The sequence below is a fragment of the Maniola hyperantus genome, chromosome 16 (genome assembly GCF_902806685.2).
Source record: "Maniola hyperantus chromosome 16, iAphHyp1.2, whole genome shotgun sequence".
Taxonomy (NCBI): domain Eukaryota; kingdom Metazoa; phylum Arthropoda; class Insecta; order Lepidoptera; family Nymphalidae; genus Maniola; species Maniola hyperantus.
The window spans coordinates 11,053,455-11,159,542 of NC_048551.1; the positions used below are offsets into that span (position 1 = coordinate 11,053,455).

At 35.9% G+C, this 106,088-nt stretch overlaps 7 protein-coding genes across 8 annotated transcripts; 6 read left to right on the forward strand and 1 right to left on the reverse strand.

Moving 5' to 3' along the window:
• The first annotated feature begins 3,931 nt into the window (after nucleotides 1-3,931).
• LOC117989582 (uncharacterized) lies at nucleotides 3,932-16,746 on the forward strand. Its single transcript, XM_034976947.2, has 9 exons — nucleotides 3,932-4,439; nucleotides 4,862-5,072; nucleotides 5,944-6,154; nucleotides 6,773-7,129; nucleotides 7,837-8,022; nucleotides 10,828-10,946; nucleotides 11,549-11,713; nucleotides 12,801-12,971; nucleotides 13,666-16,746. Exons 2-9 carry the CDS (start codon nucleotides 4,878-4,880, stop codon nucleotides 13,954-13,956), a joined length of 1,695 nt encoding a protein of 564 aa, XP_034832838.1. The 5' UTR covers nucleotides 3,932-4,439; nucleotides 4,862-4,877; the 3' UTR covers nucleotides 13,957-16,746.
• A 2,113-nt stretch (nucleotides 16,747-18,859) lies between these two features.
• LOC117989581 (uncharacterized) lies at nucleotides 18,860-39,127 on the forward strand. The gene is made up of 8 exons (XM_034976946.2): nucleotides 18,860-19,157; nucleotides 28,959-29,169; nucleotides 30,499-30,861; nucleotides 31,483-31,668; nucleotides 32,659-32,780; nucleotides 35,925-36,095; nucleotides 36,790-36,960; nucleotides 37,378-39,127. The coding sequence occupies exons 1-8, from the start codon at nucleotides 18,966-18,968 to the stop codon at nucleotides 37,666-37,668; spliced, it is 1,707 nt and encodes a 568-aa protein (XP_034832837.1). The 5' UTR covers nucleotides 18,860-18,965; the 3' UTR covers nucleotides 37,669-39,127.
• Nucleotides 39,128-40,850: 1,723 nt separating this feature from the next.
• Nucleotides 40,851-48,648, forward strand: LOC117989580 (uncharacterized). 2 transcript variants are annotated; one of them, XM_034976945.2, is made up of 9 exons: nucleotides 40,851-41,022; nucleotides 41,870-42,084; nucleotides 42,479-42,689; nucleotides 43,589-43,951; nucleotides 44,790-44,975; nucleotides 45,180-45,301; nucleotides 45,947-46,108; nucleotides 46,708-46,878; nucleotides 48,035-48,648. In XM_034976945.2, the coding sequence occupies exons 2-9, from the start codon at nucleotides 41,878-41,880 to the stop codon at nucleotides 48,323-48,325; spliced, it is 1,713 nt and encodes a 570-aa protein (XP_034832836.1). In that variant the 5' UTR covers nucleotides 40,851-41,022; nucleotides 41,870-41,877; the 3' UTR covers nucleotides 48,326-48,648. The 2 variants fall into 2 exon arrangements, with proteins under 2 accessions (XP_034832836.1, XP_069359970.1); XM_069503869.1 differs by lacking the exon at nucleotides 40,851-41,022 and adding an exon at nucleotides 41,705-41,723.
• A 2,383-nt stretch (nucleotides 48,649-51,031) lies between these two features.
• Nucleotides 51,032-57,079, forward strand: LOC117989584 (uncharacterized). The gene is made up of 8 exons (XM_034976949.2): nucleotides 51,032-51,823; nucleotides 52,552-52,762; nucleotides 53,044-53,403; nucleotides 53,831-54,016; nucleotides 54,364-54,485; nucleotides 54,931-55,092; nucleotides 55,587-55,754; nucleotides 56,007-57,079. The coding sequence occupies exons 1-8, from the start codon at nucleotides 51,644-51,646 to the stop codon at nucleotides 56,289-56,291; spliced, it is 1,674 nt and encodes a 557-aa protein (XP_034832840.2). The 5' UTR covers nucleotides 51,032-51,643; the 3' UTR covers nucleotides 56,292-57,079.
• Nucleotides 57,080-57,448: 369 nt separating this feature from the next.
• LOC117989583 (uncharacterized) lies at nucleotides 57,449-66,892 on the forward strand. Its single transcript, XM_034976948.2, has 8 exons — nucleotides 57,449-57,935; nucleotides 59,510-59,720; nucleotides 60,393-60,752; nucleotides 60,954-61,139; nucleotides 62,218-62,339; nucleotides 63,003-63,164; nucleotides 64,923-65,090; nucleotides 66,487-66,892. Exons 1-8 carry the CDS (start codon nucleotides 57,753-57,755, stop codon nucleotides 66,769-66,771), a joined length of 1,677 nt encoding a protein of 558 aa, XP_034832839.1. The 5' UTR covers nucleotides 57,449-57,752; the 3' UTR covers nucleotides 66,772-66,892.
• A 17,918-nt stretch (nucleotides 66,893-84,810) lies between these two features.
• LOC117989588 (uncharacterized) lies at nucleotides 84,811-94,244 on the forward strand. Its single transcript, XM_034976952.2, has 3 exons — nucleotides 84,811-84,971; nucleotides 91,871-91,991; nucleotides 92,659-94,244. The coding sequence occupies exons 1-3, from the start codon at nucleotides 84,875-84,877 to the stop codon at nucleotides 92,777-92,779; spliced, it is 339 nt and encodes a 112-aa protein (XP_034832843.1). The 5' UTR covers nucleotides 84,811-84,874; the 3' UTR covers nucleotides 92,780-94,244.
• Nucleotides 94,245-96,093: 1,849 nt separating this feature from the next.
• Nucleotides 96,094-97,629, reverse strand: LOC117989587 (uncharacterized). Its single transcript, XM_034976951.2, has 3 exons — nucleotides 97,472-97,629; nucleotides 96,708-96,834; nucleotides 96,094-96,343 (listed from the first exon to the last, which is right to left on the reverse strand). Exons 1-3 carry the CDS (start codon nucleotides 97,572-97,574, stop codon nucleotides 96,220-96,222), a joined length of 354 nt encoding a protein of 117 aa, XP_034832842.1. The 5' UTR covers nucleotides 97,575-97,629; the 3' UTR covers nucleotides 96,094-96,219.
• Nucleotides 97,630-106,088: the final 8,459 nt, after the last annotated feature.

Below are 106,088 nucleotides of genomic sequence, written 5' to 3' on the forward strand. Positions count from 1 at the left end.
AATTCGAAACACCATGGGAACCACTAAAGATATTATTAATTTTTTTTCGGGAATCTGTTTTGAGAAGAAAATTGGTACCTAATATTGCCAGGCTCTGCGAAACAAGATGGAGTGAGAAACATAAAACTATCAGAGTATTTAAGGAGAATTTTCCTGTTATATTGGAAGCCTTAGAAAACTTATCGCGTGAAGGAAACAGTGCTACTCGAAAAAATGCCTTTCAACTCCATGCGGCTGCTTTCAAAATTTCGTTTATACTTTGTATTACTTTGATAGCTAAATACTCTGCTTTGTTAGAACCTGTTGTCAACGCACTCCAATCCATAGCTTTGGATGTGGTTAAGGCCTCGCAACACGTCAAACGCATTTTGCAATTGCTTAAGAGCCACCGTGATAATCCCGAAAGAGTCACAGATGAAATTATAAAGGATGCTACTGTTGTTGCGGAGAAAGTCGGCCTGGACGAGGATATCACTTCAATGCCGCGCATTGTTGGGAAACAATGTCATCGAAGCAATCACCCAGCAGAAAGCCCTTCAGAATTCTGGAAAAGATCATTAATAATACCATACTTGGACTCCGTTATTACATCGCTTGAAACACGCTTTGCTGAAGAAAATACTCCATCATTTGCTTTATCTAAATTACACCCCACACAAATGCAAACGATGTCAGTCGAAAATCTCACAGAAACTTGTGAAACTATCGCTCAGTTTTATAATTTACCAAACATAAAAATTGAAGTCGAGCTTTGGCAGCAATTCTGGCATAATAAACCAAACTCAACAGATCAAACCGTTGTTGATATCCTAAAAGAAGCAAAAACCTTCTTTCCCGACACGGAAAAAGCGTTGAAAATTTTGATCGCTCTTCCATGCACGACGTGTACGGTAGAGCGATCGTTTAGCAGCCTCAGGAGACTAAAAACCTGGCTAAGAAGCACTATGAGTGAAAATCGCCTCAATGGTTTGGCCATGATGAGTGTGCACCGAAAACTTATACATGGAAACTTACAAGATTTTAATAATAAAGTGGTCGAGAAGTTTACAATGAATCCCCGAAAATTATATTTTAATTAACCTAATATAAACAAACAACGACCATTATAATATTAAAATCTGATAATTAAAACAAATACGCTGTACGCTGTACACTTATTCAAATTCAAACTCCTTTTTATTCTATTTTTCTAATAAATGTTATTATAACTTATTTACAAGTTTTTTATTGCATAGTCAAGAGCTCGTGCTCGTGTAGCTTTACACATTGGACTCTGTACTGTCACAGAATACCTACAATTCATACCTACTTTTCTCATTCATAGAGAATGAGAAAAGTATGAATTGTAGTATGTAAAGTCAACTTGCCCCCCCCTGCGCCATCGGCTGGCGACGCCCTTGGGTATAGGAATTAGGAACTTCCACTGGCCACAGTCCTGCGCCGCCTGAATCCAAGGATTTTCTTGCAAGTAAGTATTCGCACTTGCATGCAAGCGAGAGTTGCCAGTTTTGCTTACAAGTTCAAAACATTACACGCAACCTGCAGACCTGGGTCCAGTAGTGGTCATAGACATTATCGGATGGTGATGAAACATGTATCTCAAATGTCAGGTTTATTATCTTGAAAACTTACAATACTCTCTCTCTCTTTTTTAAATGACTCTTTTTCAATTATTATTGTTAGTGAGTAATGATATTGTGTATGGAAAAGAGTTAAATGTTATTAGAGAGCTATGGATCATTTGTGTGTTATTGTGTTGTGTTTTGTCCCTAAACAGGGAATAGCTATGATGCCTGTGTCAAAAATAAATTATTTCGCGGTGATTATTAAATAGAGGGTTTTCCAAAATAATATGTTAAACCACCATCCTCTGTTACTTTTGTTAGATGGTAGTCGGCAAGCGTAGGAGTGTAGAACAATTCTACATTATTTTTTACTATCTTAGTTAGGCACTTAAGCTGAGATCTATAGAGCCTTCTTTGACTTGGCTCACACTTAAGATTAACTAAGTTAAAACGAGACAGATTTATGTGAGAGATATAGCTGTGTCTCGTTTTAACGCTGTCTTAAGTCCAAGCAAAGTCAGAGCGCTCTATAGATTTCACCTTAAGTGCTTTTTTTATAGTCATGCGTTTGCCGACTTAGACCATAAGGTTAAACGCACTACGAGTCCGGCAACTCGAAATAAGTTACGAACGCATTTGCGCTGCGCGACACGACGCGGCAGCGCCTTGCTCCATACAAATTCATATTAAAATCTATATTTGCCGCGTCCGCCGCGTTGCTCAAGTGCGCTTTGATCCATATAAACTACTTGTGCCGGGCCGCGTCGCGCAGCGCCAGTGCGTTCGGACCACCAACATAGGAAACAATATATTATGTACTCATAGGTTGAGATCTACATAGTTCAAAAACTACGCGCCGCGGTAAAAGCACAGAGGAGAAAAACGGTAAAAGCCCGTATTTTTATGGTATTTTTGCTAGGTAGCGCTGTTCTATTGTTTTAGGCCAGAACAAAAATGTTGCCATGGTAATTTTTGAAAGTCCAATAAATTATTATCAATAATTTACTAGTGATCGCACAACCAAAATTAATTATAATTAAATAGGGAAATTATTTCTTCCTCGTAATTTCAATCTCTCGTGGTAGCCATTTTTACCGTATTATTGAACTTTCTTATAATTATCATAAGCTATCTATACCTACATATTATGATATATTCCATAATAATCTATACCTACATAATTATAATAGTTTATTATTATTTTCCTCGTCGTACTGTCTTATGCTAGAGTAATTTTATGACTAAGTATTTGTTTAAAATTGTTTTTTATTTATACATACTACCTTGTTCCGATGTACGTAATTATTTGTTTAAAATTACTATTATGTTTTTTAATTTATCCATACTAACTAGCTTGATCCTACGCATGTATTTATGTATAGACAAATAATTCTCTAAATAATTAGTATAAACTTACATAACATTATGTAGGTGAATTGTTTAAATAATATGATAACCTTTGTACAATAAACTATTAGAACGCGACAGTCTGAATTGTTGTAACTTTTGCAACTTAACTTGGCAAGAACTAAAAATTTGGTAAATTATAACTTTCCTGTTTATTTATGCCAAAAAAAATTATAAGTGACTAGTCAAGTGTTTATTCATTAGTACAAAATAATATTAGTCCGCTAATAATCTAAATCTCAAGTTTGTTATAGATGTCCTATTATTATTGTATTTAGGTAACTATATTCTTTGAATTGTATTGTAAGTCTATAAAGACAGGACTTTAATTGTCGTTGTATCGCCAAAACTATTAATTCCTTGGCGATTATGCTAGGAGCTAATGATTCGAATCATTCTCACGCTGCCTTACTTATGGTCTGATTTACGTTTGTATCACAACTGATGTCATTTATTAAAGTACCTATTTCGAACAAGTTTGTTTTATTTATTTTTAACCATATTCTAGTTTAAGTTCTAATAAAATTAAATAGACTAATATTATTATCGTCATCATCATCATCAACAACTCATCGCCGGCGCCCGGCCCGCTATTGAGTACGGTCTCCCAAGTCAATGCTATGGCTCGATTGCTATAGAATGACAGCTACAATGTCACGATCGCAAACCTCGGGCTTGATTGACGCTCGCTCACAAGTGGCTATAATGCATTGTTAAAATAAGAATACCATCAGTTTTTTAAAAAACTCCCAAAACAGGAGGTTAGTAAGATTTAATTTGAAATACGTCGTCGGTATAATACACATTGGGGCCGATTCTCTAGTACACAATCTCTAAACTAAACTAAATTAACAGGTCTAAGTCTAGTGCTTTCCTTTTCCGCAAGCAACATTATGAAAGGGATAGCAATAGATTTAGACGTATTTTAGTTTAGTTTAGAGATTGTGTACAAAGGAATTAAACAATATGTATTATAGGGGAATTCAGTACCTATGCTGATCCCCCAAGTAAAATGGAAATTTCTCTTTTCTGGCAACCTCACATCATGGCGCTGACAGCTGTCGAATCCAATGTCATTTTTAAATTCCATCAATGACTTCTGTCAAAAAACATTTGCATATGTACTACACCACACTTGTTTACATTCTATTTTCTTGTAGTTTTTTGTTTTAAATAAAATCTAACTTTGTTTTTATCACCGTAAAATCGCTTGTTTACAAAAGATAATAATCACGTTTATCTGTACTTACATTATAATTTACTTTGCAACAAATAAATTTCAAGGAACAAGACGTGTTATTAAAGTTACTCTGCTCTTTTATTTTCCTGTTCTGGTTTTCACTTACTTAATTATTCCGTTTTGTTTCTAGTCCAAAGTCTAATATTGGTACTGACTGTGCGAGCTACTGTGTTGTTAGGTCCGCGTATTGATCTTTGTACTTCGTAAAGTTAGCTCATATTAGGAAGGTAAGTGATGCTTATCAATTGTATAATTTGCAATAAAAAAACTTTACTTACAAAACTGCTTTTAATTGCTTGTAAAATTAAATTAATTGTACCTACTGCAGTTTTAATAATAACTGCAAAATGATTTCCTTTTTTTGATAAATATTTTGCAGTTTTAAATTACTACCTAGTATGTACCCATGTTATGTGAAAGTGTGTTTGTTTGTCCTTCAATTACGTCACAATGGAGGAACGGATCAACATGATTTTTTACATGGATATAGTTAAATACCTGGAGAGTGACATAGCCTAATTTTTATCCTGGAAAATCAGAGTTCCCACGGGATTTTTGAAACCTACATCCAGATAATGAAGTCGCAGGCATAAGCTACTTGTTAGTAACTTTTAATTTTATATATAAGTATTAAGTAATTTTTTTTCAGCAATACAAAAATAACAATGTCGAACGTCTTCCGTCGTACTGTGTACCTTGTAGTAAATAAAACAAAACAATTGTTACCATTGTCTCGTCATAAAAGTACAGAAGTGAATATTCTAAAGTCTGTTTATCAAGAAGTGGAAGGGGTTAACCATATCACAGTCAATGACTTTGCATGGCAAAACTTGGACAGATGGCCTGACAAAACTCTAACTGTGAGTACCTATAGTGAAATATTTTTAATAACTAGTATTAGCACATTTAGCCTTTGCATCACAACAGGTAGAGTAAGATTTACGATTTAACCATAACGAGCCTCAATAGCTCAACCGGTATAGGAGTGGACGGATCAAACCCTGCGTGTTGCACTATTGTCGTACCTACTCCTAGCACAAGCCTGACGCTTGATTGGAGAGGAAAGGGGAATATTAGTCATTTGTGGTTAAAGAATTTTATTCTCAAAAGAAATCAGATATACAAATTTCACTTAATGAGAAATTATAGTAACAAAACTTAAACTAATTTTATCTTTCGGCACAGCGCGGTGGCAAGCAACAACACGATCGTAAAAATAGCGGGTAGTATAATGTATGGCAATGCTCATACACTTTGCCATTTAACATGGCTAATATTCTTTTTTCTTAAAAAAAAAAAAGCTATGCTCTTACATCAAAACCTTGTAGGTACCTCAGAAGTCCTTAAAAATAACTGTACAGATATTATTGTTATTTTAGTACATCCATTCTAATGTTTTATTAATGGCAGTCTATGTGTTAAGTACCTTTAATGGTTCAACTACTGAGTTGTACTTGATGTGCACAGTTTGATCTAGATCGATCGTGACAATCCATACTAATATTATAAATGCGAAAGTATGTCTGTCTGTTTGTCTGCTAGCTTTTCACGGCTCAACCGTTCAACCGATTTTAACGAAATTTGGTACAGAGATAGTATGCATCCCGGGGAAGGACATAGGCTACTTTTTATCCTGGAATATTGAAGAGTTCTTCATCACCTCATCTTGTATTTTCTATATCTGGGAAAAAGCCTAATAAAGCCAAAACTTTAAACAATTTTTTTCCATAGGTATGTGCTGCAACAGGCCATGGTTACACATACGCACAAACCCACAGGATGTCGATATCATTTGCCGCATCCCTTCTCTTAAAGCTGAAGCTGCGTAACGACGATAAAGTAGCTGTTATATTACCAAATGTGCCAGAATACCCTTGTGTAGCGTTAGGCATACTAGAGGCTGGCTGTATTGCTAGCATGATGAACCCTGCTTATACAGCTCGTAAGTATTCTCTATTGTTTTATTTATTTTTTATTGTAATTGAAATAAAAAATATTGCGCTGGAACCATGTCTCATTAACATCGAAATGACGTAATTTTGACGTCAGCCGAAATAAAAATATACCATCAGCTCGAAACTTCAGTCTAGTGCTGACGTCTTTACAATGGCGGCCACGCGCATCAGCAATTTGCGGGACTTTTAAAATAGCACTATCCGGCTCGAAGGACCAACTGTAAAGCACAGCACCTTATACCTTTGGATCGATAAATAGTTTGTTTCGATATTACAATATTTTAAAATAGTAACACGTTTTGTTATTACAATTTTTTTGTATGTGTAAAAAAATATATTTTTGCTTCTTTCACATAGTTGAGTAGGTATTTCCGTTAATCATCTTTTTTAATTTCAAAGAACAGAACATTTAATAAAAGTGTGACAGACACATTGAATTTTAAATTGATAGCCGTTGTCTGGTCATATTGATTTAGGCATACCAAATCTTAATAAAGTTTGGGTCAATTGCTTCATTATTTTTTACCAACATATTGTCATAAAATCTTATGTCCCCTTGAAAACCCCCAAATACGCTATGTTGACAGATCAAACTTTGTTTACAGATGAACTAAAAGTACAACTAGAACTAATTGAATGCAAAGCAATAGTATCATCAAAACTATCATACCCAAATATCATAGAAGCTCTTAAAGAGTTAAAGCTAAATATACCAGTAATACTCATAGACAATGATAGTCTACCAGAAGGGACGATAAAGTTCGCAGAGTTCGCTGAAGATTTAGGCATAGACACAGATTGTCTAAAGAAAGTCAAAAGGAGTACCAATGATGTGGCGATACTGCCGTTCTCTAGTGGTACAACCGGGTTTCCTAAGGGTGTAGTGTTGACACATAAAAGTGTTAATGCCATGAATAAGATGATATTTGATCCAAAGATTATTGCTGTTGATGAAGCATCTGGTAAGTACTTTGTTAAAACACAAAAAATCTCTAAAAAAACTGAAATTCACGCGAATGTTCCATTATTTTATTATTCAAAAGCATTTTGTAAAAGTTCATTTTCATTTATTCATCTCAATCTATCGCTGGTCCACTACTGAGTAGTCCACCACGCTGACCAAGTGCGGATTGGCAGACTTCATACACGTTTAAAAACATTATGGAGAATTGTCAGGCAGGCAGGTTTCCTCACGATGTTCTTCTTCACTGTTGAGATGCGTGCTCGGGATCGAACGCGAACCTCTCGAATAGGAAATCGATGGAATCGTGGTGAGCGGTGTGGTTTTTTTATGGAGAGGTCCCGGGTTCGATTCCCGGCAGAGGAATTTTATAATTTCTAAATTTTCTCTGGTCTGGTCGAAGAGATGCCAAGTGATTTAGCGTTCCAGTATGATGCCATGTAGTAAACCAAGGAGTTTAATAAAAAACTGCCATACCCCTTCCAGGTTAGCTCGCTTCACTCGTAGACTGCATCATCACTCACCACCAGGTGAGATTCCAGTAAAGCGTTAATTTGTATCTGAATAAAAAAAACATTGGCTAGGCAGCGTGTATTATTGCCCAATACAATAAGTGAGCGGGACAGAGTACAGTTTTACTTCTGCCGGCCATTTATCACGCCTTTTACATTTTACGCATACTCACTTAGCATATGTGTTTATACCCAGCTACCCACCAATCAGTGCTGCCAGCAGTGTTGCCATTCTTCCATATATTCGGCTTCAACTTGCTCATGATGAACCTGATGGGGAGAGGCGCTAAACTGGTAACATTGCCCGTATTCAAGCCGGATCTATTCCTAGAAGCCATTGTGAAATTCAAAGCACAGCATTTGTACATAGTTCCACCAATGGGTGAGTTTTGTAGATATATACCTGCAGTGCGACAAGGCTATCTTGGCGCGTGGCTAAAATTGGAACTAACGTTGCCGTCAAGTGTCCCCTTTGTTCTTGTTTGAATATTCTAAATTGTTCTAAAACATCGCCCTCTGTTAATGTCATTGAAGTGACAAGATAGCCTTGTCGCAATCCGTACCCTTATATAATGCGAAAGTGTGTTGGTTTGTTGGTTTGTCCTTCAATCACGTCGCAATGGTGCAATGGATTGACGTGATTTTTTGCATGGGTATAGATAAAGATCTGGAGAGTGACATATGCTACTTTTATCTCTCGGAAAATCAAAGAGTTCCCACGGGATTTTTAAAAAACCTAATTCGTCGCGGGCATCAGCTAGTGTACTTATATTTTATCAATCAGTAATTTCTGATGTGGTTGCCTCTACACACATTTTGAGAACGCACGCGCCATATTTTCTCTTATGTCAACAGTACTGTCGAATAGTGTACAATAGTACCCGCACGGTACGGAATAGCGCGGCTGACCCGCGCTGTCGCACGCCGGGTTAACGCGGGGGCTGAGCGGGTGTGCAGTGCTTCCCCGTCCACATTGCCATCTCGACCTGTCGCGTACTATACCTATTTACATAATACCTATTCAACGCGCTTTTGGACAATAATGCACAATGGGACCCATTAATGATGGGTCTATAATACTGGTTCGGGAGTTACTGAAGTACGCTGAGAGCATTGCATGAATATGTCATTCAATGTTCTCAGCGTACATATTCAAAATTCTTTGATCTTTTATCGTTTTGTATTTTATGTCTTTTTTCTTGTACCTTTATTTGTATTTAAATTTATTATTAATCATCTAGTTAGTGTAAGTGGCACTGCCGTTCTAATTAGATATAAAATAAATAAAATAATAGTAATAAATAATAATGATTATTCCTAAGTGCGGTTGTGAACTGATCCGTGAAATCACGGATTACTTAAAAATACGAATTGAATGAGAACGTATTTGTATGACGGCCACTCAAGGCCACACATGAAGAATCACGGATACGAACCGAATACGGATGAGTGCACAAACGCCCTTAGTCGCCCTAAAAATAATATTCAAAACTTTTTCGCAATCAGCTGTTCCTAAGTGCAGTTAGAACGACGATAAATAAACCTTGATGATAGATTACCTTAATCACGTAATGCGGTAATTTATATCAGGATTGTTATTTTTTATTGTCGTTTTTGTTATCTTGCATCCCACGTAGGTACAAGCAACCGACCGGTTTTTAGGATTCCGTACGTCCGCATGATAAAACTGAACCTTTATAGTATCACTCGTCTGACTCTGTCTGTTTGTCTATCCGCTCGTTAAATATAAACCTATAAGAAGTCTATGGTCTTAAAATAACATAACATTAATCTCAATGGCATGCGTATTGCGTACACATCGTACGGAACTCTGCCCGCGCGAGTGTAACTCACACTTGTCAGGTTTTTGTTCACTGAAATGCCAACAAGTTTCTTGAGTAGTTATGCTATATTTTTTTTTATTTTTTTATTTTATTATGCATTATGCTGAGCTGTACACCCATTTGAGGTGGTGTCACAGATGAAAATGTTACATTTGTACTTTGTTTTTATCTGTGACACTAACAACAAATAAATTCATTTTCTTTCTTTCTTTCTTTCTTTATATACTCTATCCAGGAAAAGCAGTCAGTATACCGGGTCTCTCTGTTACGTAATCCCATACAACTAACTGACAGAGCCAATAATCTCAGTGGACGTTTACCATTTTGAGACACCAACCAATGGAAACAATGTTTTCGTTTCGAATTTCGAATATTTTTGAAAACATTTTCGAATTTAATTTCGAAAGTTTTTGAAAACATGTTTGTGATTGGTTAGTGACTCAAAATGGCCACTGAGATTTTTGTCTCTGTCCATTTGTATGGGATTACGAAACCGAGAAAATTCTTACGATGGATAGACTTAATAGTGAAGAACAACAGCTCAAAATCTCCACGACTCAATTAAAAATAGATACATAGTTGTTTGTTCCAAACTTAATTGCTTTTTAACAATGGGGCTGATTCTCTTGTACACAATCTCTAAACTAAACTAAATTAACAGGTCTAAATCTAGTGCTATCCTTTTCCGCAAGCAACATTATGAAAGGGATAGCAATAGATTTAGACGTCATTTTAGTTTAGTTTAGAGATTGTGTACAACGGAATTAGCCACAGTAGGTATCTTAATCATATTGCTTTTTAATCATACCTATTGGCTATTATTTTTATTATGTGTTAATCGACTGGTATATTATTTGTTTGTAGTAGGGTTAGTATGAGATTTTACTTCTTGCTAACGTTTATAGAATTCGAACGTCGAAACACACTAAAGGTGTTGGTGCACTGATTCATATTCGATTCGTATTCGGTTTCGTAAAGATACGATTCTAACTGGCGTCAAACAAAACGTGCTTGTGTGATCAGATGATTCGTATTTTGTCGGATTGGTATAAATACGAACGGAATTAGTGCACAAGCGTACATACATTCTGTATGAAGGCCACTACGAATCGTATTTTTACGAAACGAATACGAATAAGTGCACAAACTCCCTAACATCAGAGATTTAAAGAGTAGGTATAATAATATACATATACTGTGCTAGCTTGTGCCCGCCCGCTACGTCATAATAGCTATCTGCATGCCAAATTTCAGCCCGATCCGTCCAGTAATTTGAACTTTGCGTTGATAGATCAGTCAGTCAGTCAGCTTTTCGTTTTATATATTTAGTTTTATTATTGCAGCGGTGTTCTTGGGCAAGCACCCAGCAGTAACACCGCGTCATTTGGAAACTTTAAAGGACATAGTTTGCGGTGCTGCTCCCGTTTCAAAGAGTGATGCTGAAGCTATCCTTGCGAAAAAAGTGAGTATAGAATCAGACCGGCGGGGTGATTACGTAAAACGTTGCAGTAGCGACAGCAACGCGACAGCAGTAGCAATGCGGGAATAATTCTGCGCGGACGAAGTCGCGGGTAGCAGCTAGTCATTTATATTATAATTTGTTAAAAAAAATGTAATAGGTATTTATTTATCATTATTATTTTGCGGTTGGTAATAATGAGATAGTGAGATTATAAATTGAGTTGTCTAATACGAATATTTTGATAAGGAGTGCAAAAATAAAATAATTTCATAGACGTCCATTGCTGTGCTGGACATAGGTCTCTTGTAGGGACTTAGTTATGTTTGAAAAGTGACACTCTCACTCAAGCACAAACGACCAATTCATCGATACTAATATTATAAATGCGAAAGTGTGTCTGTCTGCCTGCCTGCTAGCTTTTCACGGCCCAACTTTTTAACCGATTTTGATGAAACTTGGTACAGAGTTAGCTTATATCCCGGGGAAGGACATAGGTTACTTTTTATCCCGGAAAATTGAAGAGTTCCCACGGGATTTCAAAAAACTAAAATCCACGCGGACGAAGTCGCGGGCATAATCTAGTCATTTAATATGTCTTTCAGAAAGGCCTAATCTTCCGTCAAGGCTACGGTCTGACGGAGACCAACGGCGGCATATCCGTGGGACACAACAAGGACACCAACCACGCGGCGGTCGGACACAACTTCGCCGGCTCGGAGGTGAAGATTGCCGATTTGAACACACAGGAAGCTTTGGGATCTGGAAAGGTAAAAAAAGTTTCATGTGTTTATAGGTCCCGCAAATTGCTATTGCGCTGGAACCATTGTCTCATTTACATCGAAATGTCGTCATTTGACGTATATTTAAGAAAAATATACCATTAGCTTGAAACTTCAGTCTAGTTCTGACGTCACTAAAATGGCGGCCACGCGCATTAGCAATTTGCTGGACTTATGTAGCTTATGCCCGTGCATTCGTCCGCGTGGACTACACGAATTTCAAAACCTATTTCACCCCATTGGGCTTGGATTTTCACATATCCTTGTTCTACATCATAACAGCTATCTGCATGCTAAATTTCTTGCTAAAATGCCTGATCTGTCCAGTAGTTTGAGCTATGCGTTGATCAATCAGTCAGTCAGTCAGTTTCCTTTTATATAGATTCTCATGTAAATAGCGGACCTTAAGCCATGAAAAATTTGCGTATCCATTACTTTTCAGGAACTGAAAAGCTACTAATCAACTATCAACTTTGTTGTTGTAAAGGTGGAAACATATTATCGAATGTGTCCGTAAGCCGCAGCTGACAGCCGCGACGGATAGGTGAGTTGTTTGGGACGCGGTGTGGACGTCCGATAGAATCCTGGCCCATTGGATGTTTTTGTCAGCCGAAAACGCTCGGATGTCCCAAACGACTGCCCACCTTTCAGTTCCAACCGTCAGCCACGGCTACGGATACGTCCAGTAGTTTGTCTGACAGTCAAACTACTGTCTGTCAAACAGTCTGTTGAGTCTGACTTAACAATCATACGTCAAAAAGAAGTAATTGTTCTTGAAAAGTAGTTTATAGAATTCGCATTTTTGTTTGTAGCAGCCATCGAAGGTTTGGAGCCTTAAGGCTAAGCTGTTAAGGTTTTATTAGATGTGTAAAATTTCTGCGCTATATACGTCCCGCAATTTGCTAATGCGCGTGGCCGCCATTTTAGTGACTTCGGCACTAGACTGAAGTTTCGAGCTGACGGTATATTTTTATGTCAGCTGACGTCAAAATGACGTCATTTCGATGTTAATGAGACATATGTTCCAAATTGTCTGAATCCATAAAACCCTAAGGAAATCCATTCCATTTTCCAGGAAGGTGAAATCTGGTATCGAGGTCCAAATCTCATGTCAGGGTATTATAAGAACGAAGCAGCGACTAGAGAAGTGCTTACGGACGACGGCTGGTACAAGACTGGTGACATCGGCAAATACGATGACAACGGCTATTTGTATGTCACTGATAGACTGAAGGAGCTTATTAAGGTAATAGAAATATAAAGAAATCTCATGCCAGGGTATGATAAGAACGAAGCAGCGACTAGAGAAGTGCTCACGGACGACGGCTGGTACAAGACTGGTGACATCGGCAAATACGATGACAACGGCTATTTGTATGTCACTGATAGACTGAAGGAGCTTATAAAAGTAATAGAAATATATAGAAATCTGGTATCGAGGTCCAAATCTCATGTCAGGGTATTATAAGAACGAAGTAGCGGCTAGTGAAATGCTCACGGCCGACGGCTGGTACAAGACTGGTGACATCGGCAAATACGATGACAACGGCTATTTGTATGTCACTGATAGACTGAAAGAGCTTATTAAGGTACGAAACTAGAGTCCGCCTGCGGCCCGGCTTTTTTTTTTTTGAAATTTCAAAAATCCGGCCTTATTCCTTGTCTAAATTATAAAGGGAACATCTGTGCTAAATTTCAGCTTTCTTGGTTCAACGGTTTGGGTGGAGCGTTGAGGAGTCAGTCAGTAAATCAGGACTTTTCTTTTTACTGTATGAGATAAACACTGGGGTCTGAATAAAACTGAGAAAATGTAGCACCGTGCCAGCCGCATCCGAAGGATATTTGCACAGAGAACTCTTTTCTCTGTCTCTAACTCTCACGTTATTCGCAATACTATAAGTTAGAGAGTATTCTTCAAAAAATATTTACGTATTTTCCAGGTAAAAGGGTTCCAAGTCCCCCCTGCTGAACTAGAAATGATTCTCCGAACGCATCCGAAGATCCTCGATTGCGCCGTTTTGGGAATCCCCGATCCAATCAGCGGGGAAGTCCCCAAAGCTTTTGTAGTCACCCAATCAGGACAGACTGCGAAAAGCGAGGAAATCCTGGAGTATGTTAATAGTAAAGTAGTCGCTTTCAAGAGGATAAAGGACGTTCAATTTGTTGATACTATTCCTAAGAATGCCGCTGGTAAGATATTGAGGAAGGATTTGAAGGCAAAGTATTGTTAGCCCAAAATGTGACAAATCATTTTAAAACTATAGAAACAAAGACAGACGACGTAAATATAATGTGTACGAAATGAGATCTCACTCGCCATTTTAACTTTGTGTCAACTATCATGTCAAAAGACGATGTTAGCCTTTATTTTAAAGCCGTACTTTTGACATGACAGATGACACACAGAGTTAAAATGGCGAGTGAGTTCTCTTTTTTACGGACTATTATACTGTGTCAATTTCATGTTTATAAAAGCTAGCGCGCACCACGGAAAATTTCCGTACTTTTTTCAGCAAAACTACATAGAACTACATAGAAGTGCGCGCACTGCGGAATTAATTCCGCACCGGATTTTCATAGATTGAAATTCAAATTTGCGAATTTTAAAACGCACCGCAACTCACCGCACCGTGGTGCGCGCTAGCTCTTATCAACTGTCAATTTTTTTGAGTATCAATATAACTAACCCATGCCCATTGATTGTATAATGTCTGGAAGATCGAAGAAGACATCCAATATCGTTTACGAAAAATGTAATTAATACCTACTCATAGGATATACTCAGTAGGGTTACAACTTGTACTAGTTCCGGCACAGCCCTCGTGCTAACCCGGTGCGGGTATGCGGGACGTTCCCCCGCCTTATACCCCGATTGCCATCTCAACCTGTCGCGGACTATAGGAATGAATTTTTGCATTATTCGAAAATTATATTCTGTGTATTTTCGGCGATATTACAGCCATAGGTTAGGGTCATAGGTTACCAAAACTCGCATAAACCGCCGATTCGCACCCTTAATTAAGAGTCATTTAAATTTAAATTAAGTAATATGTAAGTAATTTTCTAATCAAATCGACTGTATACGTAAGGAATAACTTTATTTTACTTAATATTATTATGATATAATTATTACTACAATATTGACGAGATGTATGCATTTATTATATTATCATATTTGTATTAAAATATTTTCGTATTCGTCCTGTTTACAAATACACTAAAACTAATAGTATATTAAGGCTGTGAAAACAGTTTTTATGTATATAATCGTTTACGTAATTTATGAAGTTTATATACAAAGAATTTTTGAATGAAGCTTTTTATCAAAGTTTTTTATCGAAACTTTATATTGTAAAGATGATTTTACAAATTTAAATCAATCTGTGTAAATTATTTTACGATATTTTTATTTGTATAAAAGGTTTTCTAAGTTTGTTATGCCTACCTAAATAAGATGTTTAAATATATTTTTTTAAAGTATAGATTAAGTCGTAATATTAAGTCGTAATGATAATTGATAAGTCTCCCGTGTAAGTTTAAGGACTTTAACGCTGTTACTTAAGACTAAAATAACTGGTCGAGTGCGTGTCATAACTTAGAACTCGCGTGAGGTAGGGTTTTGTAGCCATGCTAGTTGCTAAAAATTTTGGCGGCCATTATTTCCAAAAACTAAAAAAACTTAGTAAGATCTAACTCGAGGGGGTAAACCGAATTTTTTTTCGACACACGCTTTCATGTTCAGTACGCTTAGTACGAGATTTTGTCTCACCAACGTTGATAGTATTCGAGTAACGAAAACATTCCGTATTATAGTAAACTGGATCTTAAACTACCTTGTTTTAAAGCTCAAGTTTGTCTACACATCTACAGCCAGCGCTCCAAGCGGAAACGTTGCGAAATTAAAATCAGTGGCATTGAATTTTCGACTTCAATTCAAGGCTCTTTAGGTCCATTTTACTTTGATGGTATTGTGTTTCGATTCTCGACTTCTAGCAACGTTTGGTGGGACGTAAAATCTTATACTAAGCGTACAGGAGGTCCCCTGTTTTTTTTTTTCAAAATTTGCGGTACTTAGGTTTTTATAACCTAAATAAATATTTGCACACTGTCGGTGACAGTCGATTGTGTAAGGGACTGTTGTGTTATTGTTAACTTGTTATGCCCACAATTTTGCAAATAAAACATTTATTTATTTATTTATTTATAATTCTAACTAAGTATACAGAAAGTTTCCTTGTTTTCCTACAAAACTCATCCGTTATTAGGTTTCTTTAGACCGCATCATCATTAATTGACACCAGCAGCTGCTCGATTGTGGTCTAATTGGTTGATGCTCGCTCACAATTGGCTACAATTCATTGTTGCAACAAGAATACCATTAATTCAGCCAATCACAACAATTGTGATATGATAATCATAAAATTTTGTGCGTTTTGCATCTATATTCTATTTACTTATACGAATCGTTATTCATTAATTATTATTATTAATGTAAGTAGGTATGGAATATGGTGTATATTTTTTTATAGTTGGTTAGTTTTACAGCTTACTGTGGACTGAAACAAATTTGAAACATACATAATTGTTATCTAGTTAAAAAATTATAAACGTTTTACCATAGATATTGGTTTCGCTACGCGTTTTACTATGAACCGATTTTTCCATTTTTTTCGCCATTAGGTATTTGCATTTCTAAACTTTACCTTTTTGAAAATGGAATTTATTTGGTCGCTATTTAACTATGTCCCGTTTTATCACATAATTTTTACAAAAAATAAGTTAAAAAACGTGCATGGCATTGATTTATCATGGTAAAGGGCCAAAATAATGCATTTTGTACATCACCTAAAATTGTTGTGGTAAGACGGTTTTTTTTAAATTTTGCAATATTTTATAATAAGTTAACTGCCTAATATATTTTGTAATATTATTTTGTTAATATTGTATTGTTACCTTGTTATACAAAAATGATGTGTGTTAGTTGATTTTTATAAGAAAATAAATTTTATTATGACTTTTTATTTAGGGTTTCATTTATATTATTCAACATCTTCTTTTCGATGTTCCACAGACTCCATACATATTTAGTCCGGCTGAGTTTGTTGTGGGCTTCTTCTCAGACCAGGGCGCGTTTGGAACTGAAGTGTAGAGGTTTATGATGTCCTTTAACTGTTTATGTATTGGCGTTATAGCGACCCATTTTTTTTTGCATGTAAAGTCAATGGGAGAACCTCAAATGATTTTTTTTTTGTATGGTTTGAGGCGGGTTGAGCCACCGCCATAACATATTGGAACTCTAGTACTTACAGTGTGCACCAAACAAGTAGTCCAATCTGAACACGAGCCGTATGAAAAGTGCGACAAGGCTATCTTGGAGCGTGGCGAAAATCGGAACTAACGTTTCCGTCGAGGTGTCCCCTTTGTTCTTGTTTGAATATTCTAAGCCTTTGTTCTCCAACAGCGCCCCCCTGTCGAATGTCAATTCAACTGCCAAGAGAGCTTTGGGTATATTCTACAAAAACATTTCAACCGGGCTTGAGTAATCAATCGTTACTTGTATTGTACCAAATGGTACCTTGTACCAAACATTACTTCCATGAATATAGCAACACTATCATAAGTTAGATGTTTCTCAGTCCGTTAGGTAGGTATCGCAAGCATTCATTTCATAAATAACCGCCATGTCCCAACTTTAGATTGGTCAACTTCTTTTGCGCGCACTGTAAGGTCTATCCATCATCATCATCGTCAACAGATAGACGTTTATTGCTGGACATAGATCTCTTGTAGGTAGGAACACACGCCATGGTCTTGCGCCGCCTGAATCCAGTGGCTCCCTGCGACTCGTCTGATGTCGTCCGTCTCAGTGGGGGGTCTTCAAACGCTGCGGCTTCCGGTGCGAGGTCGCCATTCCAGCACCTTGGGACTCTAAGATCTATCAGTTTTCCAAACTGCCATGACCACTAGCTTCGCAATGTCGGTTACTCCAGTTCTACGGATCTCCTCATTCCTGATTTGATCTACATGATCAAATCAGGAATGAGGGCTTGTGTTAACAACAACAATTATTGACGTAGGTAAATAGAGAGTAAATAAGTTGAACTGTTCGGTAATCATCATCATGAATCCATCGCCGGTCTATTACTGAGCACAGATCTCCTCTCAGAATGAGAATGGTTTAGGCCATAGTCCGCCACGCTGGCCAAGTGCGGATTGGCAGCCTTCACACACCTTTGAGAACATTATGGAGAACTCTCTGGCAGTTCTACCTAAACAAGCAAAATGTGTAGGTAGATTCTAGGCACGTTATTTTTTTGGTTTAAAAATAGCTTTGACCTACTGCTACTCAGCATGCCATCAAGGTCAAATTAAAGGTTTTTTACTTCATTTATTTTGTAAATATACTAAGGCTGAGATCTATAGAGCGCACTTTGACTTTGCTTAGACTTAAGATTGAGTTAAAACGAGACAGATTTATGTACATCTGAGAAATATAGGTACATCTGTCTCGTTTTAACTCTGACTTAAGTCTAAGCAAAGTCAGAGTGCGCTCTATAGATTTCACCCTTAGTCTTCATTTTGGCTTTTCAGATTAGAGTTAAGACGACAAGATGCAATCTAAAGAAAGACGTCAGCCTAAGTAATGTACATAAGTAGGTACTTATCTACCAATCGGTCCATCATACAGAATCAATAAAATAAATGGGTTCGTACCTAAATAATCCGCAAAAAAACCATGAATCAAACGCGCATTCTGATTCTTTCATTAATTTTAACTGAGCTTGCTACTTTGACTTTGCTCAGACTTAAGTTTCAAGTCTGAGCACAGCCAAAGTAGACCAACTGGGATCTTAATGAAGCTAGTAGGTATAGATCCTAGCCCGAGTATCTAGCAGCTGCTGGTAAAGACTATACCTACTATAAGTTACTACTTAGACTAATTTTTATTTATTTTTATCATAATCATAATCATTTATTATAATAATACAGTAAAACTATACTTAGAAATATCATTAAATTATTAAACATAGACTTATATAATATTGTGTTTATCTTTCGTGTTGTGAACCCTACTTAGAATTCGCACTAAAAATCCGCGATATTGACTTTTAATTTGCAAGCAACTATTATCAGTTTGCATAACGCTTCCGCGGTTTAGCCTCGCTACATTGAGACGGCCAGCGACCGCTCAGTTATTTTCGTGTCGCGCTAGAGCATAGGTACGCGTGAGTTTCCGAGAATGGCGCGAAAATTGTGTTTACGGCAAATCAGAGAGTTGAAGTCACTCCGGAAGCTCTCCACCAGTGTTGCGTCCAGGAAAAATGAGGAGTTCATCATCAAATCGCCTCTTGGCGACGTTGAAGTCCCGAAAATGAGGTTTTTGGACCGAGTGTGGAAATATTCGGCGGGATTTCAGGACCACGTAGCTGTGGTAAGTTAATAGAAAAATTAAAAAATTGGGAATAATGTTTTGAGTGAATTAAATAAATTATTTGATTTAAAATAATGATTTAGGAAAGAACTATCGAGGCGAGCCTTCTTGATAACTAGGTCATAGGTGGTAGGTAGCAACTCAGCATTTATACTCGTACTATGAGTTGTGAGATATTGATATTGTGAGTATAATTTGGTATAGGTATGTAATGTACCTAACTGAAATACAGAATATGTAATAATACCAACGTAACTGAAAACAAAACGCACTTGGGCGCGACGAGCTTGCCGCGCGTCGCCGCCGTTCATCATCATGATCAACTCATCGCTGGCTAACTACTGAGAACGGGTCTCTTCTCAGAAAGAGAACGGTTTGGTCATAGTCTACCATAGGCCCATTGCGGATTGGCAGACTTCACAAACCTTTGTAAACATTATGGAGAACTCTCAGACTTGCAGGTTTGCCTCTCACGATGTTTTCCTTTACTGTTAAAATTACTTAAAACTCACAAAATCCGAAAAGTTTGAGAAGGCCGGGGATCAACCCCCGCCCCTCCTGAATAGGAGGTGGACGTCTTAACTACTGTCTCTTCTACCATTGAATAAAGTTGCAGACATCAGACTGCAATTAAATTTGAATACCTAGGTAATACTTATCTACCTATGTAATAACAAAACTATAAATTAATTAATAAGTCATTAAAGTCACGACAATAAAATGTAAATTACATAGGTACTTAGACTAGTTTTTATGAGACTAATTAAAATCGAATTGACTTCACACTGATCGAAGGAGTTCATTAAAAAAAATTAGGTACAAACCAATCAATAAGTCCCGCAAATTGCTATTGCGCTGGAACCATGTCTCATTAACATCGAAATAACGTAATTTTGACGTCAGCCGAAATAAAAATATACCATCAGCTCGAAACTTCAGTCTAGTGCTGACGTCACTAAAATGGCGGCCACGCGCTTTAGCAATTTGCGGGACGTATACCAGCTCGTGACTTATAGGACGTATACCTATGCAAGTAATTACAGCCTAAATAGCACTCGTGTATAGTGGTAAGTTTCCCTATTATAAAAAATAGGTAAGTAGGTAGGTATACCTAGTCTAGGAATCATCTAAGTAGGTACCTAAATAAAAAGTTCGCGAAGGCGGATATGGACTTTAGGTAATCCCGCAGCACTGGCTTCAAAGGCAGATTAGTCAAGTCAAATAAGTCAAATGATTTATTCAAAATAGGTAATAGGTACATTACTCTGTTTGATAGTCAGTCAGATGTTGGATTTGTAAGATAAATACTTAGTGGTGATAATTATTACGCAAACTTAAAACTCAAGCGACGAGGCTTCCAAACGCTCCCAGGTCTGAGAAGAGCCCACAACAAACTCAGCCGGGTATTCTTTTTATTATCACCACTTTACAAAATTATTTAAACTTATTAGAACTATCACATAGCCGTTAAGCAACTCATTCCCAAGCTATGCTTATCATTTAAATAATCCTTTACATTGTAATAGGATTATACAGTTTTTATTGATATCAACATCATAGGAATACCATAATACCAACTTAATCAGATTTTAAAAATATTTTTCCTTATAATATTTCATTGCCGCTTTTTTAGCCCAATTTATTTGAATTTAAAAAATGCTTCGTAATTGATGACTTGCAAGACTACAAGCGCTTAGTTTACTAACAGTCACTTCAGTACAGTACTATTGTATAATAATATAAATACCTAATTGTGATTAGTGTTCCTAATACATAGATAGAGCCAAATAAACTTTTATTTAAGTAGGTATTAGCTGCCCCGGCAAACTTCGTACCGCCTAACAGTCGACTCTTTTTCAGGATTTTTTTTAATTTTTCTCTCTTTTTTAAGAATATTATGAAAAAAGAATCGGTTCAGCTGTTCTCGAGATTTGCGACCAGCAACACATTCAGCGATTCATTTCTATATTTATAGAAAGATTTATTTATTTATTACACGTATAAATTTAAAGGTTGGTCTGTGGTACGAACCCCATGTGCGCGAGTCTGACTCTCACTTGGCCGGTCTTTTTTTCATACCTCTGTTTGACTGTAGGTAGGTTTAGATATTGTCTAGTATAAAACTAGTTTGAACTTAAGCGCGTAGTAGAATCAACGTTTTATTTTATTTACCTACTCCTTGAATAGGTACAATTAAGTAATAATAGGTATAATTTAATGAGTGTTCATATAAAAAGTTAATTTTATTTCAAACGTGTTGACTTTTGGCTCGTAGATATGCACTGCGTCATCACGTAACACAAAAAAGGCGTTGACGTCCTCAATAATATTATGTAAGTGGTTTAAAATTTTAGGGTCAGATGCACTTGCGTAGGAACTTCACCACAGTGTTTTTTCATCGATGTAGGTAATTTTTTTAAAACTGTGACTATGGGGTTATCCAAAATCATAGGAGATACAGGGAAACTGTCTTAAGAACCTTTTAGGCCTTTTTTTGAGAAAACAATTTGGCATAATATATTTTTTGGTCAAGCGTGAGTTGTCCATAAAAATGTAGCTGTAGGTACCTATTCCTTCCTCCTATTGTATGAAAAATATTTTCTTAAATTTGACCAACGTCTGCTGTCCCGATTTTTTTCTTTCGATACATGATACAATGAAATGATCCTTATATAAAACTGAGTCGATCGGCATTCAAAAAAATTTAGTCAATTTCATTGATTTTTATGGACAGCTCACGCTTGACCAAACATTTACTATGCCATATTCGTTTTCTCAAAAAGAGACCTACATAAGTAGATTAGTTTTATTCGTAAAAATCAACTATTTCCCATGGGATTTTTAAAAATCTAAATTCATCGCGGGCATCATCTAGCTAGTTTTAAATAAGTAATTGCCGCATATATTTATCGTTCTATAGAAAGAAAGACACGAGTTCGCTAAAATCGTATCTATTTTCTTTACCTATTGCAATTATCTTGAGTAGGGGCCTTGTCACTTGTGATAAGAAGTTGATAAAGAGTATGAGTTATCAGTTATCACATCTAAAAGCTAATCCAAACTGGCCTCCTTTTAAGTACTTTTAGCACATGCACTCAAAATACTTACTCATTCATCTATTAGGGTTCCGTATCTCAAAAGGTAAAAGGAACCCTTATACGATCACTTCGTTGTCTGTCTGCCGTGTCTGTCATAGGTTAGGTACTTCCCGTTGAACTAGATTCATGAAATTTGGCAGGTAGGTATGTCTTATAGTCACAAAGAATTCAACTCTGTGCTTATAGCACAAGTAAAGGAATAAATCCGAAAACCGTAAATTTGCTATAGCCGTGGAAAAAAATTAAAATGTGTTCATGAACAAATAATTAGTCTTTTCAATTTTCGAAGTAAGATAACTATACCAAGTGGGGTAGGTATCGTAAATGAAAGGGCTTTACCTAAGTATTTTTAACAGATTTTTATAAAAAGTGTGAAATAGGGGTTTGAAATTTGTGTAGTCCACGCGGACGAAGTCGCAAGCATAAGCTAGTCTTGAATAAAAAAACTGCTAACAACAGTCAATAAAATAAATTGACAACAAATTCATGGTGCCAATCTAAATTGGTCTACATGAGACACACCCACGCAGCCTTAGCACGACGCTAAGACAATTTCCCGCGGGACTTGAGTCGTAAATCTTGAGGTCGAGCCCACTCGTCGGTCAGTTTTGTCCTTTGCCGTACGACATTGTTTCAAGTACATATTCAACTAGGTAGAGTACTAGTTACTCAATAATTATGGGTTTCAATTTGCAGTCACACATGGCAACGTAGGTATTTGTGTTTACAAACTTTTTACAACCAATGTAAGATCTCGTGGACGTTCGCCTGTTAAAATGCAGAGAGCACTAAATTTTTCATTTTAAAAAAATTATATCTGCATCTTTGTTTAAATATTGTGATAAAAGGACGGAACACGAATTTTAAATTAAAGATTCTCAAGACTGGCACCTAAAGTCACGAGGTATGACAGTTTTAAATTAAATTAAGTTTGTCTGACCTTTCTTTTCACATTGGTAAGAAAAAGATGTGAAGACTTTAAAATTTAGTTGCGATCTGTATCAAATACCTGGAAAATCTAATGCCTGGCGTTTTGACATGCGAATTTTGTCCCACTTTGTTTGGGTGCGGAGATGATGCCCCATTTTGGTAGTTGAGTGTGGTTGTGGAGATCATGTATGTTGCAGTCTCAGTTCTCATACTATGACAGCGCTCGGGACTTGGTCACGGTCATGCTAAGGCTACGGGTCACAGTCATTGGACTGTGGACATTTCAGGACAAAGTCTCTAGATAGTTACGTCGTTTATAAGTTATTGACCTATATACTTAGCCTAGAAGAATGTCATCAATTAATTATTTAATGATTCAGCACTCAGTGTTTATTGAGTTCAGCGACCAATTTAAATGCCTACCTATTTCTCGATGATTGAATCTGCCTTCAAAACAATTCTATCAAAACGATGACGTCGTGTCCTTTGAAATGGCAAAAATAAACTTTGATTGAGTTTTTTATTATTCTTCTGGTGAGCTTTCGTGTGAACAAAGATTGTTTTTAGCTTCTTTATATTCATCTACGTGAGTGCTACGAAAAAAGCGGTCTCAGGCGTCGGCCTACTATTCTAGAGGCCGGGGGTTATGTGCATTATAAACCATTAATTAGTATTATCATTTGATTTAACGGCGAAGGAAAACATCGTGAGAAAATTTTCATGCCTGATGTTCTCTATAAATACTCAGCTGGTCAGATTTCACATACCTCTGTATGTGAAATCTGACCAGCGTGTTTTCCTATGGTTAAAATAAAACGTGCCATTTTATATTTTGTGCCCGTGCGATGGGCTAGTATATAATACAAACTTTTTTAGCTAACGTAAAAGGTAAACGATCTTATCGCAAGAACGCATAAGCGACGCGTTATCAGAACATCATAATATCACGGCGCATAGGACGTTCTTATCGCGAAAAAGTTATAAAAAATCTGATTTGCACAGAAACCATACCATCGTACAAGAAATAACACTTTTTAATTCTTTTAATTTTCATGGCGGGTCCTTTTTTATTTTTTCTATCTTGGTTCGAAATCATTAAAATCATAAGATTATGGATAGGTACCTATAGTACGCGATAGGTTGAAACGGCATTCGGAGAGGGAACGCCCCGCACACCCACACAGTCCCCGTGCTCACCCGGTGCGGGTGACGTGCGGGTGTGAGTGGCGTCTCCCCGCTTCATACTCCGACCGCCCGCGCCGTCTGCAATGATGTAGTGGTGATAACCTTAAAACTTAAGTTACGAGGGTTATGTACTAATTATGTACTATGTAATAATTATGTACTACTCAATGGTTCCAAACGCGCTATCTCTCAATGGTGTGTGAAGTTTACCAATCCGCCCTGGGCCAGCGTGGTGTTGAATGGTCTAAAACCTTCTCATTTTGAGAGGAGACCCGGTCTCAGTAGAGGGCCGGGCGATGGGTTGAGTTGAGATAAGGATAACCATAGACTGAAGTCATCGGCCTTGACTCCACGGCCGCCGTTCGAGCTTGTTTTTATTTGTAAGCGCTGTAAAACTTTAAAAGGCCTGAATCCGGGGCCATAACTTACATGAAATAGGTATTTTAAAAAAACCGGCCAAGTGCGAGTCAGGCTCGCGCAACGAGGGTCCCGTACTACAGTCGTACTTTTTCAACATTTTGCACGATAACTCAAAAACTATGATGCATAAAAATAAATAAAAATCTGTTTTAGAATGTACAGGTGCAGACCTTTCATAATACCCTACTTGATATAGTTATCTTACTTCGAAAATTGAAAATACTAATTATTAGTTCATGACCACAATTTAATTCTTTTTGTGTGATGTAACCACAAATTCACGGTTTTCAGATTTTTTCCCCGAATGTCAGCTATAAGACCTACCTACCTGCCAAATTTCATGATTTGAGGTCAACGGGAAGTACCCTGTAGGCTTCTTGACAGACCGACAGACAGATAGACAAAGTGATCCTATATAAGGGTTCCGTTTTTCCTTTTGAGGTACGGAACCGTAATAACTACCACACATGCAACTAGGCTGTAGAATTCCGCATTCGTACTGCGTCGAGCTACGATCTAGATTCTACGAGCATGCTTGTTTTCAAAAGTTATTTTTATTTCCAGTCAATGTACCGATATGACCTTCCTACACTTTCACTAGTACGACGACCATTGTACAATGTACAGACATGACTTTCGCACTCTATTGTTCTACACAATAGGTAGGTACCACCTACATGAAGATTGTAGAGGACTTCTTCTTCCCAGGTATAACGTGTGGCTGGTATAATCTGCTAGCAAACTTTGCGTCGTATAAAGGTAACTAAGTTGCCGGAAGACGCAGCGTTGGAAGACCCCCCACTAGGTAGACGGACGACATCAGACGAGTCGCAGGGAGCCGCTGGATCCAGGCGGCGCAAGACCGTGGCGTTTGGAAGTCCCTACAAGAGACCTATGTCCAGCTGTGGACGTCTATTGGTTGATGATGATGATGATGATGATGAAAGGTAACTAGGTACGGTACATCTATCATCAGTGCATAAATTATTAAAATCGTGATAACCGATAGACTCTATTGTTGGACATAGGACTCTTGTAGGGACTTCCACAGTCCACACGCCACGGTCTTGCGCCGCCTGAATCCAGCGGCTCCCTGCAAATCATTTGATTTTGTTTGTCCACCTGGTAGAGGGGTTTTAAACGCTGTGCTTTCCGATGCTAGGTCACCATTCTAGCGTCTTGGGACCCCAACGTCTATTGATTTTCGGACTAGTGCTCTGCCTATTGCCACTTTATATCGGTACCCGGTTGCCACTTTACTGCTTATATCGGTAGCTCTGGTTCTCCTACGGATCTCTGATTAGATTTTCTGATTTGATCACTATTGAAACTCCAAGCATAGAACTCCATCACCCGGTGAGTCTGAGCTTTCATATTACGAGGCGAGGGTTAGCGACCATGTCTTGAAACTTTATGTCATCGCTAGCAATACGCACTATCCGAAGACTTTGGTCTTCAAGCACTGAGGAATTTTGGACGAGACATCTCGAAGCTTCCCGAATGCAGCTCAGAATTGGATTGGGCGGTTAACCTCTTTCTCGAAATTGGAATTCCTGTTCTCTATTGAACAAATAACAAAAAAAAAATGAGTTACAAATACGATGTCATTGCATGATGGAGGTGTCCAATTACTGTTCCTTGTAATCGGATTAAAATAAAATCAGTAATGAGTAAGCCCGGCTTATTTCTATCGGGCGTTGCTTGTTTTAAGCGAAGCCTTATCAGTGGGTTGGTACAGAAAAATAACTACATTGTGGTTTTAGGTATTACAAACCCACAATGTAGGTAGGTAGGTATTTTTCGAAGACATTCGACAAAAATTTCGTAGCTTCAGACCATTAGCGAGACCAATAATTCATCTAACTATGCTTCAGACATTCGATATAAACTACATACATAATAAAATACCTATCATAACATTTGACAATTTATTAAAGTTTTAGGGTATCTGACAAGCAGTGGCGTGCATCTGATAGAGGCATAAACGCACTGCTTACCCTTATTGTAATTAATCAATGCTTATTTTTCATTAAAACCTGCCGGAAAATAAGTTCATACCTAAATGCATACCCTGGCTTGAAATCCTGTGCACGCCACTGCAGTGACAAAGGGTTGCCACGACACTTGTGTCTGGCATGACGTGGTTTTTAACACTATTCCGAAGAAAATATATAAAAAAATTACACTTTGTAATACTTTGACGAACAATTTTTTACACCTTTGTTACCTACTTGTTATCTATCTGCCAAAGCCACGATGATCCAAACTTCATAGTCGCTAATCATTTTATAACTGTGTTGGAGACAATGCAGACACTTTCAGCTTTTATAAAATAACGAAGGTCTAGCCCTCACAGGCTCTTAGTCCATATTTTATATTGAGGTTTTAATATACGGACAGTCATCGTAGTAATCTATAAATACGTAAGTATACATGCCAATGTCCTGTTATCATTTTAGCGTTTTAGCACACACGAATTGATTAGGGCAGTTTTTTATGGATAATGATACGAATACGGATATATTTTATAGGCTTAATAGCCTACACGCGTAGTTGATAACAACATTTAATAGGGGGTTTAAATGAATAAAGATAAGATAACGAAAACCGCAAAGTATGCAATAATTTCATTAACACAAATTTTACTTAATTGGTTCGAGATTTCACTATAATCTTCATGCTACAATGTCTAGGAATCTTGGATGAATTTATTAAAAGATAGGAATACATACCTAGTACCTACAGTACACGGCAAATAATGTACATCGACCTTTAGAAGGAGATAGCGGATTTGTAGAGCATTGTCTCTGTCGTTGAGACTGACAAAACGTCATATAGGTATGAGTGACAAAGACAACGCTCTGCAAAACCGAAATGTCAATCTAAATGCCGATGTACATTATTTTCTGCCGCGTACTGTACTTCATCATCATCAACCCAACACCGGCCCACTGAGACTCATATTCAGCACAAGTGACCTCTCACAATGAGAAGGGCTTAGGCAAAGTCCACCACGCTGACCAAGTGCGGATTAGCAGACTTTACACAATTAATTTTGAGAAAATTGTGGAGTATTCTCATGTTACAGGTTTCTTGATGTTTTCCTTCACCATTACAGAAAGTGATATTTAATTGCTTAAAATGCACATATCTCCGAAAAGTTAGAGGTGCGTAGGTACCCAGGATCGATCCCTGGACTGGACTGGACCCCCAAATAGGAGGTCTTCATCATAACATTAAGCGGTGATAGCCTTATCACCGCTTTATACCTATTAGTCTAAATATATAAAAGGTAAAGGTGACTGACTGACTATCTGACTGATCTATCAACGCACAGCTCAAACTACTGGATGGGCAAAAATTTGGCATGCAGATAGCTATTATGACGTAGGCATCTGCTAAGAAAGGATTTTTGAAAATTCAACCCCTAAGGGTGTGAAATAGGGATTTGAAAGTTTTGTAGTCCACGCGGCCGAAGTCGCGAGATAAATTAATTTCTCTTGTCGATCAAATAGTAAACTATATCTCTTATCATAACATAATATAAAGTCTGACAGCAAGGTCGTTAATCTTCGGTCTGTCTGACTGCTTCGAACATTTTCTAAACCAGAATGAGGTTGACTACCTTAGACGGAGAGAAAGGAGCTAGTTTCAGGTATAGATATAGGTATGCAGACCGATACATTGTAAGCAATGTGTTCGTATAGTTTTTCTATTACTGTTATGGTAAAACGAATTTTTCCTTTTGGGTATCGACGATTCAATAAGTTTACAAAATATATTATTGCTTAAATAATTACTCTAGATTAGTGAAAAAGGGTAGATACTTACTTATCCAAAACAAAATTCGTCAAAATCCGAATAATATTATAAATGTGAAAGTGTGGATGTTTCGATGTTTGTTACTCAATCACGCAAAAACGGCTGAACGGATTTGGATGAAATTGGATGGAATGGAGATAGATTATACCCTGGATTAACACATAGGCTACTTTTTATCCCGGAAAATCAAAGAGTTCCAACGGGATTTTTTAAAAAAAATTCCACGCGGACGAAGTTGCGGGCATCAGCTACTGAGTAATAAATTTGCTGTCCAAGAAAAACCGGAAACACCTTATCACCCATACCCATTTAAATCTTAAAAATAACCTGTTATTTTCTTTTTTAGGAATGCGCTGAAACAAAGAAGAGCTATACATACAGAAAAGTTAAAAAAAACATGGCGATTTTCGCCACATCCCTGCGAAAGAAACTAGGTTTAAAAGAAAACGACATAGTTTCCGCACTATTACCTAATAGCCCGGAGTTCCCTATCGTTGCATTCGGTACGATACAGGCTGGATGCATATTTAGTCCTGTGAATCCTATTTATAAAGAAAGTAAGTACTTGAACCAAGCATTTTAAGATTTAATATTGCATTTTGGAAGGATATAACGAGGATATATCTGAGGGTAGGTACACAGTATTCAAGGAAATAAAATACCATTACTAGAAGGAGCCACAATTCTGCTATGAAGATGACGATGTACGGAAATGTTTGCAGAATAGGCTTGCGTTTGACTACCATATTTCTTGATATCAATGATGCATTTACCTACTTGTACTTGTTGTCTTTCTCTAAACTAAATTTAGAGTATCTGCATCCTCTTCTTTTTAATATTGCTAAAAAAGAACGGAACATGAATTTTACATTTAAAGACTCTAAATTTTAGTGCACGCTACAAAAAAGCATAGGTACGTTCGCGGTGCCTATCCTTTTCATAATATTATATTAGTAAGAAGAGGATGCGAATGCTCTAAAATTTAGTTGTGCTCAGAATAAGAACCACTTGTTGCTTTAAAATGTACTAATCAACTCCAAATCCACGCGGTTGAAGTCTCGTGGATTTCGGGTGCATAAAATTCTCGTGTACTTGATTTTCCGGGATAAATAGCTGTCTCTGTACCAAATTGCCTCAAAAACGGTTTAAAACAGATGGGTCGTGAAAACACAAACATACACACTTGTGTATTTTTTAAATTAACATTAAGTATAGGATTATCTATTAAGTGTGGATTGTACAAATTATAATGTGTTGTTTATGGTTCAAAATGAATTTGACCAACGAAAGTGTCCAATGAAGACTGAGAATATTTGAATAGAAAAATAGTAAAGCAAATAAAAAAAACAATTTATACCTGCTAAGTGTCTAGCGTCGTATATTCCTACGCGTGTAACAAATAGAGCAGATGGTTACTAATTCTATAAATAAAATTTAGAATTAGAACAAACTGAGACTAGCCTATAAATATAAAGGAGTCGTTGTACCATCTAAAAACTAGGTATTCCTTATGCTATTGCTAAAAGCAATATATTATACCATACTTACAAAAGTGACGCTTTCATAATTAAACACTGTGCTTAAAGAGGTCACGTAGATTAGAAACTAGATTCATAATACGAACATCTTTTTTTGTATCACGTTTTTATTTTATTTATATTAGGCTCGCGACCCGGTCCGCGTGGACTACTCAAATTTCAAACCCCCATTTCACCCCTTTAGGGGTTGAATTTTCCAAAATTCTTTCTAAGCGGATACCTACGTCATAATAGCTATCTGCATGCCAAATTTCAGCCTGAACTGTCCAGTAGATTGAGCTGTGCGTTGACAGATCAGTCCGTAAGTTGATAGATACTATATGCACAGTTTGTTTGTTTTTTTTTCAGTCGAAATAAGTCACCAAATAAGTACAACACAGCCAAAAGTGATAATTACAATACCGGAAAGTTACGATAACGTAATAAAGGGAATTAAACTTGCTAAAAGTGCCGCTAAAGTAATCATTGTTGATAGTCCTAATAAACCGGTGCCTGCGGGAGTGATTCGATATTCCGAAATCTCCGAATCCGGGGAAGCAGATTATGTTTTACTCGATACTATTGATAAGAAGGACGATGATATAGCTCTAATACCGTTTTCGAGTGGTACTACAGGATTTCCTAAAGGAGTGGAGATAACGTATAAGAATTTGCTGGCTGCAGCTGAAATTATGGCCGTCAAAGAGAATTGTTTTCCAGTTTTAACACACGGTAAGTTAACTGATGATGATAGATTAATAAATTAGTGAGATCACGCTCGACACAATCAATTTAAAAATAATAATAATAGACTTGAGGGTTCATGCCTTCAAGTCTATTTCCTCATTAAATAACTTTAGGATTTGAAGTTAATTGCCTTGTTATTGGTATTGTTTTGTAATGCCTGATTTACATACAAAAAGCTCAGCAAACTATTTTTTTCTGTCTAGGGTAATAATATGACATACAGTTTGGAACTATGCGACAAGAATAAAATTATGAGTAAGGTTCAATGAAAACCATTAAAGGCCTTTAGAAATTTCAATGATGCTCAAAACATGCCAGATGTCATGGTTGTTGTATGAATAGAGTAAGCTAAAGCGCAATTCTGTTTATCGAAATACCTTCCGTGGTATATTTTTCACGCATCGATATATGACAAGATATGGTCAAGCGAACAAAATTTTTCACGGTTTAGGAACCAAATAAATCAGCGCTACCTCTTAGATACGAATGAACGACCCGTTTGAAATCCAGACGTTACTGAGGTTGCATTGGTGCTAAAGCACCATTGGTGCCATTTTGTTTGTTCAATAACCCTGTCTATACGAAGTAATAAGTCAATGATTTCAGGTGATTTCCAAGACGTGGTCCCGTGTATTTTACCATTCTTCCACATATACGGCATGGTGGTGACGTTACTGGGTCATTTCACTAACGGCTGCAAGTTGGTGACTTTGCCGCGGTTCTCAACAGGTCTTTACTTCGATGTGCTGAGGAATCAGAATCCATCGCTTTTATATGTTGTGCCTCCTGTTGGTAAGTTAAAAAACAATCTAAATATTTATTTCATATTGTGGGTTGACTTATGACGCTTTGAGATTATACCAAAACTCTACCACGGGGACGGAAGATTGATTCTGCTCAAACTGCTATAAAAATCTAAATATTTAGTTATTTACATCCTATAGGCAAAATTACTGTTACAACATTAGGCCACTCGGAGTCAATGCCGCGTCGTAGGCGGACCATTGACCCAAGTTTTGCACGTTATACATTGCGAGTTGGAAAAATACTAAATCACTAAAACTACAAAATGAGGCAAATGGTTATTGGTATTGACTTTAGGTTTTGCTTACCTTGACTAATAGCCCTATAAATGGCACTAACTGCCAATTATTGCATTCTAATTTTGTGGTAGACCCTGACATAATGCATAACATTCAACGGGACCTAGGCAGTCTTTAGGCAGTTTAAAACGTCTTTTCTGATTTTGTAGTGCCCAGTTAGGTACTTTGAGGTTAGCAAAGTTTACTACTAGTAGTTTAAATATTTATGTGACCAAGTTAATAGCATTCCTAGAAATCACGTACTGAGGGACATTACAATATTTTGTCATGTAAATATTAATTTACACGAACTACAAACTAAATTGATTTGATAGATTTTGTAAATGTTCATTGGTGATAATTGGACATTTGGGAAATAAATATTTGTACTATTGTTATTAAATAATAATAATTTTGTTCCGTTGAAATTCGTCAATAGGGCCGACAAATATTTTTTAATTTTTAAACATAAGAAATATTTTCCTGCAGAAATTACTCTATTTTTATGTTAAAAAATTGAAAAATATTTGTACAGCGTGACGTTAATTATGTTAAATTTAATAAAAATCGTGATTTTTTAAAATTATTCTCTTTAATAATTAATTCTAGCCCCATAAACTACGGCTATACAAAAAATCACATCATTTTTTTTACTATTTCTTAACTCTTAGATAAAAATATACTATATTTATCTTTCCAGCGATTCTCCTCGCAAAGCATCCTGACGTAACTAAGGACCATTTCAAGAATGTCAGGACTATTGTGTGCGGCGCCGCACCCTTATCATCTTCCGATGTTACTGCACTTTTGGAGAAAGGAAATGTAAGCATACATTCACCACCTTATTAAATATATAAATAAATAAATAAATACTTAAATAAAATTATAATATTGAATTCAATAAAACTTTTACAAATAGATACATACTTTTGAATCGTCATATGCATCGACCACTGGTTCAGAATGCCTTTACTACCGAGAAGAACTACCAAGAAACTCGGCGGTTGCTCTTTTATAGATCATTGTATTGACAATTTAACGTGCCTCGGAAAATACGTAAAGCCGTCAGTTTTGCGCTTGATTTCCCTCCGGTAGTGTTGGATTGCCGTCCCATCGAGCTATGAGAGCGAGGGAATAGAGAATGCACCTGTCATATCTCCCGCGCAAATGCCAAATCTGTGTCTGTCCACCTAAGTAGGGGGTCTTCCTACTTTTTCCGGTGCGAGGTCGCCATTCTAGCACCCTGGGAAAGACCCCAACCGCTATTGGTTTGAACGCGCGTGGGATCACATATTTTTTGAAAACATATTGCTGAATGTAATAATAATAGATGTCATTAACTACCTACTTGGTACTCTTGGTACTGCCTCGATAAAAGTTGACAGCATTTAAACAGCTGATTTTCAGTGGAAGTAACTTATCTTACTTCCGTCCAAATAAGATCAAGCAATCTCTCAAGTCGCGCCTAGTGAAATTTTACGTAAAAAAATTAGATTTTTACAAAGATTTTAAAGGATTTAGAACGTTTCACTATAGGAATTTTCATTAAAGGCTTTGTTATGAATTATTATAAGTACCTCTTCATAATTCATTAAGTATTCTCTTTAAATAAGGAGGTAAGGTTAACCTCACTAAAGTACCTACTTCCTCATCTGACAAATTTTTAATGTCATGAACATGTTGGCCGTGAGAATTTGGATACAAATCTTAATTATTTTCCTCATTTACCTTTTAATAATAGTAATAGGTCGGTTGTTATGCATTTAATATTTCATAATGATTTGCCCATTGTTATGAATATGAGTTGACTTTTTCTGTAGGTATCTGTTTAAATATAGGAATTGACGCAGAAGATTCAAAAAAAAGCTCTTATCCATTTTACGGTGGGTTCATCTCCTAAGTAACTTAGTTATTTGTTTAGTTAAGTAGTTAGTAGTTACTTTTTGTTTGTCTAGATATTTTGCAAATGCTGTGTACACATTTTATAGATACATTTATCAGCCTGTGTTTGTTTATAAGTGTCGTAGTTTGTGTTAAATTAATGTATTGTGTGTGTTCCTAATAAATAAAATAAAATAAGATCCTTTTTCCATTTACTTGAGTTTGATTTTATCCAACAATGGCAGATTTAGAAGAGATTAATCGCATCGCGTTCCAAATAAACGTAGTTTAGTTTGCATTTGAATAGCAACTAGTCAAACGTAATGAAATTTTGTAGTTACGTTCATGAAATTAATATTAATGTCTGTATTCTCCACAATTTTTTTGAAATTGTAGTTTTAAAGCTTATTTTAAAGTTACGCAAGCTCAAACATTGGTTTAATATTCAAATGCACTTGGGAAACTCTTCAGAGTTAATACAGTAAGAAGCGGTGTTAGATTGTATGCAGACTTTTTGAAAGATATCTTCTTTAAAGTACTGCTTATAGTAGTTCTATTTTTGCCGGCTTTTCTTAGTCATCTGCAATATTAGGTATGTTTAAAAGCTTAACATTACATAGAAAATTGCGATAGCATTAAGTATCAACATTATATTTTATTGTGTCCAATCGGATTTATGCCAACAAATGACGTGCGCTGGTCGACAGTCGTGACACGTACGTGGCGCGGACGAGGCACGGATTCAAAACATCACGAACATTTTACAAGAAGCAGTTCATACTTCACCGTGTGGCGCCTGTGCACGCACACGGCACGGTGAAGCATAAAACTGCTTCATATAAATTAATGTTCGTGATGTTTTGAATCCGTGCCTCGTCCGCGCCTCGTTAGTGTCACGGCTGGTGCCTACTACGTGTTGGCATAAATCATCCCTTATGTAATAGTTACACAAGAATAGGTATTGCTTTATCATTTTTTAGATTAGGTTAGTTATAATAATAGTAGGCACGTCAATGCAATTATAGGTATCTAATCTTTTTATAATAAATGTTCATATTGATGACGATTTTAACTATCATGAAATCATACCACTTAAAACTATAAATGTACACGTGGGATTTTTTAAGTGCTCATCCTAAATCATTGCTTAGTGATTAGAAAAAAATGGGCTTTTACCAAATGATTATAGAACTACGTAAATTATGTTTCAAAAAAGCCGACAATAATAATAAAAATACCACGCATACATACAACAATTAAATGCCTAAAGTCATGAAACATCAATTACGTATGGTGTACCACAGGGTAGCGTTCTGGGACCCGGCGTTCTTGATAAATGACCTTGCTCCTCTTAAAGATTGAAATCATCAAATCTATTCATATGCGCAAGATAATTAATTTTTTATGGTAGGTAAAAGGTAAGTGGGAAGGAATATCTAAACGTCGTGATGATGATAATTATTTAAAGTTTAACAGAAGTCGGCAACTGGATGATCGACTATTGGAGGTCAGAACTTTGCTTGACGGTCTATTCCGTGTTTTGAGAGTACTCTATGCCATATTAAAACTAAGAGACGAAATATTATTCTTAGCTCAATCAAAAAGATCCTGAAGGATCCAGATACTTCTGTACACAAATAATATAATAATGCGGTGAGCTCTCAGAGCTCATTATGATTGTTAGACAACTCCTACCATTATTTGGATGATTGATGACTTTTCATTCTTCTTCTTCTTGTACCTCTTCACTATTGGTGGTGGCCGTCATCTCGTTATATAATTTTCTATCTTTCACCAAACGAAAAAGTTGTGCTACGTTGGCTATTCCAGTCCATTTTTGGATGTTTCTAAGCTACAACTTTCTTCTTCTACATTCTCTTTCCCTAAATTTTTAAACATCATGATGGTCTGAAGGAGATGGTACCGGTCATGTATGAGAACATGCCCCAGATAACTGACCTTTCTGCGTTTGATGGTCAAAATTACTTTTCATTAATCCCCTAATAATAATAAGTCAAAGAAAACGATTCACAGAGGATATAAAGATTGAATTGTTTGTTAAAATAACTTGTTGGTCTCTTAAAGGGAAAGCTGGAGTTCTCTCAAGGATTCGGTGCGACGGAGACCACTTCTTTAGCAACATCCACATTCGTTGGCACGAAGGACCTCGACTACTCGTCTTGCGGCTTCGGACTGGCTAACACTGAGATGATGTTTGTCGACCCTGTGTCTGCACAACCTGTACCTATTGGAGAGGTGAGTGGGATCAATCATTGTCGTCTCAACAGATATGTCCACCGTTGGACATAGGTTTAGTTATTCATTAAAGGTCTTAACTCACATTTAAGCTGTAAGTCCTAGCTGAAATCGCAGTTGAAGGTACGATTTTTCTATATAGCCGAAGAAGTATTTCAATATAATGTTCATACTTCATTTCATTACAATAATAATGGTTTTAGAGGATTTTGTACTACTGGTATCGTAGCTCTTAAAGTCAGCGTACTTATGAAAAATAGTAGGTAAGAGGTGCGTTTGCAGTATTATAAAAAGGCTGTGGTTAGTTTCTTATAAATTTCCAAGCCAATCAAATGCATCAACCTGTATGCTTACATAGAATTTATAGAATTTAACAATGGAAAATTGTATCTATCTAGCACGAAGTAGTACTACGTAGTAAAATAGGATGCAGGAAAGCTAAATATATACCTACAAAGAAAAGGTGACTGACTGAGTTACTGACTGACTGACTGATCTATCAACGCACAGCTCAAACTACTGGACGGATCGGGCTGAAATTTGGCATGCAGATAGCTATTATGACGTAGGCATCCGCTAAGAAAGGATTTTTGAAAATTCATCCCCAAAGGGGGTGAAATAGGAGTTTGAAATTTGTGTAGTCCACGCGGACAAAGTCGCGAGCATACGCTAGTAATTTAATATTCTGTTTCAGTCAGGAGAACTCTGCATCAGATCGCCAACAGTGATGAAGGGCTACTACAAGAATTTCAAGGCGACGAAGGAAACCATGACAGAAGATGGATTCTTCAGAACTGGTGATTTGGGGTATTACAATCCCAAATATGGAGCATATGTTACTGATAGGATAAAGGAGCTTATTAAGGTATAACATTCTAAATAATATCTAAATAAACGCTAAAAAAGGTATAACATATTCTATATACATTAAAAGGAAAAGCTGACTGACTGATCTATCAATGTACAGCTTAAACTACTGTACGGATTAGGTTGAAATGCCTCCAGATAGCTATTATGACATGGGCTCCGCTAAGAAAGGGGTTTTGAAACTTTAACTCCTAAGGGGTGAAATAGGGGTTTGAAATTTGTGTAGTCCTGGAATAAAGTATTTTATAGCGGAACGACTTTGTAAAATTTCGATTTCTAAATAAAATTATTTAAGCCCTTTTTATCGCCAGTGGATCCATTTGTACTTATGCTATATTTTTCGTTAAAACTATACAATTTCTAATTAATTTCTAATTTGTATTATTCACGTGTCAACCTTATGTCTATTTCACAGGTCAAAGGAATGCAAGTAGCTCCAGCAGAATTGGAAAGCATCCTCCGATCACACCCCGCAGTCCAAGACGCAGCGGTCATAGGTATCCCGCACGAATACTACGGAGAAGCACCAAAAGCATTCATCATCAAGAAGAACGGGCTAAATGCTTCATCAGAGGAGATACAGGATTATGTTGCAAATAAAGTGGCCTCTTTTAAGAAGATAGAAGAAGTTGTGTTCGTCAATAACATTCCGAAAACCAGTTCGGGGAAGATATTGAGAAAGGAATTGAAGAAAATGTACGCGTAGTTGTATTTAAGAATATGTTGTGTTTGCGTGTAATTCTGACATGGTCTGCTGACTGCTTTTCAGCTTCAATGTATTTGTTCAAACGTGATGTTCACTGTCGATATAGGTATACAATATCTAAACATCGATTGGCGTGTAATGTAAGGTTGCATTTTCACAGTTTAATTGTTGAATATTCTTTAAAAGACCTTTTAATTTACGTAAAAACACTCAAATCATCAAGAACGGGTATAATGAGACAAGATTATGTTGCAAATAAAGTATACTTAGGTAGCTTCTTAAAAGATTTTTTGTTAATGATATTCCAAAAACCTGTTCTGGAAAGATATTGAAACAGGAGTTGAAGAAAAACGCATACATATAGCTATTTAATGTAATAGGTACTAAGAATCTTAATAGTTATAAAGTACGACTGATTGGAACACGGAACAGAAAAAACTTTTCTGTTCCGTGGATTGGAATGTGTCCATTATTACTCCTGTCCGTAAAATTAGAAGTTATTAAAATGTTATTAAATAACAAAATCGTAATCTTAAGACATTGGCAAAAATCGAGGAAGAAGAATAAACCGTCACAAAATTTGAAAAACGTTGCGATAAAATACGATAAATTATTCGAGAAAAGTGAGCATCCTTTTTAAAAGATATTTCTTAAATTCCACCAATATCAGCTGTTATAGAATTCAAAGTAGGTTATTTTATTTAGAATTTTGTGGTACATGTGCTTTGTGCATAATCAATTTCATAAATTTTTCGCAATGTGTAATTATTGAAATGTTTTGAATGATCTCTAAATGTTTGCATGCGTGTATTGCTGTTAATATTATGTTTATTGTGTACAATATTATCTAGTATATTTAAAATTTGTTATCGAGCTTATGAAATAATTTTAAAATTTGGTTTTGTTTACTGGAGCCATAATAAATGTTAGGATAAGACGAGTTCCATTTGTTGACGTGATCAGTGAGGTTCTGAAGATTGATCCAATTATTAAGTACAAACTAAAAGTGCCTATACTATATAATATATAAGTTACTATACATTTATTAAATAGTTATTATAATACATATTGGTTGTGATTTTTATCATAATACCAATTTCAGTAGTTTTTCAGATGTGGAAGTTTGGTAAGGGATTGGTAGCAATAATTATTATAAATTACGAACCCTACATAATATTAATTTCATATTTTTTTATAAAATGCGTATCTATTATTTAGGAAGTAAGCTATACAACTGTAAAACTGTTTATTCAAAATTTACAAATAAAAATATTATAGGTACGGTACGGGTGGGATGTATTTTATTAAACTATCTACCTTATTGAAAATAATAATTTTACTAAATTACAGCTAGGTATTTACTAATTATTGTGTAATGGAAAACTATAGCTATAATTTTATTATAAGACATTGTTGTTAATCATGTTTTGTTCTATTTAAATAAATTTGTTTGAAAATATTTTTTTCTTTTTACACTAAAGACTTACCCAGCGTTACCTACCTACAAAGTTTTTGTACTTAGGGTTTGGGAAAATTCATGGAGCGAAGAACTAAGTAAGATTATTTTCGCAGTTTTTTAGTTAATGCCATAAAAGTATGCGGAAAAAACTATTAGTTTCCGTGCCTTCTTACTTATTTCAGTTTTGGATCTTGTGACATTTCATATTTTATCCATGTATCCTTCAAATGCATAGTTACTAAGTACTCATGCAATAATATAATCATTATATCATCATGATCATAACGACATGATACCTAACTGATAATCACGAGTACGATGCCCTAGGGCTGATCAGTTTGTGACGGTTTTAATGATGCTATTTACTTGTTGCTGCTTATCTAATGAATAATAGTAAATACGATTAACTACAAACATTGTATGCTTAAATAAAAGTCAAGATATGCCAAATTGAACTTTAATCTCAGCGCTACAATAACTTTAGTTAATTGCCACAAGTTGATCACGTAGCCTGTGGCAATCAGTATGCATAACAGGCTCATTCAACTATAGACTGAATTGTGTAGTAATTAAGGATTACAATTGTGTGCTATATGCTTGGGTGATGACGCACCACAACACAAATAACCTCTGCCCAAGCGTAAATTGAACTTGGTGCTGCTAGGTTATAAATTTTGCCCGTTTTATAAGGATTTATGGAAAGCTCAGAATCACACAGCGGACGATTGAGAAAGCTGTGCTAGGAGTTTTTCTACATGATCAAATCAGAAGTTAAGAGATCCGTAGGAGAACCAGAGTAACCGATAAAGCTCAGCGGTTTGCGAAGCTGAATAGTTCGAAAACCCGATAGACGTTGGTCCCAAGGGGCTAGAACGGTGACCTCACAGCGGAAAGCGCAACGTTAGAAGATCCTCCACAGCACACAGACAAACAGAAAGATGACATCCAATCAAGCGATGCAAGATCGTGGCGTGTGGAAGTCCCTATAAGAGATCCAGATAGATGTCCAGTTGTGGACATAAGCTATCGGTTGAAAATGATGATCACGATCTAATTTTATGACTAAAAATGTATGCTGCAATAAACCAAAAAAAACAATTAAACAATGAGGAAAAATGAAGTAAGTACCTTATTAACAGCAAACTAGGATGAACACGTGTAGGTATACCTACTCAACCAGAGGTATAGGTACATAAACTGTATAAAAAAGAGAGGTTAAAAGTAGAAATGAAATATTGTAACACAAAAAAATCGTGAAGTTTAAAAAGTTATAAATGCAATCAACGCATGCAGTATCAATAATGAAATTCAGTATCAATCGTGAAAATATTTTTACTTTTAAGTAGTAAGTAATCATAATAATATAGAGACCTATACATTGAAAACTACATACTTACTTCATTCTATGGTAGCTGTACATGAGTAGTCTGTGACTGATTTCACCTGGCGCAAAATAACCACTTTCACTAAAACCAGTTAAAGGATTGCTCAAACCTGATTCATATGCGTAAGCGCATCCAATATCAAAGCAACAAGTCAAAGAGTTAAAGGAGCTTGTACCTATGTCTCATCAGTGTGCACAAAAAAGTATTTTTTCAATTCATAAATTCTGTGGTTTAAAAGATTATATTATTGGTGAAGATACCTACTCACAAAGTGATATCAATAATGGGGAGTTAGTGCTTCTTGAGGCTGACTACATTCGCGTAGACTTCAATAACACTTCTCTGTGTACTTGTGTAGTCATTTTGACTATGTTTAGTTGTTTACAGTTTAACTCAGAACTCGTCTGGTCGGTATTTAACTTTACTCAAGGTTATCATTTAGTTTTTACAATTATAGTATTACGATTATGAAGTGATCTAACTCTATTTTTTGGACGTATTTTTAATCAGGTAATATATTTTGTACTTGTAACTGTATTCTTTTGTTATTGTCTCTCGCCGGGACGCTATTTTGTAATCTGTTTAGTATTCATTGTTTGTAAACGCTGTTTGTGTTATCTGTAATACATATGGACAGTGGATACAGGTTTTTAAACTTACGAAAATATCACAGTATGTAGGTGTAGCATGATATAGTAGTGTAGGTAAGTAGGTATTTTATTATAGAAACAAGCCGTTCTTTCTTCCAGATTAGGTATACCTACTTATTTCTCTTTTTTATAGTGTGTTTTAACTTATAGATTTTCGTCGGCTAATATTATTAATGTAAAAATAACTTATTATCTTACGTTCACTAGCATTTATTTTTTATTTTTGTATATTTACCTAAGTATGTGCTAGCATAAGAAGATGCTTTTACAGATTTTTATGTGTTTATAGTTTGCCAAACCGTGATAATGTGATATATTAAAATTACCTACATGGTCTTAAAGAATTGTATGTACCTAAATCTAAGGCACCTACCTACATAAATCTTTGAGCCTACGTAACTTTAAAACTACACATTTTTATAGAAATCTGTAAAATCACAGATATAAGTCATGTGTACGAAATTTCATTGAGTTTGGAAGAATGAGAACTAAACTACGTTTGATTATCCGCTTACCACGAACAAACTCCTCTTAAAAGTCCGCGGGAGCGGTAAATACTAAGTAAGTACTTCTAAGTGGGTGATAAAAAGATTTTGATAAGGATACGCAAACATCTTTATCGCGAGATAAGTTATCAGAAGTAAATAAAAATAAGTGAAATGTTCCGAAACTTTTGACTATAGGTTTCTATTGTTCTTTTTCCACAGTAAAGAAAATGTTGTCCAAGATTTTGAGAACATCAAATAAATCCTTCAGGGTATTGCAAAACGGTTCTGTATGTAGCGTTAGTATAAGGAAGAGAAATGTTTGGACACAAGAAGGAATCATCAAGTCACCATTCAAAAGCATAGAGATCCCAAATCTTACGTTGTACCATTACGTGTGGCATAATTTGGATAAATGGCCCGAAAGAACTATGGCGGTAAGTTTCATTATTGAATACTACCATATCATTATCATCATCATTATCGTCAATTGATAGACATCAACTGCTGGACATAGATCTCAGTGCTTCCACATGGCACACGCCATGACGCTGCCTGATTTCAGTGGCTCCCAGCGACTAGTTTGATGTCGTCTAGTTTGATCCATCTAGTCCATTCCAACGCTGCGCTTTCTTGTCAGTTTAATTATTCTTTTATGAATTTCAAAGATACATAGGTATTGACCTAATAAAAAGTTAAGTATACAGAAACTATGATTAACTATTACAATAATTAAAATAAATTAGTTAAAGAACCTTGGCCCTATAAGTGTCCCTTGCACCAATAATTAGAGTTATCAAATTTTTGATTCTTGAGTATTTTTAATTTCAGGTTTGCGCAGAAACTGGCAGAGGATACACGTACGAGCAAGCTTTTAAGCTTTCGCATACATTTGGAGCGAATCTTCGAAAAAAGTTGAAAATTCGAGATGGTGACACGGTAATGATTATGTTACCAAATGTGCCAGATTTCCCTCTGGTCGCAATGGGAATTCTCGAAGCTGGTGGAGTTATTAGTACTATAAACCCCGTTTATACGTCACGTAAGTTTTCGATCGTAATTTATCTTGAAAATATTAAAAAAAATAGTTAAGTAAGTAGGTACCTACCTTACTTAGTATGAAAGACTGTCTTTCATACAAAGTTAGGTAGGTACCTATATTTAAAATTCGAAAGTGTGTCTGTCTGTCTTTCATCTTTTCATGGCCCACCCAATTAACTGATTTTGAGGAAAGATACACAGAGATAGCTTGCATCCCAGAGAGGGGCATATTATGCTACTTTTTATCCCGGGAAAACATAGACTTTCCACTGGGTTTTTAGAAAAACCATAATCCACGGGAACGAAGTCGCAGACACTATGTAGTGTTATATAAATTATTCATCTTCATCATCATCATCATCATCATCATCTATCGTCATCATATTAAAGGTACATACCTTTAAGATGATTATAATTAATATAATTATTGTAGAATGCAAATATAAAAAATATTGATGGTACTTATGACTAGATGTATAAATATTAAATGTAGGATTTCTAGGTATTTAGGTCAAAACAAAATGTTCAAAAATACGTAAAGATTATGATCGATATGGATATATGGTACATGTTGACTTCATATCAACGATCTCTATTATTAAATGCCTCATAAAGCTTGCTAATAAGTAAATTCCGGTCTTTTATTTTAATAATTTTAACTTACTCAAAAAGTTTTAAATAATAACCGAGATAGGTAGATACCTACTATTTCGCAACACAAATGTTTAGAGAGTAACATTAATGGCTCTGAAAATTCTATCTTGCATAGTATGTGATAGTATCTAACCTATCTCACTCAAGATTACCAAAATAAAGTTGTCCTAATGTCCTATGACTTATCCTTACTTAATTTAAAAGGCGATATTTTAAGATGATTAAAAACTAAATTTCTCATTACAGACGAGGTCCAACGACAGTTAATTATGTCCGAAGCGAAGGCCATAGTAACATTACCTGACCTTACGGGAGTGGTAAAACAAGCTTTAAAACAAGCAAAAGTAAACATTCCCATAATAGTCGTCAAAACGAACGGAGAACCGATTCCAGAAGGAACAATTGCATTTAATGAACTCAGTGAAGATATTCATGTAGATTTATCGTGTTTGAAACAAGTTAGAAGAGACCCAAAGGATATTTGCTTTTTACCATATTCAAGTGGGACTACAGGATTGCCTAAAGGAGTCATTTTAACACATAGGAATATCGTGGCTAACTGTGAACAAATTAGTGACCCTATAGTAAGATGTCACGAGGATACTACAGGTAAAAAGGATTTTAGAACGAATCATTTTCTAGTTTTTGTTGAATGGAGCGACTGCCGTATTAGATCAAAAGAGAAGATCGTGAGCCCCAGAGCACGTTGTTGCGTTTACAGTTTAGTGCATACATCATAATATTATACCTACAGTCTACACATATCAATAAAAGTTTTGGTGTCTATAGAATCTTCATTAGTGGCTATCACTGAGATTCTATGACTTTATCTGGGTTACTAACTGAGGTGACAGAATATAAAGTAGGAAGAAGGAAACTTTTTTAGTTTCTTAACGTAATTCACCAAGATACGGAATAGGCCTCGTTGTTCAAAACATGCTCAGGTCTCAATTATTCTTTTGGGGATGACGACGTTATGTTCATTAGACGTTGGTACCGTTTCCGCCGTCTGAGCCAGTTGTTGGTTGCACAACTATTGTACTGCAAAAACGTTGTAATAAATGCTTTGTTATATTCAAAATTGTTGAATATTTTAGTAGAAATGTTTGGTGTTTCAGTTCTTATTATATCGCGACACATTCCGATATCCAACTAACTACAACGACAACTTTGCTCTAATACGCTGAAACTCCTACTGCTATACATGCAGGAAAAGCCAGCTATCTAGCAATGATGCATCACCACCACGCAACATCACACAGATCCCCCAAAACACACTCGAAGCACGTTTCACTCCAACACCGGAGCATGCCCAGATAATGTAGACCTTATAATGCACAGTCGCAAAGTGACCAATTATAGAAAATTAAGCTTGTATACCATAGATTTCCGCAAAGTAGCGCCTGCTTCTTTACCATATTCCGATATCCTTTAATATCTTTTACAGAAACACATCAAGACGTGGTACTGGCCGTTCTTCCTTTCTTCCACATATACGCAGCTACAGCTCTGATGTTTCACAAAATGAGACACGGTATTAAATTAGTGACACTGGCAAAGTTTCAGCCGGAAGTATTTCTTCACACGCTCCTGAAACAAAAGGTGAACTGGTTATTTGTCGCACCGCCTTTGGGTAAATAACATTTAAGTTATTTTAACTTTATATATCGTTAATTTTTTTTAATATTCCTCAAATAATATAGTTGATCTTGAACATACTTTAGGTATATTGCTCAATTTCAAATAGTTCAGTTGCATTTAATTGTCGTTTTAATTTTTTTAGAGACGTAAATCATAAAAGTGGTTATTTAATTTCTTATTTTTCTACTTTTTTCAGTAATGCTCATGGCTAACCATCCCTTGTCTTCACCCAAGCTATACCAATACCTAGATAATGTCATTAACGGTGCAGCAGGAATGACATCAAGTGAAGTTGAAAGATTTTTGGAGAAAGTCCAGGTAATTGCATAACTTTTCTAAACGTATAAAGAATCCCAAATATTAATTATTACAAGGACTAAAATATTCCTTAATGAATATTTTGTCGTGACTAGTACAGCCGCGTGTAACTTTAACGCAATTTTGAATCGCAACAGTAGAGGGATACAGAATCATGGGCTTTTGCCCATGATTCTGTACTTTTGTACACGGGCCAGCATTGGACCCCTACTGTATAGCGAGTAGCGACCTCTTTGCGGCTGTATCGCTGCAAAAAGTCGCCATGGGCGACGATCTTAAAAATCATTACTCATAATATTATACATGTGTTTGTTTGTTGGTTTATTGGCTTGTGGTTTGTTGGTTTGTCCTTAAATCACATTGCAACGGAGGAGTAAGGGTCGACGTGATTTTGTACATAAGTCTAGATTAAGACCTGGAGAGAAATCAAAGAGTTCCCACGGGATTTTCACAATTACGAAGTCACGGGCATCAGATAGTTAAAAATAAGTAGTCTTTTTATGACATAATAATACAATTTTTTCTTTCTCATGCTCAATGAAAGGCAATTGCGCATTTTTCAAATTTACATAATCAATCTGTTGGTTTCTGATTTACATAACTATTTATGATGACTATTTTAATTATTGTAGTATTCCTTTTCAGCGTAAGATCCGTTACAATCAAGGATACGGACTAACAGAGACCTCCCCTGCTGTAGCTTTGGGACACAAAGACGTTGAGAACTATGATATCGTTGGCAACGCTCTACCTAATACTGAATTGAAGATTGTTGACTTGGAACTGAAAAGCTTAGGGCCTAATCAGGTATTTTTATAACAAATCCATAATATTAACATTAATATCCATCCTAATATTATAAATATGAAAGTGTGTCTGTCTGTATGCTAGCTTTTCACGGCCCATCCACCTAACCGATTTTGACGTTTGGTACAGAGATAGCCTACATCCCGGGGAAGGACAGGCTACTTTTTATTCTGGAAATTTAAAGTGTTCCCATGGGATTCTTAAAAACCTAAATCCACGTGAACGATATCGCGGGTATCATAAATACCCGCGACGATAATATTACGTATAAATGCGAAATGTGTCTGTTTGTCTGCCTGTCAGCTTTTCGTGGTCCATCCACTTCACCAACTTAGACGTAGGCACAGAGATAGTTTACATCCCAGAGATGGACATTTTTTTCTACTTTCTGCTCGCTTTCTTTGGACATTTCATTTTTAATATGTACCAAAAAACATTTACAATAAAGACAAAAAGAAAGAAAAAGTTTACATTTACACAGAGGGACCTCATTTTAATTCCAAAAATTAGTGTTGGAAGAGAGAATTGAGAATTGAATACAGTTGAAGTGGATAGTCCTAATCCACTTTAAAATAATGATTCTTATTTTTAATTTCCAGATGGGTGAAGTATTAGTAAAAGGCCCTCAAGTAATGAAAGGGTATAAAGACAACCCCGAAGCGAACGGCGAAGCTTTCACAGAAGACGGCTGGTTCAGAACCGGTGACCTAGCCATGGTTGACGAACAAGGAATGCTCAGAATTTACGACCGATTGAAGGAATTGATTAAGGTAACTGATTTTGTTATCGCTGTGGTAGTGTGAAAGTATTTGGAAACGAACAGCATTATTATGCCAAGAAAATTCCTAACAGTGGGGCCGATTCTCTAGTACACAATCTCTAAACTAAACTAAATTAACAGGTCTAAATCTAGTGCTTTCCTTTTCCGCAAGCAACATTATGAAAGGGATAGCAATAGATTTAGACGTGATATTTTAGTTTAGTTTAGAGATTGTGTACAAAGGAATTAGCCACAGTATGTGATTAATAGAAAGGAGTGACGACCCTGAGCTATAAAAAATATGACGCAGAGAGAGAAAGAAAGAGAGTAGTTAGTAGAGTCATTTTAAATTTAATTTAGAGCTGTCAAACCTAGTTACTTGAGCTACTAGTCGCGAGCCTATTGTTAAAATTTGTAGCGAGCACTAAAATGTTAGAGTCTTTAAATGTAAAATTCATGTTCTGTCCCTTTTTATAAATATTAAAAAGAAAAAAACACAGACACTCTTTAGTTTAGAGAAAGACTAGTGTCAACAAATATACTTTTTTTAAAATTTATTTAGGGGCTTTTATTCTTATATACTCGTCAGCCCCATTATAACAGCAAGCACATCGAGGCCTGTAAGACGGATGTAGCCACAGCTTCGGGGCACAATGGCCCTGCACTCCATCACCAGCTACAAGCGTCCTGGTCTACCGCTTCTCTGGTTGGTTAGCAGCCATTGCCCTTCCTTCACACGCCTTCACGCTACAACGCCACCTCTCTTCACTGCTTCACACTACGCGTTCGTCTCGGAGGGGAGTGATGTGGCGGTTACCACAATAGAAACTAGATGGCGCTGTTCAATCGATGACGTAGTCCCGAACAAATGTACCGCCGATAGCAATCGCACTAACGGAGTTTTCTGCAATCTGGACTATATATAGAAGTTTCAAGACATAACCGTCGGCCCAGCTGGCGCTACCGAGCACAACCAACCGCTCGGTGGGAGATCTCCCCTTTGGTACGGTCGAGCCTGCACACCGCTCCCGTACAATCTAATAATCAAAACAAGAAATTCTTAACCTAACGAAATTACACAAACACTAAAAAAGAAAAAGTTGAAGGAAAAACAAAATTATAGTTATACTGTCTTAAAGAAATACTTAATTCATTATGTTTCACAGGTCAAAGGATTCCAAGTCCCCCCAGCAGAATTAGAAGCCCTACTGCGAGACCATCCAGCTGTAAACGATGCAGCAGTGATCGGTGTGCCTCATGCTACCAAAGGGGAGTCGCCTAAAGCCTTCGTGGCTCTCAAACCTGGGGAGAGTGCTAGTGCCAAAGACCTGTGTGATTTTGTTGCTGATAAAGTCGCAACTTATAAAAAGATAGACGAACTTTTAATTATTGATAGTATTCCTAGATCTTCAGCAGGAAAAATATTGAGAAAGGATTTGAAAGCAAAATACTGCTAGCATTACTTGATTTTTTTTTATTTAAGCTTTAAAATGTACTATTTTTTCAAAAAGATACAAGTAAAAATAAAGTGATGTTGAGAGTTATTTTTGTTATAACTATTTTTGAAATAAAACACAATTTTTAATGAAAAATGAAAATGTATATCAAGAGTTATTTTTGTAAATGTTTAGTTTATACATATTATTATTAATAAAGCTTTTTTTTAAATTGTTGTATTATTCTTATTTTTGGTACGTTTGCTTTTGTTTTGTAAAGAAAAAATGTATTATTTTTAACTGGGTCCTTAAACTAGGGCGCAATAAATATTTAAATAACTAGAGTTTTTATTTTTACTTTTAAGGACAACACGCGCTGCGCTGCGCTGAGCATCTGCGCTGAGCATTAATACTAAAAGGCTCAGCGCAGACCGACCGAGTGAAGTCGAGCCTCTTTCGGCGGCTCTATCGTGGCTTTTACAATGCTTTATCGATATGAAAAAGCTGTGAGTAAACGTTCAATAATAAGAACCGCGATAGCCTAGTGGTTAAGACGTCCGCCTCATTTGGAAGGTTGGAGTTCTATCTTGGGCACGCACCTCTCAGATTCCAAGCTAAGTGCGTTTTAACGGTGAAGGAAGCGGTTGTCTACGTCATAATAGCTATCTGCATGCCAAATTTCAGCCCGATCCGTCCAGTAGTTTGAGCTGTGCGTTGATAGATCAGTCAGTCAGTCACCTTTTCCTTTTATATATTTAGATAAGTCTTTTTATTCATTTGGTAAGTACAAGTTGTTAGATTTCGGTGTAGAACATAACAATCAAATTAATTTGTCCACTTATTTTTTGTATAAACATCACAAGTCAAGGTCTTTGTAGATAACCACCATGAAAAGGCAATTTTATCTTTAATCATAAGTACCTACTGTAATCTTATTATTATATAATATCAGTCCATTAGGTAGGTACATAGTCTAAATATACAAAAGAAAAAGGTGACTGACTGACTGACTGACTGATCTATCAACGCACAGCCCAAACTACTGGACGGATCGGGCTGAAATTTGGCATGCAGATAGCTATTATGACGTAGGCATCCGCTAAGAAAGGGTTTTTGAAAATTCAACCCCTAAGGGGGTGAAATAGGGGTTTTGAAATTCATGTACGTAGTCCACGCGGACGAAGTCGCGAGCATAAGCTAGTTACTAACTACTACTTCTTTATTTTATAGAACCACCCACAAAATCATATTACATTATTCAAATCCTAGGTGCTACGTCATTATAGTATAATTCAAAATTATAGGCAGCTACAGCATGCATTAAACGGATAAGTGCGAAAGGACTTAGAACATAAAGGGGGTGGTCTGTGGCTTAGAATTAACAGCTAGGCCTAAGATCCAAAGCGTGCCAGACCTTCTTATTTTATAAAAGTTGATAGTTTCTCTGCGTATTGTCCCCAACACTGGGAGGAACGTTTGTTTGGATCATGGTGAATTTGTGAGATAACAGGTAATAAACTTGTAAAAAATGCCAGACACTTTTAAAGTTTAATAAACTATTAACGTTTTACGGTGTCTGGCGAGGCTCCCGCGACACTGTCTGGCAATGTATGACCTGATTTCTACCTATTTCTACTTACCTATTATTTTATAAAAAGATAAAATAAGTAGACTTTATACTTTGACGTAAGATTTTTGCATCTTTATTACCTGTTATCTCCCAAAACCACCATGATCCAAACAAACGTTCCTCCCAGTGTTGGGGAGTTGGGGACAACACGCAGCGAAACTTTCAGATTTTATAAAATAAGGAAGGTCTGTCACGCGCTGGCTCTCTTTCTATATTATGTAACAAACACACATTCTTTATTTCTTGTTCGATGATACAAAATATGGTTTTTATAATATGTAAAAAAATCCGTAATATCCATAATCCATAATATTTCATAATCTAAATATATAAAAGGAAAAGGTGACTGACTGACTGACTGACTGACTGACTGACTGACTGACTGACTGACTGACTGATCTATCAACGCACAGCTCAAACTACTGGACGGATCGGGCTGAAATTTGGCATGCAGATAGCTATTATGACGTAGGCATCCGCTAAGAAAGGATTTTTGAAAATTCAACTCCTAAGGGGGTGAAAAAGGGGTTTGAAATTTGTGTAGTCCACGCGGACGAAGTCGCGAGCATAAGCTAGTAATATTATAAATGCGAAAGTGTACCTATCCGTCGGTCTGTTTCTTTGTTTGTCTGTCTGGCTGTCTGCTAGCTTTACACGACCCAACAGTTTAACCGATTTTGATGAAATTTGGTAAAGGGTTAGCTTACGTCCCGGGGAAGGACATAGGCTACATTTTATCCCGGAAAACCAATAAATTTCCACGGGATTCTTAAAAGCCCATCCGTTTAACCGATTTGTATGAGGTACAGAATGTAGGATGCATCGCAGAAATTGATATAGGCAACTTTTATATCGGAAAATCAAAGAGTTGACCACGCGATTTTAAAAAACACCTAAATCCACGCCGATGAAGTCGCGGGCATTATCTAGTAGTAGATAATTTATAGGTAAGTAAGGTAAACGTGATGAAAGGCGAAAAAAAGGCCGCAAAAAATTTGCATGATTATGGGTACAATAGCTGTTTAAATACAATAGTTGTTTTTTGCATTCTCATTTCGATAAACACGCGATGTTGATAACGACGTGTCCAAAAAATTTAAATCTGTAAATTTATATTATATTAAAAATAATACGAATATTAAAGTCTTAGTTCCCTTTCCAATAATTTTGAGTTTTTATTGTTATTTATTAATGCTATCATAAACAGATGTATTCGTATATTTAGTGTTTGTATTCTTTAGTTATTTATCTACTGAAGAGTGTGAGACTAAAAAGTGTTATCTACCAGTTAATTGAATTTAAATTAGATATTTGACTACATGAAAAATAAATTATTTTCTCAGTGATTATAAAGTAGAGGGTCTTCCAACATACGTAAAATCCATGTCTTTTGTTAGTTTTAAGTGTAATATCCATTTTTAATAATTATCGATTAAACTAAAAAAGTATGTAGGGTTCTTATCTATGTGTGACGAAAGAAACCAAGCGACTCACTGGCAAGTTTCGTTTAATCAGGACACACAGATGCACTACAGCAAAGCGAAGGCGAAAAAGCAGAAGACTACTAGGCGTCATTATAATGTGACGTCACATAACAGTATTTCATAAAATATTGTACCTATACTAAGTGCGCGTTTTGAAGTTTGAAAAAAAGTTACTGATTTGACTAGTTGGCAAATACCGTATTGTGATTGGACTGCAGCGGAATCATGTTGTTAACTAAAATGTTTCGTAGAATGACGGAAAAACGATGTTTCATCAAAATGAAGCATGTTTGGAGTGCTGATAGGATTGTGAGATCGTCGTTTGATGATGTACTTGTTCCTGAGACATCGATCACTGAATATGTTTGGCAAAACTTGGACAAGTGGTCTGATAAAACTGCAGTGGTAAGTCCTGCGACCAAACTGTAATCTAAATCTATATAATATATAAAAGAGAAATCTAAATATATAAAACGAAAAACTACTAGGCGGATCGGGTTGAAAGGCATGCAGATAGCTATTATGACGTAGACATCCACTAAGAAAGGAATTTTGAAAATTCAATAAGCTATAGTTTATTTACAAAGGTCTAGTGCAGCACGGTTAACTATGGCCTAAACCTTTCTCATTCTGAGAGAAAACCCGTTCTTAGTAGTGCGCTGGCGACGTGTTGATCAGCCAAATTTCAGTCCGATTCGTCCAATAGTTTGAGCTGTGCGTTGGTAGATCAGTCAGTCAGTCAGTCAACCTTTCCTTTTGTGTATTTAGATTCTATTTATGCACATTTTGGTAGTAAGTGAATGGCCAGAGCCTTGATACCAATAAAAAAACAAGTGAAGTAAATGAGAGGCGGACTCGCACGCGACGGGTTCCGTAGGTACCATCGTACAAGAAAAGGCACTTTTTAATGTTTTGTCATGTAACCACAAACTCACGGTTTTCGGATATTTTCCTTTACTTGTGCTATAAGACACTGCTAGCTAGCCTGCCTTCATGATTCTAGGTCTACGGGTAGTAGTAGGTACCCTATAGGTTTTGGTTCACTTGACGGGTCTTTCACTCCTGTATCCTAAAGTGTTCAAGTCAAATGTACCTTCATTTTCTAACGTAGCCTTCTTCTATGGTTTTCACAGATTTGTGGCGTTACCAATAGACAGTACACCTACTTACAGCTGTACAGACAATCCCAAGTATTTGGTGCAAGTTTGAGGAAAAAATTCAAAATAAAGGACGGCGATGTCGTTGTTGTTATGTTACCTAACTGCCCAGAATATCCTACAGTGGTGCTAGGTATCCTGACTGCGGGGGCATTGGTCACCACCATCAATCCACTTTACACTGTTTGTAAGTTCTATTTATAGTCCGCGATAGGTCGAGATGGCAATCGGGATGAGGCAGGGGGACGCCCCTCACACCCGCACGCCACCCGCGCTCGCCCGTACCGGGTTAACGAGGGGGTTGTTCCTTTTCTTACTCTCATTTAAAGAAAAAAGATACTTGGCCAGCAAGTGGCAGTAATGGGCTGATGATGTTGTTTCTCAAGTTCTATATTACATCTAATGAAGAATTCCACAACAACTCACAAAACGTTAGGAGTAAGAAAAATAAGAATTCTCTAATTTCAGATGAGGTTCAAAGACAAATTTCAACATCCCAAGCAAAACTAATTGTGACCGATCCAGAAATTGTAAATGTGGTCAAGGAAGTCTTAAAGCAAAGCAAGTTGAACATACCAGTTATAGCTGTCGATACAGATGAGAAACGACCTGAAGAGACAGTTTCTTTCAAAGAACTTCTAAATGATAGTCATGTGGATACAGATGTTCTGAAAGAAGTTAAGAGATCTGCTGATGATACATCCCTTTTGCTGTATTCAAGCGGTACAACGGGGTTGCCTAAAGCCGTTGAACTGACTAACAGAAATATTGTTGCTAACTGTGAACAGCAAAATGGTGATAAATGCAAGAAGTTTAATGATACGACCGGTGAGTACTTCAAATAATCTTATTTTTATTTTCTTTTAAATAACTTATCAATACTTCTAATTAAAAAAGAAAAAAGTCAAGTTCCTTGCTTGAACTTGAACCACAAAATTTGTTAATATTAAAAAAGCGATGGCTAAACCCATATCCTAGAAATTGTAATAGCTACTATACAAAGCATCCTCAAAAAGACCAGTGTGTAGAAGCTGCATTCTTACCTTGCGCCCCATTGCCGTCGTGTTGTGGAGCGCCCAGCTTATTGCAGTTCCTTGTTTCAAAAAAATCTCTATTAGCTACTGCCATAACAGCATGCGCTAGAGCAGCAACATCCAAACAATGCAGCATGCTATTAATGGAAATATTAAGTCGAGACAAAATTGTACTGTGGAATTGGACTTTTTGCTAATATTTGATACATAAACTTTTACAGAAACAAATCAAGACGTAACCCTTGCGTATCTCCCGATGTTCCATAGCTATGGGTTATCAGTTATCACTATTCACAAACTGTCAGTTGGCTTGCAACTGGTGACTCTTCCAAGATTTCAACCTGATACTTTTATAACTGCATTGGAAAAACATAAATTTGGTCTTGTGTATGTGGCTCCACCTACAGGTAAGGCATTATTGAGATTGAGACTCAAAAACATTGTATGTTTTTTCTACAATTTAATTCCGTTCCCTAAATCTTTCTTAGTTGCAATAAGGTACCGGCGTCACTCAGAAAAACCGGTGTCTAATATTTTAAAAAAATTTCACGAATTATTGGAATGTCCTCCCAAAACCTACGCGAGAACACAAGTTCAACGCGTAAAGGTTATCCGAGAGTTTTAATATATAAAAAAATTGCAAAATAAAATAACAATGAACTAGAGCATGATTGCTATCACAACATTAAATATTATTGAACTAAGTGTAGATATTAATTAACATCAGCTATCGTAATTTTTTTTTTGTTTTTAGTTCTATTCCTAGCATCAAGCCCTCTAGTGAAATCGAAACATTTTGAGAAATTGCAAAATGTGATGACGGGGGCAGCTCCTTTACCACAAGCTGATGTTGAGAGATTTTTGAGTAAAATGGATGTAAGTATGTACTTAAAACTCACAATATAAGTGCTTTGAAAGCGTAAGCATAGTTTTTTAGTTTTTGCTAATAAGGAACGAGGAAAAAGATAAATTGTAAAATGTGAGTAAGTTTAATAAATTGTTGTATAGATTAAGGGTGTCTGGCAGAGATGTGATTTCTATTACTATTCCGGAGAAAAAAAAAAAAAACTTGATACTTTGATGACGTACGATTTTTTACAATTTTGTTACCTGTTATCTTCTAAAGCCACCATGATCCAAATTTCAAAGTCGCTGATCGTTCTTCCCTGTGTTGGGGACAATACGTAGATAAACTTTCAGCTTTTATTAAATAACGGAGTTCTGGCACGCGCTGGTTCTCTCTATATAATATATTCTGCAGTAGAATGTTTTGCCAATCTCTAGCGAAATAGAAGTTTTTAGTGTGACATTTTAATTTCAGCATGAAGTAAACTTTGGGCAAGTTTACGGTTGCACTGAAGCTGGACCTGTAGTGACAATAACACCAAATGGCTGTAAGGATTACAGCTCAGTAGGATTAGCTTTGCCTAACTCCGAATTGAGGATAGTTGATAATGAAATGAATAATGTGGGTCCCAATGAGGTAAGTTGACAGTTTTAAAAAGCAGCAAATATGCCGTCTCCATGGCCGCAAATACACGTGTAAATTTTACTTACGTAAGAAGCTTACGTGATAACTTGACAGTAAACTAAATGACACTAATAAAAGAGTGTTTACATTAGTAAATCCGGCCAGCCAGCCAGCCGGCTAGCCAGCCCGCCAGCCTGCCAGCCAGCCAGCCAGGGAAACCTCCCTGGCTGGACACATACCCATGTGGGACTCGCCGAACGAGAGGCAACCGGAATACCCACTAAAACTCAGCTGCGCTCCTGCGCTTCCCTTGGCGACTAGGTCACGGGAACACCGAAGCAATCAACCGCGACCCTGCCAGCGACATCCGCTGAGGCAGACCCCCTGGGTCCCGCTCACGAGGTCCCCCAACGCACGTCCGAGGCACACTAACGATGTGCGCCTATTATTAGGTATATTATGGTTCAGTTATCATAACAAAATATGTGTAATTCAATATTTTTCAGTTGGGAGAGCTGTTAATCAAAGGACCAAATGTGATGAAAGGTTACAAAAACAACCCGCAGGCAAATTCACAGGTCTTTGCTGACGGCTGGTTGAAGAGTGGTGATTTGGCAAAGATCGACGAATATGGTTATGTTACTATAGCTGACAGATTAAAGGAACTAATAAAGGTAAATATGATGAAAGGTGAATGAAAACATGGTGAGCAAAACTGCATGTCTGAGAGTTCTCCATAATGTTCTCAAAGGTTTGTGAAGTCTGCCAATTTGTGCATGGCCAGCGTGGTCGACTATGGCCAAGCCCCTCTTAATCTGAGAGGAGACCCGTGCTCTGTAGTGAGCCAGCGATGGGTTGATCATCATGATGATGATGTTGATGATGATGAAAGCGATGTAAGGTGGTTGATTGTTTTAAATTTACAGGTAAACGCTTATCAAGTTCCACCAGCGGAGCTCGAAAGCATCATTAGAGAACATCCAGCAGTGTTCGATGCAGCAGTAGTTGGGGTACCAGATGAAAAGACAGGAGAAAAGCCTAAGGCTTTTGTAGTACTTAATAAAGCTTCTAAAGCCAATCAAAAAGATATAATGGAGTATGTGAGTCAGAGAGTAGCACCTTACAAGAGGCTAAAAGAAGTTCAATTCTTGGACGTCATTCCGAAGAATCCATCTGGGAAAATTTTGAGAAGAGTGCTTGTAGAAAATTAGGTTAATAAAATGTTAACGTTAAGGCGGTAGTTATCTTCAATCTAAGTATATTAGGAACCAGTTGAAGCAGTCCAAATAATAACAGTTCATTTTGCGACCTTGCTAGAATAATTACCTCCTTGTGTATTATTGTGCTTACATCAATCTCGCGTGCCTGGTTAAAAATAAATACAATAAGTTGAGAGCTATATTAGATTCAAGGTTTTTCCATTTGACGAGACGCACGTAATGTAATATCTACGTGAAAATAGCGATGGGAAACAAAATATCGACACTGTCTGATACAACATCTGCAGCAATAATAATTATGGCAGGGCTTTTAATATTTTGTGTTTTAAATATTTTTAATACTACTTGTTACTGGTGGTTAAAGTTTAACCGTAACTTTATCGTAACTTTAACCACCTGTTATTACAACTGGACCTTAATCGTCTTTTTTACACCTGTTGTTTGGTGGTGTTAGTAGTTTGTACTTATGTATTTTAGAAATTACCAGTCGCCAGAGCCTCGCTTACCTTGTAAACTTGTTTGATATCTTGTTAATACCGTATTAATGTTGGTATTAAGATTACAAAAAATAGTCAGAAGCTCCTCTTAATTAAAATCTGTGTCTTATCTGCGAATCAAAATTTCTTAAATACTGTTTTAAAATTAATTAAGTATACATGAGTCAACGCAAATTGCTGTTTCTTGTTATTTGTTCAATAGAAATTGTTATTATCACATTATTGTTTTTTTTTCAATTTACTAAATAAATGTAACATTGCTTTGTGATAGTGAATATTATTTAACAGAGGATGCTTTGTCACTCGCTTCATACAAACGTAGTTTCATTCTCATTTAAATACTAAGCAACCAAAATCTATGAAATTTTGTAGACACCTTTTAGAAAACCTTTCTCTGTCTGTGATTTGCCAGATTTCTGTGAAAATGTCTAGTTTTAAAGTTACACGGGTCTGAAGATTTGTATTGATTCCTTGCACGTAACTACAGCATTTTATTGAGTTTGATTGGTTAGTATTTCAATGAGAGCTAAACTACCTTTGTACGGAGCGCACCATAAATTAACCACTCATTACAATCATACGTTACGAACCACTGTTTTTTTATCAAAATTAAAATGAACCTAAAGACGTATCCGGGCTCATTCTTCATTCTGATAAGTAGTTGAAAGTAAATGAGTCGTGTGTTCAATTAATTTATCTACATAACCATTTTGTTATCGGAAAATCTTTTGCTTCAGTTCATGAAAAACTAAAATAATGATTAAACTAACATACTAACTATAACAAAAATTGACAATCAAAAATTAGTGTACAATGGTACACAGTTTGAATATGATTTGAATTTGAATTTATTATCATTTTTGCGACATATCCGTTTATTTATTATCAACATATCACATTACGGCTGTTAAATTTTCTTTACTTAGTCCAGTTGTTGTTGGCCGATAACAGAGTCATGTTGTTGACAAGAGTGTTAAGTAAAGTGATAGAGAAGAGAGTCTGTTTCATTAAAATGAAACACATTTGGACTGTGGATAAGATTGTAAAATCGCCCTTTGACGATATAGTTGTTCCTGATGTTACGGTTACTGAATATATGTGGAAAAATCTGGACAAGTGGTCCGATAAAACTGCGTTGGTAAGTAAAAATAACCAAAAATAATTAAATTACTTTAACCCTATGAATAAACATAAAGCTTGTAATTCAAAGAAGAGAAAAGGGATTCGAATGTTTTTAAAGTATCGAACAGTTACTTGCATTTTATTAAGGTATCTTCTATATCTAATAGCGCCATTTTTATCTACTGCTAAAGTTAAACAGGAAATAAATAAGAAATGTCAAGGAAATATTATTATAGCTTCAATCGTAATTCGTAACACACGATACCAATTTTTTTTAAATCAGTTTTAAGACTGTGACTAACTTCCTTATCTTGAAGTATTAAATAACAAATCGATATATATATATATATATATATATATATATATATATATATATATCCCGAATCCCTAAAAAATATACTATAAGTATATTATTTTTATATAATACTAGCTGCCCCGGCGAACTTACCGCCTAACAGTCGATTCAATTTTTTCTCTCCGTAAGAACCATCCTCGTACTTCAAGGAATATTATAAAAAAAGAATTAGCGAAATCGGTTCAGCTGTTCTCGAGATTTGCGGTCAGCAACACATTCAGCGATTCATTTTTATATATGGAGAAGATACATAGTTATATTAAAAGGTTAAATAATGACCCATAATGCCACGCATCACGCATAATCACAAAGGGGCAATAAACTCTTTGGTCCGTCCAATGTTCAATAAGTCAACACAATGTCAGCGTTTCAAGTTCATTCTGGTATAGTGAAGTAGCTAATCACACTTTACAGTTTATATGATGCATCTATAAGATGGCATGCAGCTCTAAAGTAGTTTACCATGTAGAAGGGTTAGATAGATAGATAGAAATACTTTATTGCACACAAAAAATATTACATAACATGACAAAAACAAACTAAAATTTAAAAAAAAAATCTTATTATTATTTGGGTTATTTCTATAGCAAAATTATACAAGCAAAAATGAGTTGCAGCCAACCAAAAAATTTTAGCGGGCTTTAACTCGTTGTGCGTGCTACATAAAGGTTTTTACTGTCACTTAAGTGCTCTACAGTGTCAGTACAGCAAGGCTTGCCATTGATTACATTTTTTTTCAACTGGAGTTTAAATTTTTTAAAGTTTATTATAGTGTTTATTCGGATGATTACGAAATTTATCATTATGTAATTTTTACTATAAAAAAAGATATCAGTATTGTACTTACTTAAACAATAAATAATAACATATCTAGCGACAGTGACATTGAACTTGATAAGTAAACATAAAATGATGATAATACCTATTTATGAAGTCATTACAATATATTGTATTATAATATACTTACAAAGTTACTGATGTACCTACACATTTAACGAGTAAGTATATTAATTTCTAATGGAAATTTCCCATTTTATAATTATTTATTTATGATTTGTTATTTCGTTTACATATTATTGTTATATTTCAGCCAAGTATGTACTTAATTATAATTTCTTAACCGACTTCTGTTTTAGTGATCTTGATCGATTCCAATATTTGAAATCGACAGTTAATTTCAGGTACAAAAATTAAACTAAAATTCCTTCTAATCTAGTTAGGTATATTAATTACAGGTTTGTGGAATTACTGATAGGAAGTACACCTACTTGCAATTATACAAACAGTCGCAAATATTTGGGGCGAGTTTGAGAAAAAAATTCAAAATCAGAGATGGAGACATCGTGTGTATTATGTTACCGAATTCGCCCGAATTTCCGATTGTGATGTTAGGAATACTTTGTGCTGGGGGAATTGTTGCTACAATAAACCCAATGTACACCGCTTGTAAGTTCTATTTTTCTTTCTCTCCATTTGATGCACATCTTTGATCTTCTTTTCCACGCACATGCAAACTGTGGAATCAACTCCGTTCAGCGGGCGGTTATTCAAGGGGTGGACCAACAAATTCCTGAAAAATAATTTTAAATACATATCAAAAATTGCGGACCGGCAGGAGTCGAACCCGCGTCTCCTGGGATCGCGCCCGATGCTCTGACCACTAAGCTACGGTTCGCTTATTGGCTCAACTTATTGGTGACTGAGAAGTTAGTCACAAGTTGCTTTGCAATGAAATATTTTGATCATTGATATAATATATTTATATGATATATCACTGTTTTCCGTACTGTACCCGCGCGGACGAGGTCTTACAGCTTTCTTCTCAGGCGCCAAAAAGATTGAATTGAAACATAACCACAACCTTTAAATATGCGAAAGCAAAGACCACGAAATAATGCAATGAAGTGTAAGAAAAATATCTAGCCTTCAAGTAGTTCCTGTAACTAATGAACTAGCAATAACTTATGAAGATGTAAAAAAGTGAAAATATAAAAAAGACGGAAATTTAAAATATTCTTGAAAGAAACACTTTTATATAGAAATCTAATATCAATTTTTTGAGAAACACAATTTTTTACATAAAAAATTCTGATGATAAAGAAAAATTTTAATTTTCAGATGAAACTCAAAAACAAATACAATCATCTGAAGCAAAATTAATAGTAACTGATGCAGGAAACGTATTAATAGTAAAAGAAGCTTTAAAACGCAGTAATTTAAGCATACCAGTTATAGCTATTGATATTGAAAAAAGTAGACCTGAGGAAACTGTTTCCTTTAAGGAACTTATTAATGACACTCATGTGGATAAAAATGTTTTGAAAGAGGTTAAAAGATCACCTCAAGATGTATCCTTTTTGTTGTATTCGAGTGGTACAACAGGACTTCCCAAAGCTGTTGAGCTGATGCACAAAAATATTGTTGCTAACTTCGAACAACAAAATGAAAAGCTGATCCAAAAATTCAATGATACTACTGGTAAGTGCTTTATTAATAACTAGCTTATTCCCATGACTTTGTCAATTTTCTGAAACGATCCAATTACTACTGTGACTGTAAATTATAACAAATTTACTATCAATTGTTTTGTTTTCTTTCATCATAAACATGATTACAGCTTGTAAATAGATGGGCAAACGATAAAGTTAATTTACTTCACAGATTTGTTTTTCTTTTCAGCAACAAATCAAGACATCACCCTTGCCTACCTACCAATGTTTCATTCTTATGGTATATCAGTAGTCACTCTACACAAGCTAGCAGCTGGTTTAAAACTGGTGACACTTCCGAAATTCCAGCCAGAAACGTTTGTGAATGCGTTCAAAAAACATAAAATTTCTACTATGTATTTGGCTCCTCCCACAGGTAAGAAATGGAGAGTTTATTTTGAGCCATGCAACAATATTGTATTGCCATACTAGCTGGTGCCCGCGACTTCGTCCGCGTGGAATAAGTTTCTCAAAAATCCCGTGGGAACTCTTTGATTTTTCGGGATAAAAAGTAGTCAGGTCTTTATCTTACCCATGCAAAAAATCACGTCAATCCGTTGTACCGTTACGACGTGATTGAAGGACAAACCAACACACCAACAAACCAACAAACAAACACACTTTCACATTTATAATAAGGGTACTGATTTGCCATGGTATTGCCCCACAGGGCACCCTTCTCAACGGGGTGGGATAGGACTGCTTTTAACCGATTTTATCAGCAAACTTAAAAATAATAAGAAATTATGAGGTGAGGTTATCTCTACATACAGTACGCGGTAGAAAATAATGTACATAAGCTTTTAGAAAGACATTTTAGCTTGGTAGAGCATTGGGGCCGATTCTCTTGTACACAATCTCTAAACTAAACTAAATTAACAGGTCTAAATTTAGTGCCATCCTTTTCCGCAAGCAACATTAGGAAAGGGATAGCATTAGATTTAGACGTGCCATTTTAGTTTAGTTAAGAGATTGTGTACAATGGAATTAGCCAGTGTGTTTCTGTTACTCATACTTATATGACGTTTGTCGGTCTCAACAACAGAGACAATGCTCTACAAATCCGCTATCTCGTTCTAAAGGTCGATGTACATTATTTTCTGCTGCAGACACACACACAGGATGACGCTATTCGCAAAAAGAATCCAGAAGCAATCATACAATTCGAATTCGAAAAAAAAACCTGCGAGTTGCGACGGACGACGAAAGTAACTTACTCATACAACGATGTTACTAGATGGCACCACACGTATCTTCGATCATTTAATCATTGCCTGAATCACACAGAAGCCTATAATAATGTATGCCTTTAATAAATAAATTATTTACAACTTCCAAGATACGGGGAAAACTTGCTCTGAGGAAGTTCATCCTATTTTTTACATGGATTACCTACTCATATTTACGTACATAAAGAAAATCATAGAGTGATGTAAATTTTGTTACTTTTTCAGTTCTATTCCTAGCATCTAACCCTGAAGTGAAAGCGAAATATTTCGAGAAGCTGCAATATGTTACAGTGGGAGCAGCACCTTTACCTTTAGCTGATGCTGAGAGATTTATGAGTAAAGTGGACGTAAGTGCACCATCTTGACTGATTATAGCAGTCTGCTGTTTGTACTATAATAAACGTTTTTGAAAGTATTAAAATGCGTTAATTTTAATCTAATAAGTATATAAAAGGAAAAGGTGACTCACTGACTGACTGATCTATCAACGCACAGCTCAAACTACTGGACGGATCGGGCTGAAATTTGGCATGCAGGTAGCTATTATGACATAGGAATCCGCTAAGAAAGGATTTGTGAAAAAATTTGTGTAGTCCACGCGGATGAAGTCGCGAGTATAAACTAGTCTAAATATATGAAAGGAAAAGGTGACTGACTGACTGATCTATCAACACACAGCTCAAACTACTGGACGGTGTGGGCTGAAATTTGGCATGCAGCTAGCTATTATGATGTAGGCATCCGCTAAGAAAGGATTTTGGAAATTCAACCCCCAAGATCGTGAAATAGGGGTCCATTTGTGTAGTCTACGCGGACGAAGTCGCGGGCATAAGCTAGTTATTAATAAAACACTTACCAGTAGTATCATTGAATTTTTGGATCAGCTTTTCATTTTGTAGTTCGAAGTTAGTACCTATAGTATAAACAACAAGTAAAACTCTTTTTAGCAATTTTTTATTAAGGCCCAATTCCACTAAATACATTATGTATTTATTATCTTGTTATTTCAGCACGAAATGCAATTTAATCAAGGCTACGGCATGACTGAGGCCTCGCCTTTGGTGACAATAACACCTAACAACTCTAAGAATTACAGTGCGGTTGGCGTCGCCTTACCCAACTGTGAACTGAGAATAGTCGACAGCAATATGAACATTATGGGCCCCAATGAGGTACTAGGTTCTCTAAATTATTAAGTTTAGAAAATCTGTAGTTACTAAGTAGAGAAAAATTAGTCTAGACTTTGCTCAGACTTAAGATTGAGTTAAAACGAGACAGATTTATGTGAGAGATATAGCTCTGTCTTAAGTTTAAGCTAAGTCAGAGTGCGCTCTATAGATCTCGCCCTTAGGCTGTGGTCCGACCGCCGACGATGAACGAGAAACGTTCAATATTAACGATGAATATGAAAAAAAAAATCCTAACGTAGTCTCTGGCACTTCATTACATAATATTACTGTGATTTATGGTCAGATCAGATTTATTATTGTTTTATGCTATCGACAAACTAAAAAGCCTAGGTTAGGACGTCCGCCTTCTAATCGGAGGTCAGGTGTTCGATCCTGGGCACGCACCTCTAACTTTCCGGAGTTATGTGCGTTTTAAGTAATTAAATATCACTTGCTTTGACGGTGAAGGAAAACATCGTGAGGAAACCTGCATGCCTGAGAGTTCTTCATAATGTTCTCCTTCTCAAAGGTGTGTGAAGTCTATCAATCCGCACATGGCCAGCGTGGTAGACTACGGCCAAAACCCTTCTCACTGTAAGAGGAGGCCCGTGCTCTGTAGACAGCCGGCTATGGGTCGATCATGATGATGATGATCGAAAAACTTACTTAATATTAAAACGACCACTATCATTTCATCACAAAAGATATTTCCCTTGAGCTGTTTAATTTATGACTTTAATTGTTTGCATTACCATTTTAAACTTTATAAACATAGTTATTATGGGAAATCATGGGAAATCCTACGCACAAGTATTCTTAGGTCGATAGACTGATGTTGACATCACACTATTGTTATTTCTGCGACGTCACTCAATTCTATTATAACTGATACCTAAAAGTAACAAAAGAATAACAAGAATAATCATGAGTCAGTTTAGATACTAATCAGTCAGCTAACCAGGGTTTCAATATTTAAACTGTGACCAATGGAGTTACAATTAATATCAATTCTAGTAATTCACTTCTAAATGATGTTTTACAATGGAGCAACAACATGCGACAATGTGGTATGCTACAAATCGAGAAATTAATTTCGTAGCAGAGTGTGGCTCACTATTTTACCCGGAGACAACGTTGTGGTGTAAAATCAGAACATTGCGGTAGGTACTACGACAGTATATCGATGATTCTTGCTTCATTTTAAATTTTATTCAAGCATGCCGCCTTGTGGCATGCCTCAATGTCGCACTGCGTTGCTCTAGCATAAAACAACCCTTGTATTTTATTCAACTTGTTTTCATTGCCTAGTTGTTAAAAATACATAATAATATGATGGCAACTGATTAGTTTACCGTTTCATAAAAATGAGAATGAATCTTAATAATTCTACAGAAAACTAAATACCTAACAAAATCTATACTAATATTATAAATGCGAAAGTATGTTTGTTTGTTTGTCCTTCCTTCACGCCCTAACTAAGCGTCCAATTGACTCGATTTTTGCCAAAGAGATAAGTAGTTGAAAGGGAGGAGAATAATATAGACTACTTTTTATCCTGGAAAATAAAAGAGTACCCACGGGATTTTTAAAAACCTAAATCCATGCGAACTTTACTTCTCTAATATGTGCATGCGAACGATGTCGTGTGCATCAACTAGTAATAAATAACTTGGATTCAAAGTATTGTATTTTATGTAGTTTCTCTGAAATCGGCCGAAGTTTTAATAATTTTTAAAAAGTTTAAAATAATTATTATTTTAGTTGGGAGAGTTGCTGATCAAAGGACCGAATGTGATGAAAGGTTATAAAAACAATCCAAAGGCAAATGCAGACGTGTTTGTTGATGGCTGGATGAGGAGTGGAGATTTAGGGAAGATAGATGAAGATGGATTTGTCACTATAGCGGATAGATTGAAGGAACTAATCAAGGTAAATGCAGAGAATCTGAAAAATTATATCTCCAAATCTAATCTAAATCCATACTAATATTATAAATGCGAAAGTGTGTCTGTCTGTCTATCTGTCTGTCTGCTAGCCTTTCACGGCCCATCCGTTCAACCGATTTTGACGAAATTTGCTACAGATATAGCTTGCATCCCGGGGAAGGACATGGGCTACTTTTTATACCGGAAAGGCGATGGACAAAAATTGTATGGACGCGTGCCCCAGAATGTACAGGATAGGATATATGTGCCATTTTATAGGAAAAATCTTCTTTTAGAAAAAAAAAGTCGCATGTTGTTTTGCAATCGTGGCTTTATCCCGAAAAATTAAAGAGTTCCCATGGGATTTTTAAAAACCTCAATCCACCCGGACGAAGTCGCGGGCATCGTCTAGTACATATATAAAAGGAAAAGCAGACTGACTGACTGTAAACGCACAGCTCAAACCACTGAACGAATTGGGCTGAAATTCGGCATACAGGCTATCATAATGTAGGCATTTGCAAAAAGAATTTTTTTTTATTCCACCCTTAAGGGGGTAAAACAGGGGTTTAAATTTTGTGTAGTCCGCGCGGAACAAGTCGCGCGCAAAAGCTAGTGTTTTTATAAGGTTACAGCTTAATTAGATCCAAAGTAATAAAAAAAATCATAAGAGTAAAAAAAGTTTGAACGTGATACGGACTTCAAGTTTTACCTTCGGCGAACAAAATAATTCAGCTGACTAAAATAACCAAACTATACGGGCACTGACTTCGTCTTATGTTTATTTTTTCTATTAACACAACTACGATAATAATCCAGAAAGAGTTATTCAGAAATACACTACAATACAAATATTTCTAAAGAGATAAGTGGGAAATAGAACTCGTAAAAACCCGTTAAATGAATATGTTGAAATGATGATGGCATTCTAGCACATTCTAAATATTTAAATACATAAATTGTTTCTTTCAATTTTATGACCATAGTAATTTAATTATTATTATTGTAAGAAAGGCTTAGTTTTGCTTTTCAAAGAGCTTAGTTTTAATTAATTGATGACAATTACAAACTAAAGTATTTACAGGCAAATTATAGATATCCTGGAAACATAGGCACGTAGGTTTTCTCTATGACATATCACTCCTAAGAAAAGATTTTCTGTAATTTTACCCGAGCGAAGCTGAGGATGATCAGTTAGTTTTATTTAATAAACTAATGAGAAATGCATAAAATATTTAAAATATTTTGGTACATACCAAAAGTAGAATATTATCATGAAATATAATGCAATGAAGTAGGTACCTATACTAATTATAATGATTTATAATCATTGGTTATGACAAAGTTCTACCTTTAAGCTAGCTTAAAATCAAGTTATGATAATCAAAATCAAATTACAGGTCAACGCATATCAAGTTCCACCAGCGGAATTAGAGGGCATTATTAGAGAACATCCGGCAGTATTCGATGCTGCAGTAGTTGGAATACCAGATGAGAAGACCGGGGAAAGGCCTAAAGCTTTTGTAGTACTTAATAAAGATGCTAAAATTAGTAACAAAGACATTATGGAATATGTTAATGATAGAGTGGCACCATATAAAAGGTTAAAAGAAGTTCAATTTTTGGACGTCATTCCGAAGAATGCTTCTGGGAAAATTCTGAGAAGAGTTCTCGTGGAACAATAAAATAAGAAGAACTACAAATATTGGATATTAAGTGTTGTAATAAAAATTATTATTATTAGAAAAAGGTACTTTTAGTATTTTGTTATTATGGCACACAAAAGGTTATAAATGTTTACAAAAACAGATGTTTTATTCAAAAACCACGCATAATATTATTATATTTGTATTACGATTTAAATAATTCGCCCTAAAGGTTTAAAGGTAAAGGAGTTAAGGTACGAGTTCCTTGGTGCGTATAAACGTGACGCATAGAGGGTATAGTGCGTTTGTATACAACAAAAAAATCTACTTAAAAGAAGAAATGCACTTATTTGTTGTTGGTGTCACAGATAAAAACAAAGCATACAAATTTTTATTGCATTTTCATATGTGACACCACCCCAAATGGGTGTACAGCTCAGCATAATGTCTTGCATCATATGCGTTAACACCCTGATTTCGCTTGACGCTGATTTGCAGCTATGACCCTTATGCTTGATGCTGAATAAAATAGTTAGTGATACATTTATTAACAGTTTTCAGATTTGTGGACATGTAACTGGTACATAAAATTTTAGAGATAGACATAAGAATGCGGTCGTAGAAACCGAAACCAGTGGAACGTTGAGCATTCTCCGATATAATAATTATTTAATTGCTAATAAATCGTAAGGACATAATACTGTCAGATGGTTGGCGATTTATTACGGAGTCATAGGAGGTGATCAAAGATTAATGGTGTTAGGTAAGGACGTTTGACGCCTTCATAAAATACAGGTTTACGTCCTTGAAGACCTGCTTAGTAAAATGTATTCAATACAATTGGCGTGATTTAATTTGCCTATAATCGTTACATTAACGATAAATTAATTTGTTATTTACAGGCTTTTGCGTTTGGCTACGACTCAACTGATAGTAGGTAGCTACCTAAATACTGTTTACTAACGGCTAGCTTTTTTACGCGACTTCATCTGTGTAATGTAGTTTATAGCTTACAACACTTGGGGATAGTGTAGCTACCTAACAGTGAAAGAAATTTCAGAATCGGATCACTTTACCTTTTTATAATATTCGTGTAGCTAAGATACCCGTATAATGTATTTTGCTATGTCCTACCGTAGTTTCAGCAGAACTCGTTGGTTTGTTGGTTGGTCCTTTTCTTAAAAGAATTGAATCCAACTCTTTTAATCTCCACAAAAGTCTTTTGTAACGGTACGTTTTCAATTACCAATATTCCAAAAATCTTCAATAGGCTGGCTTTTGCAGACTACTTATATCACATTTCAACGGGCTGGGGGTTGCAGCCGCGCCGCTTGAATTTTTATAGTGTTGATGAATATTTAAGATGAAATTTTTCTTTTTCTTTTTTATGTAATATTTTTAGGACTATTCAAAATTGTAAATCCATTTATTTCAATTCATCAGTCAGCCGCCCCGCGCGGTCTAAACCGGTTGTGCGTGGGCGCACGGGAGCGAGTACATGATGTGATTAGTTAACGGTCTGAAAAGTTGGCGGTGTGAAATATGGCTTCAAATTTAATTACTTGTGGCTGTCGGGTCATAATAAATGAAATTTTATGTTATATACAGGGAAAATTACGGGTTATGGATAATGAAAGTTTAATTAGATTGTGTGTAACGGCTTTTACGGAGGAAGAAATATCAAAGGCAAAGATGTTATTGTATGACTCAGTAACGACAAAAAAACGAAATATCTCGCGACGGAAGGATGGAAAGGCACAAAGGGAGCTGGAAGATATTATCTGTTTGTTTAAGGAGACGGATGCGGAAAGTTTTCCTATTTTCGTGGCCCGTGAGCTCCATAAACTACCACCCGTGACATTTGACCACATAGATGCGACCCGAGTGTTAAGGGATCTGATCATTCTGCAGGAGGAGATTAAGCTTATCAAATCCAACTATGTTACAAAAGAAATGCTGCAGGTGCATAACGTGGATATGGCTTCACCCAAATGTCAGAGCTCACCGAGTGACCGGTCACCACAGCCGCCACCGGCTAGTTGCTTTAAAAATGTAAATAAACAAAGAGGAGCGTCGAACGCGAACGTCTCCATATGTTTGGATAGTGGGCCGGAAGGGCTGCTACACATGGTGAATACTAAGAATACTACTCATTCAGAGCGCGAGGGCGGTGGTGACACGATTTCGTCTCAACAGACTTGTGAGGGTGCGCCACCTGGTCGTCAGCCCCTTCGGCCGGTTCCGGAACTGGTCTCGACGTATCGAGGTTGTGATGGAGTGTGTCCTGTGGCTACTATGGCTGAAGTGGTCCGAAAGGAAGGAGACTGGAAGCAGAGGGAGACATCGGAGGAGTGGACGGAAGTGAGACGACGAAGGTATAGGAACCGCTTTGAAGGTAAGACTGGAAAGGCCCCTAGTGAGCAGAATTGCAAGTTTAGGGCAGCTGAGATTAAGGTCCCGTTGTTTATATCGAACGTGCATAAAGATACTACTGAAAAAGATATTATAGACTACATACATAGTAATACGCAGGAAGTAGTTCAGCTACAAAAAATAAATATGAAGATAGATAAAGGCTACAATTCATATAAACTATGGGTGTCTAAAGGCAAAAGGAATCTGTACTTAAATGACACGTTATGGCCGGAGGGGATTTCCTTCCGTGATTTTATATATTTTAGACACAGTATTGCTGCGAATTCGGTTCCTTCACAAACTTAAATGGCCAGTACGAACTACGTAAATAAGATTATTAGTTATAATTGTAAAAATGTCAAGACTTCTGTCCATGAAATAAGACAACTCTGCCATGAAGTGGATATTATAGCACTGCAGGAGACTTGGTTGATGCCCTACGATATCTCCTTCTTGGGTCAGATACATGATGACTTTGAATTTCACGGAAAATCAGCTGTTGACATCACGTCGGGCATACTGCGCGGCCGGCCGCATGGCGGCGTTGCGGTTCTGTGGCGTAAATCACTGTTTGATAACGTGTGTATTATTGAATCGAATAATAATCGTATAGCTGCGATAAAAATCTCAAAGAATGGATGCGAGTATGTAGTGTGCAGTGTATATATGCCTACTGATTGTATGGAAAATTTAGTTATATTTACGGAGTGTTTAGGTGAGTTAAGTGCTATTATTGAGAACGCAGGGGCGGAACATGCTTTTTTACTTGGGGACTTTAATGCTCACCCGACTGGGTGTTTTGGTAATGAACTTTTATCGTTTTGCACGGAGCAAAAATTGATATGTGCGGATATTGAGCTGCTAGGTATTGACTCGGACACATTTACGTTCATTAGTGATGCTCATAACAACTGTAGGCGGTGGTTAGACCATTGTTTAGTTACGGGAGCGGCTAGAATAACTATTCAGGACATTTCTGTGGAATATGGTGTGCACTCCTCTGACCATTTTCCACTTGTCATTAATTGTAATCTTGGTGCTTTTTGTTACTCAATGCTGACAGCGGGTGTAGAAAAAGAGATGAATAAGGTTATATGGGGGTGTAGGGACTTGACTCAAGTAGAGAAGTACACTCAAATTTGTAATGATGAGCTACGTTATATTGATTTCCCTTGCGAAATGATTGAATGTGGAATGACCAATAAGACGTGTCAGTGTGTCGATCATAGGCTACGGATTGATGATATGTACCTAAGAATAGTAAATGTAATGTCAAAGGCTGCAATTGCTACTTATAGGGAAAAAAATTGTAAAAATAAAAATAAAATAGTGGTAGGTTGGAATCGACACGTAGGCGAGGCGCACAGGGAGGCTAAGCGTTGTTTTCATGTATGGGTATATTTTGGCAAGCCCTCCGTGGGTCAGTATTATGATTCTATGGTTAAAAGCAGGAAAATATTTAAATCTAAATTAAAATGGTGTATTAGGCACCAAGACGAAATTAAAATGGATATTATTGCTAAAAATCATAAGAATAAAAAGTTTAAAGAATTTTGGAAGTGTACCAGAAGTTTAACGCCAAGGCTCGGCCTGCCTGTGTGTGTCGATGGCATTAGTGACACCAAGGCTATAGCCAATTTGTTTATGAATCATTTCAGGGTGCAAGCGATGCCTGTGACGCACGATTATGTAAGTGAGCATACAGTGGAGGGACTCGATGCTGAACCTAATCACACCTTGGCCTTTTTTAAAACTGAAGAGGTCAAAAGGATCGTCAAGTATATGACTCGTGGAAAATCGCCAGGACATGATGGGTTGAGCATTGAGCATCTTCAGTATGCTGGTGTGCACTTGCCTAGAGTTTTATGTCTGTTGTATAACATATGTGTGGTCCATTCATACTTGCCAGAGGAATTGATGAGGAATGTGGTGGTGCCAGTTGTGAAGGACAGAACGGGGGACGTTACAGATATCAAAAACTATAGGCCGATTTCATTAGCTACCATAACAGCCAAGGTACTTGACGGACTTCTGGATAGAAAACTGGATCAATACCTAGACCTACATGATGCACAGTTTGGGTTCAGGGCAGGGCTTTCCACTGAGAGTGCCGTGTTGACCCTAAAGGAGACCGTCAAGTATTATACGAGCAGGAAAACACCAGTGTACGCCTGCTTCTTGGATCTCTCAAAAGCGTTTGATCTGGTTTCTTACCCGATACTCTGGGACAAGCTCAGACGCACTGGCATGCCTCAGGAACTCATCAGCATCTTTAGGCACTGGTATGCAAGGCAGGATAACCAGGTAAGGTGGGCGGGGGTATACTCGGACACGTATAGGCTAGAATGCGGAGTCAGGCAAGGTGGGAGGAGCTCACCGAAGCTTTTCAGCCTGTACGTGAATGAGCTGATCGAGGGGCTCAGCAGCATGCATGCGGGATGTTCGATTGATAATCAGATGATTAATAACATCAGTTACGCGGATGATATGGTGCTGCTGAGCCCATCGGTCTGCGCGCTGAGAGATTTGCTGCGGGTGTGCGAAGACTATGCTGAAAAGCATGGACTTAAATATAATGTAAAAAAAAGCATGCTCATGGTCTTTGCGGCGGGTAGCATTTCTCCCAGCTATGTACCTCCAGTGAGACTGTACGGTGCAGAGTTGGTTAGGGTGCCCAAGTTCACATACCTGGGTCATGTGGTTACAGCAGACATGAAAGATAATTGTGACATTGATAGGGAACGGAGGGCGTTGGCGGTTAGAGGGAATATGATAGCTCGCCGATTTGCTCGTTGCACAAAAGAAGTTAAGGTCACTTTGTTCAAGTCCTTTTGTCAGAGCTTCTACACGTGCAGTCTGTGGGTTGACTATACCCAAAAATCTATAAACGCCCTCCGAGTCCAGTATAATAACATCTTCAGAATAATGTTGGGACTGCCTCGGTACTGTAGCGCGTCCGGTATGTTTGCGGATAACTGTGTAGACGGCTTCTTCGCAATCATACGGAAAAGGATCGCCTCAATTAAAAGTAGGTTGGAGAGAAGTCCTAACATTATCCTGAAGGTGATAGCAGACAGACAGGACAGCGCTCTCAAGGCGCACTGGATGTCTGCATTAGTTAATAAGTATATTAATTATATTAACTAACATAGAATAAGTTTCTTACTAACATACATTATATTATAATATAGTTACTAACATAGATTAAGATGGTTACTAACATAATATTGTGGGCCTTGATGTCTGTGAAATAAAGATTATTTATTTATTTATTTATTATTTATTTAGCAACCTAATTTTATTTCAATTAACCGAAAAACTATTTTTTTATTTTGAACTTATTATTAATTATTATGTTTAAGATAATATGCATGCCAGCTTGGCGTGGTACAGCTGGTACCTGTATCAGCAAATAAATAAAATTGAATTAAATTGAATTGAGTGTTGGTTTGCTAGAAACTGATAATTATCGTCCTAGCCTACTTACAGTGTCGTTTGAGACCAGGCAAGATCGCAGTCAAACGCTAATTTGTAGCAGAAAAAACTTGCTTTTATAAGAATACTAATATCACGGATCAAAATAACTCAACCACTAAAGTTGTTTGTGATGTAAAAGCAATATTGTGTAAAGGATTTAATTCTGAACAGGTCATAAGTCATTTCTGAATATCTCTGCTTTTAATCTAGGCGCCACGGATTTATTTTTGTAAGGTTTTCCCGAATCGAAGGCGCCGTTTTATTTGCATTCCACAGAAACTCGACATGCCTTCGTTTTATTATAATTTTGTTTACTATCAAAAAATGACACATAAAATTTACAATGTTCACTAATGATATCTTGTGATTTCTTTGTTTTGTTTTGGTGGACCCAAGTGGTGGACATAGTAGGTAAAAGGTACAAGTACCTATGTTTAGGACAGTACCACATTTAACTATTTAAGAGAGAAAAATGTAGTACGTATCTCTTGAAATAAGAGTCAAGTAAAAGTAGTAGATGAAGTAAATAAAAGCAGGCATTTATGGGCAAAAATTCATCCTAATGAAAAAAATAGTTATTGCAGAAATACTTAAATATTTCGTGAATTATACAAAAGTGATTACTTTCATGAAATTGTACATTTTTACAGGACTTTTGGTTATTAATGTTGGAATCTATATAAATAATAAAAATCAATTGCAAAAGGCGAGTCGCAGGGAGCCACTGGATTCAGGCGGCGCAAGACCGTGCCGTGTGGAGGTCCCTACAAAAGCAGCTGTGTCTGTGTGAACTAAGTACTATGTCCCGCAGTGGACGTCTATCGGATGATGATCATGACGATGATATGGTATGAAAGATCATCACTTGCAAATAACTATTGACCAATACGCTGATTTTGTGTTCTTACACAAGGTTTGTATGAAAGAAAGTTTAAAAAAAATCTATTATTTTGATTATTTAAATGTTGACATACCTCTACATACCTACCTACATAGAATAATAGTAATACTAAAAAAACTGGACAAGTGCGAGTCAGGCTCGCGCAATGAGGATTCCGTACTACAGTCGTATTTTTTCGACATTTTGCACGATAATTCAAAAACTATGATGCATAAAAATAAACAAAAATCTGTTTTAGAATGTACAGGTGAAGACCTTTCATATGGATACCCCACTTGATATAGTTATCTCACTTCAAAAGTTGAAAATACTAATTATTAGTTCTTGACCACAATTTAATTTTTTTTGTGTGATCTAACCCTAAATTCACGGTTTTCAGATTTTTTCCCAAATGTCAGCTATAAGACCTACCTACCTGCCAAATTTCATGATTCTAGGTCAACGGGAAGTACCCTGTAGGTTTCTTGACTGACAGACAGACGGACAGACAGACAAACAGACAACAAAGTGGTCCTATAAGGGCTCCGTTTTTCCTTTTGAGGTACGGAACCCTAAAAATAAATTGATGCATTGATGCCTAATTATATTCTTATCGTTGGAATTTGGATCTTTATGACATAAAGGTCACAGCCTAATTTTTTTTAGTAAAAAAACTACTTTAAATTGCTTTTTTATTATTTCAAGTGTAAAAAATAAATGTTTATTAATCGTAAATCATGGTGTTCTACTCGTAATAATTCTTTACAATTAAAACATGTTAATAATTATTTTATTATTATTCTAGTAGGTATCCAATTCAACTGCCTATCAAGGCTATAATAATATTATAATCAACTAGCTTATCGCTGCGAGTTCGTCCGCGTGGACTACACAAATTTCCAACACCTATTTTACCCCCTTAGGGTTTTGAATTTTCAAAAATCCTTTCTTAACAGATGCCTACGTCATAATAGCTATCTGCATGCCAAATTTCAGCTCGATCCGTCCAGTAGTTTGAGCTGTACGTTGATAGATCAGTCAGTCAGTCATAATATAAAACGAAAAGTTGACTGACTTTTCAACTGAAAGAAGAATAAAGAATATATTATATTCTTTATTCTTCTTTCATTTTTCATGCGTTGGAAGAGACCGAAACTCTGCTGCTTCTATGTTTGACTAGGTCTAACTACACTAGACACTGGTACCTACCAGCTACACTTTCAATCATATCACTGCTTTCAGCTTGCGGCCCAAGACACGGGTCTGCCCGCAAAATATCTAATACCTGTCTAATAAAATCTGCCCTTACACATAGAGGTCTGTCACTGTCACCTCTATGTGTAAAGATATTAGCCACTCCCGTTTCCCCTCCAACTAAGCGTAAAGCTTGTGCTAGGAGTAGGTACGACAATAGTGCAGCGGGTGGGGTTTGAACTGCCGACCTTTCGGATTTCAGTCCGCGCTATTGAGGCTCTAAAGGTGCTGATAGACTTGAGCATTCACTTGTAATGAGCATTCGTGCGAATGTTACATCACAGAAAAATACGAGAATATTTTAGCGAGCATTCTAACAAGCGTTCTGGCGAGCATTCTAGCGAGCCGATTTAAGAGGCCGTACGCTGTAGCGCTCTAATGAGTTTCAGCTCGAGTTTTAAATGTGTGCGTGTACCTCACAATGGCACCGAAATCTGCACTCATACATAGACATGGCATACTCACCTTAGGTCGGACAGGCCTATATTGATACTTTGCGTAGTCGATTCCAAAAAATCTAAGCTCTTATAGAACACAATTTTGGATCTTTAGTATGTTTTTAATTTATTTTTTGTTAGATTTATTTATTTTGTATTAAGATGTGTAATAACTTACACAGTTACACATAGGTAAACACCTATAAGAATGCATATTATAAATGCGAAAGTGTATTCGTTTGTTGGTTTATTGGTTTGCTGGTTTGTCCTTCAATCACAAAACAACAGATTGGCGTAATTTTTTGCATGGATATACCTAGTTAAAGTGACAGTGATCTGGAGAGTAACATAAGTTTTATCTCGGAAAACCAAAAAGTTTGGATGGGATAATTAAAAACGTAAATCCACGCGGATGACGTCGCGGGCATCAATGGAAGGAACCCGATTACTAACTAATGTTTATGACATTGGTCAATAGAGTAATCTGGTTATCTCAGGTATACTATTGTTATTTTCATAAAGAAGTACTCTCAGGCACGTAATATTACCGTGTCTTAGGTGTGCAATTGTCTATTGTACAGGTGCTAAGCTTTAGGTAAATAAAATTTGCACGTGCTGAATTCTTGCAGGGACATTTATTGTGTTTGTATTTGCTTCGAACCGACTTTTCAACCGATCGACAATGGCCCGATTACTATCTAAAATATTATATTACAAAAGACTTGATGATTAGGTAGTTACCTACTATTATAAGTAAACTAATATTTGGTCGTATTCAAACTGTGATGTTTTTGTTTTGTTGAAAAAAGAATATAAGTGTTGACCGGCCTAGACTTTTCACGCTTTCTTTTAGCCAATTTTGATGAGTACCTACAGAGATGGAAAATTAGTTGAAGAATGCTATTCTATGATATATAATATATATTCTATGATCGATAGTTTTTGAGAACTGTTGGGGTCCGCTGGTAATAAGGGTTCCGTACCCGAAGGGTGCCAATGGGATCTTATTACTAAGACTCCGCTGTCCTTCCGTCTCACCATCCATCCGTCCGTCCGTCTGTCTATCAGCGGGCTGTATCTCAAGAACCGTAGTAGGTAGAGAGTTAAATTTGCATAGGATGTGTATTTTTATTGCCGCTATAACAACAAATCCATACTGATATTATAAATGCAAAAGTGTGTCTGTCTGTCTGTCTGCTAGCTTTTCACGGCTCAACCGTTCAATCGATTTTGACGAAATTTAGTAGAGATAGCTTACATCCCGGGGAAGGACAAAGGCTACTTTTTATCCCGGAAAAATTGAAGAGTTCCCACAGGATTTTAAAAACCTAAATCCACGCGGACGAAGTCGCGGGCATCATCTAGTACGTAATAAGAATTTTAAAATGCCCGCCTTGAAAAAAAAAAGTGTTCTTTCTTATACGATGGTATAGAATTCTTTATGTGTCAGTCCGACTCGCACTTGACCCAAGTGCGCAAGGTCTTGCACATTTTTAGTATTGGGCCCATGTCTCTGACTGATAGTTCTTGAGAGCCATTTAGGTAATCATCAACTCAATAGTGTGAGAAACAATACTACACAATTCAATAACCACAACATTTTGGTGGCGATGTGATTGAAGGACAAACCAATAAACCAACAAACAAACACACTTTCGCATTAATGATAGGTACAGTGTCCCTGAGAGGTATCGATCGAGCTTTTCGGAAATCTAAAAATGGGGAATCTCAATTTTTAGGTTCTTTTTATTCGGACGTTATTGTATTTCGACACTCGATTTCTAGCAATGTTGGTATGAATAAATGATAATCTCATACTAAGCACACTGAAAACGGATTCCTTATTTATAAAGTAAGCACTGCTAACAACTACAATATAAGTCGGGTAAAAATAGAAACAGCATGAATTAATTGAATAACAAATAAAAACCGTATTATATGGATACCAAGTACCAACGTCATATAAACAAAACAGTTAACTTTATGGTTTTGTTAGCAGTAGGTACCTGGATGATAACGCGAACAATAGAATAAGTAAAGTAGTTGCATTGTTGTTTAGTTTTGAATAGAGTAAGCTGCGTAGGCCCTTCTGGTCACTACAGCGTCATCGGGGAGGCTGGGAAAGGGGGAGGAGCAAGTTTGATACTAAAGTTAAAATCTAGACTAAGTTAGTTATAAACTGCTTATCATTAAAGGAACAGATTACTAGCAAAGGATTACTACACTGATCCTCACAACAATCTGGTAATCTTGGTTCGGAAACATCATTGCTGTTTTGATATACACTCTCAGGTATATAATTGTTTAGATGCAGTTTGCAAATACAATAAAATATGTCATAAATTAAACTGGTACGCACCTCATTTATAGTACCTTTCCGTATATTAAAGATAAATTTTACACTTATAATGTACCTTAATTTTATACCTATATAATGTACTTTATAATTAACTAGCTGATGCCCGCGACTTCGTCCGCGTGGATTCAGGTTTAAAAAAATCCCGGAGGAACTTTTCCGGGATAAAAAGTAGCCTATGTTACTTTCCAGGTCTTTAACTATACCCATGCAAAAATCACATCAATCCGTTGCTCCGTTGCGACGTGATTGAATGACGAACCAACAAAACAACAAACAAACATACTTTCGCATTTCAAATAAGGATAGTGGATAAAAAGTAGCCTATGTCACTCTCCCTCTAACCATACCCAAAAATATCAATCCGTTGCTTCGATGCGACATGATTGAAGGACAAACCAACAAACAAAAAAATCAATCAACAAACAAACACACTTTCGCATTTATAATAACGGTAGTGATATATTTTTTATTCTATCTATATATTTTTGTTAAGTGCTTATTTTTATGATATTATTTTTTTATTAAACTATTTATTTTATTATCTCTATATCAATAAAGGTCTGCGTGGAATTTTCTATATGCTTCAAAAAATAATCAAAACGAATTATTAATTTAATTCAAAACTTCACTTGAAAAAATTATGCACTGAATTGAAAACCTCTTTTTGATATAATTAAATTAAATAGAACTTCTAGTATGATATTTTAATATAGTCACACCAAAAAAAAAAAAAACCAAAATAATATATACCAATTGTATCAAAAACTTATCATCTGTTCAGTATTGATCGGATCTATGTTCATCAAACTGAGTCGATCGCGCTATGTATTGTTAAAAACAGTAATTTACACAAGCTTTGCATGTGTGCGTGAGACTGCGCCCGACAACAACACGTCCTCCCTCGAAGAGCGCTGAGCTCGGTATGCCAGTCGTACTGTCTGCTGCACCATTTTATGTGTAAATTTTAAGATACTTTGATAATTTTTTTCGGTCATATAAATAGTTTCTAGAATTCTATTTTTTTACAATTTACGCTAAGTGAATACTGAACTTTCGTGCTATATTTTTTACTATTAGTTAAATTGCGACAATTTAAAGATATCCGGGTTATTCTAACGCTTACATTTTCATAAATCGTGCGTACGGTTTTGATTTTTTTATCTACTAATTTTGTATCCAACGTATAACAACTAAATCCAGGATTATAATTTTGAGAGTGTGTTCATAATATTGGTATTTTTTTAAAGTCGCTTTCTACAATTTTTTGTTATTAAATATGTGGCCGAAGTTTCACTCAAAAGCGTGAAATCAGTAAAACGTCTTCTGCAAGAATTAAGATTTGAATTATAATTTTTAATAAAATTAATGTTTTGTTACCGGCAGTCTATTAAGAAGGGATTGATCTATGATATTTTACCTTTTTTTTTATTAGAATCGTTATATCTGAAGCTTCAATAGTTCCCAAAAAATCGAAAATCGGGCATGCGGCCTCTTAATGCATGCGCTAACTACCCAAAAGTAAGCCTGTGCGACGTGCGAATGCCTCATTTTCGCCCGCATTAGCGCATGCATCAAACCTTCTGATAGACGCATTAATTATTAATGATTAACGCACGCACTCTATTACATCCTCTCGCTCGATTGTGACGCACACGTAACAAGGGCAACTTTACTATAAATAAATCAAAGAAAAAAAAATTGCAAGTAGAAAATGCACCAGTGTAGTTACACCAATTATTAGCCAATTTTTAGCTCTTAGTCAAAGTACTTTTCTTTGCCCTTTTCTTATAAACTTTATGTTAATTCTAAAGTAGTCTGAAAGTTCAAATAAAATAATGATTTAGAAAAATCTTAGAAAATCCTTTCATTGTTTTGGTTAACATAGCAACTAATAATCTAGCTAGGTACGTAAATTCTCGTTCAAAAATACACCATTATAAAATTCCTTTCAAATTAACATAACAGAACAAAGGATTTGCATTAATATAAGGCTTAGTTTTATTTACATAGAAATCGCTGTGATTTCCTTATTCGTCTCATCGTAGAACGTTGGTTATTTTAACTTTAAATGGTGTTTAAGATTGTGTTGACATTAAATACGCAATAAACTACTTACTACTTAGTAGTGCATAATAATAATAATAATAGTTTTTATTGTCAGGCATGAAAACCCATAGAACATAAAAAGTTACAATAAAATAAAATAAACATTACATTGGAAGGTACATAGACACACACATAATAGACTAACTGAAATGGTTAAAAAACTGTCATGTCACAGGTCACAGGTATTTACTTATTTGTAGAAACGTTCTTATTAACATTATTTCACTCTCGAAAAACTCGATATTTGATACCTTCTGGCCAAAACTCATTTTTTAATTTTTTAAATAACAATCCTAATCTAAATAATATTATAATTAATTTGAAAGTGTGGATGTTTGGATGTTTGTTACTCAATCACGCAAAAACGGCTGAACGGATTTGGATGAAATTTGGCAAGGAGATAGATTATACCATGGATTGACACATAGGCTACTTTTTATCCCGGAAAATCAAAGAGTTCCCGCGGGATTTTGAAAAATGTAAATCCACGAGGATGAAGTTGCGGGCATCAGCTAGTATGTTCATATATTATATTATTCAAGCAAAAGATATTGCAATTTTTGAAAAATATTATAAATAAAAACAAGATAATGTTGTTAACAACAATATTTATATATAATATTATCTTGTTTAGTAGTCCGGCTCGCACTTGGTCGGTTTTTTTAAAGACAGATACAATTTAGCCCTTGACTACAATAATTTCATCTAGTTGTAATGATAGATGCAGGCTGATCTAGATTGTTCGGCAGTTTTTGTTAAATCCTTAATAGCGTTTTCCGATTAAGATTTAAGATTTATTTTTTCACTCAAGAAAATTGCATCCAATAGCGTTTCTATTTCATGAGAAATTAAGATAAAAGATACAAAAAGCACATTGAAACATTAAAGTTTTTATATTTATAGTTTTAAAATAAAAAGCTTCCAGAAGTCGCAAATTTTTGCATGGATCGTTAATTCAAAGGGGGTTTTGGCGATTTTGCACGTTGCTAACCGGACACACTTTCTAAATTGGGTCTCTTAGGTCTTTGCCCTTGTGATATCGCCAGTTTGACCCGGACTTTGCAGGTTCGTGAAATCGTTTATTTATTTTCGTGAAACAGGGAACCAAAAAAGGAGCAATACGTACGTTGAAACGCGAATTCTTTATTTTTTACGGGTTAAGGGGAAAAGCTTGTTTGGAATTAGCAGTTTTATTATCTATCCTATCTACAATAATATTATGTTAAAATAATACTTTTTCTATAAGTATGTATATTTAGCGATTGTTTTCCTGTTTTTCGTTACAAAGTTCATTTTACTCGTTTTTGGGGTTCCGTACCTAAAAAGGAAAAAGTGATCCTTAGGGTATAGGAACCCTTATACCCTAAGGATAACTTTGTTGTCTGTCTGTCGTGTCCGACAAAAAACCTATAGGGTACTTCCCGTTGACCTAGAATCGTGAAATTTGGTAAATCCGAAAACCGTGAATTTATAACTAAGTACATCACAAAAAAATAAAATGGGTTCATGAACAAATAATTAGGATTTTCTACTTTCAAAGTAAGATAAATATACCAAATAGAACATAAAAGAACTTTACCTGTACATTTTAAAACAGATTTTTATTTATTTTTAGGCATAGTAATTTTTTATTTATCTTGCAAAATGTCGATAAATTACGACTGTAGTACGGAACCCTCGTTGTCGGTGCCCTCGGTGGTCTGACTCGTACTTCGCCCGTTTTTGACACGTAGTAAGAATTTAAGTCGGTAAGTAAGTATTACTATTACCGACTTAAATTCTTTTAACTTTATTTGTGACTGTGAGTAATAAGTAAGTACCTACTTATATTAAAATTGTATGTTTTATCCAAGTAAGCTTTTAAAACTGGAAAAACCACCGATAGTACCTAGGTAATTTATATTAAAATTTTGAAAAAAGGATGGTAAAAAACGGGGTAAGGCCTCTTCCAATTTGTGTAATCTCTTTCCAATCAGTAATAATAACTTCTATACTTATTTAATTGGATACCATCATTTTTGGGATTTTGGTTAAGTGGAAGTCACGAAAGAAAAATTACATAAAATTAGAAAGGATGCGAATTTCTGAATTCCATAGATAGTATAGCGTTGGCGTAAAATATGGATAATTATATTGGGGTTTTATCGAGATGTTGAAAATTTCTCTTTTTCTGTCCAAGATAAACTCATAAAATAAGTGTTTAAAGTGTTTAAGACTGTTTTGGTCAAACCACATAATACCACAATTCATGTAGTGATAAAACACGTTCATTATGTTATTAAAACGGTTAATGCATCCTACGCCATAACTGTGCTATTAAGTAGATTCAGTGTTTTATTTTGATATAGTCAACCTATTATTCAGATAATTAATATTCATCATGATCAACCCATCGCCGGCTCACTACAGAGCACGGGTCTCCTCTCAGAGAGAAGGGTTTTGGCCATTGTCTATACCACGCCGGCCATGTGCGGATTGGTAGACTTCACACACCTTTGAGAACATTATGGAGAACTCTCAGGGATGCAGGTTTGCTCACAATGTTTACCTTCACCGTTAAAGCAAGTGTTGTTTAATTACTCAAAACGCACATAACTCCGAAAAGTTGGAGGTGCGTGCCTGGGATCGAACCTCCGACCTCCCATTAGAAGGCGGACATCCTAACCACTAGGCTATCAAAGTAGTAGTAGTAGGTATCACATAAGTGTATGGATTAGATAGGTACCAGACATCTTACACCTTTAAAAATTGTGGAGAACTCTGAGGCATGTATGATGTAGGCTCAAGATGTTTTCTTTCACTGCTAAAGCAAGTAATATTTAATTGCTTAAAATTATCTAACTCTGAAAAGTTAGAGGTGCGTGCCCGGCATTGAACTTCCAACCCCCGAATACGAGGCCAATTATTGTTTTAACCACTAGACTATCACCACCTAGGTTTAGCAGTGCTTTTATGCCTCTATGACATGCTAGCGATTGTATGTAGCACATTTTTTATATTTATAAGCATAAATTGACTAAAATATGCAAAAAAAACATCTAAACACCTCAAAAAATTTCTCATTCCCCGCGCTAAGGATGTTGCACGCGGATCTCGCGGCAGCTGCCAATAAAAGTAACGTTTGTTTACATCGATGATGAATCATGAGTAAATCCCATGAGCACACATTCCAACTACGCGTCCTTCGTAAGGCGGCTCGCAGGCGGCAAAAATCGAGACCTATTATTTTATAAGGGTCTATATAATTTAAAATTCTCATAATCTTCCAAAGGTAGACTGGCAGATGTGTTTCTCGAGCCTTAAGGTGACGCAGTACACTCGACCGAACCTGTTTGCTTTTCACTTGACATTGTATGAGAAAGGTGAGAGGCACGATGATTTTCACTGAAATCAAGGATTTAGGAAAAGTATTTTTGAGAAAAAACTACTGAGTTTATGTTTGCAAAGTATAGTTATTTCAACTAATGAATAAATAAACTATGTCTAATGTTAAATTTCTTTAGAATTTTCATACTCCTAATCTTATTTATTTACATCCAAAGTTGTCATAAATTTAGTGTAAAAATAGGAATCTTTTGAGGCTATTAACTTTAAAATCAATATTTTTTTCAGTGTTTCATATATCAATAAACCTAGATAATGACGAGATTAATCGATATAATACTTAGTTTTGAGCATACAATATCAAATAATGGAGTAATTACCCTCCTACGTTTGTATGAAGAAAGCATCGAACTGAGCCCACTTAAGTAAACCTTTTGTATAATTCATTGGTTGTGAAATAAAGTGAAAAAAAAACTTAAATTTGACGTTTAACGACATTTTGACAGGTTTTGGTTTTTGTATCAGGAACCTGTTAAAATACCATTCGTCAGTTAAACTTAATTTGATTGATTTTAATTTATTTTATACTACTTAAAGACATGCTGGTCTTTAGGTAGTATAAAATAAATAAAAATCAATTAAATAAAGTTTAACTGGTGAATGGTATTTTAACAGGTTTCTGTTTTAACAGGTTCTCATGCAATAGAATTCGCGCCACCTATTGTATCTAAATTGATGATACTATGTTAGAACACATAATATTATGTAGCGAACAGATAGAGGAATATTAGTGAAATTTTAGACCCAGATGGGTATAGCTGTAGTACATTGATATGGTTACCAGAAATTCATCAACACAAAACAGCCGGTTACTTATTTAATAATAAATAAATAATAATAAATAAAATATTAATGAGGTATTATTGATACTTTTCCTAGTCATTTTTCCAATACTGAAAGCATTCTGTTTTGGTTATTGTTAATAAATAACTAGTTAATATATACATTTAGAGAGAATTATAACAATATTTAAAATGAAGATTTATAAATTTCTTAACATAATATTACCGGGTTAGGTTATATAATTTCAACCTAATATTTAAAAAATAAATACAATTTATTGATAAATCGCTTAGTAGTGGTGAACAATTTATCAATAAATTATTTTGAAAATTCAGAATCGATTTCAACTCTAATAAAAATGCAAATTAAAATTTATAAATCAAAACTTAAATTTATTGCTATTAGATATTATAAAATCAAGTTTTGCAAAATTATTTATTGGATAACAAGACAAGGAATAAGTATGACATTATGTCGTGATAAAAAAATGAATAAATTAAAATACCTGCCTTGACAACATATTGAGTTTTTTATAACATAATCAAAATGACTTGTTACTTTATTATTACTATTATTTTTTACTCTCACACTCGTGTACAAAATAAATATATATAACAAAGAAAAAAAACGTAATATACATATTTAAATACATATACCGGGGTTCAGGGGTTTTTTTAAAATACAATATGAACACGTATAAACAATAGGTTATTCATAAGTTACCCACGTAACAAAGCAGTACATAAATAAATAAATTGGCAATAAAAAATGAAAATATTTAAATATAACAACAAATAAATGTCACAATTATTATAGGCTTGTATAATATTTTATGTCATTGTTATTCAACGATCAAATTAATTTATGTATTGTTTACGAATTCCTGTTCAACATTAACAGTGAATATTGATAAGAAAAATAAGTTTGCTAACAATTTGTTGGTAGTCTGTGGGCAGCCGAATTTACATAAAAACAAGTGGATGCTAAGCCACCCGGTCAGTCTTGTTGTGTATCTTTGCGGAGAGACCTTGTCAAGAATTTTTGGAAATGGTGTCGAGGATTGTGTGTATTATGACGATTGCTGGGCTCGCGAGCGGAGCGGTGTGGCAGGGAGCGAGGTTGCCAGAGAAACCTAGAGAGCATGGTGAGTTGTCTTTATTTAATCCTATTTTTTACTTGCTATGACCCATCCCGGCTTGCCAGAATGGAACTTATCTATCTTCTATATATACTTATTCTCAGTAGGGGGCAATCTATCGCTGGCTCACTACTGAGAACAGCCCCCCGATTGTGTAAGAATAACCATTTCATTGCTATCGCAATCGTCAAAGAATTCTGCCCTTTGATTGGTTGATTCGCTGTTTACATTTTTTCACAGCCAATCAAAGGGCAGAATTTGTTGACGATTGCGATAGCCATGAAATGGTTATTCTTACACAATTGGGGGGCTGGTCTCCTCTCACAATGAGAAGGGTTTAGGCCTATACCACACACTTTTGAGAACATTATGGAGAACTATCCGGCATGCAGATTTCCTACGATGTTTTTTTAACCGTTAAAGCAGATGATATTTATTTGCTTATAACGCACGTAACTCCAAAAAGTTAGGGGTGCTTGCCCGGAATCGAACCCACGACCTCCCGAATAGAAGGCCGACGTCTTAACCACTAGACTATTACCGCTTCATCGAATTGTCTTTACTTAATCTTAAAAATATTTTTTCAAGCATAATATACTTGAGGGAGAGAGTGAGAACTTTTAGAAAAATAAATTTTTATGTCTTAAAAAGCCTGTATCCTTAGGCAGTGTACAGACATTTCTTGCACAACGAAGATAGACATAGGCTATTTTTAGTTCAGACCAAACGTCAAAACCGATTAAACGTATGTGCCATGAAAAGGTAACAGACAGACAGACACACTTTCGCCTAAGTATATAATATCTAATATAGATTCAAGATACCACGGTAACTACACTCTACAGGATGTTGTAGTTTACAATTTTTAGAAGCAGCACCCGGATTAAGTATCTACCTACTATAATAAATTTTCATAGATTTTTTAACATTGTGCATTTTCTTTTTTTATTATTATTTTATAATGATCATAATGTTTAGTATTATAAAAGTAGAACCACAGAACTGTCTATTATTCATTACCTAGATTTTTGTTTCGTATATTATATTTTAAATAGTTATATAAACACTTCCTATTTGGCTGTTCTTTATTATATATCCGGCATGTAACCGGTACTGAATTCCACGTAATATTATAATTAATTATACACACATTTTATTCAACTTCAAACGTCAGAACCGTTATACTATCGGCGACCTTTAGAAGCAAAAATCATAACCAGTCATAACCATGGTATTGATAATAGGTACCTGCTTCTTCCAAAATATGTAGATCACCTCACGATGATTTCGTTCGATGAAAAGGGCATGTATGACTGGCTCTGTGACCTATGACGAGCTTTCTGGCGTACGAACCAAGCCTAGTCATCTCTCAAGCAAAACACATTTTCTTATTAAATTCTGGTGTAATATATTTTTACTATCCTATAGATATTATTTACTATCACACTCGTGTACAAAATAGGTAAGTACATATAAAAGCCAAAAGAAATAAGTATAATATAAGTAAGTACTTGATTAATTATTTATAGGTCTATACTTACATACATAAAAATAAATAAATATTTGTACCGGGCACAGGATTACACCCTGGCAGGGGAGGCCAAAGGGCCGGGGCGGTTTCAGGTCGACAGGTTGGGAAATCGGCGAACTATCCTAGCCAAGTCTAGCAACACCGCTTTTTGTATCCTGGCTGCGAGCGAACTGCCACGGAACCCCAGTCGCCTCGGATGGTGTGTGAGGCTGACTGAGATCAACCCATTTGCAGATGATATGACGATTGGGATGGTTTCAGTGGACTCCACATGCCACATGTCGGTAATCTCATGAGACAGATTGAGATACTTTTACGTTTTTTCTCCGTCTCAGCTCTCACGAGGTTATCGTCATACGGAATGGTGATGTCCACCAAAAACACCCTCGACTGTGCCCGGTCCACCACCACGATGTCAGGCTTATTCGCTAGAATAGTCCTGTCCGTGATGATAGACTGATGAATGATGATAGTGATTCTAATTTCTAACTATAGGCAATAGATCCAAAGATTACTCTAAACATACAAACAGACTCACAAAGTTGACTTCTTTCTAATATTAATAATTATTATTTTTATAAAGCGTAGGCAATAAGGTCTCCTTGTTTTAATAAAAACAAGGCGTTTGACATTGATAAATAGGTCAAATACATATGTATCTTTAGATTAAGTAATCAGTTTGTTTTTACGGATCTAAATAGGTAAATACTAGTACCTATATCAAACAAAAGTTAGCTCTAAAATTGGCCACATTAGCATTTCATTCAGGGCTTATTTTACAATCACCAAACGAACTTTAACCAGTGATTACTTTTGACGTTTTGACACACAAAAACTAACAAAAAAAATCCTAGTTATATTATAACCATTATGTTCAACATTTTTTTCAATCGCAGCAATGTAAAAAAATTAACCATACTTAGTATTGATAACAACGATAGCCAAATTAACATCGAATTAAATATGGTTCCTCCTCCAAACTCTATCATCATACCTACTACTAAGCTCGATGCCGTGTAGAAACCAAAGGGCATAATAAAAACTGCCATACCCCTTCCAGGTTAGCCCGCTCCATCTTAGACTGCATCATCACTTACCACCAGGTGAGATTGCAGTCAAGGGCTAACTTGTATCTGAATTAAAAAAAACTTAATCCGTTGTACGAGTATCGCAATATAAATGTGACTTGCGTTTTGCAATTTGGAACTATAATCGAGTTTGAAGAAAGTAGTAAGATTAAAGGTCGTTGTCTCGTACCTACACTGGTACGAATTTGGCAGAACTTAAAAAAATAAATTTAAAAGACATTCTAATAACAGCATTATGTAATCACTAACATAATTTCGAATATGTAGACGTACCTAATTCAATTAATGCAAATCAATAACGTTTTTGTCACTGTGGCGCCATAGCGTAGACGTTTTATTTTTTCACCGGAGCATTTTTTTAACAATTTGTCTTATTAATATGCAAATTTAGTTTTATTGTTACCGTATGGGTGATAATCGCGTGGAAAACATTCCGAGTGTTGTTTTAAATCATTCGGGCGCCTTGGTGGCGGTGTTCTTGCGATTTAACAAGTTTAATTGGGATGGCTGAAATGCCATACCGGCGCCATCCTTCTTGTTTTGGAATCCGTCCATACTAATATTATAAATGCGAAAGTGTGTCTGTCTGCTAGCTTTTCACTGCTCTTCCGTTTAACCGATTTTGATGAAATTTGGTACAGGGATAGCTTGCATCCCGGGGAAGGACATATTATGCTACTTTTGATTCCAGAAAATCAAAGAGTTCCCGTGGGATTTTTAAAAACCTAAATCCACGCGGACGAAGTCGCGGCCATCATCTAGTAATGTAATAAGTAAACTTTGTTTTTTATATACGCTTATTAATTTTATTCAACCTTATATTATCTTATTATTTATTAATACAAAAATCCCACATATCTACCTACATGCTAAAAGGCGTCTAACCCTAAAAGCAGTTTTTGAGTTATCGATAAGAAAAATGGTAATTTTAAAAATAGATATTTTTAGAAAAGTATGCTTCGTAAATCGTAGTAATAAAGTTTTCAAATCAAATCAAATCATTAATTATTCAAAGTGTACATAAAAAGTACGCTTTTTCATGGTCAGTTGTTGAATTTGTAAGATGTACCTACGTACATTAATTACGTAAACTTAAAACTAAAGCTAAACGAGGGTTCCAATCGCGCCCAGGTCTAAGAAGAGGCCACAACAAACTCAGCCGAGTTTTTGAAGTGAAAGCTCCTTTAGAACTATTTGGGTCTTGAGATGAGTAAAAGCTTCAAGTTTGCGTCACCGACATGCTAATTATAAAACTATTATTAGTTAATGTTAAAAGTTATGAAATTTTAATTTTGATATTACAATTGTTTGAAAATTCAAAAAAAACACAGTTATTTCATAATTATAAGTTTTCATTTCTGGCGGCAGTCGCCACTGACTGCCAATTTTCATTTATCAGTTTTTAGTCTGGCCCTAGCTAGCATACTTTTTAGAAATATCTCCATTGGTTTTCAAAATTTCCATGTTTTTGGTGATTACTGACTCAAAAACTACTTTTTGGGGTTATCTCCTTTTATCAAAAGGATGGTAGCATAGTCAAAGTAATACATGCTATGTCAGTTGTTAAATCTGCAAAATCCTTTTTCCGTGGGTCAAGGTCCTCTTATACAATAAAAATAATTCGCAAGGTCGTGTTTTGTACTTCTTATTGGGAATCGAGATAACGCCTTAACCCTGAGGTCATACAATTACTGGTATCTGTTTAACTGATAATGGGGTACCTACTATTTACCTTATTTCCTTCTTTATTTATTAAATCAATGTAATTTTTTTAGCTTGTTCACAATTTTTTTTTTAATTTTCATATCTAGGCTTTATTGAAATTAATGCATTTGCGCTTAGCAAGTTATAGGATGGGATAGGATGGATAAGATACTAAGATCACTCGCCAGAAATTTTTAGTTTTTAGGATCATTCAACTTTTGATCATTTTTACATAGATAATGATTTTGTAGAGTTCTCTTAGAGATAAGTGAGTAAGTGATTCTTGGTTGGTCCACTTATTATTTTTTCTTTTTAATATTAAGTAGATTACCTACTAGTTTTTGATACAAATATTTCAATTATAAAAATCACAACCATCCATTTGGAATTATTTTATTTCCCAGGATAAAAGCATCTGTCCTCCGAGATGTAAGCTAATTTTCCGGGATAAAAGCATCTGTCCTCCGGGATGTAAGCTAATTTTCCGGGATAAAAGCCTCTGTCTTCCGAGATGAAAGCCAATTTTCCGGGATAAAAACCGGTGCCATCCGGGAAAATCTGTTAAACGGATGGGCCACGAAAAGGGAACAGACAGCGACACACTTTCACAATTTTAATATTAGAATCATAGGCTTAGAATTTTTTCGCTCTAAGCCTATGATTAGAATGAATTGAGAAGTGCATGACGTATAACTACTACCAAGGAATTTTGGGAAATACAGAGAATATGGAAACCCGTTATAAGTAGGTAAAAGCCTCGTGATGAGACGGCAAGGTCGTTGCATTGTTGACGAGTTCATCGAAATCATAAAAAACCGATTCAGCGCATTCTTCGCGTATTGATTTTATTTTATTATAATCATTCAAACTATGTAGGTATTCGGATCATGTCCGGTTTGATTTTGGATACTAGTCCTTACTATAAATATTCATACTAAGTAATATTATAAAAATGTAAAAGTTTGCACTTAATTCTACGGCCCATACATCTATCTAATTTTGACGAAACGGGTACAAAAATAGCTTGCATCCAGGGGTCGGGAATAGGCTAGATTTCATCTCAGAAAATAAAATAGTTCCCATTGGATTTTTAACAGATCCAGTTGGACGAATTCGCGAGCATCATATTTATTCTTTTTGGAACAGAATCGAACAGAAATATTTTTTATTCAAATGAACTTTTACAAGTATTTTTGAACCGTCAAAAGCATCTACCACTGGCTCGGAATGCCTTGGTTCAAAATTAGCTCGCGTCCCGTAGACTAGTTTTTATGACGGAAAATCAACGGTTTCTTAATGGGATTTTCAGAAACCCCAAATCTTCACGGATGAATTCGTGGTCATCATAATATAATAGGTATAAATATTTATTGATACATATGAAGTATATGTATATTAACAAATTGCGAATTTTGGTGACGTCAGCACTAGACTGAAGTTTCGAGCTGATGGTATATTTTTACTTAAATATACGTCAAATGGCGTCAAAATGTCGTCATTTCGATATTAATGAGACATGGTTCTACCGTAATAGCAATTTGCGGGACTTATAGCATCTAAATATTTTGTTCCTTTTCATTGTATACCTAAATACTTATTTATTATCAAATTTAATATTCAGGAAGATTCCGTTGCAGACAAACATTTTTAAATAATATAGTTTAAATAATAACTTGTTTTAGTTAATATTTGATTAAAATTTATAAATTCTAATAATTTTTCAGAATCAATAATTTATTTATCGGAAATCCTATTAATTTATTGAAGATAACTGGTATTCATTAGTTCTCTAATCGACGGTTTTAACTTATAATATGGTAGCTATTAATAAATTATGATTAGTTTTGATTAGTTTTTTTTGTAAAAAGATTTTAGCCATGTTAATCATGTCTAATATTCCCCGTTTCCCTCCAACTAGGCGTAACGCTTGTGCTAGGAGTAATAACCTCCGTGCCTTCCCGGGTGCTGTGGTGCCCCCACGGAGAAAAAAAAGGAGTAGGTACGACAATAGTGCAACGGGTGGGGTTTGAACCGCCTATCGATTTCAGTCCGCTTTTATAACCGTTGAGCTATTCCATAAAAATAAACCTTAAAATAAGCCAATAGATTTCTTGTGTTATAGAATATATCACTAGATATTATGTGTCTGGTGGGAGCCTTCGGCCGTGGATAGTTATCACTCTACCGGGAAAGCCGTGCAGCCAAGCGATTTAGCATTCCGGTATGATACCGTGTGTGCCGTGTCGCGTGTACCCAAAGGGGCATGGGTTTAATAAAAACTGCCATACCCCTTTCAGGTTAGCCCGCTTCCATCATCACTTACCACCAGGTGAGATTGCAGTCAAGGTCTAACTTGTAACTGAATTTAAAAAAAAAACTTAGACTCCAAAGCCGAATTGCCGGCACATCTCGATTGGCCTAGGCAATCCTCAGGAGTGGCTATAGAGCGCCTAGTCTGAAGTCAAATCTTCGGCTTCTGCATAAAGAGATTTCAGGCCAAGATAGAAATGCCTAAGCTGCTAGCATCCTCCCTAAATGAGTCTTTGTTGTTGTATTAAACTTCTATTTATGTATTGTTTCAGCTCACAAGCAGGGTTGCTATGTTGAAGAAATCGATGACGTCATACCATTCGGTGGAATTGTGACTCCACTTGGCGGATGCTACAGGATAGAATGTACACACTACAGAGTAGAATATGCTTCGTAAGTTCGAACATTTATCTAAAGAATAATTATTTTAAGTAAAAACTCTTCACTGGAATCTATTTTGTTTTATATAAAATTCTGTTTAAAAAATGGCTTATTCGCCCTTTCTACAAACCAGCGACGATATATCAAAGGACAAAGGAAAATCTGACTGACTGACTGATCTACCAACACACAGCTCAAACTACTGGACGGATCGGGCTGGAATTTGACATTCTGATAGCTATACGTAGATATCCGCTTAGAAATTATTTAAGAAAATTCAACTCATAAGGGGGTAAAATAGGGGTTGTAAATTTGTGTAGTCCACACAAACGAAATTGCGAGAATAAGCTAGTCTAAATATACACAAGAAAAAGGTGACTGATCTATCATGATCTACCTCACACTACTCAAAGTACTGCACAGCTCAAACTACTGGACGGGTCGGGCTGAAATTTGGCATGTAGGTGCAAATAGTTAAACGTAGACATCCGCTAAGAAAGGATTTTTAAAAATTCAACCCCTAAGGGGTTAAAATAGAGGTTTGTATTTTGTGTAGTCAGCGCAGATGAAATTGTATGAATAAGCTAGTTACAGATAAATATGAAGGGGAAATGAATAGACTTTTAAATAAGGCACACCCAAGATTTTTTTCACATTTGGATTTTCTGTTCTATTTCAGATGTGGTGTAGTAAGCACAGACTCAGCGAATTGCTTCATCACAGACACGGATGTCAGTAGACCCTACCCACACTGCTGTCCTGATATCAGGTGTGAAGAAGACAATTATTTGTATAAGTAATACCTCCTTAAGTAGATTTAGTAAGGAGCTACGAGTTGTTATTGTTGACATTAAATTAATAGAGATGGAAATCATATGAGATCATGTAGAGGAAAAGAAGACAGGCCGTTGAAACACAAAGGAGTTTAGAAGGCAAAAGCCAACCGAGAAGTAAAAAGAGAAGGAAATAAGGATACCTACAGCTATATTTCTTAATGTTTAACGACCTTAAGAAAGTGGAGGGAAATAGAAAGAAGGTAGTAGACCGTGTGTGATGGGGCCTTTATCCAGCAGTGGACCTAAACGGGCTGATTAATTGATTGATTGAAATGTTACATGTTAATTTATGATGATACTCATAATTGATAACAATAAAAGAGAAAAGAAAAGAAAAGTACACAAATATAAAAAAAGATTTGCAATAAAATAAATAATTAAAAAGACAACGCAGACAAAGCAAAATTAAAATTGAATATATATATGATTCTATTTGAGTTATAAAATAAACATAAACATGTAGAATTAAGAAAACTTTCCAGCAGATCATTTATTCCTATCAAGAAAATAGATTTAACTACTTACTAATATTAAAATAAAATATTATGTTAATTTAATTTTTGCTTGGTTCATCGTAACTGTAAAATTTGCAATAATATAGATGTCTTCAACATAAATTATTTCTTCCATTTTCATGTAAAATTTTAATTACATGTCCATTAGCAATAAAACTTGTTGAATGTGTAAATCAGGTGTCAATGTGAATTTCTGTAAGTTTTTGTTACTAAAACAAGAGTGAACTGTTCTGAAACTTAGTTAAAACTAATTTAGGTACACAGTGAAAACGGCAGGCAAGTGACTTGCCAGTTGCCAGAGCTATCTTCTTCCAGTATCATTGCTAGTGACACTCGGGATGATAATAGAAAGTAGTTTTGAAAATGTCAACATAGCGTTAGCGCTCCTGTAAGACTTAGATATTGATAGAGTTCCTGAAATTAGAGTTGGAGATTAAAATAATGCTTAAAGGTCTCCTTCACATTATAAGAACTACTTGAAAGAAATTACTTGAATAGGTACAGTTCTTGTAATTCACGAAGGCCAGTGCTCATGCTTGTGTTTAAGTCATATCGGTATAAGTGAGCGCTCGCGTCGATTGGTCCGACATGCACGCACACTTACGCAATGCCCGTGTATCCGACGTAACCACAATTAAAGTCCTCTCGCCTTCGTGAATTACAAGAACTGTAATAAAAATCGGAATAGACAAGGAATGTTTGCTTGCATCTTTTAAGCAAGCGAGAATTTTGTATCGATCGTGTACTTATTATAAGCATCACTGAGCTTTTGATATTGTTAAGCTTCTAATAAACTCCTGATGTTTTGTAAGAAGTTCTTATTATATGAAGGAATCCTTTGCCATTACTCTGACTCGAGAAGCTATCTTGCCGCCAAATTGTTATTATTTATTTAATTAAATTAGTTTTTTGTATTTTGTTTTTTATTTTACTACTAGCCGTGTGCCCGATGGTATTTCCCTCGATCCTTTATGTTGTATCTTAGGGATAGGTCTTGAATACTTAAAAGCAGATGGTTTAGTTTTTTTTATAACAAAGCCTTAACTCACGACATGGCAAATTAATTTAAACATTATGAAAATAAAGATTGGCATGACAAAGCAGTGGTCCGACCGCCGAGAAAACGACTAACTATCGGCGATTTTCTCTCTAAAGAAACGCACAATAAATGTACATTCGTGGTGGCGAAATAAAATAATCAAAATAATAATTATTATTATTATACATTTCAAACTCGTTTCATGTAACAGACCCATCTAGTGACAGAATGATGCACTGGTTATCGGTTGCATAGTTTTTGTTATATTCAGAAACGTTAACATACGTAGTAGTACTTCCAACTTCTTTGCGTTAAACATAACTACTCGAGCATTTCGAGCACTGCTTGCGTGTACTGAGCTCATGGCTCGACGACAGGGTCTTCTCCGGTTGGCCGAAGGCCAAGCGGGGGTACGGGCCTCGAGGCGTAGCCTCCTTACCCGGGCAAGGCGCCCGCGTATTCAATTACCCCGGTGTTGGTCTTCTAGCCGGAATTTCACCGGCTAGGGCCCGCCATCTTGGCTTGGGGCCTCGTGGCTGGTTGTGTTCCCCGCGCTGAGGGCGATAGAGTCGTCGTCGCGCGCGGGGACTCATGGCTCCTACTGACTCACTGTTCAAGCATTATTACATAGATAGCGCTGATATGGACAATGTCGTTACAATAGGGTATTTTGAAAGCATGTAAAATATAGGATCTATAATATTTATATTGTCAGGAAAAGCGTTTTCGCGGGATATTTAAATAATATTCTTGTTTTCGTTTTTTCTTGCACTATAAACCTTTCAAAAACCCTAAAAATGCAAAATTTTACTAAAAAATTTTAGCCGGTTTCGCTTCTTCAACATACGCTTCGACACTTTTGTAAAGAACCAATGCAAAAAACACGTATTTCAACATGGCTTTAACAACATAATTTTTGCAGCAATTTTAAACTAGTGTATTTTTATTACTACCAGCTTTATAATATAAGGACGCTTGTATAATGTGTTTAATAAAGTAGATAATAAATTGTTTGTAGATGAAATTATTAAGAGCTAGATTATGCCCGCAATTTTGTCCGCGTGGATATAGGGTTTTAAAATCCTGTGGGAACTCTTTGATTTTTCAGGATAAGAAGAAACCTATGTCCGTCTGTATCTTGAAATTTGTGTAGTGCATGTGGACGAAGTCGCGGGCATAAGCTAGTTATCTATAAAAAAATATAATATTATCATACGTATAATCGGACGTTTTTCCTTAGTTGCTGTGTTTTATTTAGCCTTAAAGATGAGGTAACGCTTGTAATTATTGTGCTAATAATATCATGTACGTTGAAGGTCCACTCACATTATATTTTATAGTATGTATATGTATTGAACACAGCTGTTGTATGTAGGTAAAACGTTAAATTTACACACAAAATATAAAATACAAGCTTATTCCCGTGACTTCGTCCGCGTGGACCACACAAATTCCAAATCCCTATTTTACCCCCTTAGGAGTTGAATTTTCAAAAATCCTTTCTTAGCGGATGTCTACGCCATAATAACTATCTGCATGCCAAATTTCAGCCCGATCCGTGCAGTAGTTTGAGCTGTTATAACTAATCAAATGTGATTGCGATCGTAACATTGTAGCTATTATTTTACCGTAATCACCTTTCTGACGGTGACGTTAAAGCACCATAATGGATACTTTTTCACTAGACCACAATAATTCATGGTGATACGAAATGAAAACAAAGGTAACAAACAAAACCATACATTTATTGCTTAGATTTACTTTTCAAACAATTTTTTTTGACATACAGAAGCTTTCAAAATTGCTTTGGTATCCTACGTCCTCTTGATTGTAATTACTGAGTGCTGAGGTTAAACTTCAACGACTTTTCCATCAGGAAGAGTGCAGCGGACCTTGCTGCAGCAATCCGGGAATGCTCGGGTTAAATCTGCAGGGATTCTTTCGCAATTGTCAGATACCGCTATTGGGCTGCACCTGAAATATTTAAAATAAACATAAAGGTATGTTTTTTGGGTTGGTCCCCAAGATGCATGAATAAGGTGACCTCGCACTGGAAAGCGCAGCGTTGGAAGATCCCCCCTAGATGGATAGGCGACACCAAACGAGTCACAGGGAGCCGTCGAATTCGGGTGGCCCAAGACGGCGGCGTGTGGAAGTTCCAACAAGAGAACTATGCCCAGCTGTGGAGTGTGGACGTCTATCGGTTGATGATGAATTTTAAATTTTTGTTCAATCCTATGTTATATTAAGTTTTATTTTAATTACCACCACTAAGGATCTATTTGACATTTCCAAAAAAGTATTTAAAAAAATAAAAAATAAAAATGGGGGTACTTACCCTTCAATGAAGATCTCTTTAGTGTCCTTGCAAATATAATTTTCACAAGTGTCATCTATTGGCGTGAAAGGAACGTCGACTTGTATCATGCGATCATATTTTGGAAAATAACAACCTTCTTCATCAGCTGAAAATAAAATAGAAATGAATACTAGATACATACCTAGTGATACAAAATATGATGATGATGAGGTTGGATAATAATAATAGGAAGTAGGTACCATAATAATATACATCAATATTATACATACTACCTAACCTTATCAGATTTTTGCTAAAGCCCCTAAAAAGGCATCCCAAAATGGTTTGTGTACCAACGCAATTAAAAACTGCTCTCCCGTTTCTCGCACTGCTTGAACTATGTGGTGAGTCACCACGTAGTTCAAACATTATTACATAGATGGCGCTGAGCTGATTCGGAACAATCAATCAAAATAATACAGACAGAATGAGTAGCATAGACTTATATTTTACGAAAATACTAATACAATTAGTTTTATGTTACCATGGATCATCAATGCAAGGCCCTAAATTATTTTATCATCCAAGCCTGCGCGACCAAAGTGAGTCCTACGAAGCGGAAACACCTGCCCGTGCCTACCCAACCAAGTTACACAGTGCACGTATAGATTCGCGTAGTGGACGCTCCTGCATCGCGCCTCTAACGCGTCCCGCATCTCGCGTTCATGACGCGCGGATGTGACCGTAGCTTTATGCATCGATGATCAATGATGACAAATTCGATAATGCAGGTTTTTACTAACCAAATTTTGCCGGTTTTGCTTCTTCACGTATAATACCAACGTAAGCTTCGACACTTTTGTGTAGAATCAACGCAAAAAACACGTATTTCAACATGGCAAACATAATTTCTGAGTTCTAGCTTAGACAATGAGCAATTTTAAACTAGTGTGTATTTGTTATTACAACGAGCTTTATATAAGGACGCTTGCAACAGGTTTTTTTATAGTTATATTTATAATAGCGTCAATATTGTGTTTAATAAAAAAGGTATAGGTATTAGTAGATGAAATTATTAAGAGCTAGATTATGCCCACAATTTTGTCCGCGTGGATATAGGTTTTTGAAAATCCTGTAGCAATTTTTTGATTTTTCAGTATAAAACGTTATCTAAGTATGCATCTTCCGGGATCAAGCTATCTTACGTTTTGTCTTCGCTTCGTCTCAAAAACCTAAAAGATAGGATCAAAATATAGTCAAACTAATAGAGATTGGAACTACATCTAAGAATACAATATAAAATAGGAAATCCCCAGAAGACAAAGAAAGTTACTGACATAACCCTAACCATTAGCGACCACGTTCACGCCTCATTTAACTTTTTCCCTCCGCTTTGCTCACTCTTTTGCAGTGGAAGCACTTCTATGAAATCTACCAAAGCGAGCTCAACGGAGTTCGTATGGAGTCCGCTCCTCTCGCAGTGGAAGGCGGCTATTAGCAAGATGAAGTGGCAGTGGACAGGCCATGCTTGTCGTAGGAGCGATGGCCGTTGAAGCCGAGTAGTCCTAAATTGGGAAGGCACGCTGGATTGACGAGTTAAAGAGGACAGGGTGTGGTAGCGCTCTCTCAGGAAGGCCCACATGTTGGCAACACAGAAAATCTGCCATCTGTCACCCGTGAGTGGAGGTGGGACTGTGTGACAGCGCGCGGGAGTAAAAATAGGGACGATATAAAAGTAATTAAGCGAGATATAAGTACTAGGTGATTAATTAAGCTAGATATAAACTAAGTGGATGTGACAAGTGTACCTGAATATAAGACTGTGGACATTGGAACTGCGTTTGATTCATATTAGGGTCATCCCGAGACTAATAAACCCGGATTGGAGGTTAAGTTGTTTATATCAGAAGATTGGATGTGATTCATGCCCAAAAATGCGGGTCTATCCTGGAAGATGTTAAAAGTGCCTGTACAAGACGCATAGCAATATATTTATTAGGTACTTATATCGGAAATTATATGAAGAAACCTACCTGAACGAATAACAAAGTGAATATGAAATACATACAAACTGCAATGGTGCTACACTATTACTTTGGGAGTACTTGAGTAGACCTGTGTCGAGTTGGAGGACTTGTCTCCAACGCAACTACTCAAGAGATTGGTTTGAGGAAAGCACCTTATACTGTCTGGAACAAGCAGAAGTACGTAGGTCGATGGGTCCAATGCATCCATAGGTTGTATTGAAAGCGGTGAATCTGTGTACTTACCTTCTTACAGTGGATGTTCATTAAAGCATGGGTGAATATTAAGAGTGCCTAATGTAAGATTACTGCATCAAAATACCTAAGTAGGTATTTGATAAGTCACAATATTACCAATTGATACTGTCAGAACCAGTAAGTGAAGGCTATAATTATTAATAGTAAGTAGATATCAGCATTATGACTTATTTGAGAGTTCAAAGTAAGGGATTATAGTTTTATTCTGACCGCTTTAATGGATTATTATGTAGGGACATACCTAGCCCAAGATTTGATCTATGAAGTTATAAGTAGTATTAGTATTAATTTGAAGACTGGATGCAACGCACGGTAGTACTAACACCTTGTATTTTAAAATCGAAATAAGGTAATAAGTGATATGAAATACTTTAAACCAAATAGGCACCTACCTATATTAAAGTAGAATCAAGAAAACAATTAGATTATTATGTAGGTAAGTACTTGATACATGAGCTAGTGTAGAAATAAAAAAGTAGAGTTTATTTGCTAGAATGTGGTACAATTTGGTCTTAAATCTGTTTTGATCTAACACATTCAACCAATAACTGAGTGTGCAAATTATTACCTATAGTACATTATCATAGCATAATATAATGTGAAAATTTAGAATGAATAATATCTACTTAACTAATTTATATATAACTTTATCTATCTAGGAAGTAATGTTGACAATATAATTTTATTCAAGTCTTAATTTAAATCATTCAACAATCATTTTAAAAAAGAAATATGTACATGTCCTTTAGTTAAAAATAGAAATAATAATCTTACAATAACAACGGTCATATCTACATCAATGGGTCAATCAATGGTTTTAGTGCAAAATTTGGGTTATATACAGGGGTCTGATATAATCAAGTAGGTATGTACTTGATACTGGTGTCACTTAAATGCAATATTTCCGAGATTATTCAACTGTTACCATTTTTTTCATGTTCGACAACTTTTCTGATGATGTCCACGACCCTGTGACCCCGACTTGACGATGAGGTCGACGAATGTGAGATGAACAAGTGGTTTTGGCCGGCATCTGTGGTGGAGAAGTGCACATAACCTTCAAGTTGTGATTAGAAGCAGTCATGTACCTGCATGGATCGGATAAGAACACAGTAACTCTTGGTGTGAGGCCTGTTATAATGATACAAAAGAAAAAAAAGCCATCCCTGCCTGCCTCATTATGATGGAGGGTGTAACCTCAAGGTATTGTTATGTAATACAGTAATAAGAAGGTAAGAAACATCTGAATACTACTATGGTTAATTGAAGCAAATCTAGTTTACCTAGTAACTAAAATAAAGTCTTAAAACTTTGAATTGAATAGTCTCAATATGAGTAGTTATTCTTGTTTAATTAAATAATTACATACTTAACTATACACATAGTAATATTTTAGTACAATTTAAGGATAGAATGCCTGAAATATGTGTCAGGTGCATGTGTTTTCATTACCTACCATTTAATGTAAGATTTTTGGATTTGGGTCTATGGTAGGCATGGTATGGTTGTGAGAATGATAGACAGTGATAGGGAGACTAATAGAGTCGATTGCTAGATGCACCCATTTAATACCTATCTACCGACTGAATAGTCTGTATTATGTACTGACAGACATAGATCAACCCGCAGGCCCTGCATAATCAAATATGATTTGAGTTCTCTACTAAGCTACTACTGGACACAAAGAAAAGATTTTGGAAAATTCTACCTGGGGTGGATCAGCTAATAAATAATTAATTGGTCCACTAGATAAAGTAGGTAACATTGAACCTATTTTGAATCTGCAGGTTTACTTATTCGACCAAATTAGAGTTATTAGATTACTTTGAATACCTAGTAGGTATAGGGTATGAAATATCAGGTTTGAATTAATCTAACTATGTACATACCAGAAACAGAAAGACATACAACACTCATGCTCACGAAAGTAGCCATGTGGATGTTGGAATTTTATTTGATTCTTATACCAATAAAATTTATAGTAAGTGCTAGTATGTACTTTTGTTCCGTTTGCTCACCCTTGTGAAAATTATAAATTACATTGGCTGCAACTACCATTTAAGGAGAGGTGAGGTTATGAAAGGAAAATGAATTGAATCATTATTATATTAACCTAAAGTGAATTTAACTGATCAGATCAGATGAAAATAAATAAATGGAATTGAATTAAAATATTTATTTATCAGCATAACAGTGGTTCTTTCAAATGTTCTTAGAGTTTTATAATTAAAAAGGTAAAATTATATGAGCTATCACATTCATATAAAGTCACTAGTAGCTGACATCCTCTTATACTAATAGATGACATGCATTCGTGATTTTTAGAATTCGGAAAATAAAAATAATAATAAAATAAAAATACGTTTCCACTTCTCATGCTCGTAAGGTTCTATTTTACGCTGGCTATAAGAGGACTAAAGTGCGTTTCATGCTGTTATGCACAAGGTATTTATAGGTAAACAACAGTCTCTCTGAATGACATATGGATGAGAAAGAATGTATGTAATTTCTATGGTGCCAGTTAACTTTTGCACTTGTATTGAGGTTGCGACCTATACCTACAAACTCATTACAGCACCCTCATTTAATCCCTACTCTTTTCAATCAATCTATAGATATGTACTTATAGTAATATTATTGTTACATTTCCTCGCAATCGAAGTGAAAAGCAGTGTTTGTTTGGTGCCCTTGTTGTACAATCTGCTATCATAAATCAAAGCCTTTAGGTACTTACTACCTCAGAAAAACACGCACTGAACAACAGGTTAACTACCAAGTACATCATATTTACTGTTGTTATTATTGGATTGGCTTACCAACTTAATAGATGATACTATCTGCTGTAATAATAGAAATTAGAAAGAAATACTAAGTTACGAAGTTCAATTTTTATGTACGAGTAAAGGAAACTTTGAAACATGTGTCTCTAATAACAAAAGAGAGTTACGAAGGTGTTATTAAATGAAGTGGCAATGACTGTGGCAATGTTATGTATTACAGGGTCTGGATTGTTGTATTTCTTTATATAGCCTACTAACACATAATGTTATCATATCGTTGTTTCTCGGGTATAAATAATGCACTAATAATTCGATCTCTGACTTAGGTTTAGATCTGAAATAAGAAATGAAATTGTCAGTATATAGAGAAGTGTAAATCTTAACCTTGCAAGCCCCATCGGATAAATAGTGGAGAAACGGATTCCCTACTTTTACTGCCCAAATTTTGACTTGCTATTTGACTTTGGAAAAAGGAGCTTATGAGATGCATATTTTTACTAAATAAATAAATTATTAATATAATTATTATAAACAAAAGACGGATTGCTCTCTTGTGTGGGTGCCCTTAAATTATATTAAAATTTCAAACGAGTTGCACAATTATTATCACTTGCAGACATTACACGTAGGGCGATTGTCTAAAACCTGCATCAATCATTATTGTTCTGATTGGCTGAATTTGTGCGATTCTTATTGCAACAATGCATTGTGGCCAATAGTGAGCGAGCATTAACCAATCAGAGATGATTGCGATCGTGACATTGTAGCTGTCAAACAACCGCGGTAGAGCCCACGGTGAACTAAAGATGTTTACTACTGTAGATACTCCACAAATAGTTGAGAATATCGATTTGAGTATTGAGTTCAGTAGTCTCGATAACTAGTCTTTCAAATCATTAATCAAATTACTAAAAGCCATAAAGCAAATTAAGAAGAAGATTAATCAAATGAGGTATTAAGGGAGCAAACACTTAGCGGGTTTGCCATAACCGTTGACACTATAACATTCATTCTATTGACTGTACACAAATAATCGCTTCTGGTGGCTGTCTTGAGGAAGCGAATTAAAAAAAAAAAATGGTGTTTAATATTGTTATGATATAACGTGTCATTGTTATGAATGTGATTATTATTTTTAGACTCTAAACAAACTGACAACCAGTGAATGAGAGAAAAGGATACCGACTTATGTATGGACTGAGTCCTGGTGTGATAAGCGGTGATCCCTGAGAATATTAGAAACGAATACCGACTTATGTATGGACTTACTCCTGGTGCGATAAGCGGTGATTCCTGAGAATATCTGAAAAGAATACCGACTTATGTATGGACTTATTCCTAGTGTGATAAGCGGTGATTCTTGAGAGTATTTTATGATAACCTAAGGAGCAAATAAGAGAGAAGAATACCGACTTATGTATGGACTTATTCCTGGTGTGATAAGCGGTGATTCTTGAGAGTATTTTATGATAACCTAACAAGCAAATAAGGGAAATGAATACCGACTTATGTATGGACTTATTCCTGGTGCGATAAGCGGTGATTCCTGAGAATAGTTGAAAAGAATACCGACTTATGTATGGATTTATTCCTGGTGTGATAAGCGGTGATTCTTGAGAGTATTTTATGATAACCTAACGAGCAAATAAGAGAGAAGAATACCGACTTATGTATGGATTTATTCCTGGTGTGATAAGCGGTGATTCTTGAGAGTATTTTATGATAACCTAACAAGCAAATCAGGGAAACGAATACCGACTTATGTATGGACTTATTCCTGGTGCGATAAGCGGTGATTCCTGAGAATAGTTGAAAAGAATACCGACTTATGTATGGATTTATTCCTGGTGTGATGAGCGGTGATTCCTGAGAATATTTTATGATGAACCAACCGGCAAATGAGAGAAAAGAATACCGATTTATGTATGGACTTATTCCTGGTGAGATAAGCGGTGATTCTTGAGAATATTTTATGATAACCCAACAAGCAAATAAGGGAAACGAATACCGACTTATGTATGGACTTACTCCTGGTGTGATAAGCGGTAATTGCTGAGAATAGTTTATGTAATATACCTTGTCCCAATTGTGTCAAAGGTTGTCTATTTTATATGTTCCAAATGAGACATATTGTTATTGGAAAATTTAATTCATGTCCCAATTGTGACATACAGCAAGTGGAAATTTTTGATTTTGTAGCAATCGTGCCAAAGGAGGGCAGCATTGACTATAATATAAACCTAAGAATAAGGAATCAAGAATGACAAATGGAAGGTGGCAATACTGACGTGAACAATGGATCGTATTCCGGTGACAAAAGCTGGTCCTAGTAAGAACCAACAAACGAATTGGAAAACGGCTGACGAAGCGTCTGAAAAATGACGACAACAACAATAATAGTCTGGTAAAACCTGATTCGATAATCCCGATGCGAGTGGACGGTGATCTTCAGTATGAACTTCAGCAACTGATCGGGTCGCGATGGTGACAAGAGGGAGTCCAGTTAATTTGATGGAAAACAAGCAGACTAAATCGGGGTCGGCAAGTGGAAAGGGTGTATCCTTTTTATTAATAATAATAGATTTATCTACAGAATAGGGGTACAGAAGTAGATATCATGGTTGGAAATCACTTTACCTGTTCTAGCAGATACTTACTAATGTTCAAGGGTTACTTAAATTCAAATTAAAGTTCTTATAATGGACGTATTCAGTAATAATATATTAATTATGTCTTGCTGAATTCGGTACGTAGTAGAAGTTGTAAAGACCCTTTAAAGTAGATCTAAAGTGACATGCTGATTGTAAATGCTAAAATATCGGTTCATGTTAATGTACATCTTCGCAGTCACTCATTGTATTACATTGATGTTAGGTGGAAACAGCACAGTAAAGAGCAAATTCTTAAATACTATTTCAAGTAACATCTATTCCAATAGACTATATAAGCAGTTCGCGCACGAAGGCTTGCTTACTTCACTCGCTAGGTATTAATGTATGGATCGCTGATATGTTATCAAAGCGTATAAGTACACCAATGTATCACGAAATAATTTCCTACATCTTTGTCATTCATTTGTCACACACTGACACGAGACAAGCAACGGTGAGCGATGCAGCAATTCACGGCTCAGCATGACGCTGGGTTGGTGCAGCGTTGGGTGCTGTCTGTCCTCAATCACCGTGTTCAAGTTAACCATATTATCATAAGAGGACGAGGGTCTCTGGCATCGTTCGTCCTTACGCGCTCAAGAATGTACAAGAATGGAAGTTTCCAGAAATCAGATTTTATTGTATGTTACATCAATTAAGTCTATAGTGCCATCAAGGACTCGTTGCTTGCAAGACAATAAAATGGGGCAACAAAACGCCGTCTGTTGCGCTCTCTATCGCACTTACGGGGCTTATGGTAGACACAGTTATGCATGCATCTACCCCTAGTGCAAGGATGATATGGGGCATCACGGGTAACGAGTTTATAATAATACAATAATACCTTGGCTAACATCATTGTGACTTATTTTGTTATATTAATAATAGTATTTGTTGTACTACAATCGAGATACAGTCAGAGGCAGTCGTCTCAGTTATTTGAAAATATAGGATTACATTGTGCACATTGTAGATCTCATAGTGATCTGTACTGTGTATCATTATCAATTAGTGGATTCATGTTTCTTTAAATTTCTGAAATAATATGATTATTGGGGTCTCCTTAGAATACATTGTGGTTTGTTTCGATCTTAGTACTTATTAATAATAACAACTACATTTAACCATTAAAATTCAATAATTCAATTTGATAGGTAATTATCTTTTATTGTTATTCAAGTAGAGTACAAAATATGGTCACATAATATCTGTGCCGACATCTCTGCCTTTCTGGTCTGCAAAATTATTTTACAATCATTATTCATATACTTACCGATATTGCTTAGTATAATACTACATATATGCAATTAAAGATTGGCATATTGTTTTCTTATTATTTTTTTTACGTTACATACTTATATTGTAATATTATTATTTTTTTCAACGGTGTCAATCAGTAGGTACCACTTGAGAATAATTAAATGTCAATTCACGATAGTCAAATTGGTAATTCATGAAACACTACAAAGACATTATAATCAAGGTCAACTCATATCAAATATTCATCAATTGTATGAGAACATTGGATTATAAGATATTCTTTTAATTTATTTTTAAGTTTAAAGAAATTATGAAGTCTACAGAAGTAGTTAGGTTCATTGGTATATTGTAGAACTTTGTGATTAATTTTGTATAAAGTGTTAGTAATGGTCAATGGGATCCAACAACTCTTGCCATATCTCTTAAAATGTTTATACTAGTGAAAAT

Coding starts and splice junctions, on each gene's coding strand:
- LOC117989582 (XM_034976947.2), top strand. CDS start 4,878: ATGTCGAACGTCTTCCGTCGTACTGTGTACCTTGTAGTAAATAAAACA. Junction 8,023..10,827: donor GTACATAGTTCCACCAATGG/GTGAGTTTTGTA, acceptor TTATTATTGCAG/CGGTGTTCTTGGGCAAGCAC. Junction 11,714..12,800: donor AAGCTTTGGGATCTGGAAAG/GTAAAAAAAGTT, acceptor TCCATTTTCCAG/GAAGGTGAAATCTGGTATCG.
- LOC117989581 (XM_034976946.2), top strand. CDS start 18,966: ATGGCGCGAAAATTGTGTTTACGGCAAATCAGAGAGTTGAAGTCACTC. Junction 36,096..36,789: donor AACCTGTACCTATTGGAGAG/GTGAGTGGGATC, acceptor ATTCTGTTTCAG/TCAGGAGAACTCTGCATCAG. Junction 36,961..37,377: donor GGATAAAGGAGCTTATTAAG/GTATAACATTCT, acceptor TCTATTTCACAG/GTCAAAGGAATGCAAGTAGC.
- LOC117989580 (XM_034976945.2), top strand. CDS start 41,878: ATGTTGTCCAAGATTTTGAGAACATCAAATAAATCCTTCAGGGTATTG. Junction 42,085..42,478: donor GGCCCGAAAGAACTATGGCG/GTAAGTTTCATT, acceptor TTTTAATTTCAG/GTTTGCGCAGAAACTGGCAG. Junction 43,952..44,789: donor ATGTCACGAGGATACTACAG/GTAAAAAGGATT, acceptor TATCTTTTACAG/AAACACATCAAGACGTGGTA.
- LOC117989584 (XM_034976949.2), top strand. CDS start 51,644: ATGTTGTTAACTAAAATGTTTCGTAGAATGACGGAAAAACGATGTTTC. Junction 52,763..53,043: donor CAATCCACTTTACACTGTTT/GTAAGTTCTATT, acceptor CTCTAATTTCAG/ATGAGGTTCAAAGACAAATT. Junction 54,017..54,363: donor GTATGTGGCTCCACCTACAG/GTAAGGCATTAT, acceptor TTTTGTTTTTAG/TTCTATTCCTAGCATCAAGC.
- LOC117989583 (XM_034976948.2), top strand. CDS start 57,753: ATGTTGTTGACAAGAGTGTTAAGTAAAGTGATAGAGAAGAGAGTCTGT. Junction 61,140..62,217: donor GTATTTGGCTCCTCCCACAG/GTAAGAAATGGA, acceptor TTACTTTTTCAG/TTCTATTCCTAGCATCTAAC. Junction 65,091..66,486: donor GATTGAAGGAACTAATCAAG/GTAAATGCAGAG, acceptor ATCAAATTACAG/GTCAACGCATATCAAGTTCC.
- LOC117989588 (XM_034976952.2), top strand. CDS start 84,875: ATGGTGTCGAGGATTGTGTGTATTATGACGATTGCTGGGCTCGCGAGC. Junction 84,972..91,870: donor AGAGAAACCTAGAGAGCATG/GTGAGTTGTCTT, acceptor GTATTGTTTCAG/CTCACAAGCAGGGTTGCTAT. Junction 91,992..92,658: donor TACAGAGTAGAATATGCTTC/GTAAGTTCGAAC, acceptor GTTCTATTTCAG/ATGTGGTGTAGTAAGCACAG.
- LOC117989587 (XM_034976951.2), bottom strand. CDS start 97,574: ATGTTTGCCATGTTGAAATACGTGTTTTTTGCGTTGATTCTACACAAA. Junction 96,835..97,471: donor AGCAAAACCGGCAAAATTTG/GTTAGTAAAAAC, acceptor TTTTATTTTCAG/CTGATGAAGAAGGTTGTTAT. Junction 96,344..96,707: donor AAAGAGATCTTCATTGAAGG/GTAAGTACCCCC, acceptor TAAATATTTCAG/GTGCAGCCCAATAGCGGTAT.